The sequence below is a fragment of the Uloborus diversus genome, chromosome 5 (assembly GCF_026930045.1).
Source record: "Uloborus diversus isolate 005 chromosome 5, Udiv.v.3.1, whole genome shotgun sequence".
NCBI lineage: Eukaryota > Metazoa > Arthropoda > Arachnida > Araneae > Uloboridae > Uloborus > Uloborus diversus.
In genome coordinates, this window is record NC_072735.1 from 164870641 (window position 1) to 164995259 (window position 124619).

The following is a 124619-nucleotide window of genomic DNA, read 5'->3' on the forward strand; positions in this document are numbered from 1 at the left end:
GGTATTTACCCCTAAAAATAAATACCCGGGTATTTTACATCACTACCTGTGACAGTTCAATTTTTTCCCTATCGAGTAAAACAAATTGATTCAAAAGTTGCATTGCGAAGAAAAGGGAACTCAATCAACGACATAACACGGTCTTCCCCTTGAGAGGATTAAATAAATAATTATTATGGAATTTTGACGATCGCTCTTTAAATGTAAAGGGAAATCGGTCAAATTGATCGAGCCGGATTATCCGGTGATCCAGACTAACGGGGTCCGTGGCGCCGACTTCAAATTTGTAAGGTTTGTTTTTGAAAAATTTTCGTGTTTTTAATAGGTTTTTTGAAGGTGGGGGAGCCCCCCAGAATATGAGGGACTTTCTTATTTAAGGAGGGTTATCCCTTACGTAAGTTTCTTAGAAACAGACCATGCATCAGCCATCTGGATTTAAAAAATTCAAGCATTTTATTCCAATAAAACCAGAAGCAGTGTGGTCTACGGGGGGGGGGGGGGGCGTTGTCAGTATAGCGGGTAGCGTAAAATTTTTAGGGCTTGTTTTTGAAAAATTTTAGCGTTTACAATGTTTTTGGGGGGGGGGAGAGCCCCCCACCCCACATAACTTGAGGGCAGTTTCTATTTAAGGGAGGTATCTCCTTACTTAAATTACTCTGAAACAGAACAGGCATTGGCCATCTGGATAAAAAAAAATCAAACATTTTATTCCAATAAGATCAGAAGCAGTGTGACCTACCGGGGGGGGGGGGGGGGGAGTGGAGCGGGTTGCGCAGACTTTGAGTTTTTCAGGCTGGTTTTTGAAAAGTTTCAAGTTTGTAATGGGGGTTAGGTGGGGGAAGTGGGAGATCCCCCCCCCCCCATAATTTGAAGGGGATTTCTATTTACGGGGGTATCTTCTTACGTAAGTTACTCCGAAACAGAACATGCATTAGCCATCTGGATTAAAAAAAAATTAAGCATTTTAGTCCAATAAAACCAGAAGCAGTGTGGCCTATGGGGGGGGGGGGGGCTCATTGGAGTGGGAGGCGCAAACTTCAAATTTTTAGTGCTTGTTTTTGAAAACATTTTGTGTTTATAATGTTTTTGGGGGGGAGAGCATCCCACCCCTATAATTTGAGAGGGTTTCTATGTAGGGGGTACCCCTTACATAGGTTACTTTGAAACAGAACATGCATCATCGTCCATTTGGATAAAAACATTCAAGCATTTTATTCCAATAAGATCAGAAGCAGTGTGGCCTACAGGGGGGGGGGGGTAGTGGGGCGGGTGGCGCAAACTTCAAAATTTTAAGGTTTGTTTTTGGAAAATTTTAGCGTTTTTAACCATCCCCCATAATTTGAGTGGAGTGAATTTCTATTTGAGAGGGGGGCATTCCCTCATATAAGTAACTGCAATAGGGAACAGGCATCGGCTACCTGGATATGAAAAAAATCAGGCCCTTATTCCAGTACTAGTGGTACCCGCACGGCTTTGCCCGTAATAGAAAATAAAAAGGTCTTTTGGTTCGCCTGTATATTTACAAATAATGTATGGTGAATTTTATCGCCAATTGGCTTATGCCCATGTTATGGTTCCACGTTATGGTAATCTCGTCCATCCTATGATAATTTTGTTCCTAAAATCGGAATAGAAAAATAACCACATCGAATTTTCGAAAAATCACTTCGAGGTGCACACCCCCATGATACAAACTAACTTTGCCAAATTTCATGACAATCGGCCGAACAGTCTAAGCGCTATGCGCGTCACAGAGATCCAGACATCCAGACATCCTCCGGACAGAGAGAATTTCAGCTTTATTATTAGTAAAGATTATGTGAAAAATGGGCTTAAAATTTTAATAGAAAATTAATAAAATCGAATTTTCGAAAAACCGCTTCGTGGTGCACACCCCCATGCTTCAAACTAATTGTGTGTCAAATTTCATGAAAATCGGCTGAACGGTCTAGGCGCTATGCGCGTCACAGAGATCCAAACACCCATACAGAGAGACTTTCAGGTTTGTTATTTAAAAAGAAAGGAAAAGGAGAAAGATAAAGAAGTAAAGAAAAGAAAGATAAAGAAAGATAATTTTCAGAACAAATTCTTTCCCATTTTATCAAATTTCTGTGAAAAATGGGCTTAAAATTGGAATAGAAAAAGAACAAAATCTAATTTTCGAAAAATCGCTTCAAGGTGCACACCACTATGTAACAAACTAACTTTGTGCCAAATTTCATGAAAATCGGCCGAACGGTTTAGGCGCTATGCGCGTCACAGAGATCCAGACATCCAGACATCCTACAGACATCCTCTGGACAGAGAGAATTTCAGCTTTATTATTAGTAAAGATTATGTGAAAAAGGGCTTAAAATTTTAATAGAAAAGTAATAAAATCGAATTTTCGAAAAATCGCTTCGAGGTGCACACCCCATGCTTAAAACTAATTGTGTGTCAAATTTCATGAAAATCGGCTGAACGGTCTAGGCGTTATACGCGTCACAGGGATCCAAACATTCATACAGAGAGACTTTCAGGTTTGTTATTTAAAAAGAAAAGAAAAGAAGAAAGATAAAGAAGTAAAGAAAAGAAAGATAAAGAAAGATAATTTTCAGATCAAATTCTTTCCCATTTTATTAAATTTCTTTGAAAAATGGGCTTAAAATTGGAATAGAAAAAGAACAAAATCGAATTTTCGAAAAACCGCTTCGAGGTGCACATCCCCATGCTACAAACTAACTTTGTGCCAAATTTCATGAAAATCGGCCGAACGGTCTAGGCGCTATGCGCGTCACAGAGATCCAGACATCCTACAGACATCCTCACGACAGAGAGACTTTCAGCTTTATTATTAGTAACTAGTGGTACCCGCACGGCTTTGCCCGTAATAGAAAAATTAAAAGGTCTTTTTGGTTCGCCTGTATATTTACAAATAATGTATGGTGAATTTTCTCGCCAATTGGCTTGTACCCATGTTACAGTTCCATGTTATGATAATTTCGTATCTCGCCAATTGGCTTGTGCCCATGTAACGGTTCCACGTTATGATGATTTCGTAATTTACTCGTCGATCTTATGATAATTTTGTTCTTAAAATTGGAATAGAAAAAGAACAAAATCGAATTTTCGAAAAATCGCTTTGAGGTGCACACCCCCATGCTACAAACTAACTTCGTGCCAAATTTCATGAAAATCGGCCGAACGGTCTAGGCGCTATGCGCGTCACAGAGATCCAGACATCCAGACATCCTACAGACATCCTCTGGACAGAGAGAATTTCAGCTTTATTATTAGTAAAGAAGATAAAGATAAAGATTCTTTCCCATTTTATTAAATTTCTGTGAAAAATTGGCTTAAAATTGGAATAGAAAAAGAACAAAATCGAATTTCCGAAAAATCGCTTCGAGGTGCACACCTTCATACTACAAACTAACTTCGTGCCAAATTTCATGAAAATCGGCCCGAACGGTTTAGGCGCTATGCGCGTCACAGACATCCTACAGACATTCAGACATCCTCCGGACAGAGAGACTTTCAACTTTATTATTAGTAAAGAAGAAAAGAAAAGAAGAAAGATAAAGAAGTAAAGAAAAGAAAGGTAATTTTCAGAATAAATTCTTTCCCATTTTATTAAATTTCTGTGAAAAATGGGCTTAAAATTGGAATAGAAAAAGAACAAAATCGAATTTTCGAAAAATCGCTTCGAGGTGCACACCCCCATGCTACATACTAACTTTGTGCCAAATTTCATGAAAATCGGCCGAATGGTTTAGACGCTATGCGCGTCACAGACATCCAGGACATCCTACAGACATCCAGACATCCTCCGGACAGAGAGACTTTCAGCTTTATTATTAGTAACTAGTGGTATCCGCACGACTTCGCCCGTAACAGAAAAATTAAAAGGTCTTTTGGTTCGCCTGTATTTACAAATAATGTATTGTGAATTTTCTCGTCAATTGGCTTGTACTCATGTTACGGTTACACGTTATGATAATTTCGTATCTCGCCAATTGGCTTGTGCCCATGTTACGATTACACGTTATGGTAATTTCATAATTTAACCATTTTATGATAGTTTTGTTCTTAAATTTGGAATAGAAAAAGAACCACATCGAATTTTCGAAAAATCGCTTCGAGGTGCACACCCCCATGCTACATACTAACTTCGTGCCAAATTTCATGAAAATCGGCCGAACGGTTTAGGCGCTATGCGCGTCACAGACATCCTACAGATATCCTACAGACATCCAGACATCCAGACATCCTCCGGACAGAGAGACATTCAGCTTTATTATAATTTACGAAATTATCATAACGTGTAACCGTAACATGGGCACAAGCCAATTGGCGAGATACGAAATTATCATAACGTGGAACCGTAAGATGGGTACAAGCCAACTGGCGAGAAAATTCACCATACATTATTTGTAAATATACAGGCGAACCAAAAGACCTTATGATTTTTCTATTACGGGCAAAGCCGTGCGGGTATCACTAGTTAGTAATAAAGAAGAAGATAAAGATAAGATAGACCAAAAGCAGTATTGTGTACCAAATGGGGGGGGGGGTAGTGTGGGTCATGTCGCAAACTGCGTCACTCCAAAGGGGGTGTTTTTAAAAATTATTGATTTTTTAAGGTCTTAAATCGGTAAGGGGGGCAGCCCCCCAACCCCCAATGTCCTCCCCCCGTAACACATTAGAAGCTACTTAATATTCATTGGGGGGGAGAAGAGAAAGGACCCCCTTAAAGAATCCAAACGCAATCTGTAGTTTTAAACAGTGTAGATTTATTTCAATCTGATTAGATTTAGTGTAAATTTTAATCAGACGAAATTTAATCTGATTACTTTAGTTGACTAAACCAATCTGATTAAATTAGTTTGACTAAATTCAATCTGATTAATTTAATCTGAACTAAATCAATCTGAACTAAATTAGTTTTTTTAAGCAACTAACGAGTTAGTTTAAACTAACGTTAATCTTCGTCTGCAATTGAATTAAATTTTTAAAATATTAGTCTGAACTAAATGGGAGTCAGATTACTTTAGTCGATAGAGGATTTAGTTGATTAATGCCCAACACTGGTCTGGGTAAATCAGGCCCGGCTCTTGGGTGGGCGACTTAAGTGGTTTAGGGGCGGCAAATTTCGAAATGGACACTTTTTTTTTTTTTTTTTCAAGTATGAATGTCTGTTTAGTCGCCATAAGATTCACTGCATGAATAAAATAAATAAATAAATAATAGAGTGCTTGGATATGCAAAACATAGTCGGAATTTAAAAAGAAATTCAATTTAATTTTAGAGGCGGCAAATTGCGTAATTTAAAAGTCTTTTGAAATATTAATACATGTTTCAGTGCCATAAGATACACTACTTTAATGTTAAAAGAGACAGAATAGAGTTAGAGTGTATCAGTGCTTGGATATGCAAGCAAAACCCAGTTTGGAATTTAACTGGAAACCCACTTTAATTTTAAGCACTTTACTATTATCTTTACTAATAATAAAGCAGTAAGTCTCTCTGTCCGGAGGATGTCTGTAGGATATCTGTAGGATGTCTGTAGGATGTCTGTGACGCGCATAGCGCCTAAACCGTTCGGCCGATTTTCATGAAATTTGGCACGAAGTTAGTATGTAGCATGGGGGTGTGCACCTCGAAGCGATTTTTCGAAAATTCGATGTGGTTCTTTTTTTATTCCAATTTTAAGAAAAAAACTATCATAAATTACGAAATTATCATAACGTGTAACCGTAACATGGGCACAAGCCAATTGACGAGATACGAAATTATCATAACGTGGAACTGTAACGTCGGTACAAGCCAATTGGCGAGAAAATTCACAATACATTATTTGTAAATACAGGCGAACCAAAAGACCTTTTAATTTTTCTATTACGGGCGAAGCCGTGCGGGTACCACTAGTTTATCAATATATTATTATTATAATTATTCAATGTGGGGTAGGGGCGGCACTTGTCAATATCGCCTAGGGCGGCAGAACTTCCTAGAGCCGGCGAGAGGCTATGTCAGCCTAGTCGGTCTTGGGGGGCCCTGCGACACTGACGGTGACGCAGAAAAAAAAGGAAGAGAAGAAGAAAAGAAAGAAAGAAAGGAAGAAAGAAAAAGAGGGAAAAACTCCAAACAAGAGAAAACGTAGTGAAATTTAGTCTTTTGGTATTTGAATATAGAGAATATGGCATTGAAAATAGAGTTAATTGTTTTAAAGTAAGCAATTTTGATTTTTTTTTCCTCCCCTCCCCCTCCCCTTTTCTTTCTTTTTTTTTATGGGGACGGGAGGAGCTCGGCGACATGACTGACAAGGGGCCCGCCTTGTCTCTCTTCGGTACTGCTTGTCAATATCGCCTAGTGCGGCAGAACTACTAGAGCCGGTCGTGATCAGGCTCTCCTAGATGTTTAAAAATAGACTTAATAAAGCTTCGAAACATAGGATCTTTACTTTTATTCCAAAACTTGAAAATAATGCGATAAACTAGAAACTTTTCTGCACTTATTCCATTTGATTTAAAAGAAATTCATTTTTTCGTTGCACTCTAATGTACGTGCTAAGGTTTGTATTTTACATAAAATGATCCTGATCTCTACAAAAAAAAAAAAAAAAATCACGTTTGAAGAAAATACATTGACCTCAAAAAGTTAAGGTACAACCGGTATTTGCGTCTAATTTGCAAATAAATGAATGTAGAAACAAAAAATTTAGATTATATCTGCATTAAGTAGTTTTTATTGGATGCGTCATAGAAATTTGTATGAGTGTATTGCAAAAACGATTTATAGCAAAAAAAAAAAAATCAATCTTTGCGCAAAAGTCCATTCTTGAAATAAACAGAACATCACAGTGTTATGTAGTAAAATGGCATGGAAACAATACAAAAATGGGTTCTTATAAGGAATGTGTCCCCCCTAATGCATTGGCGGCATCGATTTTCCATGCTGTTTATTAAGTTTTCGGACACTGGAATAGGAAGCGAAGACCAGACACAGAGTAAGCCTTGTTCCAGCTCATGTAACTACCTTGGAAGGGGATTTAAAGCAGCAACCTTTCTGCCAAGATATCCCCAAAGATGTTCTATGGGATTCAGGTCCGGAGATCGATCTGGCCATTCCATTCGTTCCAAACCATGATCCTCAAGATACTCCTCAACAATCTGAGCTCGGTGAAGTCGTGCATTACCATCCATAAGAATGAAATCATTACTAATAGCACCAGCATATGGGCGGACACATGGATCAAGATCAAGGATCTCATCCCGATATCTCAGACCAGTCACAGTTCCTCCGTGGAACACATGCAGGTCATTATGACCACAAAATGCTCAAACCATGATTCCACCACCTCTGTAACTGTCTTTCAACAGTGTTGGATTGATGGTATCTAGTGCGCTAGTGCACTCTCCAATGTAAATCTGTACTAGTCTGTGAACAGCACAGAAGCCCATTGCTGCTGGGTCCAGGAAACATGTTCTCTTGCCCAGCATAAGCGGATCCTTCGCTGCGGTCCGCTGAGGGGAGCACACACAACTGGTCGTCTTGCATAAAGACCAGTATTGTGAAGACAATTTTGCACCGCAGTAGCAGAGATTCTTCTTCCTGATGCTGCAAAGTGGGCTGCGGCAGAGTAGTGGTTCTTTTCCTTTGGACCAAAAGAAATAGAAAACGGTCTTTTGCAGATGTTGTAGCTTGTGGTCGGCTTGGAACAGGTCTTCTGGACACAGAATTCTCGGATTGATATTGATCCTACAGTCGCTGAACAACACTACGAGACAACGAGACACATTGAGACGTCAAGCAGCATCAGCCTGCGACAATCCCATTTCCATCCATCTAACTACCCACTACCTTAACGAATCGGGTAAACGACGTCTCCGAGACATTTTCTTAACTCTATTGACTATTTTGTTACCGAAACTGCCAAGAACAGTTGAAAATCAACACAACTTTACACACAAAAGTACGAAAGCTTGATATTAGCATATTTTTTTCTCATTCATAAAGATATGTTCTTTTCTATAAAATAAATGTGGTAGCTATCGTTTTTTACAAATGGTCTTTGTTATTATCATTCATTCAAACTACACATTTTTATTGTTACTGCCATTTTTTTATGGTGAGCTTCGAAAAACATGTTGTACCTTACCTTTTTAGGCCAGTGTATTTATCAGAACCCTTCAAATTGAAGGCTTCAAAATTTCCATGCCTAGGAAACTTTCATTCAAGATTCCTTTCCCAAAAAGCTCGGTTATTTCCAAGCCAAGTATTTCCAAGTTCGGGTAACAGATTCCACCAGCACTAAATTTATCACGTGATAGCTTACAGGCCCTAAAATTCGTTTTGTTGATTTTTAAGGCCAAACTAGCAGCACTAGTCAACTCAACTCCATTAAGAGTCGTCTCGGCTTTAAATTTCTTCCTTTTTAATTCTAATTCTGTATGTGTGTGTAAATTATTTGGATGCTATGGCTGGTGTTGTGGAAGAAATAACTATCAAAAAGGAAATTGAAGATAGTTCAGATATCCCGGACCAAGGTGAAACACCTGATTCTAGTAATACCCAGATAGACAGTAGCGGCAATCAAAAGCATACGAAAGGTAATTAATTACTGATATCCCTTAGCTCAAATTAATGTATGCACTTGTCATTTTCGAAAAGTAACGGGTACTTTATGGGAATCCTGAAAAAATGAGAATAAATTAACAAGAATTGAAACGAAACAAATTATGACTGTTGTTTCAAAAGTTTCTCGAACTGAGACGAAATGTAAATCGAGCAATTTCTAAGATAGCTATCGATCTCACAACAAAGTGTAATTTTGTAATGTTGTTCGTATGAAGTTTTTCTCCTCAATTTTCTTATCCTGTTTTTTGACACAAATTGCGTAAACGTTTAAAACATGCTGACATAGCTTTCTTTTTTTTTTCTTTTACAGTTGTCGACATTTTCTTGCACTACTTTCTAAATGCAATGTCTATTCGACTTCCAATGTAAATACCGGAAATGATACAAAATACTAACGTGTTTACGTAGCTTTCATTGAAATAAAAAAATATATAGCGATGATTTTTGTGTTTGTTGCAAGACTTTCTTCGGTAGTATGTTGGGCCTTGAATTCAATTTTTACGAAGTCGAAGGGACGGTAAAAAAAAAAAAAAAAAAGAGTTTTCAAGGTAATAAGGCCATAATTATAATAAAATAATATTCCAAAAATTAGTCACTATAGTCAAAAATAAGTGGAAACATGTAGTGAAAGTTGAAAAAAATAAGTACAATAACAAAAATATTATTTTTTTAAGTGAGCCAAATGTAATAGAAAAAAAACAATTCAAAATAAGGCTTTAGTGAAGTAGCAAAATGTAGTGATTTACCACAACTAAACTTATCAAAGATTTTGGATTACCGAGCTGCAGAACAGTTTCAATGAGTTTCGAGTGCTCCGAAACAAAAGAAGTGGGACAAAGGATTGCACCATCCCCTATGGCTCTAAGAGGGTTTTCCTTTCCCCTCCCCTTTTCATAGAGATGGAAATAAGGTCAAAAAGTCCGACAAAATGGCGTGAAAAGGGGGCGAAAAGTTTTAGGTTTTTTTGGACTTCTCACGACGAACATTTTCTGACATGTACGAGCTCTAGAATGAAAGTGACAGTAGATAAACTTTTCTGAATCAGTCCTAAACTCTGATAGAAACTATGAAGGATGTGAGAAATTTTTGAAAACATTCCTTGAGTTGCTTCGAGGCAATAAATTGCATTTTTTCCTAAAAAATTCTAAAAATATTCAACATATCAAGGTTTTGGTTAAAAACTCTTTGACATAAGAATGAAAAATAACGTTAGATAACTGCGCAAAATCGAGGGGAAAAATAATTTTTGGTCACATCAAGGTTTTCGAGATATCAAGAGCAAACTGTAAAACATTTTTATTCCTAACTGATTTTCAAATAGAATTTTACTTCTATAGCTCAAAATACTAATGTAAGAATGAAGATCTTTGAAAAATGTACAAAATAATGAATAGATAAATTTAAAGGAAAAAAGGTGCAAAAATATAGTGGGAAAAAAAAGATTTAACTGTGTCTTTTTTTTTTTTTTTTTTTTTGCATGCATACCGGGGGGGGGGGGGGAGAGTTGATAATTTTTTTGGAAGGGGTCCGCGGAGGTCTGAAGTTTGGGAACCTCTGTCTTAGTGAAATTGATCAGTCCCCAGCATGTGGTGTATTTTGGTCTGCATTAGACAAATAATTTCCAATCATCTAACTACTTATGTTCTTTTGTATTTGGTATGAAAAAACATGGAAGATAAATGCAACATTTTAAAATATTTTAATGACTAATTTCTTGTGTTGCACTTTTTATGCCAGGACCATCAACATTTTTTCAAGAATCAACATAACTCATCAACTTTACTGTTGTTATCTTATTACTAGAAGTTTGCTTAATCTTATTCTTCTAAATGTTCTCATACATTTTCAATCAATTGGAAAGGGTTCAAAAAAGGCTGCTTATACTTGTATGGCAACATTTAGATTATGCTACCAGACTTAAAAAGACTTAATATGCATAGTCTGGAGCAAAGAAAAGTCAGAGGGAACATGATTCCGTTGGTTAAATTTATCAAAATGAAAGATATTAATAGGTTAAATTTTTGTACGGAAAGCAGGAAGGATCATTGTTTTAAGCTATTCAAATCTGAGGCTAACCTAGAAGTTTGAAAAATTACTTTAGTAGGGTTGTGTGCACTTGGACCAACTTACCAAAAAAGGCGGTAATGAGCAAGGGGTTAGAGAGCCTTTAGAGGGCCATTGATCTTCATTGGGGACTAATAAACTGACTACGACCAGCCTAGCTGGATCCAGAACCTGTTGCTGGTTATCACATTTGTTTTTGAATAAGCATCATTCGAACACTATCCATGTCATAATATAGGTGACTTTTGCGTTATGTTCTCACAAATGTTTAGTGGCAAAAGATCTCCAAATCCCCGATATTCCACGAAACATCTGCAAGAACAAGCCACAGAGTGCAGCTGTGTTACGGTATAGTTAATGCTCTACTGATGTGTATGACTCTTAAGATGTTGTACTAATGTTGACAGAAAGTAAGCGAAAATGAAATATTTTTTATTCTGCTGCCAAATGAAAATTGAAAAGTCCCTGCCACATTTAAGAAATTTGAATAAAAGCAACATTGTATTGTCATATGAATATGCGGTTTGCACAAGAATACTTCACAAGTCCATGTAGTTTTTATGACATTGTAAAAAAGAGGAAGGGAAAACACTTCCAAACTGTGTTTACAGATGGTGATGTACCATCACAATAAGAAAAAAAAAGCCTAATGTGAGGTGTTTAATCATTGTATTAAGCAGAAGGCAATACCTTTCACTACTAGAGTTGAATCTGTGTGCCGTTTGTTGCTCAAACCACATCAAATCAAAACTCAGGTTTATCCCCTATTCTAGCGAGCATGAACCGCAGACACAATTAAGCCTACTGGGGTAATTCACATTTTCAGATCTGCAATGCTACATAATTTGACACAAATGAACACAAAAAAATTCGTGACCCTGTGAAGTATTATGGCTCAAACCGCATATTCATACGATAATTTGTTGTTTTTCTATAAGTTTTTTAAATGTGTCAAAGATTGTTTAGATACCTTGTACTTTTAAAATTACATGCATTTGGCAAAGTAAAGCCTTTGCTTATAGTTCAGTTTCAATATTTTACCATACAAAGATCGGAACATTTTTCTAATCATTTTGGGTAGTGGTAAGATTTATTTTCCAGCTTAAAAGTATGCATCTACATGCTGTTGTGTTTACATTCCACTCTGCAGTTGTATGAAAACTTTTAAAAGTCACTTGGTAAGAAAGAGTTCATAAGGCTTTTGTCGGATTTGATCATTAAGTCGTACCTGATGAATTTAACTATATTCTTGTTGTCTGCTATAGGGTGAAATCACACTTTCTGGTTCTGAGTGTTATCCTAGACACAAGGAAACTTCATTCCTGTACTTGTTTTTTTTTTTTTTTTTTTTTTTTTTTTTTTAAAGATTTCTGCTAAGTTTCATACCAAAGTTGTATGAATACATTCTGAAGAGTATCAGGTTCTTTCCCCTTTTTAGTAAAAATTAAATCCTAATATTATTACCTTCATTAGTTAAAGTATTTAGGTTTTCTAATTTCAGCAATTGAAAATATTTATTTACCCCTTTGAGTGAAAAGAGTGGCTTTTATTTCAATAATGGCTACTACTAGCTACAGTATGGGACAGCATCATCTAGAAAACTAAGAACTCCCCCCCCCCTTAATTATTTTTTTAAATTTGAAATGTTCAAAATTATCAAACATTTAGCTATTACTTGTTGAAAACATTGTACTTGCAGCTTTTTTTACATTTCTTTGATACAACATGTCATGTGTAAATTAGCATTTTGCTATACAGCAATCTTTTAGCATGCACTTTTGATTAACGCTAATTCTTTTGACTTTCTCACTAGTGCACAATGAAAGCCTATTGAACATAAATACTGAACTTTTAAGTGTAAATCAACATTTAAAGTATAATTGTCAATTTAGTAATAAAAAAACAAAGTAGGTAAATCATTGCAAAAGCAGACACAAATTAACATAGTTAATGTCTAATTTGGTTTCTGGTTTATCTGCAATTCTGCATGTATGATAATTTCTTTCCTGGTATATGATTTGATAACTGATAATCATGGATAATCATGTTATGTAATAAATGAAGAATCTTGCATTAACCTAGCATACAATTACAAACCCAAGTTTCTTAAAGTTTATTTACAAATTATCATTGAGTCTCTTCGATAAGTGATAATTTTATCATTGTTGAAACTGAGGAATGAAATTCAAATGTTGCCAGATATTTTTTGTTCTTAAGTGCAAAGGATTAAAATAATTAATTTTAAATACGTTATTTTTAAACTTTTAATATTTCATATGGTGTAAAACTTAAGAAATTAAAATACTGCAAAATTTAATATCCAAATGTTTCTTTCTTTTTTGCTTTTGTTTTACTACTTATTTTACATTTAAAAAATAGCAGTTATAAATTGACTTAATGTATTAATGCTTTACATCGATTCATCTCTTATAATTACATTTAGGGTAAATTTTTCTATGCTATACTGAAGATTTTATAAAAAGTTATATCATGCAAACTAAATGATGAGAAATTGATGCATCTAAACATATTTTTCATTAAACTACATTTCACTTTTAGTGGACTAGTATATCTTCACAATCACTGGTTCGCAGGACTAGTTTTTTTTTTTTTTTTTTTTTAAAGGATTTCCAATGTTGTAAATATGATTCATTTATTGTATCGATCCGCACATTGCACACCGATAAAAAGCAACATCCTCTGATTACACAGGGCAACAGTCATTTTTGTGTTGAGGTATTTGGAACTAACTAATTTTTTATTCGACAATCACATGCAGTTTTCCCAAGCAAACTGCAATCCTAAAGAAACATGTTTAAAAATAATAATTTGTTATTTTTATGCTCATTAAGGACAAGATGTATGACTATGGTATACGTTTTCTGCTCCTCAAAATGAGTAAAACCTGTGAGTAACTCGACCGAGATCCCGCGTGCACATTTCTCTCATATGGCTAACAGCAAACCAAAAGAATTCAATAAGCCTAAACCAAGAAGAAACAGAAATGAAGGGTTGTTGCCATGACAACCCACGTCACCCTAGCTTCTATCCAGTGAGAGGCGACAGCAAAGAAACATATTTTACAGCGCCGATCCAAACAGGCTTGGGCTGGCTGCACATCACTGGTATTCAAAACATAACGAGTTTTTGAATTGATTATTTAATTCCTTTTCTTGTTTAGGTTTTCTAAAATTTCATTTCAGCACAATATCAGTTCTTATTAATCTGTATAAAAATATCACTGCTATAATTTCATTCTAATAATGGTACACTTTTCTTCTCTTCTGTGTCAAATTCATTTATTTGAAACATATTTAACGTTTCTTGTTACGTCAATTCCAAAACTTAATATCTTGTTTTTAAAATGCGAAATTGTTTTATTTTATTCTGTAAAACAAGGAAATCACATTTTTCTTCTTACTTAAGTTCTTACATTGGAAGCTAACAAAATCATCATGATTTGAATGGTGATTTTGTGAACACTTGACATCTGCATGCTTTCTTTACTTCTCAGAAGTGGCTATTGCTTCCATTATATTTCTCAGGTAAGATATCCTTTCATTCTACATTAAAATTCAATTTAATTTTCATCCTTTATAAGTTTTCTTTGCTAAGTTTACCTACAGTTTAAGATACCATTATTGATTGAAATTCAAGCTTACTTTGTTACTCTTATTTTTTAATGTAAAAATGTTTTTATCTTCATTGAACTTGTTATTGATTCAATTTGTCAATCAAATACATTTGTTGATCTTAGACTTAATATTAAATACGAATTATGGAGAACAAAACATTTCTTTGTCTTTATCTTGGTGTTTCAGCTTCAGTCCATACTTTGATTTAACACAATTGCACACCAAGACATAAGACAACACAATCCTAGCAGTATCTCTGGTTACAGTATACTAGTAAAATCTTTTCATCTCTTCAAAAGTACAAATACAAATTGAGGGCTATATCTTTTTCGCAAAATACATCTTGGGAAAGCATTTATCTTTGACATAATTGTGATAGTTCTTTAAAAACTCTTGAGGCACCCTAAACTTAAAACATTCTGTTTGCCACTTATCAACTTTGTTATCATTCAGATTCAAAGTGTGAGGACTGAAATTGAGGTATGTTCTTACATTTAGATTTCTACTGGGGATCAATCATTTGATTTTTCGAATTAAATTGTTAGGGGAAAAGTTTAAATTGGTAAACCTAACTTTTTTTTCTTCTGCATCAACTGTAAGAATGTTTCTCATAAAATAAGAAATAACAAAATCAAAAAGCACAAAATTGCAGATTACTTTTACTTTTTAGCTCAAAGGTATATTCATCTTATTGTTTCTCATGTTTTAAAAATGAAATTTCCAAAAAAATTTTAACAATATTTTGGAAAGTTTTTATGTATCTACCTTGCAAAGTCAAGAAAATTGATTTTAATTTGGGTTTCAAGTTGAATTAGACCTAGTTAAAGTTTCTTTACGGGAGCAATATTTTTCCATTTGTATCAAGTTTTTAAAATAAATGTTAATTTTTTACTAATGAGTTTTCAATAATCATCCCTAATGACAGTCTATTGCTTCGAATAATTGACACATGGTTTTGAAAAATAATACATTTAAAAATATTTTTTGATGAAAGTCTTAAAATATGAGCTAAAAATGAAGTTAGGATGACTGGATTCCTGCTGAAAATCCTTTAGCTTTCCTCCTTGAAAATAGTCTCGGCAGAAGGTTGTATGTAGAAAATTCAAAACCCATTCATAATGAAATCATGAGAATACCAAATGTTTATTAAAGTTTAGAGTATGTGTACATTGTAGCACATTTAGGGAGGGAGGGGGGGGGGTAACCGTTGCTAGGAATTATGATGAAGTTGAGTAAAGCAAAGCAAGAACAAGAAATTTCAAAATATGAAAGCACACAAAAGGTTGATGTAGTAAAATCAATTTGCTGCTTTTAGCGCCGCCTAAAAATTTGATTCTTTCACAAATAAATGTTGGAGTACAAACCTCTTAAAATTTAAATTTAAGTCTTGAGGCAGCAGCTTTTAGTTATTTATTTTGAACCAGAGTAGTTAGCAATTAGTTTTCATAATGTATACTTTGAAATAGCGCCTATTATTGAGATGTAATTATGGGTGCGGAATATTAGCATGCATATTGTTATTTTTTAATCGCTCTTTTGAATATGTTTTATAATCTCTAAAATTTAATTTATGGTCACTGTGTTTATTTCAAGAGTGATTAAAAAAGTTTTTGGATCATTTATTCTCATTCTTGAAATTATGAATATATTAGCACTTGCAAAAGGTCAGCTATCAGCAGTTAAAGTAAGCTAAAAGAAAACATGTAAAATAAATATCAATTTTTGTTGTAATTCTCTTAATTTTAGACTTCACAGGCACTTCACATTAGATACAGATTGTATTTAAAACATCCTGAAGGATTTGTTAATTGAAATTTGATCCGTTTAACAGAATTTCTTTTTAAAAACCAGTTGAGTAATCTTGTTTGATATGGATCATTTTTAATTTACAGTCGAATCTTGTTAACACGAACTCACTTAGCGCGAAATAAATGTGAATGCTATTCCCTGTCAGATAAAGCTACAAATTAGTGTTAAATCAGTCACTTAACATGAAGATTTAGACGAAATCCCGCATAAGACAAAGACAATTTTAAGGTCTTAAAAAAAAGAACATCCCCATACTTTTACATGAAATTACTTTTGAAAGTCGAAAAAAATTCCTCTCAGTGTGTAGGAAAATGGGAAAACCAAGTTGCTTCAAGAAAGTACGAACTTTACCTGTAGACTGCTTACAGTAAAAAAGCTTGGATGAATGGTGAAATCTTCACCAAGTGGCTGACAAACCTACATTTTAAATTTCATCGTTAAAAAAATGTCTAATCCGGGACACCTGTTCTGCCGATGTAGAGGTTTAAAGTCTAAAAGCGAAAAAGTGTTTTTTTACCTGTCAAAAATGCAGGGAAAATCTAGTTTTGAGATCAAGGAAAAATCAGATGTTTGAAAATGTACTGTTGTAGAGAAATGATTCGAATAGCCTTTATCTGTTTCGAATTATTTGTGTTTCTTACTTAAACTATAAATTTTGATGCTTGGGTGTACACTTTTGTACAAAGGTACTTAGGTTCCCATATTTTCTGAGACACAAAAACAAAAACAAAAAAAAAACCTTGTCTGCTTACACAAAATCCGGTAAACTTCGAAATTGGTTAAGGCAAAATTTGGTTAACACGAAATATTTTGCTGTCCCTATCCTGTTAGTGTTAACGAGGTTTGACTGTATTAAGATTAAGTTCCTTTTGCTGTATTTTTCTGATACAATATTTTGTCTCAGTCTTAATTGCTTTTTCTTTTATCTTGTATGATTGTTTTATTCATTAGAGGTTTAAGTTATTCAAAAACATCTTCAAACAAATGACATTTTAATGCACATCAAAATGTTAATTATATAATCTTAATAATTTTCTCTTTTTTTTTTCTCTCCATAATTATGTTTATTTAAGTTTAGACTGAATTTGTAGAAAATGATGTTTTTGAATATGATAAATTATTTAAAATTTACAGCTCCTTTTTGTTTCTTTCTTAGTTTGGGGAGAGGATGAAACCAGGTCTTTGATTGACCTACACAAGACTTATCTTAAAAATGCAAAAGAAAATAATTATCCAAAAAGAAAACTGTTAGAAGAAGTCTCCCGTGACATGAATATGATTGGGTACAACACAACTCCAGAAAATGTGCGAAATAAAATGAAATACCTTCGAACTAAGTACAAAAAGAATTTGTTATATAATGCAAAACACGTGCAGAAAAGAATTATGCCCTTTCAAGATGAACTGGAAGAATTGTACAGTATGGATGGTTTTGACGATGATCTGGGGACTACGAAACAATTAAATGGAAGTGTATCAAGTAGTACATATTCACCTGGAAGTCAACGCCCAGTAAAGAAAGCAAAGACTATCCCTGCCTCTCATGTTGATCTTAGAACAGTTGTCACTTCAAAGAAAAAGAGTGTTTCACAACTCAAGTCTTCAAAAGCACCATATAAGAAAAAGATTAATGGCAAAAGAAGCGCACAACCTTTATTTCAGTGTGGTCTCTGCATGATGAAATTTCGAACTTCTTTTGACATGCATGGACATCCTTGTAAAGCAGTTGGTAAAACATTGAATCATTCCAGTCCCAAGAAGAAGGAAACCTCTCCAAACGTTTGTAAGTGTTTTTGCTTATTATTTAATATCCACAAAATGACCAATATATGGATGCCTCACTTGCCAAATCGATTTACTCTATAAAACAAAAAGTAGAGAAAAGTTATGAAAACAATTGTGTTATACATAGGAGTAAATGGGACCTCATGTTACATTTTCTGCCGTCACATGGTCAGAAATGTACTGAACCAAAACTTTAATATAAATTCACAAGCTAAGCATTGATTAAGCACTATTAAAGCAGAAATGAAGATTTTTTTTAAAAGTTGAGTTAAAAGATTTGGCAACTAGGGCATCCATCCATATATATATACAGTAGAACCTCTATTAAGGGACACCTCCGAATAAGGGACACCTCTATTTAAGGGACATTTTTTCTGGTCCCAGTCCCTTTGAATAGGGACTTCCATGTATTTACCTCTAGTTAAGGGACACTCTGTTTAAGGGACAGTCACAAAGCCAAAAAAATGCAAAAAATAATTTATTAGCGCATAAGAAATAGTGAATTTACTAGAATTCAAGTTTCCCTTTTCCTCCCAAAATATATTTTGAGTTAAGTTTGACTTAAGCATATGTGAAGGAAACAAGCAATGTATTGTAAAAAAAAACTTGCTGAAATTAACATGCATAATTTGCCCTCTCAACCATTTATTCAAGTAGGTTCAGGTCCGACGGAGAGTGCACAGCAACTTTGTATTCAAAACTTAAAATTTGAACATTAATTGTAATTCATACAGTATTACATTGTAATTTACATAACATATGCAATATATATAATGAATTACTTCAAAATTTTTTCTGTATGCTACAAAACTTAGCCATTACAAAATTTTTGATTACATTTTAATTAATGAAATAATATCAACTTAGAAATTTGAATAACTGTGAATTTCATTTAGCATATAAGAAACATTTTCAGTATTTAATTATAAGTATTAATTGTTAGTGTTATGTTTATTGTGATACTATGCTACTAAGTACATGGCATGCATCCATTCATCCACCTCCGAATAAGGGACACCTCTATTTAAGGGACAAAATGTTTGGTCCGCTTAGTGTCCCTTATTGAGAGGTTCTACTGTATATATATATTTTTTTGAATATGATTCAGTACAGACCTGTAGCTGTTACTGAGCACTAGATCGAGCCCCAGGTTTTGTAGGAGATACGGGCATCCTAAACAAAAAAATTTGGGAGTGCAACACTCTTTAATTTGCCTAAGTATATTCCAATTTTACCGAAAAGTATAACCATGCACACATATCGTGCAACCAAAAACATTTAATGGAGAGGAATATTAGTTACAGTGTTGCCAGATGGTCAAACCCAGATTTCCCCAATTCCCTTCCTACTTTTCCCCAAAATCGATGTTTTCTATCAAAATTCCCCAAATTCAAAAATTATTTTTCCACTAATATTTTCATAAAATAAATAGATTTTCTTTAGTATTTTTGTCTCCTGAAATTTTTTTCCCCCCAAATAGCCAATTTTTTTATAAAATTCCCCAACTTTTTTTCTTTCCATTTTCACTTTTTTTTTTTGTCTTCTTTGACTTTATCTTCTTTACTAATAATAAAGCTGAAAATCTCTCCAACTATCTCTGTCTGTCAGGATCTCTGTGACGCGCATAGCGCCTAGACCGTTACGCCGATTTTCATGAAATTTGGCACAAAATTAGTTTGTAGCATAGAGGTGTGCAACTCAAAGCGATTTTTCGAAAATTGGATTTTGTTTTTTCTATTCCAATTTTAAGAGCATTTTCCCGAGCGAAATTATCATAAGATGACGAGTAAATTAGCCAGCTATCATAACGTGGAACCGTAATGTGGGCAAGCCAATTGGCGAGAAATTCATCTTGCATTATTTGTAAATATACATGGGAATTGAAACACCTTTTAATTTTCTACTGCTGGCAAAGCCGTGCGGAGGCCACTAGTCATAAATACAAGCGCCTGACCGAAAGATAAGAAATAGCTAAATGTTTTTTTTCAACTTGCATTTGCTACTCTGCTTCTGTATGTACATTTAAACTATGATTTTTGTATATATTTGTCCAAAAACATTCTTCATCACACTTATTTTGCCTGTTTCACGTATCAACTAGTTGCTTACGCAGAACATTAATGCGAATTCCGCAGCATAATATTCCACATAATGCGAAATGCGAATTCCATAAAGTTGATCAGCCAAACCAACGCTGTTTGATACAAACAATGTAACTACTATTTCTTGTCGTGAATCTCAATACGAAAAAAATTCTTTTTTCCCCCGAGGTTTTTCTTTCCCCAGGTTTTCCAAGAAAAAAATTTTCCCCCAAAAAATTCCCCTCAAAACTCATTTCCCCAAAATTTTCCCAGAGATCACCAGATTTTCCCAAAATGGGGGAATTTCCCTCAATCTAGCAACACTGATTAGTTATCATTTAAAACAGGGTGGCGACAGATCAGGGAGATCAGGGAACTTTATTAATCAGGGAAATATCAGGGAATTTTGAAAAAATAACAAAAAATCAGGGAAAATTGCTTTTATGAAGAAAAAAATTTTTTTTTTCCTTTACAAAATTAAGTACTCTAATTCCCTACGCATTTTACACCAATTATCTGTTCAAAAAAAAAAAAGTAAAATTAATGAGGTGCGATTATACACTGCCGCATATTTGTGCATCTTTTTTCCTCAACGTCAAAGTATTGAATCTTACTTATTAACCAGAGGATGAACTTCCTAAGGTTGCTTCTGTGTCGGATAGGGTGTTTATTTTACCTAGCTTGAAATTTCCTTTTACGCTTTCAATGCTACGTAAAATAAACAACCATACAGGCAAAGAGGAAGCCTTCGTTAATGCCTTAGCTCCTTTGCCTTTATTCCATTGTCTCGAAGTAATTAAGTACTGTAATCATGATTTCAAGAAGAAATCTTTGGTTTTTGAATTGATACTATAAAAGCTTAAAAGTTATTACTTCTTCGTGTTTTTTACTTAATTGCTAAAATTGAACTTTCAATAAAAAAAACTTCGTTTTTTGCCGTTATACTATTTGTTGTCACCGCAGATTATAAAGGTTTTCTTTTCTTCAGACTTAAGTAATTCTTTAATTTTATAACTAAGTTGTATTTTTCTTTTATATATTTTAAAATTAACTAAATTGCTTTTTTTTTTTTCATTTCGAAGTTGTTCGTTACAAAAGCAATCTAAGGTTTTTTTTTCATTACATACCGAAATCATTTGAAATAGAGTTAACTTGTGTACTTAAGTAAATATCTTTATTTTTTTATTGTTAAAATGCTGTATCCATTCATTAAAACCTATGTTCTTGATTAGAGAAAAAGCTCCCAATGAATGGATGTCAAATGGTTTCATCTGTTTTGCATAAATATGTCAATTAGTTATATAAGAGTAACTACATTACTTCTATTCTTTCACTATTACTTGTTATTCTTGCAACAATTATTATACTGTTTGAAAACTTAGTTCAAAATAATTTCAATTACTTTTTAGTTCTGTCATAAATGCACATATATTTTTAAGAGTAATTTAAATAGTTTCTTAAAATTCTTATGCTAAGTGGTTTCTGTAAGTAAAGTATTTATTTTTTTGATTTTCTATAATCTTTCCATGTATAAAAATTAAATATACTGTTTTGTAGGTTCCTCCCCCCCCCCCTAAAAAAAAAATTGGCCTTTTTTTATTTCTTTTTAACCATTTTATTAAAAAAGGAGCATCTTTTTAAAATATATTTTTAGTTCAACAACTTTACGCAACTTAAAACGTTTAAAATACTGCATTTAATACATACAATGGATTTCAAGTAGAGCAAAGAAAGAAAACCATTATCATTGGTAACGTAAATCAGGGAAATTTAGTGAACTGAATCAGGGAAAAGTCAGGGAACTTTTTTTCACAGTTCCTGTCGCCACCCTGTAAAAAAAATTTTTTTTAATTAAGAAAAATCTCATTTTTGCAATATTATTTCAAAATTTCCTGAGTGGTCAGCAAAATTTACCAAATAAGCAAATATTGGGATGTTATGGTAGCCTCCCATGAGGGTGCTCGGAGCAAGTTGCTTTTGCAGATGTTGTATTAATGTTGTTGTTAATCCATTGGGAAGAGCTTTTACACATTTTCTTTTCCTTATTCTAAAATGCGGAATAAAGTGCGTAGTTATTTTTTATTTTCTTTTATTTTTGAAAAATACTAGATCCGTTTGTAATTAACTCTAATTATTACATAAATGGTAATTTTTACAGACAGAAATATTTGTATGCTCACTTATTAAAAGAGTTTTTCTGCGCAAATTTCACGAGTTCTTTTTTTACAAAGCACAAATTTTCATTTTTAATTCCGTAATTCCAGCGAGAACTTATCTCCCAGGAAACATTTCTTTTTACCTGAAAAATAATTTACAGTGCAAGTTGTTAACATTTCTTGCAATTAAAGTGAACTGTGTATGACAGCAAGAAAAATTATATTTAATTGTTTAAGAAATTTTTGAATTCTTAGAGGAAGTAATAGAAGTTCATTAGGAAATCATAAAATTAAAAAAAAAAGTACATTACAAGTAGTACTAGCTGTGTACTGATATTTATTTATTTACTATCTTTTAAAAATAATATTTTCTCTTCTTTTTAGTTCATTGGAATAGTTTGATTACTATGCAGTTTTTGGATTTGCTTAAAGAATATCAAGGAAGCCATAAAAACTCAAATTTTCGGAAAGGCCCTATTTGGGGTAATATGTCTGCCCTTATGAAAAGGCTTGGACACAAAGTTCTACCAAGTGAACTTGAAAAGAAATGGAACGTTTTGTCATCAGCTTTCAACAAAACCATGATGTATAACAAAACGCATAAAGATAAGAAGAAATGTGCCTTTTTCAAGCGTTTAATGGATTTATATGAACACCCTGCTTCTTTTCAGTGTTTTAAAAACGAAGAACCTGTAAAAATGACAGTAGAAGTCTCGCCTTTCTCATTTTCTCACGGCAAAGGTCAAACTGCCAGGTCCTCGACTTCTAGCGCAATTAGCCAAAAGAAGAGCTTTGAGGAGAAAAAGATAAAAGTAGATAATAACAAATCAGAACTCCTGTCCTGGTTGGATAAAACATGGTGTGAGTGGAAAGAATTAGAGAAAAAACGAGAGGCCCTTCAAGCACGAAGACATAATGAACTGATGGAAATGTTATCATATTTAATTGATAGTAACCACAGTAAAGCCTAGTGTTCATGTACTTTTGCATGTATTTGTGTGTGAAATCTATTTATATTCATGTTGTGCTTCCTTCTCGTTTTCTTAGACCAAAAGTCTCCTTGTATTTATAACATTATATAATGAGACTTTTTTTTTTAATTTAGTGTGCTGTGTTGCAAATGCTGTTTTGTTTTCATCAAACTGTACCTGACAAAGCATTACTCATGTATGTTTTTTCCTATTTATTTCTTCATGCCACCATGTTTGAAGTCTCATAGGTCAAATATGCATTTTTATCATTGACTTTAGTACTGCCATAAATGTTTTCAAAAATTATGACATGATACCTTGTGACTTTCAATGAATGATATTAAAAATTGAAACATTTTCCTACTTAGTAATGGGTGAATGCTTCATTTTAGAATTTAACTTGTTTTTGGCTTTTTGTGCCTACTTATTTATTTGTAATTTTTCAAAGTTGATGACTTTTAAATTTTGTGTTACATCTAATTTTTAATACTTGTTAACTTATGACTCAGTGTTTTTTTAACAAAGACACTATTTCTTGCCACTAATCTTGTTTAAAAATTTTTTCAAAGGATTAAAGTTTGTTCTTAACTTTTAACTAGTTAGTTTATCATTTTCAGAATTTCCTCCCCCTTTTTTTAAAAATTATAAATAGTAACTAAAACTATGTGTAATGTTTTTTCTCTCTCTCTCTCTCTTTTTTTTAGGGGGGGGGGGAGGTGGTTAAGTAATGGAAACATTGCTTAGAAATCCCAAAAGTCACTAAATGTTTATTAAAATCCTATTAATTAGTTTGGCAAGTAAATCTTGGGAGTTAAGTTTTTTTACAAATAAAAATATTAATCAATGCATCCACTTTCATGTGTAATTAGTTTTTAACGAACGGATGAATTAAAAAGTAAAACTTATTCAATAACTTGTTTCATATGTATTCTACATCAACAAATAAAATGTTAATGTATTTTTCATGTATTAGAAGAAATTAAACATTATTATAACAAAATTCATTTTTATTTTATTCTAGTCCTTATAATCTTTTGTTTGGCAACTAAATGGATTAAAATAATTTACAATTAATGTAACAAAATGCTTTCTCAACCATTAACTTTTTGCATTAGTAATATTACTGTTTCCCCCCACATCTAAAAATAATAATAGTTAAAACCAAAGGGGCAGAGGTTTAAGCCAAATTATAGGGCCATAATAAAGACATGCTGATGCCCTAAATGCTTTTTAAAAAAATTGCTCCCCATTTTGTTGATTTAACGAGGAAAGAGCCTTAATAGTCAAAGGGCAATACTGGTACAGTTCTTCAGTCTCCAGTAGTAACCATTTCATTAGTTGATCACTGTTTTGAAATAGTGGCCATTTCGTTTCTGCTCCGAGTAGTACTAAACGATTTTTTTTTCTTTTCCAGTTTGGTGATACTAACAATCTTAATATAATGAATAACATTATGGATAATTTAGTTCATGCAGGCCACATCTAGATTTTAGGGAAAAATATTTTATCAATTATTGCCTTTTGTACTTTTTCCAGATCAATATTCTATCCTTTATCGTGGCTTGATTTTTGATCGCCATTTTATTCATTTAGTTGTCCTGTGGCCAGGGGCAACTGCTAATTTTATCCTTTAATTAACCTGTGAATTAATGAGTGCCATACATTTACACACATAATTCAAACTACAAACAATAAATTATTTTAAAACTTTTGAAATGAAAATTCAGTTGTAATCGTAAAACTTAGTTTTAAAAAAATCCTCCAAAACTGAAATACCTTTGAAGAAGCATACATAAACATGAAAGCTTCAACTTGCAATGTAAAACATTGGATCTAAGGGTTTCTTAATGTATTATGATTTGTTTTAATTCCATAAAAATAAATGCTAGCTGAGCAATTTGGATCAGTGTTGGAAAATATACGTTTATGAAGCTTTTCAGTAAATATCAACTTTTAACCGCTCTGGCAATATTTTTCAATAGTAACTGATAATGAAGGAATTCATGTGGTATATTGTTTGACAAAGAAAATCTCTTGGCTATTTCTTCACACCTGTCTCCTCTGTTCATCCCAGTTAGGTCAAAAGTTATAATATGCAACGTATCTCTGGCACTCAAGTGTACTTCTAGGGAGTATGTCCATCATATGGTAGCTCCCTTCTAGAGATGTAAAATTTTCAGAAATTTAAAAGCCATGAGAAAAAATTTCTTTTTTTTTTTTTTTGGAGAAATGAAAATGGCTTCAAATGAAGACTAATCTGGAGATCCAGAAGAAATGTAAAATTTAAGTACTATATTTATTTTTTTTTTCTGAATCACATGGGAAAGAAAGAAAATTACAAACCAAGAATTGTTATGCTTATTATGTTTTTTATATCAATTTGGCTTTAAATTTGCTACAATCATTCACGACATTGAATGAAGATAAGTTGTTTTGGAAGGTTCAATCATATACAGTTGAACCTGCTTATTGGAGTAAATTTTTAGGGTATCAATTGGTTGTATTTTGTTATTTTGGTCCCGGATAATGGAATATCCCACTCTTTACGATAAATTTTAATGGCAAATTGGCTATTCCATTCCCACTGAACAACGACGGGGCACATGAATCAGTTTGTCAGGCTATGTATGGCCAAATATAAGCTATAGCCAAATCCATCATACATTGCCACAATGAATCTTTGCTGATGATTTTAACGTTATGAAAATCGTTGACAATAAAAAGTGTATGTAAGAGCTAAAAAAGGATTGTTCATTATTGCAAACAGATTACACACAAATGCAAGCAAATCGTGCTGTCAGATTATCTGCAACAGATTAATCGAGCTTAAATACATCAAAAATGCACAGGGGAAGGGGAGAGAATTTTTTCAAGACTGGTGCAGTCACTCGTTTATGTGCGTAAGTAGTGTAGGTTTAAGGTTCAATAAGTGGGATGGATCTAAAAAAAAATCGGTAAATAGTGTCAATCTAAAGCAGTAAGTAGTGAAGATCTAAAAATCAGGTTCAACTAGTCAGATTTCGGTGACCATGGAAAGTATGATCTCGTTAAAGAGAGGGGGAATAAAAAAATAGGATGCCTAAAAATACGTTTTGTACTTTAGTTAAAATGTGTGCATTTATCTACATTCAAATTATTCATTGCCATAAAAAAAAATTGAAAGTCTAAAAGGTCGTGGATAATTGGGAGTTTACTGTAGGTAGTAAAGTGAGATAAATGTTGGGAAATGACAAATACCTCATTTGAACTCTGGTCATGAAAATAACATCCAAACAGCCAACAATGTAGCATAGCGTGTAACAATCGACAGAATGAGTAAGAAATAACGTCAGAAATGCACAAATTCGCAGATTACTGCAGACACATGTTTCGGCGTTACAGGGAACACCTTTTTCAATGAAAAAAGTAATGAGCTTATGGATGAAAAAACATTCGCTTTTATCGGATGTCTTTTTGTCAGCACAAAGGTATTTATCTTAACAGAATGTTTGGATTTATCTGTAACTCTATGTAAGTTTTTTGAGTTCTCAAATGGAGTATGCTGCTCAGTTTTGATATCCTTATCTTAAGAATGATTAGTAGCTTCTTAGAAAGGGTTCAAAAAAAGAATAATACTGGGTTATTTAGTGGGCTTACAAATTTAGATTATGATTAATATTAGCCTCAAAGAGTCGGATGTGATATGATTAAATAGTTTAATTTTTTTAGAATGGAAGGTATTGCTGAGCTTTTTTTATTATTTACAGAAGAGCAGGACAAAGGGTCATTGTTGGATACTATTTAAATCCTAGGATTGTCTTGAAATTAGAGAAAAAAATATTCTTAAAAAAAAAAAAATTGCTTGCAATATAAGGGCTTGCTTGTTAAACTATGTAGAGCGACACTACACTATGATCCAAGGTCTTCTTTACCTACCATTATAGATGGTTAAACCAGTTGGATGGGGCCCTGAAGATAGCTCTTTTGTTTTTGATCCAGACCAGGAACTGAGGAATTCCTAATACAGCACCCAACCCCCAGCAGGATTGATTCGGAAGACTTGTCAGGGTGGCGACAGATCAGGGAAAAGTCAGGGAACTTTATCACTGAGGGAAAAATCAAGGAAATATCAGGGAATTTTGAAAAAATATCAAAAATTCAGGGAAAATTGATCAAATGAAGAAAAAAAAAATTTTTTCTTTGGAAAATGAAGTACTTTGATTCCCTACCAATTTTCTGCCAATTTTATGTTTTAAAAAAGTAAAATTAATGAGGTGCGATTATACAGTGCCGCATATTTGTGCATCTTTTTTCCTCAAGGTCAAAGTATTCAATCTTAGGATGAGCTTCCTAAGATTGCTTCTGTGTCTGTAACGTTGTTTATTTTACCTTGTTTGAATTTTCCTTCCAAGCATTCCAAGCTATGTAAAATAAACAACACTACAGGCAAAGAAGAAGCCGTCATTAATGACTTTGCTCCCTTGGCTTTACTCATTGTCTTGAAGTAATTAGCATACTGTTATCACGACTTCAAGAAAAAAATCTTTGTTTTTTAAATTAATGCTGAAAAAAGCTTAAAAGTTATCACTTGGTGTTTTAAAATTTAATTGCTAAAATTAAATTTTGACTGAAAATCAATTTTTTTTTTTTTTTTTTTTTTTTTGCCATGATATCATTTGCTGTCACTTCAGATTACACAAAGGGGTTTTTTTTTCACACTTTAAAACTCTTTTATTTTAAAACCATATACATTTTGAAATTAATAATCGTTTTTGAATTTCAATGTTGTTTGTTACTAAAATAAAAAGTAATCTAAGGTTTTTTCGACAACTGATGAAATCATTTGAAATTGAGTTGTGTACATAAATAAATATTTTTATTATTTTTTAATAGTTAAAATGCTGTATTCATTCATTAAAACCTAAGTTCTTGATTAAAGAATAGCTCAATATGACTGGTTGTTGAAAGATTTCAATTTCTTTTACATAAATATGTCTATTCTGCCGTGTGAAAGTAAAGGGCAGTAACTGCATATTTTTTTATTTTTTTTTTTGCATTTTTGTCATCTATTGTACGTTATCTTTATTGTACATGCTCGCTTATTTGATTTCTGCTGAAAAAGAGCGCGAAAAAAACTTCTAATTCCAACATTTTCCTATTGTTAGTATTGAATCCACCACACATTTCTTTAAATATCTCGAAAACTAATTTCTGCAGATACTGCCGTTTACCTGCACGCGGCAGTATTATTTACGTAAGTAAAACTACATTACTTCTATACTTTAACTATCACTTGTTATTCATGCAGCAACAATTATACTGCTTGAAAATTCAGTTCAAGATTATTTCCATTTAAATGTTTTAATTGTATCATGATTAAATATTTCTTTAAGAGTGGTTTTAATAATTTCTTAGAATTCTTATGTTAAGTGGTTCCTGGAAGTAAAGTATTTGTTTTAGATTTCCTACACTATTTCTCTGTCGATAATTTAATACACTATTTTTACCAAAAAAAAAAGGAGCATCTTTTCAAAATATATTTTGAATTAACAACTAAAACTGTTCGAAACACTGCATTTTATTTAATATGCAATGCTTTTCAGGTAGGGCAAAGAAAGGAAACCATTATCATTAATAACGTAAATCAGGGAAATTTGTTGAACTTAATCAGGGAAGTCGGGGAACTTTTTTTTCCAGTTCCTGTCGCCACCCTGCTTGTGTGAACTTGGCTTCTGTGCAGGGCCATAATCATACTTTTGTTTCAGAGGGGGTTCTACCAAACATATTTTTTTAAACATTTATATTGTCTATCAAATTTGGTTTCAATGTGTATTCTATTGATTTTTTTTACAATAGATTTATCTAAATGGAAGGAGGGGCTGTTCTTACAAAACGCCATATTGTTACATAATAAATAAATTTCTCAATAACTACTATAAACACAAAATGAGTTTGTACAATTTTTCACTCATACTAATTTTATTGCCCAAATAAAATTGAAATAATAACAACAATATTATTTTTGTCACCAAAAAATAAATAAAACAAATATTTTAAAGTATTTCTTTGGATAAAAAATTTCGGAAGGGGTTTGAACCCTATAAGTCACCCCCTTCCTTCTGGCCCTGCTTCTGTACACTTGTTAAAATAGAACAAAACGCCATAAATGAATTTTTAGTTCTTGACCTCATCAGCATTTTTTATTAACTTTTCTTGCATAGAAATATTGTCGATGGTGCAAGTATGTTTTGGTAAACTATGTGTAACACAGTTGTAATGAGTTTATAGAAAATTGCTTCTTGTGTTAAACCACGTTATATGACACTTAGACCAGTACAAAAAAGAAGTTTTGTGCCAAAAACTTATTAAGAACATTATTTTTTAATTCATCTAAGCAACCTGGTTCTTAATGAAAAACTTGGGGCCTCCGCCCCCTGTTGCTTTGTTCACTGCCTGCAACGAGTGTCAATTGATGATTTTAATGTTTTTTTATCAATTCATATCTCCGGCCCCTTAACGTTTAGAGGAGTGATACAGGGCAGAATGTCTTCTCGGATGTCCTGTATCTAATGGTATTGACCTGATAGACCTAGACAATCTGAAGGAGATAGGGTTACGCATATGTGCACAGATTTAATAGTATAGATATAAATTTATTTCACATAAAATGTAAAGAAAATATTTCGTTTTCTATGAACAATAATTTAAGAAATTTCTTTTTCATAACTGTTCATGACAATCGAACAAGATTTTTTTTTGACTAAGCGAGATCCCCTTTACTTTTTTGAACCTCTTCATTTACATTGTTGTGTCTTTTAAGCCTTTTAAAAATATACACACATAACCCCTGGTTCTTAGTATCATTATAGATACTCAAAGATTTGCAAGCCTCATTTCAGATGGACTTGACGTGGTGCTTTCCAGTATTATGAGTTAAGTTATAAAAGAATACATAAAATGCAATTTTTTTCACTATTTCTTTTAAAGCTGAGCTATAGTTCCTTATTATTATTTTTTTATATTCCTGTCGTTATGTCGAGATGATTTGGTTTTTAAACGTGTTTAAATTTAAAATGTTATCTATTCAGGGCTTAATTTCTAACAAAATAAGTGCAGGAGCACTTATTCTTCAGAACTTATATCTGTGCTGCGTAAACAGTTGTACATTTTGTCTCATGTTTAAAAATTCGCTAAAAAAGCCATGTACTAGAACTGAGCTCCCATGCAGATTAAGCCCTCTACCTAGTGCTGTAGAAGTAGCATTGTACTGAGATTTTCGCTCTTTACCGGCAATAACAATGCACATTATCCCAACTTGGAATGGACAAAATCATTGGTATGTCTAACAGCTCGTCTTTGAGTGATTTATGCAAAACCTACGGAAGAAATAAAAATAAAAAAAAACAAAGCCTAAGAAGGAGGAAATGACTTTTACTTTAATTTGATACGCGGTCCATTGTGATGCAACTCGATTGAATACAGGGCCCCTGAAAGGACAATTTAAGAATTCCTATAGTTTTCAAAAAGTCCAAGAAAGTGACACCACAAACGAAGAAAAGTGCGGCTCAAGTCATGAAGAGAATTTCTTATTATTATCTAGCTTTCTATCATAACTTTGAGTGTTGAAACATGCATATTTTTCTTATTGGGAAAGTTCGGTTTGAAATGACTAGAATTGCACTTTTCTTTGTTTGTGGTGTCATTTTCTTGGAATTTTCAAAAACCATAGGAATTCTTAAATAGTCCTTTCTGATCCAGAAAAGTTATTTCGTCCTTTTGAGTGCATTATGAAAAGTGCTTAGTATTTTTTTAAAAAAATTCTGTTATTTTATCCTTTTTAGTGTAAATGTATTTCAGAAATAGAATAATTTTACCCTCACAAAACTCCCCTTATTTGTTCATATAAATGCTCGGTACTAAAAGGGAAAAAACTATATACCTGTCTAAAACTTTAAGCAGTTGGCATTAAAATTTAATCCTTGTTCCTCTCTAGAATTTATGCTTGCTAATTTTATGCCTGCTTCAGAGAAGACTTGATTCCAAATTTTCATTATGATTGCTTTTAACATTACTGTTGCAAAGCAACAAAATTTGTAACAGTGCGTTTATATTTAAACATTTAATAGAGAAATTACATGAAATTTGCTGTTTTCCATCCTAACTGAAATAATAATTTTGTTCTAGAATTTTAATTTTTCAACGCTAAGTTGTACCTTAAGATTAAGCAAATCATTTAGTGAAATCCTTAAGTCTCTAAGTCGTCTAGTTGCAGAGATATAAGCAAAACCAGGATTCAGATTTATCCATGACAATCAGACAAATATAATAAAAGTGCTTAATTAAAAAAAAGCATTGGAAAGGTTCAAGGTTTTGAACTTTTAACATGATACTTTTTACTAGATAATGATACTACTCTAATCTACAATATGCTCATAATGTGTATGGTTTATGGATTGGTTTTGCTAGTCTAAATCAATATTGCATATTTAAAATTTAAAACCTTTTCTTCTAAACAGTGAATTTTTAATGATTTGCCATTATTGATTGCATTGTTTGTATGCCACAACATGCCATTTATGTAAACCAGCTTTGTGGCAAGAGAGAGCATAAAATTCAGATTTTAAGTGAATGATTCTTTTTTCAAAATTTAAGATATGCCAATATTGTTGCTGGTGAATTATGTGTTGCAGTGTTATAGAAGTCTTCCGAAAAAGAATTCTTTTTTAAGTAATATTCAAGTTGAAAGCATTAAAAAACATTTTAAGCAATCTAGTCCCTTTCATGAAGAATTACTTTAAGAACATACTGTTCAAGGGAAAAAAAATAATATTTTTTTAAATTTTAATTTTGTCGATTTAAAATTATATCTAAATCTTTTTAACAAATAGTTAAAACTTATTCAGTATTCTAGAACTCAAATGTTGTATTGAAGTGGGCTTTTAGTTAGAGCTACTATTGCACTATACTGTGTTAATTTTGTAGAACCTACTGCCTATGGTTTTAATTTATTGAATGTGCTCTTTAATTAAATGCACCTGTTACCTATCCTAGAGCTCAATTGTTTTACTTTGATAGAGGCAATGTTGTAGTTGGGGAAAATGTTTTTGGGAACTCACCTTTGTGGTTGAGGAGACCCCCCATAAGAAACTGATTTGAAACCAACTTGCATTATTTTTACAATTCAAAAAAAAAAAACAAACAAACATTTCAGAGGATGACATCACCTTTCCCCTCAACTACAGCATTGGGTAGAGGGGTTGCTATTGTTCTTTTTTTTTTTTTTTTTTACAGAGAGCAAAATTGTTTTATCTCTCTTATTATAATCATTCCAATCGAGTTGGTATGTTCTTGAATAAATGTTTGAAATATTAATCTCTTGCTCTGTAATCTGATAAAATTGTATAATCTTTTAATTTGCTTTCAGTGACTATATGGCTGAAGCCAACAGGAAATGCACCAATAATAAAAATTAAGAAATGGACTGTGGATAAAGATACTCCTCTAGCAAACATCATGGGATTTTTGAAACAGTACATGAAACTGGAGAGCACTGCCTCTGTTGTAAGTTCAATGCTAAATTTTTATTCAAAATTTCTTAAAACAATAATTTCACATAATTTCATCCTGCCACAAGCGTTTTGTCTTTTAGTGTCGAATTATCAGTATTTTTCTGCATTCATCCTCATTCAATTTTAGAAAACTAATTTTCATTTTACATTAAACTTTAATTTTTTCTCCGAGAGATTTTAATTGCCATTACTTAGGCTTTCTTCGGCATCTGAGGACTAATTTATCAAAAGGGAACATATCCATTTTCCAAAAATGTTCAGGAGGTGAGAAAAACAAATTAGGGTAAGAGCAAAATAGTTTTCTCAACTTTTCTGTTTACAGAATTGAACACAAAATCACAGCAAATCATGGCCCAGAGTATAAAATGTTTGTGTAAAAAAAAACAAGGAGATATCGTTATCTTAATTTTGGATATGTGCCCTTTTGAACGAAAACCTGAATGTTGAAAATTCCAATTTCACCAAAACCCTAATATTTCACCTTCTCATATTCTCTTATCGAAGTACATGAACCTAAAAGTAGTGGATTAAAATTTGAGCATTTTGGACATGTGTTCCTTTGGATCTAAAAGTCTTCGTGCTACAGATTCTTTCAGGATATGTCCCCTTTTGTTTAAAATAAAACGTGCAGAGTACGGATTTGTTACCTTTTAATCAAAAAGCTGCACTTTACCCTTAAATAAAAGAGGGATTTCCATGTTTGGACTTCTTGAGAGTTAGTGATTTGATAAAGGTCATCTGAAAGACAGAAAATGCCGTAAAATGAATTTTTCTTATCATTAAAGTCTTATTTTGAAATGTTTTTTTTTTTTAATTTTATTTCTTTTACATTTTCAGTTTAGTTCACTTTTTTTTTCTTTAACCAGTGATGTTGATAAGTTTATAGCATTGTAAGATTTTAAAATGGTCAAATGTAATACAATAAAAATGTCTAGATATTTTGTGAATTCATGTTCATTTGTTTCTCTGATTTAAGTTTCTGTATGTGAATCAAGCTTTTGCTCCAAGTCCTGATCATGAGGTTGGAAATGTCTATGATGTGAGTTGAATTTTTTGATTTTCCAGTATTATGAAATCAGATAAATATAAACTATAAAGATTTTCATCGTGTAGTCATCAGAGCTATCACATTATTTTGATAATCTAGAATGAGATTAAAATTTAAACTCTTTTGTCATTCTTGTTTTCAGTGATTTTATCATTTTGAAAATAATAACAATAATAATTTAAGTTTAAAAGAAATGCAATTATTTATTTTACTTTTGCAATCTGCTTTGTATAAGTGCATTCTTGAAAATAGTTTTTCTTAGTATTGGTCAATTATAATTTTTAAACCCTTCATCCTGGTTGCAGAATTTCTTCCAGCAGTCTGCAACACAAATTAAAAATCTTAAAAATAGTCTGCAAGATAAAACGACATTGGATTCATCATAAAATCTAAATGAGCTCCTAGAAATGCTAAAAAATAAGATGCTAAACGTAAAGAATACAAATACATGCTGTCTTTGGATTACATCCTAGAAAATACGGCACAAATCTTCACTTGCTGAAGTTTAAGATTAAGTTTTCTTTAAAAGTTTAAGGGGTTTTTTTTTCGCATCCCATAGAAGGATTAATTGACAGGTGGGCCTCCATATTGTGGCTTTAAAAGTCATGATGAATAGGACAATTCTGAAGTAAATTGACTACAGTGGCCGCCGCTTATATGAATCACGTTTGTTCTAAACAGTTTTGGTTCCGTAAAGTGGCTGATTCAATAAAGCAGCTAATTTAATAAAGTTGGATTTTATTCTGTTTTTGATGATTTGATTCATTAAAGCGGTTGATTCAATTAACCATTGATTCAATTAACCGGCGTCCACTGTATTAATATTGGAATCTCTATTTTATTAAATACCTGCATCCTTAACCGAGCTGAATGTTGTTTAAATAAGCTGTAAGTAAAGTCTTGAATGTCTTTAGTTAGTAAGTATTCTGCAGTTTTATTTCTTTCCTTTTTGTAGTGATTTTTGAAACTATTCCATAACTTTCATTCCTAGTTAGCTGAGTATTATTAACTATATGATACCCTGATTTCCTATAAGATTGCTAACCTTTTTTCAGTAATTGCAGGAACAATGACTCAAAAATATACAAATACAAATGTGATGACCAGCAACAGGCTCTGCGCCCAGCTAGGCTGGTCCTAGTCAATTAATTAGTCCTCAATGAAGATCAATGGCCCTATTAAAACTATTCACCCCCTTTCTGATTACTGTTCCGGTAAGCTGTTCCAAGTGCCCACGACCCTACTAAAGTAGTAGTTTTTCCTGATTTCCAAGTTAGCCTGAGATTTAAATAGCTTAAAACAATGACCCCTCGTCCTGCTTTCGGTGCAAAAATTTAATCCATTAACATCTTTCATTTTGATAAATTTAAACAACTGAATCATGTCCCCTATGACCCTCCTTTGCTCCAGGCTATGCATATTAAGCCTATTAAGTCTGGTATCATAATATAAATATGAAAGTCCCCTTACTAGTCTAGTTACCCTTTTTTGAACCCTTTCCAATACTGAAATATCTTTCTTCAGATAAGGCGACCAAAACTGAACAACATACTCCAAATGAAGTCTTACTAAACTCCTATATAAAAGAAAAATATCGGAGGTTTTTTAGGTGCAACATGAAAGGCCCTACAGAAACAGTTTCAAAAATCACTATGAAAATGAAAGGATAACTGTAGAATACTTACAAACAAAAGACAAACATCAAGACTCTACTTACAGCTTACACCAGCGGTTCCCAACCTTTTTTGCCTTGCGAACCCCTTCCAAAATCTGTACCAAGTGTGGCGAACCCCTTGTGCACTAAGTAATAAGTAACAAGCTCTACCTCTCCCCCCCCCCCCACACACACACCATTAAAATTTGGGAGATTTTTTTTAGTTTGAGAAACAAAAATAATAATTGCAAAACATAGAAGTACAAACAAACTAAAATGATTACAAAACAAACCCAGAGATAATTCTTTCAGTTTCAGCCAACTATGAAAAAAATTCTTAATGGCATGGTTGTGAAACAAAGAAGTTTCAAAGTTTGACTTACATGTCTTGTCTCACAGTATTAGTCTTACAATAGGTTCAGCATTTAAGTTCCCTCTGCTTTTATCTCTCTATGAGAGAAATGAATTTCAGCACATAAACTTCGTCCAAAAGAGGTAATAAAATTTAAAATATATTTTTCTGACAAAACAGTACATTTATTTGCAATGCTAATTCAGTCAATTAAAAAATGATCTTTAAAAATACCTCTTAGAGAAAATAAATGATGATCAAAAGACGCTTGAACATGAGACTTCATCTCATACAGACATGTTAAAATTCCGCCATTGCAATATAATTTTTGCAAACCACTGGTTGGGAACCAATGGCTTACACAAACAACATTTAGCTTGATTGATGATGCAGTTATTTAATAAAATAGGGATTCCAATATTAATAGTTGATCTTATATAATTAAAAACTGAGCGTACTGTCTGACCACGGATTGTATGGAAAGACAAACATCCGTTTTACAGCCAGAAATGGACGAATCTATAATTTTTACCGATGTCAGCTTTTGCAGAAGTAGAGTCTCATTCAAATGAGCGGAATACGTGCATCAAATTTTTACTCTTCCCCCTTATTCACATAGATTCGTCTTATCTGACGTTTGAAAATTCCATGCAATCCGTGGTTGGACAGTATGTACCTATGTATGTATGTCCAAGTTACTTCTCTTGAACACCAGTAAACTGACCATTGAACCAGGTATCGATGGATTTGTACTTTTTCTGTCTTCATGTTTGGCTATTTAACATAATCTTCTGATAAAAATTAGCAAAGATATCAATTAAAAACTGTTAACTATGAAGCTTAGATTTCGACATAAAATCCCTATTTTTCGAAGGCTTTCTCCATTAAAATTATTCAGTGCTTCATCTCAACTTTCCGTAACAATGCTTTTATTAAAATTTGTAACGTGAAGAAAATCATTTTTGAAATATTGGGTTGGTAACAAAGCAATTTATTGATGTGTTTCATATTTGATGTGAAAAATGAAATTTTAAGTTTTGCATTTGTTGATCCAATTTCAATTTACAAAGCTCGGCAGTTTATTTTCCATGCTTCCAGATGTTCATTAAATGACTAGCATTTCCTGATTTGAAGTTTTTTTTACATATTTTTTAATTTCACCCGCAACTCAACGATTAGTTTTTAATGAATGAATTAATATTTATATATTCCATGTGTGAGGGGAAAAAGAGGGCTAGTGCAAACAAATCTTTACAACCCTAAGTTCTATGCTAAATTTTTCTTATTAATATTCTTGCAGAAAAGGATGAATGTAATGGTTGAAATAGTATATAAAATTGTTGTTTGTATTCATGTATTAACTATCCATAAATATATTTTTTCATGATCATAAAAAAAAAGTTTTATTCAATATTGTAAAAATTTAAATTTTGGATCCTTTTTGCTGTAAGATATGTGTTGCCATGCTGGTCAGTGGTCACTTTGAATTTTGGACATTTTGTTGAATATCTAGGGAATGACTTCGCAATTAGGGGTTTAAAAAACTTGCAAGACTTCATTTAATTTAAATTTCATTTGGTTTTGTTCCTGAGGTGAGTAAAGGAGCAGCAACAAATTGGACAGAAGAAATATTTGGAATAACCCTCAAGAAACAGTAATGTTTGATATGCATCTTAAATGCAATATGTGGTTACAATACTCTCTTTAAATTATGTATTTTGATTTTCATGAAAAAAGCACTTATGTGCATGAAATGAAAGTTTCTTTAGAAATGTCACAAGTGTTATACAATTGCAGGATTATGATCCCAATGTGATGATATTTTAGAGAAACTTGACAAAAAACATTCTGCTGTCAGTATTAAATATTTGGAGTGGAACAAGTATTTTACTGAATAATGTTTAACTGCGCATGTACAAGTGTAAATAAAAAAGTTATTGCACTGTTTTTAGCCAAAAATATGAAAATTTATAAGAGATATATTAGAGCATAATTTATAAGAGAGTTACTCTTATGAAATGCTGATATAACTATCATCAAAAGTTGGACAAACATTCTTAATAGAATGAATTTAATTTCCGTTGCTTTTAAAAAGTCACAAAACAATGAGGGTTTTAAATGCCACTAAATTATTTTCTTTTTTCCCAGTATGTTCTGTACTGCAGTTTGTCAACTTTTCTGAGTGAAATTGGCACTGCAATCGGTTGGAAACCTTGGATTTTATGAGCAAAAAAAAAAAATTACTATTTTTTCGATTTAAAAGAGAAAGAAAACTTTGCTTCCATGAATATTGACGCTAGCATCATGCAAATGAACACAGTTATGAGAAATAACTCTATTGATAGAGGGTGATTTCAAACATTCCAATTTCTTCAGTTCGTTTCTACTCACTTGTTTGCCTCAGGAACAAAACTTGGATTAATAGAATGAGATTCTATATGTTCTTTACACTCGAAGTTTCAGAAATTTTTTTTTTTTTTTATGAATTACTAGAGTACTGTCCGAGATGTTAGACAAAATGTCCAAATTTTAAAGCAATTGGTAATTTTTGGCAGTATAGTATAGGAGAGTCTGGAGGAATATGGCTGCACTGCATCTATTCTGAAATAAAATGTAAAATTATTTTAAGCTTGTCTTGTAGATGTAGTAGAAAAAGTCTAAAAAGCAGCTTCATCTACTAGACTAGCTAGAAATTATGATTTTATTTTGGCATGAATTCAGAGCCTGTATCCCATCTTTCCAGGCTCTTCTCTACATCAATTTTAAAGCTGTGGTTCCTGTTTGTAGAATATGCTATACTATACAGTTAACTCAGAATAACTTGAAGTTCTATGGGATCAGCTAAAACTTTCAAGTTATTGATAGTCTGATTTATGGGAAGCCCGCAGCCTTCTCGAGAGTTTGGAACCCAATGAAAACTTTAAGGGACAAAACTTAAGTTTCCAATGGGTAATATTCAAGTTATTGCGAGTTGACTGTATAACCTAAAGTATTGGGACACTTTCAAACATTCACATTTTTACGAATTTCTCGAAAAGTAAGAGACTTATTGTTCTGTAACTTCTGTCACATAAAAAGCATGCTTCACATGATATTTTCCAATGAAAGTTAAATTACGAATGCATTTAGAGGACCAGCAGCAAGTTGAAAAAACAATTGTTATTTGGTCAACTTTCATCCTAAATAACTGGGAATAAGCTGTAAATTTCAGAAATGAGTTTACTTACTATGTAGAATTATTTTATAGATTTTTTGTGAAAGTATTATACATTCTTTCAAAAATACGAATTTCTTTCTCAGGTTTTTGGCTCATAAAACGTAGAGTTTTCGATCAAACCTTACCAAACTTTCAGAAAACTTGACAGCATGCAAGAAAAACATTATACTACAATTGGAAGGATGAATATAAATATGTAGAGCAGTTACTTTTTCACTGTGCATGCATGCCCAAATGAAAGCAATTTCTAGTTTACAAAATGTAGTATCCAAGTGTATCTGGAAACGTATAAAAAGAACCCAGTTCAATAACTTAAAAATTCAGAAGGATAGCAGCGAGCTGTATTTTTATTATTTTTTGAATATGTAGTTAATAATAAGGGATTGTTTATAAATGGTCTGTTTTACCTCAAATGACAGAAAACATTGAATTATTGCAAGTTACTGTTGCTAAGGTGAGAACAATCCCTTGCCTAGCCTAGAAGAATTGATATTCAGCTCATTAGGTCATCAATATCTTTTGAAGCTATGCTATACAACTGGAATTCTCTAGGCTGTGACATTTTGAAAGTTATAAATTACTAGCTTTTTTGTACATGTGCAGCAAAATTTCAATTACTTTAAATGTTCATATTCCATCAAATTTTCATTTCAAATTGAAATCTAATGGTTAACTTATATGCTGTAAAATTTCCTGAAATTTGATGGAAAGTTCTGCGTTTTATGAGCCAAAACTTTGCGAATAGAATTGATGTATTCACAAAAATATAAGCAATTTTACAAAAAAATAAGTGATAGTCACAAAAATGTATAAAATTATTGTACCAGTAAGTAAACTAATTGCTAAAGATCCCAGCTATTTACGATGAAAGGCGATCTAAAAACGTTTTTGGTTTCATCAATTTGTTGCTGGTCCCCTAAATGCAGAGGAGTCATTCCACATCAACTGACCTAATTTTTTCAATCTTCCCCACTCGACCATCTTCGATTTAGATGAAACTTCATAGAGGTGTACAGATGTCTTTGAAACTAACCAATGCAAATTTTTAGCTTCCTAGATCCAAATTCTGAGGATATAGGATCTCCGAAAATGTAACACTAAATGGCGGATCAGCTTTTTATGTCAAATTGCCAAGTTCAAACTCAGTTTACAGAACGTTTTATCACGCTGGAAGCCTTGAAATTTTAGGCACTGAAAGTACAAAATTACTTGAATATATTAACAGCCAATTGTACTTTCGGTGCCTAAAATTTCAAGGCTTCCAGTGTGATAAAACTTCCTGTAAAGAGAGTCTGAACTTGGCAATTTGACACAAAAAGCTGATCCGCCATTTTGGGTCATATTTTTCAGAGATCCTAGATCCTCAGGATTTGGATCTAGGAACTGAAAATTTACATAGGTTAGTTTCTAAACCTCTATAAAGTTTCATCCAAATCGGAGATGATCGAGTGGAGACCCCTAGGTCACTTGACATGGAATGACTCAGAGGTGATTTAATTTTTATTGAAAATGTCAGCTGAAGCATACCTTTTGTGTAACAAAAGTTACAGAACAATTGGTCTCTTAATTCTCGAGAAATTAGTAGTGTGAATGTTTAGCCATGTCCCAATACTTTTGGTTAGATAGTTGTAGACATATTTTACATACCAACTATCAGTGTTTTCAATCGTAATACATTAAAATTTGGATTTAAAAAAGAAACTTTTATTTTCTAGTGTTTCAATATCAATGGCAAATTAGTTCTCCACTACTCAACAAGTCCAGCCTGGGGTTAAACTATTTAACAGTAATTGTATGTTTATTTGTGTACTGTAAATTTTGTTTGAAATAAATATTCTGTTTTTATTATTTTAATTTACAATTTTATTTAAGAACAACAGGATTAGACACCCTAAAAATAGCTGGTATCAAATTGGACAAACTGGAAAAAAGCTCTTCTGATATACCCTAAAAAGATTTTGAAAATTCTATTAATCACATGTTTTAACAATTATATTAAAATTTTCTTACAGGGTGTTTCAGGAAGGATTCTCTACTCCCAGGTTTGATATGACGTAATAGGGTCATTTCATATTAAATCAATAAATGGGCCGTGACGTACTGTTTTTGCCTTTGATGAAATTTGGTAGGTAATATGTACCAATATTCTGTACTCCTAAATTGTTATACTTTTTTTCATGAAAATATTTTTATTTTTAGGATATATAGCAATTTTTTTTACTCAGCAGATTAGTAAATTTTGGCATTTTTGTTCCTTGTTCGAAAAGTTCTAAATTTATTAAAATTAGTAGGAAGATCAAACACAGCTCATTGTAAATCTGAAGGAACACACTTTTATCTGTGCATAAAACATAACAATTTTAAGTTAAGCCTAATTAGAAATTTTCCAAGGTCAAATTAGGGTTTAAAAAGTGCTGTTTTTGTCATTTGAAGTGTAAAACAGTCATTGCGAGACTTACAGTAAGATGCTAATTTTTTTTGCTTGTTGCAGTTAGTTATTTATGCTAGAAGCACAGAAAATAATAGGCTGATACTAATAGTCCTTCAAGATGAAAAAATTGCTCAAACATAAGAGATGGGCTTTTTTTCTAACCAGAAACGGCCTATGGGTTAGATGATAATGATTTGAAAATGCTAGGGCAAGAAGCTGTTACGTAGCCCACGGAAACAAAACAAAAACTGTCTTGTTTTTCGAAGGTGTGGAATAGATATAAGCCTTTAAAGACATGTGTTTTTGGTTTAAAAAAAATTATGTTTTGTAAATAGTTAATTTTATGCAACGAAAAGCTTTCAATTTTTACTATGTTCTGTAAATATATTTCAATTAAACTTGGTTAATTGATATTTCATAAGGTATTCATCCAGTCTATTTAGCCTCTTTTAAGTAGTGTGCAAAAGTTCTTACTGTATAACTTCATGGGTCTCTTCCACACCTTTGAAAAACAAGACAGTTTTTGTATCGTTGTAAAGGGCAACATAACAGCTTCTTACCCTAGCATTTTCATATTTTTATCATCTAACCTACAGTCTGTTTTTGGGAAGTGAAAAAGCCCATTTAGATTTTTTTTTCTTAAGTTTAAGCACTTTTTTTTTCTCATAAAAGAACTTCTTGTATCAACATATTTTTTCCTGTGCTTCTAGTATGCATATCTAATTGCAACAGGAAAAAAAACAGCCTCCTACTGTAAGTCCCTCGATGGCTTTTTTAGGCTCGAAATGACAAAAACAGCCCTTTTTTAACCCTGGAAAATTTCTAATCAGGTTTAGTTCAAATAGTTTCTTTTATACCCAAATAAAAGTTCATTTTTTTCAGCTTTACAATTAAGCTGTGTTTGATCTTCCTACTAAATTGGATAAATTTACTAGAGTTTTTAGAAAAAGGATCAAAAAATGCAAAACTTGATCCATCTGCAGAACAAAAAAATAGCTAAATCTCAAGAATAAACATTTTCCAAGAAAAAAAAGACAGTTTGGGAGTACAAAGTATTGATACATACTACCTACCAAATTCCACCAAAATCAAAAATGGTACGGCATGAAAGTTTTTGAAAATTTGTTGATTTTATACGGAACGACCCAATAGATAAACAGTGAGAGACAGAAAGCCAAAACAAGTTTTATGTTAGACAGACATGACTGGAATTTGTCACATACTGATTTAGAGAAAAGATCCAAGATTGGACGTCAGAGGGGCACCACAGTCACTGGTCAGTTTGTTTTATGTAGTGCATGAAAAAGGGCTAGAGTTGGAGGAAAAATAACCAACTCATGGGACTTTTGAGGCTTTAGACTCCACAACTCCTACTAGGAAACCCTGCCCAAAAGTTGCGGACGAAATGACAGGTTCCAATTCTTTGAGCTTAAAAAAGCCTTCCATTCTGACTTCTTGACCCCAAAATCAGCTAAGTGAACAGAAGTCAAATCTCGTTACAAGGCTTCTAACATAGCTTCTTTTCGCAACAGTAACGTGATGCAGCCGAAGTATAAAATTCGAAGTTGTTCTTCTCTGCTGAAATAAATGCACATGCCATCCTTACAAACAATGCAATGACTGACTTCAAACTTTTCCCTTCAGTTGTGTTATATTACTGTGCTGAAAGGTGGCCATGTGGAAACCAATGTAATCAAACTTAACTTCTATTCACAAAGCTCTTTTTCATATGTTATTTAATATGCATCAAGTGACTGCAGGCGTCCTATCTTGAAAGCGTGTCTGGAAAACTGGTGTAGGAACAGTTCCAGACTATCTGTCCAACAACCATTTCTTTCCCCTTTCTGTCTCTCACTGTTATGTTATTTCGAAATTGAGAAGTCCTTTCTGAAACACGTTGTAGGATGTGCATAATTTATGTGATTTGCATTAATGAAATACAGGTACAAGAAAATAACTTTCCCATGCATACCACTATTACTCTAAAATTTGATTTGGAATGAACATAAATACCAATAAGACAGCCTCATTAGGTTAAATTATTTTTTAAGTCACCAGTGTACTAGTAGAAACTATGGCTATGGACCAGGGGGGGAGAAGGGATACCATTTGGCCCGGGCTTGAAGGGGGGCCGCATGAAATATAGGAGTAAACAAGATGAAGGGGGGCCTGAAAAAGTCAATTGTGGCGGTCCCCAAAATTTCTGTGCACGCCCTTGGCTATGGAGCCGGAGGGAAATGACCGACTCCGGCTCGGTTGACAAGGAATGACTGTATGATAAATAGGTGAATATAATTGTATATTACATTTAAAAGATGTGTAGGTAATAATTCTAATAGCTTAAACTTATTACAGTGTACTTCTGGTAAAAGTTTCAACTTTTCTGGACTTACTGCTTTGTTTAATCATGGGAAGGTATCGGTCTCTTACTCTACTAATTTACTACAGACGAAATGATTATTCAAAATTTACTTTATTTAATTTCAAAATCACCTAGAGTTGAAAACCTGTTAATAGTTTGAATGGCATCAAGTACAAATCAAGTTTTTAAAATTCTTGAAAGGAAATGAGCTAAATGTCAGATGTTTATCTTTTAAATATCATTTATATTTTTACCCTCACAGGCATAAAAATATTTTAACTTATGGGTATACCCTAACCATTAAAGCAACACAAAATATCTATTTCTGGCTGGAGTTAATTTCTGACTCATACAATGTATTGTTGAATCTATTTTGCTTAAGCATGGCTCTTTCGCAAACAAAATTTACTTTTAATTACTATGCTTTTTTACAAAGCTGAACTAAAAATAATCTCATACAAATTACAAACACTTCGGACAAATTATCTAAGATGAAAATTACCACAAATGAATATCTCTTAATATAATAAATTGTATTTATAATATTTTTCACCTACTTATAATAAAAATAATATTCTTTGCTGTTCTCTAAATTTCAAAATTGCATGAAAATATTCTCAACCCATTCCTAACTACAATATATATCTCCTAAACACCAAATTTACATTGTTAAACATGTTAAAACACTTGAAATTAATCTTACAGTACTAAGTATTTATAGTAACAGGCCAAAAAAAGCCACTTCTGAAAATTTCATATTTTTAAAACAAAATTTCGTAAATGATACTTTAGTTTCAACAAATTCATAATAAATACAAGGTAATAAAGGTTCTTACTTTTGGCACTAAAAATTGCACAGTTCTTGTTTCATCTCCAACAAGTGAAGCCATTTCGATCATAAAACCCTTGACACATTTGAAAATTAATTCTGCCCTTTTCAAGCACCACTGAATCGTCATTTCCTTAAAAAGTAATTTGAAATAACTAAAAGGGTAACATATCACACATATCATTGCCTCAGAGCAACAGTAAGATATCTAATCCCAGAAATCACACTAAGATATCTTAGTGATGCCCTGAGGTGACGATATATACAATGAAAGGGGCACATTTCAAAATAGATTGTTGTTTTTAATATATCTATAATGACCAAGTTTTGATAGGAGCTCGATGGCTTAGATAAAATTTTCTCAGGGGAAATTGAATGAAACAGTTGGGAAAATCCTGTATTAGAACACCAAGATTAATCAATCAATATTTATATGTTTAAAGTTTGATGCAAATAAGTTGCAAGATTATTCAGAATAAAAAAATGTTATATTTGTTTTGTTTTCATCAAAAGTAATTATTGTTATTATTATTTTGAAGCAACTGGAATTACAAGTGGGGGAAGTGCCATTTTATTTATTTCATTTTTTAAAAATACTTTAGGCATTTGCTTTAAATTTTAATGTTCAAAATCATTCACATTCAGCTCTCACATGTTGGAAATGTTCATATTTTTGGTTTTTGCAGATTATACAGCAAATGCGGATGAAAGCCAAAAAATATATTTTTACTTCATAAAATATTTTGTTAAAAAATATTTTAAGAATCACTAAGTTAAAAACTATGACAATGATTGCCCCTTTTTAATGCATATATTAGGCAGTTGGTCAATTGAAAAAAAAAAATCTGCTTAACTGGTTTCCAGATCAAATTTTCCTTACTAAAAATAGTTGATGATATATGTAAGGTTTAAGATAAGATGAAAAAAAAATTGAAATATTCTAAAATATTTGTGTACATGACGAGCATGTTACTTTTACAAATAATAAAAATACCACATAAGCTTTCTTTTCTATTTTCTTCCTTTTCATATAAAAAAACAAAAAAAATGATAAATGTTCATCACATAACATTTCAGTTAATCAAATGTTACACATATACATGTAACAAGACTTAAAAATAATATAATAAAGTAGAGAGACAAAAAATAATACATGATCCAATTCTGTTTACTGACTTAACTACATACACAGTAAAATCCCTCTAATGCGGACACTAACGGGACAAATTTTTTTGTCCGCAATAGAGAGGTGTCCGCAGGAGAGGGGTTTAATAATGTTATTTACATTGGAACTGGGGAATTAAAAATTGTCCGCATAAGAGGGTCTTATGTCTGCCTTTAAGTGGTGTCCATTAGGAGGGGTTTTACTGTAACAACAAAATTAAATATTAAAGTGGCATAATACTGTGACTAAAAAACAAAAGTTGAAATCCTTAACAGTTGGGTGTAAGTTTTATGAAAGTAAAAATACTTACTTCAGACATTTCGTGGACAAGGAATAGAGGTATAGTGACGGTACAAACGTCATGCTCGTGAGCCACTCTTAAAATATTTCTCAACCCCAGAATTGTTGGATGTCGTGAATTAACATCTGCAGTGCGAAGGGTATCATCCACTACAAGATGGAAAACTACATGTACTTCTGACAAGTTCGAATGACGTGTTATGTAGAAATCTCCAGTTTTCAGCAAAACTGAGCTGCTCCTCTGCAATGTATTAAAACAAAATCTGTTGAATGACAAACATAAAGTAAAAATTCAATATAACAAGTAAATTTCATGAAATACATTTGCAATAACAATTTCACAGAACCCCCTTTTTCCTATTTTTTAATTATTTTGTTTAGTATGGTTTATTCCTTTTGTATTAGCAAAAATTGTACTATAATAACATTTTATTTTAATTTAAGCTGTTGTTTTTATCATAAAACACTCACTACCTGTCAACAACTCGAACAAAATTGAAATTATATTAGATCAACACTATTCTATAAACTGGTTTTGAGAGGGAGGATTGAGGAATTTACGTTTTAGGTATAATCAGGACTAGAGATAGGTTTGGTCTATTCACTACAGACTATTAGTTCGGATTTATGAGCTTCTATTGTAGTTAATATAAAGCAAAAAACTCAGCAACAGTTCTGATTGGGGGTGCCCTTATTAGCAAATTAGCTAATCACCAATTAATCAGCCTGTTAATTGGCAGAGCCATGGGCGCCCATTTGAAAAATTGTAAGAGGGGGGGGGGCTCAGGTATTTTAAGCATGGTTTAGCATGATATTTTCCCCATGAAAACCAATTTCAGGACAGATTCGAGTCATTAAAATTTGACATTTTTAATAACTCATTCAAAAATGGCTAGAGAAGAAATATTTTTACATTTTTACAAAGAAAACAGTACCAAAAGCAAGGAAGTTCTAATTTCTAAAGGGGGGGGGGGCTCGAGCCCCCCTTGCCCCCCTATATCAGTGTCTTTGGGCAGAGCTGATTAATGATCCTAATGATTATTTTTAACACTACCAATTTCTCGATCATATTTTTTCTCTTATAATTTTACTTTAGAAATAGTTTAAAGTTTATTTAAGAAGGACTTTGTTTTCCTGAATTTTCTTAATTTTTCCAAAATAATTTCAAATTTCATACAATTTCTTTGTGCCAATTTTCATATTATCCTCATATATATAATAGCCAATTCACTGATTGAGTAGCACCATAGGGTAAAGAAATTTACATAGAGAGGCCCCATCTATGGTAAAAAGGAGATGAAATTGAAGCCGAAATTATGGGATACAGCAGTGCAATTATGGGTGGGGTTATGATACCAACCAAATAAATTAGCTGGCTGATTGGTTTACATTTTAATTCATGTTGTAATGCAACTTCAAAAACGTGCCTCATAAACTTGCAACAATATCTAAGTTCAAAAACAACCAATTGAGATTTAGTAGTGGAGTGTTTTGAAACAAGATGTATCTCAAGAAGCTAAGGATCAAGGGGTGCAGCAGTGCAAACTTCCGGCTTCAATTTCTTAGTATAGCAGGACCTCTCTGTAATTTCTTAACTCTATGAGTAGCACTGACGTCACCAACAACTAAACTCGTGCTACAGCATGACAATTTGATACTATTTTCTACCAATGTTTGACATCAAGGGAAATGCTTTTTTTTTGACAAGGCTGAACTGGATCCGGTAACCTAACTGTTTTACTGGTAAAACTCATTTCAAGGGAATGAAAAAACGAAAAAGAGGTCAACAAAGAACGCTATCTACTGGAGTTTAGAGTTAATCCACTGGAGTTAGGGTTACAATTTCAACCATCAAAATATCTTTCATCAACCAACTGCTCCGTTCAAATGTAGAAGCAATTTTGACCCGTTATACTTTGACAGAAGATTTTCTAGTTGTTAATAAAATTGCATTATGTTAAAAAGAAATGAAAGTTTAAGAGTATTAAGGGGTAGCCTGTGATCAGCAGGCTAATTTAGGAGCATTTTTAATTTAAATTATTTTTTTGGCTATTAGTAGCCTAGACTTATATTTCTTGCAAAAACTATGACATTATCCAAAAGCACTGTGCTAAGGAAGAAAAGTATCGACATATGAAAAATATTGCAACGTTGTATAAATGTGTATATTTACTAAAAATAATAAAAATTAAAAAAATAAGTACAAAAATACAACATTTCTTCAACCAACAGTTTAAAATAAAACTAATTAGAAAATATGTACATTTTTTTTTTCAAATCAAATATTTAAAAATAATTAATTCTTTGTTAAATCTAAAATTAATAATTTAAAAAGTAAGTTATACAATGTATGAAGAAATCATATGCATAGTTAGAAGGAACAAAAAATGTTGTGTCATTAAAAGGTAGGGTGAGGGTATCATAACAAACCTTAGGAAATGCATTAAATATTTCATTCAGTCTAACACACTTATTAAACTATTTGTTTCGTTTTCACTAGGTAAACTTTCATACTACATGATAGGAATGCTTGCAGAATATAACATTTGTTTTTGTCAACAAATGACTTTTAAAAAATATATACAGTCAGACCCCGATATAGGGTCACCCGCTTATAAGGTCACCCCGCATATGAGGTCACTTTTCTAAAGTCCCGGCTCACTGAATAGGAATTCTATGTCATATATTATCGGATACATGGTCAGGTCATAATACATTAATCACTTATAAGGTCACTTTTGTCAGATTTCTTTGAATGATTTCAGTGCCTAACAAATTCACTTCCAAGAATTCACCGCAATATACGATCCTTAAAAAGTGAAGAGTAGTTTTTCCTACTAACGTAGCAGGTAGTGCACAGAATGCAGTAGCAAGTGAGCATTACGACAGTGATACTAAAATATGAAGCAGTAATGCGGGCACTCAGCATGTACATATTGCACTCTTTTATCAGTCATGAGAAGCTGAAGAAATTTTCAGAAAATAATTAGAAAACATTTTGTTTAAATTAAAGAAAAAACACATCAGTCCTGTATTAATGAAAATTTTAAATAAGGTAAGTTGCACATCAGTTGTTTGCTTGGGGATATTTGAATGCAGCTTTACTCTAAATGAAAGTTTTGAAAAAAAATTTCAAAATTTCTTATTGATTCCAAAAATTTAAATTGGTTCAAATCAATTTAACTATAATAACCTAATTAACTGATAGTTTTGAACGAATTAAATTTTGAAGTGATTTAATGAATTAAATGTTTATTTATCAATGAATATATATGAATCGGTTATAAGGTCAACCTGCTTATAAGGTCAGTTTCGTGAAGTCCGAAAGAGTGCCCTTACATCGAGGTCCGACTGTATTTTGGAAAATAATTTTCACACCGAATAATCCGTGCATCCCTAGTTCTGATCACACAATTAGGAAATGTATTTGAACAATGATTGTAAAATTCATAAAAGAAAATGTTTGCATCAAATTTTTGAAAAACTATAAATACATTTCAAAATTCTTATCCCAGAAAAGGTACTTTAAATCTTATGCCTGGGTTGTATATAGTACTTTTCGCATAGGACTGAGTATAAGTACCTTTGGAAAACCTTATTAAAAGTAATAGATAAACACACCTGAGAAGCAAATTCCGAAGGTGAGCCACCTGATCTTCCACTGCTACTCTGACTACTGCTGTCTCCTTGCGAAAAGTTGGTTGCTCTCCATTCAGCTAGCCTTTTACCTTGTTCTCTAATAATTTCTAAAGCACTATCAATGTCTTCAAAATGAAATTCAGTTGACATCTGACAAACAGCAGCAAAATCTGAAACATTTTTTATTTGGTTGGCTTTTTATTGGTTATGGCAAATTTATTTTATTTTTATGGCAAATTATTCAGTTAAATGAAATTTTAGATACTCAATTTGTTTCAGCATACCTCCCCCCCCCCCCCTTTTAATGGCATTCCACAAATGTCATCCTTAAAGGGTTTGTGGTAATGTAACAAGGGGGAGAGAGGAGGTAACAAGAAGTGTGACACTTTGTGACATAGGGGATGGGGATTTCAAAGGACTGTAGCTTTACAAACACACAGGAAGTGCATGGAATAAAAAAATTTTCTTGATTCTGATATGGATATTTTGTCGAAACTGAGCTTGCCGGAGATATTTACCTCACTTAAGTCTTTAAAGTAAAATTTGCTACTTCTTGTGAGTAATTTCAATTGTATTTTTTTCTTTCTTAAAATTTATGACCACATCTTATTAATTAAAATATTGTAACAATTTTAATTACACTTGAAAGCATTGTGTCTTAACATAAGCAGATTTTGTTTTTACATTTTCATGTTAAGTAAAGAAAAATTCTTCAATTTTAGTTTTAATATACACTTTATAACAAAAAAAAAAAATCACTGAGGAGTTGTCAGTATGACATGAAATTTTACATACAAGAGAAAAACATTGAAATAACATTGACACATTAAAAGCAAAGTGATCATTTACTGCAGGAAAAATCCCAAATAAATGGTGATTTTAATACCTGTTTGATCCATCCTCTAGCATGAAATGTGCTAGGCGATACTGGCAAGCATTGAGGTTTAAATGTATTTTACCATGTCCTACGTCATCTTGTTCCACATTTAATGTATAGGCATCCCGAATTAGATCAAACTCAAAGGCCGTCCAACTTACCGTTCAAGTCATCCCAGATGTGCTCGATCAGTGACAAATCAGGGGATCGAGCTGGCCAGAGAAGGTGACAACGTAAAAGAGGAAGTCCTCGGACATCTTTGCTGTGTATGACCAAGCATTGTCCTATTAAAAAATATCTCTTGGAAGCTTGGCTATGAGTACTAAGACAAGTGTCTGAAGCGTGCCACAAACATAGCGTTAAGCTGTCATGGTGTTGTGGATCAATATTAGGGGTGACTGTGTTTCATATATGACAGCACCCATAGCATCGCCTTAGCTGTGGATATCCAATATTAAACCCCAACACGATGGCAGCCTAACGGTACACTTTTGCAATGCTTCAGTCAAATGCGATGGCATTCATGGCAGGACTCTCAGGAGCCATTTAGTAGCAGGACAATGCTCAATCTCACACAGCAAGAATGTCAGGGGACTTCCTCTTCCACATTCCAAGCAAGAGAGAAGGGGTTAAATTTTATGTGAAGTTTAAGCTGTAAAATTGTGAGTGTTACAGCAGATTAAAATACTGTAGCCATGTATATTGTAATCATTCTAGGTAATAAACTGTTATTATTGAATGTTAAAAAAGATTTAAAATATAAACAATACAGAATCAAAACATTACAAGTACCTCAAATAATGAAATAACATACCTCTCTTTATACCAGTATAAGAATTTATTCTGTTATCAACTAGTAAAACAAGCCCACTTAGGTTATTGGAATACAAAGATATTGCGGTTTGAAGGCGTTGAGGTTGTGGAACTACAATACCACTGAAATAAAACAAAATTTTGAGCAAGTGAAAAAGAAAAAGTATTCATAATGTTCAATTTTTATTTTGAATTCATTTTATAAGATCAAAATTTTAGCCTTTTTGTTAATTAAATTTGAAAATAAGATGCCTGAAAGCTTTAAACAATGATTACTGATGAAAGTTCAGTAAATAATATTCTTTATTAAAAGGTCAACATTACTTATAGGTAAGTTTCAGGTACAAATTAATTTGATCCTCAGTAAAAATCAACAGTAAAAGTTAATACTAATAATCCTCTTTTCGATAGTGTAAAAAAGAGCAAATGACAACAACTTAAACAATTTTACTTCAAAAAAGTTTTCTACATTTTAAGTATTTTTCATTAGTCCACTGGTCAATTAAAAAAAGTAATAACAACAAAATTAAAGAAAAGCCAAAAAAAAAAATTTTTTTTTTTAAAGCTATGTTTAAAGGAAACAAAATAAGCAAAAATTCACAATTTGTTATAAGACACAGGTCCAACCCACAACATTAGCTCTAAATATTTCAATGAAGACATTGGTTTGATTGCAATTATAAATGATAATTCCATTCAATATTTATTTTCTTATTGTTCAAATATCAAATTTAAAAAAAAACTAATCTATACTAATAATATAAAGAGAGAGGGCAGATTTTTGTGTGTTTATATGTTCGAGGTAATTTCCGGAACCACTGCACCTATTTGAAAAATTCCTTCACTATATGAAAGGTGCTTTCTTACTGAGTAACAGAGGCTATAATTCGAAAAAAATCCAATAAATAGTTCTTTTTTTATTCCAATTTAGGCCCAAATTTCGCGTAAATTGCCTATTATTGGCTATTAAAGAGGTGAAAAATTACTTGCACATATTAATATTATGTATCATTGAAAAGGGAAGAATTTCCGCATTCTTAACAATTTGTTTCAATGCTCTAACTTAATTACAGTGGGAGTAATTTGCGTTTTTAGCTCGAACGTTTTTAGGCTTAGCTGAAATTTAGGCACTACTTTCTGCATTAAATCTATCAATAAAAAGTGAAGGAATTGTCTCACAGTTTTCTTTTTGACAGCATTGGAAAAAGCGACATTTTTTACTCCAGATCACTCTGCGTTTGTTTTAGTTTTTAAGTCGGCCATTAGACAGTGACTGCAGTGCCCCCTATAGTTCGTTGGAGTTGCGAATACTTTTCATTGTGAATAAAAAAAAATCGTCTGCACATATCTTTATGTAGAAACATAAATGACTTCGAGTTTATTCGCAACTCCAACGAACTATAGGGGGCACTGCAGTCACTGTCTAATGGCGGACAAAAAAAGTAAAACAAACGCACATGGTAACGAAGAAAATGCTAAAAGTGTTGTGATTTTTGTTCGTATGTATGATTTTTTTGCTTTATTCTTTTTAAATTAATTTTCAAATTCTTGTGGATATTCTGGCCCACGTAGAAAGAAATGAGAATTCAAGAAGCATTACTAAACGTCAAAGATTAATGCAAACTACGTAGTTCGTAGTTCTAAGCAGCTATTTCCACGATGTTGAATTCGATATTTATCAATTCTTGATAAAACTAAATAATAATTGTGGCCTGACAAGAATAACAATTAATGCTAGAAAATTCAATATGACATTACAAATTATTATCGAAAGAAGATGATACTTTTTTGCTTTGCTTGGCTAGCGCTTATTGTTTTGCATTTGCAGCTGAGTTATTTCTCTCAAATTCCCCAATCGGTTAATTTAAAATTTTTCTGTTTCGATTTTTCTAATTTCTGAGTTACGATTTAATTATGTCATGCTATGCAAATCATCAACAAAATTCTCACGGATATATGGTGGTAGTTTTATTTTCAGTTGATTGACCATTATTTCTTTTTACTTATCGAATTCTGTAATCTTACTACTATTTTATTCCACTCATGATAAAAATTAAAAATGGTTTAACTAAAAACGCGAAATCTCGCCAAGGCTACTTTGCTCGCACAATACTAAAACTATAACCCTAAACAAATTTGGCGAAACCTTTCAGCTGAGAATAAAGGAATAAAGTAAATTCTTTCTCGGTTAAACATTTTTCATTTTGTTCTACAATAATATATTCAAGAAAATATTTTGCGTACTGTCCATTCCAACTAAATGATGCTGTAAAATATGGTTAGTTCAATTAATTTAAGATTTTAAAAAAAACCCATATTCTTACACATTCATACAAAACAATAAAATTTTTTACCTTGAATAACGTTATCCAAGTTTGTTAATCCAGTTTTGGCTTTCACCATTTTCAATCAACTCATATTTTAGAAGGAAATAAGGAAAACTAACATTATTTTGAGAAGCTCGAGAATACTACTAAGGGACGAATTAATTTCTGTAGCTGAAAGCAAACTAAGACTCATCGATTGCGTTAACAAATACTCAGAACAAACTGCCTGTGTTTACGTCAACAGACACACGTGGAACGCAACGTGGCAATGTTTTAGTTTCATCGGCAGTTTTGTAAATCACCGCAAGGTAGCGTATTCGAGCGCTGGAGTTGCGAATTCGCCAAAAACTTAATACCTAAATTAAAACTTTAGTGTGAAAATAAAAACAAGTCATATCAACAATTATTATTACACAGTTAAAACCATAGCTGCGGAGTCGGAGTCTATCTCATTTTGGGATAAAGGAGTCGGAGACGAATATCCAAGAATCCAAGTCGGTCATTTGTCCTTTGTGTATAAATTTTTGCCAAAGCTACGAAGTCAGAGTCGAAGTCGGGGAGTCGGAGTCCGATTAATTGTCGGGCACAAGAGTCGGATTCGGAGCCAGGTTCCGCTAAATTTTTGAAGTCGGAGTCTGGCGTCAAGAGCTGTTTCCAACAAAATTTGTTTGAAAAAATCCGCCTTCAAGTACAGATTCTACATTGACTTTCAGTTTCCCCGTAGGCGCTAATGTTAAGGGATTTGAACTGTTCAAAATTGAACGGAAAATTGTTCATATCAAAAAGATATTTTACATACAAGTTTTTCATCAAAAGCTTTTTCTTACAAAGTTTGTTTGAAGCAAATTCGCCTCACAGTTCAGAATTGCCTTGAATTTCCCCGTAGGCGCTAATGTTAAGTTTTTTTTGAATTGTTCAAAAATAAACAAAAAATAGTTCAAATCAAAAAGTGAAATATGGGAATGAGGTGTCCTCGCCGAGGTCTTTTGAACAAAAAAAAGTTTTTTTGAATCGGACTATTCATTCAACAGTTATTAGGGGGGACAGACAGACAGACGGACAGACTTTTTTCCCCCATCTCAATACCCTACATTCCAATTTTTAATTTTTCGATATTTATTTAATGATTTTATTTTATTATTACTTTTTTTAAACTTTTTTTTTGTTTTTCGCGATATTTTTTAAGATGCATTAAGCTTTCTTTCATGCTTTTTTCTTCTTTTTCTAACTTTTACTGGGAAAGTAGGCTAAAAAGGGAAAAAGACTGAAGATGCAGAACTAAAATAAATTTGTTCTTAAATATGGGACATAAAATTTATAATAAAATAATTAAACTAAATAAATATTAGGGTTTGTATTATGTTATATATTTTTAGCATTCAACAAAATTTTTGTTTCAGGAACGTCATTTAGGGAGGTCAGTGGGGTCGATTCCTCCCCTTCCTGGCTTTAGAAAATTAATGCTTAACTATACAAGTTTGTGCGATATTTGTTGTTTTCAGATAAAATTTGCTTTCAGTATACATCCTTCGCCAGCCATCCCCGGGGGAAAAATAAAAATTATGGGCCAGCTTTAATTTTAATCAAGCAATAAAAACGAATATTGTTTTATTGGTTTGACAATTTTTTACCTCCTTTTTCCAAAATTTTTGTCATGGAAAAAAAGGGGAAAATCCATGCATGGTAAACAGAACATTTTTATCAAAGAAAAAGATCTGTTACTAATGATTCTCTGTGCATAAAAGGGAAAGCATGTAGTTTCACTCAATCCTCACCATACAACAAAACTATTCATTCGAAAATGGTTCACGAAATTGAGAGTGAGGGGGAAGCACCTGGCATCAAATGCCTGCATATATCTCTTTCTCCCTCCCCCCTTCCTTTGATCAGGCACCCTGAGTACAATAACTTACAGTAGATACGCCGCATCGGTATAATTGCCGTACATAGAAAAGAATAAGTGTCTGTTAAAAAAATTTTTTAGGTGTTCAGAAATACCGCATTGCCATAAACGCAGCATATAAAAATTATGAGCAACTCCTTGATATTGATGATATATCAAAGTAGAAAATACACAATAAAAAAAAACAAGAAACAAAAATACAGTACACATTTGCTTGTAGCTCTTGACCCCAACTTTTAAAAATGTAAAGAAATAAAAACGGAATCTCGCATTTAAATTATTTCCGATTTTTCTCCAAAAATCGTGAACATTTTGCCCATCTAGGTTTTGTCAGTTTTTTTCTTTTTTTGCAAGGAAAGGATGAATTTTTATAAATTTTATGATCATGTTTACGATTTAGAATGAACAATAATTATATTTATGTATGAAAAAAGTTAGTTTTCTCAATTATTTTTGAAGTGGTTCGTTTTTGCGAATTTGTTATCTGTCGCTTTTATTTTGTACTAACATCAGTAAAATATGTATAGTGTACAGGATTTTCATTTTTAGCTTCCTTAGGTTCCTTTTAAGGTTTTACATTGCCTTTCTGTTTAAATAGACCTCCATTTCACTTGTAATCAATGTTACAAAAAATTGGCAAATAGGAAATTCGGCTTTTCCCACACTTTTTGAACAGTCGGCCGTTTACTTTAATTAAAGTTACAAATTGACGAATAATACTATATAGTTGCATCAGAATGTGCCACCATCTATTTCTTTATTGTTTTGTTGAAACAGTATGACTGAAGTCGGAGCGATAAAAAGAAAAGTCGATCATAAACGCTGCAACATCAAAAAAGTCAATTACGAAAATTTAACTTTTAAACGTGCAAACTCTGCGGTGTTCCTTCCAGAAATTGCTGTAGTCAGTCAATGAAAAGCTCAGGATAGACTTGTTTCTTTCGCTTTTCAAAATTAAAGCATGCATAAAATTATCGGTGCGGTATTGTAAAAGTAAGTATTAATGCACAATTAGAAGTGCTATACTAAAGAAAGAAAAAGAATGAAAAAAAAGAAAAAAGTAGGAAAATAAGGAGAGAGCTCTAAAAAGTAGGAAAAAGTAGGAAAAATAGAAACTCTTGGGGGTCTGCAGTTATGTAGGCGTTAAAAAAACTGAAAAATTAAACTTGCTTACTCATTAAAAGCATTAATGATTCTAAAGCATATGTTTAGGTTTGCATGCAACTGATTGAAAAAAAAATTTTTTATTGAATTTTCTAAAAATCATTAGTTTTTCATTACACTTTGACTGAAATGGCTATCAGTGATAGCCAGTGATGTTTCGGTTGGAACACCAACTATCAGATGTGATGGTGCATGTCCCAACCATTGAGAAGAGATAACATAGAAAGAGTGGATACCTTCATTCGTGAAGCAAAGACCCCAAGTCACATGATAGATTTTAAAGCAAAGCATTGTAATAAATCAGGTTTCTTCTGCTAGTTTCAGCCAAAACATGCCACCCATTCTTCGTTGTTGAGTCATGTGACTTGGGGACTTTGCCTCGGCTTTTGCTAAGCCAATGATTGGACCTGCTCCCTCCATTTATTAGTTCTTGCTCTAAGGTCCCAACAGTTGCCATACGATGAACATTTGCAATTTTGGCTTGGTAGTCAAAGTGTTAAAAGGACCTGACTAAAGAATTACTAAGAATACGAAGTAAATATTTATAGCCAATATTTAGATGAAATACTATCCTTTTTTACTGGAACATTTCAAAATTATAAACATACTGTGTTTTAGTAAATTACTTTTAAAAACCATCCAAATCATTCATTAATTAAAATTATAAAACTATAAGGTTAGAAATATGAAAGTTTACAAATGTGGATAGTAAGCACAAATTGAGAGAAACTGCCATTTTCTCACAGTAGTTATATTTTGAATTGTTAATATAAATGCTAAACACAAAACATCTATTCTAGTTTTAAAGTATTGCAAATGAAGAGAGAGATATCATTACCAGATATACAGGGTGTACAAGAAAGATATTTATCATTCTTTACTTTAACAACAAAAAATACTAACAGGTGAAAAGGAACACATTTTGCTCAAAAAGACTGAAAAACTCTTCTGGTAATTGCCTGAAGAAGAGGACCCTAATTACTAGCCAACTGAGTTAAGAAAAGAATGATGACTGAACAGGAGAAAATGTAGTGCATATTACGGTTAGCCAAAACAAACGCACTGATAACCTCACAAAGAAACCTCCTTTCAGATGTACCATAAATATCCACCAAAATGTCACAGTTGGTGGATCTTCATGGTTGAAATTTCTTTGCATGATTATTGGTGATTTTTTTTCTGCTAACCACAACAAACAAAGCACTTTCTCCTGTGCAGTCGCCATTTTCTTTTCTTAGCTGAATCGGCCGGCAATTAGAGCCCTCTACTTCAGGCAATTAATGCCAAAAATACTTTCAAACTTTTTCTTTCTTTCGCAGCAAACTATGTTTTATTTCACCAGTTAGTAATTTTTATGGTAAAAATATTTCTCGGCTACCCTGTATTAATATTTCTTCATAACAATTTCCCAAACTAAAAATGCCTTGGAAAGTAACTTATTTAAAATATGGATAGACAAGTACCTAACTTTATTCAGTTTATGCCTACAGAGATCCAAAACATCAGCCGAAAGCAGTCTCAAGTTATGCATCAGCTTTAGCTGTGAGCCTAACATAAACGAATACAAGTAAATTTATTTATCATCAAATGAAAATGCAGCATGAGATGTATTCTACAATGTGCTACAACTTTAGTTTCCAACTGAAAAGGCCTACCTAGATGAATGGTAAAACTCTCTTCCATTCGCTGCGGTTGAGGAACCCAATCAGTGTCATTATCAGATGGAATTGCTTCAGAGAGTGCTCGAACTCTTTGCCTACATAGATATTTTCATAGGTTAGAAATCAAGAATGTACTAAGAGAGTTAAACATTTGAAAAAAGAAAGACCTCTAAAAGGTTGAACATTGTTACTTAAGGTAACATTAATAAAAACTCTTTATTAGCAAAATGTAAGTGCTAAGACAAACAGGATTATTGAATTGAATCTCAAAAATATCAATCCACAAGGGATATAATTTAGTAAAAGTGGAATTTTTTTCCAAAATAATTACATATTACCTAAAATTATACAGGGTTATTCTAAATTGTTTTTACAAATTTATAAGGGTGATAGTACCCATTAGGATAAGCAACAATTACATAGAACATTGAATCGCATTCCACTTGGAGGCAGAAAAGAATATTAAAATCCCAACTAGAACTTTCTACAGTCTTACAAAAGCTAATGAACAATACCAAAAGTCGCACAATCAGATTTATTGTTTTGTGAAAAATTCACAGAAAGCGCTTAAGTATTGACCATGGGTGTTGTTTTACAGGTGACCCCAGCGAAGAAACGACTGGCACACCCTCTCGAAGTTTCCTGGTGTTGTGTAAATTTTGCCCTCATCAACAACAGTTCTTGCCACGAAATCTTCAAGAAAGTTCACAGCCATCTCTTTTGCTAAAGATTTAAAGCGTCGTCAGAAGAAAAAGTCAAAAACTGATGTCAGATGCAATTATTTGCATTGCTTCACCTCGCAGAAATAGTTTCTACTTTCTTCTTTTTTACCCCTCAGAATGGAATGTGACTTTGCATTTATTTGTTGCTGTATTTATTCATTGTAATACAGCATTCCTTCTGAATGCAACTAGAACCACCTTGTGTAAGTTAATGAAATACAAATACAAAAGTGACGACCAGCAACAGGCTCTGGGCCCAGTTAGGCTGGTCCTAGTCAACTTACAATCCCCAGTGAAGATCAATGGCCCTCTTAAAACTATCTACTCCCTTGCTTATTCCATTTCTTCCGGTAAGCTGTTCCAAGGTTCCACTACCCTGCTAAATAATAATTTTTTCTAATTTTCATGTTAGCCTGAGATTTAAATAGCTTAAAACAATGACCCCTTGTCCTGTTTTCAGTGCTAAACTTTAGCCCCATAACATCTTTCGTTTTAATAAATTTAAACGACTGAATCATGTCTCCTCGGTCTCTTCTTTAGAGGGAAATATTTTCATTAGAGGGAATAAAATCTCCTGTGGGAGCACAAGTTTTGTTTCTCAACTGTTTTGAAATGAGTTAGACACATATGGATTAGCTGCAAACCAGTGTTAGAAATAAGTGGTCGTTAGTCACACTTTGGGACCAAAAATTTTGATTTGGCGCCTTAAAGCTTTAGATTACATTGAAGCCTTTCTTTCAGGACTCATTGTGATTAAGATTTGTGATTGGCCAGAAGAATAAATTTATGTAAGTAATTTTCAAATGTAATCAATTTTTTACTTAAAAAAATCATTTTCTTTTGTATATTTTATAAATATGCTATCATAAGTGTGTAGCACAAAGCTTCTCAATTAGTGGCCCACTAGATAGTTGGGACAAGGTTCCTAGTGTGCCAGGGTATTTTCAAAATTGCAGAATAGGGAAGAATATACAGATATAGTAGGGTAAGACAGAGGTTATAAAACAGATTTTATTCAATATTCTTCAAAAATACTGACCGAAATTGTTTAAATACTTATCCCACTGGGAAATTAGTTGCATAGTTCTGTGCTCATAAAAGTCCTTTGACTGCTGCTGGCACCAATTAAGCACGCTTACTCCTTTACTTCATCTTCCAAATGAAACCAGTATCCTTGAATTGCCTACTTGAGTTCCCCAAAGATGTGGGATCACATGGGGATGGATTTGGACTATAAGGGGGACAATCAAGGGAGGTTATAAGGGAGGTTCAAGATTTCTCACTTGATTTCCGTAAAAGTTTTTTTTTTTGCATTGGCTGTGTCTGGTCTCAGTAAACTTTAACCTGCTGTCGTGCTGTTGCACAACAACACTAGACCAATGCAACAGAGGAACTTTTTTGGGAAATTTAATTGGGAAGTCTAAAACCAGTCCTTATAGTCCAGATCTATCCCCATGTAATCCCACATCTTTGGGGACCTTAAGAAGGCACTTGGGGGACAACGATTTCATTCGGACGATGAAGTAAAGGAGTGCGTGCGTAATTGGTTCCAGCAGCGGCTAAAGGACTTTTATGGGCACAGAATTATGCAACTAATTTCCAAGTGGGATGAGTGTTTAAACAATATGGGTCAGCATTTTTGAAGAATGTCGAATAAAATCTGTTTTATAGCCTCTGTCTTGTTATTTATTGACTGCCCTTAATATACAGTCGGACCTCCATATATCGAAGTAGCAAATTGCCGGAAAAAATTCGATACATAAAAATTTTGATACATAGAAACGATCTTATTTTATCCTAAAAATCTCCTAAAACATTAAAATTAAAGCTAATTTTTGTGTATGAAACCTAATTTCTAATTTATATGAGCATCGGATTAATTGAAAGTTAATTTTAAAAATAACAGAAATTACATTTTTGCGCCTTCATACATCTTCATTCTTTATCAACTCAACATAATCCGCAACATTAAGGGATTTTCGTTTTGACAAATCGAGAGAAAAGTAAAAAATTAATCTACTTAACTTGAATGATTTTTACTGCAGTTTAAACAACTAGGAACGATAATCAACAGACAAAAGGGATAAGTTGAAACTGATTTTACAATGTTACTGGTTACAACTAAGATATTTGAAATAAACTTGAAGGAGTTTAAGAATTCTAGAACGAAACAACGACCTATCTACACACCCTTCAACCCCAGATTCCTTATGAGTTTCGTAGCAACCTTTAGTGTACATAATTTTCTCCCCTAACCTTTATTTTTCATGAGTCAAACAGTCTAAAGAGGAAAAAAAATCTACGAATGTCTCGAAAAAAAAATCGATATATAGAAATTTTTTCGATATATAGAAACAGTTTTTCTATGTAATGAACATAGAAATTTGCTGGGATTTCGATATATAGAAAATTTCGATATGTGGAAGTTTGATATATGGAGGTTCGACGGTATTTGTACATGTGCAAAATTTTCCGACAGGGTGCACTATGTTAGTTTTATTCATTGAAGATCTATAAAAACTTTTATTACTAAACAATGAGACATGATTCTTGAAAGGTAATCGTCATTTGTGAAGTTTTGTTTAATTAAGCTAACAGACAAGGTGAATTTTTTGCAAAAACTGGAAAAAAAATTTTTTTGAAATAAAGTTAAAAGTCGTTATTGAAGTTGTCTACAGAACACGTCTTACAAAACTAGATTTAAATAATGCTGACATCATTTACAAATAATGTTTATGCATGAATGATATAATTTTTTCAATCTATTTACTGCGGCACTAAATGATCAATTGTGTACAGGGGCAGATACAGACTAGCAGTTCAAAACAATTAAAAGCTTATAATATTTACACTATAAATTTCTAGTAATAAGTGAGCCAAAATGATAAGAGCAGAAAAAATGCAGTAAAAGTTAATGTTGAATAACACTAAGAAATAACTGAAAGGATAATTCTTAAACTTACAAATAACCTGGTGATCCAGAGCCACTTTGATAGTCTTCATGCACTTTAATCACCCACTCATGAAATTCTCTCTTTTGAGTTTCTTTCAAATTTCCTATTTTTTGTTCCCAATAATCAGTCATACTCTAGAAATAAGAAGAATAATACTGTAGAAATATAAAAGGAGAACAAGGTGGATGAGCAAACTGAAATAGTTAATTTCGTTTACTTATTCAATCATTTATTAAATCACTTACGTATTCCTTTATTAATTGATTAAATTACATTCAATCATTTAATAATTTACTTATTTATTCATTCACTCCATTTTCATATTCTATCACTATTTTATTCACTCGATTTATTTTTCCTCTTATATTAATTTATTTATTTATTGGTTCATTGATTCATTACATTTTAATTTATTCATTCATATTTTTATTTATTCAATCATTTGATCAGAAATATTTTCTACAATTGAATAGAAAATATTTCACAAGAAAAAAAATTTCATTTTTCATCTTGCCCCATGAAAAAAAGGGGGAAAATTTCCACTTTTTTTTTTTTTTTTTTTTTGAAAGCATAAATTAACAGCCAAAAATAAAAAATGTTTCAATGCAAAACTTATGAAAAATAAATCGTTCCTTTTGTATGTACTGCAATTTTCAAAACAAATTTAACATTTGTTAATTTTGAAAAAAACTACCTGAACATAACTATTTCACTTTGCCCCACATTCCCCTACTTTTACTTAAAAGCACCAAATTGCTTTAGAAACATACCTGAGTTTCAGCAAAATGTCTAATAGCCATGTCATTAATATCTTGATCGGTGAGAGATATTCCAACTTTAGGAACTGCTTTTTCCGTTTCATCAGACTGCCTGCAAGAAACGATTATGCAAAATTCTAAGAAAATTCTATCTTTCTACAGAAGTTTGGTAAAACCTTATTTGGAGTATACTGATCAGTTTTGGTCTCCTTACCCAAAGAACAATATTGGAAAGTGTTCAAAGGAGGGCTAAAAGATTAGTAAATGGGATTTCTTATTTAGAGTATGATTCCAGGCTTAGAATGCTTAATATGTATAGAATTGAGCAAAGGAGGGTAAGAAGGATATGATTCAGTAATTTCAGTAATTTAACACTAGAAAGACTGAAATTTTCTGTACACTTGGAAAGACTGAAGGGACCAGTGTAGTTCCTATCCATTTTTTGGGTGGATTCTTTTAAAAATAATTCCTGAGTGAGTACATGTGACCGATGCATCTTCTTTTATAACCAAATAAAAATTTAGTACATAATTATTTTCAGTTTTTCTATTTTTACTTGCCAAAAGGTAGAATTAGTTTCTGCTTCCACCAGCAATGGCTACCGTTTGGCTGGTAAGCAATTGGTACTGTTTACAGCATTTGAATGTCCAACCGGCTGCATAAAGAGAAAGTTACGGGTGAAATTATAGTGAATAGCTTTTTTTTTATTAACACGATTTTATTAGCTTCACCTGTATATATGTATGTATGTATGTATCTTGTAACGGAGTCTTGCAGCTCAAATTTCGCCCACTTCCCGCAATCGGATTCTTTTGAAATTTGGCACGGGACCTCAGACTCGATGACAATGCAATATTCTATAATCAAATTAATTAATTAACTCTTTTAATTGTTAGTTTCCTCCAATTTTAATCAATATTTTGGCATAAATCCAACAATGTGAAAAAGGAAGAATTTTAAAAAATACATTAAAAAATGCTCGCAAAAATTATTTAAAAATATCTACAAAAACCTTTAATTTTTCTGCATCAGACAAAATTTGTTCCAATGTTCTAAGGTAATTAGAACATGAAATATAATTGTTTTTAACTAATTTCATGCCAAAATTTAGGTGAGCCTTGAATTGGAAATTCATTGATGATCAGACCATTGTTGAACAAAACTTTTATTCAAATGCATCTGAAATTTTCAAAGTAATATAAATATGATTTCCGCAAACATACATCGATGACTCACAGTAGCTTCCCATCGGGGTGCCCTTGTCTTAACTTTAAGAAATTACCTCGCACTCGTTTTATAAATAATTTCGTCGCCTGATAATTCTCCAACATAAGACTAAAAAACAGAAAAATAAAATAATAGTTTAAAAAAAATAAATAAAATTAATTTGAATTCTGAAATTTTGAATTCAAATTATGTTTTTCGCAATCACGAACTGAGACAGGAACCTACTCATTGGAGTTATTGTTTCTAGAAACGGCTCCTGCCCCCCCCCCCCCCCCAAGCCTGCCTCTCCTCCTTGCACAAGTAGAGAATTTTCGGAAGCACTGAAATACAGTAAAGAATTGAAAAACTTTTTCCTGGGCAAAGGGACTGAAGGACTAAGGTAAATGATTTAAATATTTATATTGAGAAACAGGCTTGTAATACAAAAAAGAGATGTCAAACTGTTTTAACTGATTACTTTAATTGATTAAATTCTTTTTAAGACAAGTGTGTGCCGTCAGTATACCTTTATTAAGAAAAAAGAGATTAATTACTCTTGACGTAAAATGTAGTAAACCTTTGCAATTGTTTCGATTGTGTTCTACAAGGGGAACAACAGCCCATTTTGAAAAAGGTAAATTAAGTAGTTCCTCCTAATAGCGGACACCTCCCAGTAACGGACAAAACTTCTAGTCCCTTGACTGTCCGCTATTCGGAGGTTTCACTGTAATACAAAAAAGCGTGGGGGGCTTCTTATCAGTTGTCTTGAATTTCTTCCATTTGTTGTCCAAGCAAAAATGTATAAATAGACAGCACCCCACGCTTTTTTGTATTACATTAAAATTAAGTGATTGGTCAACTATTATTATCCAAAGATTATTTTTCACTTTTTAGTTCATTTTGCTACAAAAGCGTGTTTTTTTAGTTTTTTAGACTATTATTTTATTTTTCTGTTTTTTAGTCTTATAATGGAGAATTATCAGGCGACAAAATTATTTATAAAACGAGTGTGAGGTAATATCTTAAAGTTAAGACAAGGACACCCCAATTGGAAGCTACTGTGAGTCATCGATGTATGTTTGCGGAAATCATATTTATATTACTTTGAAAATTTGTGATGCATTTGAATAAAAGTTCTGTTCAACAATGGTCTGATCAGCAATGAATTTCCAATTGAAGGCTCACCTAAATTTTGGCATGAAATTAGTTAAAAACAATTATATTTCATGTTCTAATTACCTTGGAACATTGGAACAAATTTTGTCTGATGCAGAAAAATTAAAGGTTTTCGTAGATAGTTTTTAATAATTTTTGCGAGCATTTTTTAATGTATTTTTTAATTTCAATTAGGAGAAAGGAAAAAATTATCTTTTTTTTATTGTAAAATAGCTTAGGGGCCACTGTGACTCCTCACATCTTTCTAAATATAAGGGTCAATATGTACAGTAATATGAGGAAAATGGCTAAACAAGCATTCAAATAATGTAAAAAAAACAAAAAGTCAGAAAGTTCCATTAAGCTCTGTTGGATATTATGTGAGTTATTGAACAACAAACTACGCGGGGGGCCACACAGCCCCCTCTGTCTTATTAAAATGGAGAATGTTTATAGGTTAAATTTCTGCACAGATGGCAAAACCAAGGGTCATTGTTAAAAGCTTTTCAAATCCGAAGCTAATCTTGAAATCAGGAAATATTACCACTTCAACCAGGTTGTAGACATTTGGAATAGTTTACATGAAACATCTGTTACTTGCAATGGGGTTAATAGTTTTAAGAGGGCTTTCGATCTTCACTGGGGATTGACAGGGGTTCCCACCTCCCCCTAAAAACCAAAGACCACCTGAAAATGAGAAAAATAACCCTAAAAACAACCTTCCTAAAAATTTCAATGGTGCAGTCTGTGCCATGACCCCCCCCCCCCCCCCTTAGGTGGGCACCCCTGGGAATTGATAAACTGACTAGGACCAGCCTCAGCTAGGCACAGAGCTTGTTGCTTCTCTTTTGTAACTGTATAAAAGACAAGCAGTACCCGCACGGCAATGCCCGCGTTAAGAACTTAAAAGATGTCTGTTGAATTAAAAAATTCCACGCCCCCCCCCCCCCCCCGCTTCTGATGTAAAGTGATCATTTTTCTTCAACTAAAATGTGTACTAACCTTTTCAAAAAACCTATTGAAGTTTCTTTGGAATTTAAAACTATTCACCAAAACGCATAAAGATTAACAGTAGCTTTAAAACTCAAAATAATCCTTTAACTGTATTGCTTAACACGCCAAGCAACCATGCTACCATAACCCTGCCCTCTAGCGAGTGAAGCAGTTTGTTTTCTGCAATTTTAAATGTTTTGCCAAATAAACAATACTATAATAAAAACGTTATAAAGAACAACCACAATTGAATAATACGACAAATCAAAATATTTTTAACGAAATAACTATCTTCAATTACATGAACAAAACCAAATGTTGAAGAAATAAAAAAACAAAACCCAATAGAAAAAACTAACAAAATCAAATTATGTACATGAATATCGAAAACAAAATGCATTCCAAATTCTGTTTGCTAACCACACTAGCGAAGTCGATCACGCGTCTGAGCCGTGAGGCATAGTTCCTCCTTATTGACAAAGTCAACCTGCACCCCCTCGATGAGTTAACTTACCCCGCCATCCATAGGTGACTGTGCAGTAAAAAAAGTGGGAGGAGGGGCAAAAGAAATGTGTAGGGTTAGGAGGCGTGGCCGCAGAAGCTGTTTTTATTATTTTTATTTTTTTGCCTTATTTATTTTATTTTTTTGTAGAATTATGTTATATTAAAGACTTTTAACATTTATGATTCTATAACTCCCAAAAAATGGGATGGATGACCACCTCAGACTCTCCCCTTACAATTCAAAGTTCGATTTCTATGAAATAAGATGAAAAAAGCTCATTTATTTGGAATCTTTAGTTTCCACTTTGGTAAAATAAATCAATCGAACCTATAAAAAATCGTTTTTCAATTGATTATTAATTTTTAACTCTGAAAAGTGAGAGGGCAAGGTCTTTTTAGTTTTGAAAGTGAGGAGGCAGTTGCATCCCTTCCCAGGTTCGAGCCGCCTATGCCACGATCTATTACGAATTCCTAGAACTAAACAATTAAACATTTAATTTGAAATTATTTTGGTGAATCTGATTTTTTAAAAAATAGCCAATAGCTTTTCTCAATACATGGACTATTCAACACAAAAAGAATTTTTCAGTTCGAACCAGTAGTTCCTGAGATTAGTGCAAGGGTGCCCATATGGGGGGCAAGGGGGGCTCAAGCCTTCCCCCTTCCTTTGAAATGAGAACTTCCTTGCTTTTAGTGCTTTTTTCATTGCAAAAACGTATAAAAAATTCTTTTCCACCCATTAATGAATAAGTTATTAAAAATATCAAATTTTAATATCTCTAATCTGTACTAAAATCGGTTTGCATGGGGAAAATTTTTGAGCCCCACCCTTAAAATTTTGCATTTGGGCACCCTTGGATTAATGCGTTCAAACAAACTCTTCAGCTTTATATTATTAGTATAGTTAAGGTATACCATACCTTTTTAATATTTTCAATACAAAAGAAAACAACAGAAAAGGTAAAGAACATTTTACCTCTTCTGAAGATCACGGATGTCTTTATCTCTGGCCTGAACTAGTTCCCCAACAGCAATAGCATAAGAGTGTTCCAAATTAAGCATTGTCTCAAGTGCAGGAGAATGAATTAATTTGTGATACATTTCTGGAAATGAAGCACTTTCAGTAATGTCTTCTAAACTGGCATATTTCATATGTTCCTGAAACAGTCACAATTTATTAAATTATTTTAATTTACAGTCAAAATGTGTATATATATATATATATATATATATATATATATATATATATATATATATATATATATATATATATATATATATATATATATATATATATATTTAATAAACAAGATGAGCTTCAGACAATAGAGCTTCAGAATTTTTCAGCTTTAATCTAATGTACTTCTATAAGAATAGAAATTTTACATTAAATTTCTTTCTCACAATTTAATAAAAAATGCATTGTAGCTGAAGCACTTTAATGATAGAGTACAACACATAGGGGAGAATCATGAGGAATGGGACAGCTGCAACAATGTTGAAATAAAATGTGAGAAAATATTTTTAGCTTGTCCAGGAGATATAATAGCCTTAGGCTTTTGATTGCTTCTAATCTGCTACACTTACAGGACAAGCTAGAAGTAATTAATTACATTTTATTTCGGTAAAAATGCATTTGTCCTATTCCTTTCACCCCCCCCCCCCAGGGGTGTGCATGGGGAGGGGGAAGAGAAGGGACACTGTTAAACCGGGCGCAAGCCTGAAGGGGGCCCGAAATTTTTTAAATAAAGGATGAAATATATGTACAGATGTAAACAATATGAAGGACAGACCGTAAAAGTCATTTGCAACAGACACAAAAATTTATGTGCATGCCCCTACCCCTTTCCCCCCACACATATTGACGCCTCAGTGCAACAGTAGATAACTTAGTGTTATTTCTGGGGATTAGATGTCTTAGTGTTGCTTTCAGGCGACAATATACAGAGCGGTCCAAAAATGGGTGTACCCCCATTTATTTTCTACCTTATATAAGTTACGTTTTAGTTACCTTGAAATCTTAAGAATTATACACATCGGTAGAGCACCATTCATGTTGAAACACAGCTGAATTCTGTGCCATGTTCTAGCAGATGCTTTGTGGAATCATTGGGAATTTGGAGATGTTTTGCCGCAAAACACCTGTGACACATGGCACAAAATTCAGCTGTGTTAAGATGTGGATGGTTCTCTGCTGATGCTTATACAAAAACAAATGTGGGGAATATTTCAATAATTGGGAATCTGGCGCGGTCCTTTCATTTTTGGCATAAATAATTTTATTTTGGTAACTCTGCTGATTTATAGTAATCCTATGTGAATAGATGTTTCCGATCTCTTTGTTTTGATTTGCAAAGAAAAATATCTATCGCGCAGGCACTGGAGCCAAAAAGTGACGCCAATGAAGAAAGATCGCCAGATTCCCAATTATCGAAATATCCCCCAAATATGACGACCAGCAACAGGCTCTGGACGCAGCTAGGCTGGTCCTAGTCAGTTTATTAGTCCCTAATGAAGATCAATGGCTGGCTATCTAGACCCATGCTCATTTCAGCCTTTTTCTGGTAAGCTGTTCCAAGTGCCCACAACCCTACTAAAGTAGTAATTCTTCCTAATTTCAAGGTTTGCCTGAAAGTTGGATAGCTTAAAACAATTATCCCTCGTCCTGCTTTCCATACAAAAGTTTAACTTATTAACATCTTTTGTTGAACTGAAGGAGAGTAATGGAAGCTTTAAGCACAGATTGAAGCATAAAATGAAGGGGAAATATTTAACACTCACCAAAGCACATCACAATATATAAGCAAGAGAAAAGATGGAATAACAACTTTAAAAAAATAAAAAAAATAAAAAAACAATATGTTGCCATGTAACTATGTAACACAGCAAAACTTAAATGTCAAAAAGTTATTTAAACATTCAAGGATGAACTTAAGTCGTCAACTTTGATAAACTTAAGCAACTGAATAATGTCCCCTCTCACTCCTTTGCTCCAGGCTATACAAATACAAAAGTGATGACCAGCAACAGGCTCTGGGCCCAGCTAGACTGGTCCTAGTCAAATTACAATCCCCAGTGAAGATCAATGGCCCTCTTAAAACTATCTACTCCCTTGCTCATTACCACCTCTTCCGGTAAACTGTTCCAAGGTTCCACTACCCTGCTAAAATAATAATTTTTCCTAACATCCATATTAGCCTGAGATTTAAATAGCTTAAAACAATGACCCCTTGTCCTGTTTTCAGTGCTAAACTTCAGCCCCGTAACATCTTTCATATTAATAAATTTAGCCCATTAAGTCTGGTATCATAATCTAAATCTGAAAATTCCCTAACTAGCCTAGTATCCCTTTTTTGTACTCTTTCCAACAAAGAAATATCTTTCTTGAGATGAGATCAAAACTGAACAGCATACTCCAAAAAGGGGCTTACCAAACATCAATACAAAGGCAGAAGAACCTTTTTGGGTTTCTTTGAAATAGATCTATTGATAAATCCAAGCATTATGTTGGCTTTGTTACTTGCAATGCTGACTAAACTTGAAGTCCTGGTTTAAGACTCCCAGATCAATAACATTTTCTGTCAGACTAATGACTGAATCCTATAAATAATAACTTATATACTTATTTTCATGACCTAACTGTAGGAATGACTCTTAAGGCGTCAAGGTAACTGTGTGTCACAAACATTCAACCATAACATTGAAAATAAAAAGGGCCCCATCTTCAGACAACTCTGTATATGGAAATTAAAAAACAGCTTTGTTTTAATCTTTATGAGAGAATTACAGACTTTAAAAAATATTTAAAATTTAAATAAATTGCACGGGCCTAATATATTTAAAACATATTCTAGCACAAAAACCTGTATTATTTTCTGTGAAGATTTTTAAAAATATTACGGCATTTTATAACAAATTTTTACCTCCTTAAAAGCCTTTGTCCATTTTTGAATAAGTAAATCAATATCAGCTTCATCAAACTTTTTTGTTTTTTCAATGGCTTCAGAACTAAGATCATCATAGTACTTTGAAGTCTCTTTTGATGCAAAATCATCCAAAGCTTTAAACAAATCTAAGACGAAAAAATAAGTTATAAGTTGAATGAAAATCATTTTGGTTATCTAAAAATATTTTGAAAAACAAGGGGCGCTATCGCCCCCTGCTCGCTAACGCTCGCCAACCCAGTCCTTCGGATCGCTACGCTCGCTCACCGGTCACCAAATATTGGTCTAGTTTTATCTGTATCAAAAAAAAGTAGTTTTTCTTTTCTTAATATGAATATCATAACACTTATGATTTTCATACATTTAAAAGGGGACAATTACTTGGACATGCAACTCGTGCATTGGATTATTATAAAGCAAAAGTTTGCAATATCATTATCTTTTGAGAGAAGTATGCAAAGGAACATTTTTGTACTAAAATTACAAACATAATATAATCTTTCTTTCCTTCATTTACTGAATGCAAAAGAAATTGCAGCGAAAAAAAAAAAACCCACAATGTTAACACACTTAAAAACATTTCATAGTCATTAACTATACTATGTTCAGTGTCAAAATATGTGTATATATATGTTTCAAAATGTCTAACAGTTGCAAAGAGCAAGCAACTTCTGACATTCTCTGAAAGCTGATTTAGTAAAAAAAAAATGTTAGAATGAGTGTTTTAAAAGTCAAGAAACCAAATCCAGTGGCACGACAGCTTATGAGGGCCAAGGCCTACTGTACCAATCTCACTCCTTCTAACCAAGGGCTCTGGGGTAGGCAGATGTTCCGGTTAAGAGGTCAGCCTAACGCGGAAACCCCGGTGTTTAGTTCCCAAGCATACTTGGAACTTATTTTATCGACCCACTGAAGGAATGAACAGCTGAATCAATCATGCCCAATCCGGAGATCGAACCCGGACCTGCAGTGTGGAAGGGTTACCACTGAGCCTCTGGAATTCAGAGCACTTGAATATAATTTACGAAGAAGAGAGCAGTGGGCTACGGAGTCTTTAGATGAAAGATCTGAACGCAGATTGGTCAGAAATGCTGCCGATATGCTAAGGTGCACAAATTTATACCGTCTTCAAATCGAGAGAATTTTGCAAGTGTTTCCGAATACATTTATGGACTAATCATGCACTTTACTGGAGGAAAAGGGTTGACTTAAGACTGATAATTATAAAACTGCAGAAAAATATTATTGTAGCAAAAAAAAAAAATTATATAACGCTAATATTTCTCATACCTCGGATACCATTTATTTCATTCGATAGCAATATGCCTTTTAAATTCAAACGTAAACAATTTCCTGTTAGATTAGCCTGTTAGAAAAATAGCAAGGAAAGTAAAAACATTTTTGCAAACATAATCTTGGAAGTATAAAATGAGAGTTAACTTTTTCTGGTTCTGAGTAGGAGCTTCAGTGAGTGTGCGTGTGATTTGAAATGGTATCCAATTAATGTATGGAGCCCTTAAAACCTGAAAAGCATCTATCGGCTAAATATCCAGAGCCTGTAGGAACTTAGTATTTCTTTCGAATCAAAAAAATTAATTTTCCCCAAAATGAGAAAATTTTGGAAAAATCTTCAAACCAAAGCAAAACTAAATGCACAAACATTTCTTATGAACTATTTTTGTTAAAATCGCTAAGACGGGTTCAACTTGAAGATGTTGTAAAAATTGTGAAAATGAGGTGAAGTGTTGACAAGACTGTGATTTGGCTCAGTTTTCTTATGGAGGGATATTTTGATGTAAAACATACTGAAACTACAGCTCTAGCATACACCTATTTTCGTCATACGGTAACACCTATATACATCATACGTGTACTTTAAGTGCCCATTTTTCACCAGATGTTACTTGCATATTTAGTACTTAGTGGGCCTCAAAATTTTTCTCACTAAGTTGGTGAGCCACAAACCTAAAAAAGTTGGGAACTACTGATCTACATGGTTACAAAAATGTTTAATGCACTTATGGCTTTTATATGTCTTAATATGACCATGCACTGATAAAAAGGCTACCTATCTCTGTTTTGTACACAGAGAGTCTAATTTGACAAAAATTAAACTACAAGCAAATACCAAACAGTTTGCTACGGCATCCAGAAACTGCAGTTTTACCCTTGTGATGGATCATCTGCCTGGAATAGTCAGAACAGAGTAGGAGGTTGCAAATATTTCAGAGAAGCTAAAATTACTTTTACACTTGTCATCAAATTTAAGTTTAGCCCATTGGCAAGGGGTCAGCAAACATGGTAAAGTGAAGATAAGCAATAGGGTAATAAGCTGTAAGATACACCCCCTTAATTTTAGGTACCAGTATGGAGGAAACTTTAGCCTCTATGAGAGGTTTAGTACTCCTAGCTCTGTTAAAGCTATTTCAGACTGATGATCCATAAACAAAGGTCAAACAGCAGTCTCTGAATGTTGTAATCAATGGTGTGGTATTTTCTTGCAGTTTTACTTCACAAGCATAAATTATAACTCATTAAAGTTACACTGTTCTTTTTTCTGAACACTTGTAATTTTTACTTAGAAAAAAATTACAAGTGTTCAGCTACAATTATTCATTTGCTTATTCTTTAAAAAGTATTACATATTTATATTACTATCTTCAAACTTTAATGTAAGAATACATTAAACTACTCTTGAGAAGTCAAGATGCAAAATCATTTACATATCTTACATCCAAGAGTAAACAGGATCCAGGAGAAAATTTGAGCCTTTTATGATCAAGGCTTGGGAAATACAGTCAACCGGTTAAAGAATGTATTTCAGCTGGCGACTTTGTTTTTTGGGTTTGAGAAAATGTGGCTCAAGATTTTTTAAAACTACAGTATTAGATTATCTTCAAACCACTGATCCTAATAACACAATTCTCTATGAACCGCACTTTTTCAGAAGTAAACAATAAGTTGTGTAGTTCAAAAAAAAAACTCTATATCAGTATTTGTGTTGTTCATTGTATATGTGATGTATCTCCTTGTAAATGATTTAACTATGCCTTTACGTATAAAGCCTTTTGCAAATTTTTTCTTAGGAAAAAATTACAAGCGTTCAGCTACAATTAGTCATTAGATATTAATCTTTTAAAAAATGTTTTGCTTCGCTTTTGCACAACAGTAAACTCCCGATTATCCACGGAATTGGGTGGCATAAAAGATTAGCAGTATTGAAGCATGATACTCTCTACAAATAATGGAAATATATCCAGTACAATAAAAATGTTTTATATTTTTGCACAACAGAACTTATCATCAATACAGAACAAGTGTACGAGGTGTGGCTAGAAAAAAACCGAACTGATGCTATAAAAAAATTTTATTTTCCATTATTTACAATTTGATGTTATCTCCTTCAATGTACTCTCCTCCTCGGTCTATACACCGCTCCATACGAATTTTCCACTGTTCAAAGCAATGCTGCAGATCATTTTCGGTAAGTCCATACATTACTTCCGTCGCTTTTTCTTTTACTGCTTCAACACTCTCAAATCTAGTTCCTTTCAAAGCTGACTTGACTTTAGGGAAAAGAAAAAAATCACAGGGGACCAAATCAGGCGAGTAGGGTGGATGGTCTAAGATGGGAATGTTGTGATTGGCTAAAAACGTCTTCACTGACAACGCATTGTGAGCTGGGGCATTGTCTTGGTGCAGGATCCATGTCTTTTTTTTCCACAAATCGTTCCGTTTTCTCCGTACTCGCTCACATAGGGTAGTCAGGACGCTAATGTAGTAATGCTGATTCACTGTTTGTCCCTCTGGCACCCAATCAATGTGTACAATCCCTTTGACATCAAAAAAACAATCATCATTGCCTTGAATTTCGATTTTGACATTCGTGCTTTTTTTTGTTGTGGAGAATCAGGAGATTTCCAATGCATCGACTGGCGTTTGGTTTCGGGATCATAAGTAAAAAACCACGATTCATCACAAGTAATAACATTTTGTAAAAAAGTAGGATCTCTTTCAATATTTTTTAGGATGTCAGAACAAATCATTCTTCGGCGTTCCTTCTGTTCAATTGTGAGACACTTCGGAACCATTTTTGCACACACTTTGTTCATGTTGAAACTTTCATGAAGAATCTGCCTAACACTTTCCTTGTCAATTCCTGTCAACTCAGGCATTGCTCTGATTGTTAAACGGCGATCTTCTCGAACAAGTTTACTGATTTTTTTCAATGTTTGCATCAGTTTTTGCTGACAACAGTCTGCCAGTGCGAGCGTCATCACTTGTGTCTTCGCGGCAAGCGCGGATCCAATGGGGGGGGGGGGGGTCATGACCCCCCCCCTTAGCCAGATCAAACATTACACAACAGGGCCTTTTTAATCTTCCTGTTACTGAATCTTTCGAAGGAGAAATTGAGGACCACCCAGTTTGTGAACAAATTTAAATTATATCCAAGCACAAAATTGTGGGGGGGGGGGGCAAGTGTGGGTCAAGGGGGAGGTCATGGGGTCAGGACCCCCCCCCCCCCAGCTAGACCAAACATAACCCAACAGAGCCTTTATAATCTTCCAGTTACAGATTTTTTTGAAAGAGAAATTGAAGATCACCCACTTTATGAACAAATTTAAATTATACCCAAGTGCAAAATTAAGGGGGAGGGGCAAGTGTGGATCCAAGGGGGGGCGGGAATGGGAATCATGAGCCTACTCCCCTTAACCAGACCAAACATTACCCATCAGATCCTTTTTATTCTTCCAGTTACAGATTTTTTCGAAGCAGATATTGAGGATCACCCAGTTTGTATAAAAAATTTAATTATATCCAAGCGCAAAATTTACGGAGTGGAAGAGCGTGGGTCCAAGAGGGGGGGGATCATGAGGGTCATAACCCCACCCCCCTTAATCAAACCAAACATTACCCACCAGATCCTTTTCAATCTTCCAGTTACAGATTTTTTCCGAAGGAAAAATTGAGGATCACCCAATTTGTGTACAAATTTAAATTATATCCAAGTGCAAAAATAAGGGGTGGGGGAAGCGTTTCTGTATTTAAATTAGAAAGATTTTCGTGCTGAGAGCTCTGGCTTTAAGTAGTTTGAAGCAGCATATTGCAGTTATATATACACTGCAATGCATATCTCAACACAAAATACCTGGTACCTCTAAGAAACGAAACAATGTAGAGGCTTTGCTTAAAAAAAAAATAAAGAGGGGGTGGGGCAGGGGTTAAAGTAATTTTTGTTGGATATTTGTAAACAAATTCTGGCAAATAGATTTTTCTTTAAAAACCTGGAATTCTTTAATTTTTTTTTTAAATTATTTTTTTTAAAGAGAAATATATTGTTTGAACAGATCATTGCTAAACCTCTATTGCAGTTACATCTATATTTGCACATAAACAATTAATATTCACAAAAGAGTTGTTTTGCAGAAAATAAATTTCTTTAAGTGTGCGTAAAACATTGAAACCTCGCTTATCGTACACCCCTCATTTCGAACAGTTTTTTTTTTCCCTCCATTTTCTAGGATTAAAATATTAAATTTCCCTTTATTAAAGTGGAGACTCTCAAACTCGGTCACGGATACAACTTTTCTTGTAAAAAGGATTTTTACTCTCATTAAAACGGACACTCTTCGACAATTTTGGCGAAATGTGGTTAGTTTTCAATCTTAAAGCATATTTGCCGCAAACTCTGCTAGCAGGTACTAATAACGAAGTTTTGCACAAAGTGGGGGATTTTTATAAAGGACTTCTGCCAGTTAATACATCATCGCTGCAAGTTGAATATCAACTGTGGGTCGCGAAGTGGACACGGGAAAAGAATCAAAATCCTGTTAAAGATTTCCCTCCATGTATCATAAAACTTATCGAAGAATGTGACAAGGACATGTATCCTGGAATAAATTGCCTTCTTCGACTCATAGCTACATTGCCACAAGTGAGCGAACCTTCTCGACATTGCGGCGTTTAAAAACTTGGTTAAGAGCCTCAATGTGTGAGGAACGACTTGTGGGACTTTCTCTCTTAAATATCCACAGAGACATTGATGTAAACATTGACCACATAATCACTAGATTCGCAAAGAAGTCAAAAAGGAAGTTAAACTTTGTCTTGTGAGAAAATGTGTGGAAAAAAAACATTCAGAAATACTAAAATAATGTTTGGAGGGGACCCCGGAAATTGAAAAGCGCTCACCTTCACCAATGTTATTTTTCGTAACAAAGTTTTCATGAATTTATTTTCAAATGTTTTTTAGGATCCCTTAAGGTTAATTTAACTACTTTTTAATGCATAAAAATAACTATTTAGTAAGATGTGTCATGTGTAGTCTATTCCAGTCAAGAAAAAATTACCTCCGAAAATCTAATCGTATGATAATACAAGCAATTTTTAAAAATGATACTCAAATTGCAATATTTTGTTATAACTCAAAAATTATTTTGATATTATCGAATGATGAATTGGGACCTTCCAATATTTGGTGCAGTATTTATTTAGTTAATATTTAGTTTATTTGTGTTTTTAATATTTCTCACAATTAGTCAAAGTCACTCATTCAATCATCTAATAAATCACCCACGTTTTATTTACTTAGTAATTTGATCGAAAATATTTTTCACAATCGAATAGAACATATTTCATTCGAAAAATATTTCAATTTTCTCTTTGCCCCATGGAAAAAAAAAGTGAACATTTTCCACTTTTTTATTTGAAGAAACAATTTTACTGCCAAAAATCAAAAATAAGGTTTCAATGCAAGTTTTGTTATAAAATACAGTGTTTTTTCTTTATGTACTGTAATTTTCAAAACAAATTTCCAATTTGTTCTTTTTGAAAAAGCTCAGTCATGTTAACTATTTCACTTTGCCCCACATTCCCCTATTAAAAACCCTGTATAATTTCACCGAGATGCTATAAAATAAGCGGTTTCAATTAGAAACATTGTCATAATGATAACATGAAGGTGAGGTTTTTAACTATACCCATACTTCATTTGAGTTTTTATAAATTAATTTATGTGTTAACTATAAAATATTATGTAACTAAGAAAATCATACCTTCATAACACTGTGTAAGTTTTATTGTATTCAGTTTATAGTATATTTACATTAGTAGTATTGTATTATATTTTATTTTATGTAGAAATTATTTCTTTCAAAGTAGTTGTCGATTTGTTCTCAATGCCCTGATGCAGATGACATACCATTTTGATACTAAATGCCGTTTCTATTAATATTATATGGCTTAGCGAAGAAACTACCATGCGATTTTTTTCATTCTACGTTTTTTATAAGCTAAAAAATAAATCTATTGTTTCCAAAATAGCATCTTGGATAGAAATGACTCTTCTAGGCTACACATTATTTAAAAATGTTAATAGTTGATTCCCTCAAAGAGGAATTAACAGACGAAACGCGGTATTAGGTTCTTTGATGAATTAAATGTATTCTGCCGCTCTGGCCTCTGACTCCTGAAGTACAGTTGACTCTTTTACCTGAACACCCAGATATTCTGAACACATTTTGATGGTCCCGGGAATCACGTATGCATTACTTTCGTCTCCCTCTCTACTAAACACCCTCTTAAACTGAAGACTTTCATTCGGTCCATTGAGTGTTCAGAATAGAGAGAGTCTATTGTATTTCTTTAGCAAACAAAATACTTTTAATCAAATATGCTTTGTGTGTTTTGTGTTCTTTTTCATGGCTGAAAATTTTTTATTTATGTAAAAGAGAAGTCAATTAAATTAAAAAAAAAATACTTGCATTCATTTATTCCTTTGGGAGGGGCCTGAACCCCCTGGACTTCCCCTAAAATCTGCTACTGACTATTCAGTATGGTATTTGTACAATTTGAAATTCTTGTTCGATTTATAATTTTTTCATTTTCATTTTAGTATAATCTAGTGCGTTGACCAACATAAGTGACTGCTGCGGCTCCTAGTTCAAATTAGAAAAATCAGGCCTCCACAAAGTTTAAAAATTGTAACGTTTAGAATATACATAGTTTTCTTAGAAGTATACTGTATTTTTTGTTTTATATATGCTAATAATGCAACAACGATTTGTTGGTAAGTAAGAAACAAGCACAAGATTTCAATACCAACGTTTTCAGATTCTTCATACAAAATGAAATATGGTAAAACTACGATTTAGACCGAAGAACCCCCCTTTTTTTGACGAGCATGCTGTTACCCCCCCCCACACACACACACCAAGATACCGGTTGTGGGTACACATTTGGTGACCCCTCCCTTAACCGGAGCCTGGATCCGCCCTTGCTTCGCGGCCATATTTAAATCGTTTAAACCACTCAAACACTTGTGTTCGCAATAAACAATCATTGCCGTAAACTTGTTGCAACATTACAAACGTTTCACTTGCAGATTTTCCAAGTTTGAAAAGAAATTTGATGTTAACACGCTATTCTTTCTGTACACTCAACATTTTTCCGACGCACAGACGAAACGTCAACTACTTAGAACAGACGCCACGGGCAGACTGAGTGCAAGAGGCAGATGAAACTCGAGCAGTAGGCGGAGCAAGAGTCACGTGACAGGCCAGGACACTTTCAGCCTTATTGCATTTGTTTTATTGTTTCACCTGTGCTAGTTCGGTTTTTTTCTAGCCGCACCTCGTATGAACAATGAAGAAATCACAAAAAATAAATAAGTCAAACAAACAAAAACCGAGTTTAAATTTGCAATTTTTCGACAAAAAAACAGTCATTGCTTTTTGCTGCGAAAATACATGTTCCCGATTGCTGATTGACTCACAAATAATCCACCCCACGGATAATCGGGAGTTTACTGTACAACTAAATGTGATACCATTTAGCTAACAAATATATTTTTAAAATATGGAGATAGACCACTTTTACAATGACAACACATTTCAAACTTGACATCATTCTTTGACGAATAAAATTTTGAAACTCTTTACCATCTTTCCACCTTAATTCACAACTTTTAAAACAAAATAATATTCGCAGTAAAAAATTGTACCGGATTGTCCTTGAAAACGTAGCTGCCATGCAAAACCAATGAGTGCTATGAAGCCTGTTTATTTGTAAATGATAATTGAATTGCATTACTTGAATCTTAATATTAATTTTTGTTATAAATTACTGTTATGTGCAATATACAGTCAGACCTCGATATAAGGTCAGCCGCATATAAGGTCACTTTCCTACAGTCCCGACTCATTGAATAGGGAGTCTGTGTAGTGGATAATCAGATATATGGTCAGGTCTCAAATACCGCCATCATTTATAAGGTCATTTTTGTCTGATTTTCTTCGAGCGATTTCAAAGCCTCACTGTCCACGAATTTTCCCTAGTACATGATCTTTTGTCGACAAAATGCCAACTGCCCAACAAATGAAAGGAAAACTTTTCCACAAAACCCTTTATCCCCTCAAATTCTAGGAAAAAGGCGTGTAGAGACACGGGAATACTGTAGAGAGAAGACGATTGGAGTGAGTAGGAGGGATCATTCACCCCCCTTAACGCAGGTAAAAAGAAAGTTTTGTTTCCTCTGGCTTTTTTAATGTTTGTTCCTATTCATGCTTTGCGGATTGAGGGCGACAGCTTTTAGATAAGGGTCAAGGTCAATAGAGATGGCTTTTAGCAATGTATACAAATTTCGAAGGCAGGTCCCCTAAAGTTCACGTGTCCGTCGTAAGCACATTTACGATGAATATGTTTAATTTGTACAGAATTTTTTTCTGAATTAAAGTTCTTAACAAATAATTTTCTAATTTCTAACTTTAATTGACTCAACTTAATTAAAACATTGTTACTTAATCAAGTGATATGATTTTGAAAACATTATATTTTAGAATTTGTTTTTCTGATAAAAGTTTATGAACCGGTTATAAGGTTACTCCGCTTATAAGGTCACATTCTCGAAGTCCTGAGGGTTGACCTTATATCGAGGTCCGACTGTATTGGTATAATTCTGAAAATTATTTCATAAATTTATGAAATGATCCATACAATGGCAAAACCTTAGTAACACAAAACTTTTGGACACAAGGTGCAGGTCTTCTACATATTTTCTTAAAGAAATTGGTTTTAGAAATGAATGCAATTGTTTTTGTTTTCTTTTTTTACTGTAGTCTGCTTTCAACAGACTACACATCAGCAATTATATACAGTCCTAGTACTCCAACAGTGTGAGGGAAAAAATTCTTGTTTAATGTGTGCTAGAACTTTTTGCTGGCTGCAAGGTTTTCTTTTTTCTTTCAAATTCACGGAGCGGTTATGACCAACTTCCTTCTTACCTCTTCTTCTAAGTGAAAATTCTGAGTGGAACCTATGGCTTTAGAGAACATTAGGCACTAAATTTATTTTTGCCCCCCCCCCCCTCCTTCTTACACTATAAAGTAAAGAAAAACATTTTTATCCTTGTATGTTACCTTACCCAAGCCAAATTTGACAAAATCTCACGTTACAATATATGTTATTGCATGTTATCATACACATTAATATAAGTAAAAGCGATTATATGTGACAATTATACATTAAAACATATGATGTCCTCAAATTTTGCCTGGTTGCAATAAGGCTGTGAATTATCAAAACTATTAATCATAATTAGTGCTTAAATGTGATAATAGTAAATATCATGTTAAGTTTGGAATGACTACAGTATTTGGGAGAGAGGTTAAAATTACTTTTAAAAAAAAATCTAGATAATAACTGTGCCATATGAAAGTACTTGATTTCTTTAAAACTTTCGCTACATATTTGGTGTTTTCCAATTTTTGGGGCTCTCGGCATTGCCTGATTACCCAAAAGCGTGAGCTTCTCTTCAGAATCATCTGACAATCTAAAAATGATGGAAATATTGCTTAAAAATTCGAATTTCTACTCCAAACACATTTTTAAGAAGATTGCAAACATTAGAATTTGCACATAGTTAGAAAGAATTTTAAAAAGTAGGTACACTTTTCATAAAATGCGGTCTCAAGATATTTTCAAAAGTGGGATTTGGTCCTACTGTGTTACAGTTAATGTTTCATTAATTTTGTGAAGCAATAAACTTGATATAACAACAGATCCCCCTTAGTTGGTGCAGTGTGGGAAATAAGTATTTAATTTTGAGGAGTAGTATTGTGCTCTTTAAATTCTGATATTGAGGAGCAGTTCTGAAAGTTTAAGAACAATTTCATAACATTTCCTACATCACATTTTCAACAAGAAACAAACAAGTTTTAAGAAATGCAATATTTAATGTGTGAATTTAAAAAGTTTTTAACAATGACTTCGGTTACAAACTTTTATCAGTTATCTTTTATAAAATAGAAGAACTGGTGCAAATGGGTGGCTCCCCAAATACAGGAATATTTAAGGTATGAAAATTTTAAAAAATTAAATTTATATCATTAGAAAATTACAACTATCTGCACCCTGTTTATTAATAAAAATAGTCATCTAAAATCATTAAGTACACTGCAGCGGACATCTCTTGTGTGTCTATGTCTTAGCTGCCCGATGCCAACTACTAACATAAATATGAAACATACAAGATAAATTACTTTGAAACAGATACATACATACATACCTTCTTGTACATAAAATGGAACTTTGTTTTGAGAAATAAGACGAGAACCAAATTCCTGAACACTGACAAGGAGTGGAATTGGTACTTGTATATTGACATTTTCTGTTCTTTTGCAACATGTATACTGGAAATCAAAATCTCGCGATATGGATTGAGTCATTTTTAACCCTGAAATGATATTCAAAATAAACATATGTACACATTGACAAATTTTACTATAAAATTAACTTAAATGTTTACAAAGTTAAAAATACAAACTTCCAAATCGAATTACACATTACTACAGATAAACTACAAATGCCTTTGATTTTAGAATTCCGAGGGCATTAAGATAAAAATTGTCAGCGACATAGCCGAAAAAAAATTCATAGGAGGGTATGGTTAAACGTTGGAGAATGATATGGTTAGTTTAAGACATTTTCTATTGTCAAAAAAGGAAAACCTCTGAGTTTCCAATGGTGATATATCCTATACCCCCCTGATAAATTTACAATGATGAATGTCCAAAATGGGAATTTCAAATATTTACATTGAGTAAAAGAATTGACAATGATAAAGCAAATTTTCAAACAATTACAGATAGGAGTTTTAGTGTTACAAGGAGCTCTTCTTCCAGGGGCAGATACAGACAGAATTCTCGGAGGGGGCCATTTGGAAAAATACAATGCTCTGAAAAAATTTTGAATTTTACAAATATCAATATAGCCCATCTTTAATTAGAGCATTTTTTAAGGATTTTTCCTTAGGTGACGTAAGTTTAACATAAAGGCTGTAACCTTCCCAATAAGTTTCCTCTTCTCTTAGTGAACGTGTGCATATATTGTCGCCTCAAAATGGTATTCCTGTAATCAGTGGTGTGTTCTGAGGCGACTGTATAGGATTTCTGATTTGAGAGGAAGGAGAATTTGAACCAAAAGTAAGTGTAATATTAACTCTGAGGTAAAGGGGGCCCGGGGGTTTCTCCCCCGGGAATTTTTTGAATTTGTAGTCATAAAAACATATTTTAGAGAATCTTTGGTAATGTCAGGTGAGAAGAGGTTTGGTGGCGCTCCCATCTATTTTTCGAAATTGTAGCTGTAAGAATACAGTTTTAGACTATCTTTGATGATGTTAGGGGGAGGAGAGATTTGAGGGCCCATTTGAGGAAATTTTTCTGATTTGTTACCTTAGAAATGCATTTTAACTGTCTTTTATAATATTAAGGGCTCGGGTGCGCCCCCCTCCCCCCCCCTAATGTTAATGGGTTTTAAACTATCTTAGGTAAGGTAAGGGTGGAAGAGATTCTGAGGTCCACTTCCAAAATTTTTTCAAAATTGAACTCTTTAAATTGCAAATGTAGGCAACCCATGATTCATGAGTAACTTTTAGAGGACCAGCAATTTTTCAAAATTGAAGCTTCAGAAACTTAATTCTTAAAAGACTTTCAATGATGTTAGGGAGGGAGGAGTTCTCCCCCAGCAAACACTTTGAAACTCAAGCGCTTAAAACAAAATTCAGGCCGATCTTGAACGATGTTGGCGAAAATGAGAGGTGGTTGATCCTTTTCTGGAATTTTTTACCAGTTATTTTTTAAAACGCGGTTTGTAGACGATATTTGGTAAAATTAACAAGAAGAAAAGGAGTGGTTTGTAGGGTCCCATATTAGAAAGGGAATGAAGAATAATTACATGGCTCTGCATAAAGCCTGGTTAAAACTTAAATCTAACTTCAACTTGATGCACAATCATTAAATGTATAACTTTTTATCGGACACTTGCTAACACATATCCCTTTTTTTTCCCCATGAGGGAAGTAAACACATCTACAAGAGGGAAGTAAACACACTATCAAGACTAGCCCATTATACAAATTAACCTAAATATTGCAATGTTTTTTTTTTTTTTTTTTCAATTTAAGCAAGGAAAGAGGGTTTTAAAAAACTATACTTGTAACTTCCTCAGTGTGGTTTAATGGCTCCCCGGCGTTGTTTTTATATTCTTGTTAGATTTCAAAAAATAAACCATTTTTTTTTATATTTAGCTCTAAAAAAGGTTTTGAATTATTTTTAAAACTTTCTCAGAGTGGCCACGGCCCCCTCCTTATTGTTTGACTTTGTATATATTATAAGGGAAATTTTTTGCATTTTTGCTCAAAAAAGGAAATTTTAACTATTCTTGCAATTTTTTGGAGGGGGCCATGGCCCCCTACCCTGGATCCGCTCATGTCTTCTTCTCGGTGAAGAAAAATGTGAATTCAGATTTTCTTAAAATTAAACCTTTTAACTTAAAATCATGCGCTAGCAACTTCTTTTCAAACATGTGTTTTGAACGTCGCTAATTATGTTTTTTTCTTAAGCACAAAGGTACTTTTTCTTCTATTTCTGAATATTTAGGTTTCAGGGAAATCAGTCTCAACATAGTGTTCAAATGGAGCAATATAAAAAGAAGTACAGTAAACTCCAGATTATCTGCAGGCGGATTATCCAAAGGCAATAATGAGTAAGGGGGGTGGATAGCTTTAATAGGGCCATGGATCTTCATTGGGGTCTAATAAACAGACTAGGACTTTTTTTCCAACAATGATTAACTGAATGTAGTTAAATACACCAATTTTAACTTACTAAGTGCAATATCTATTTCTTGAAATTCCTATTTCTTTCTTCTTTCTCCCCTACACCGACATCAAACTTCAAAGTTGAAACGTGATTTTTATATCTACTTTTACATTACTTACTGCTTTTTAGAAGCACATTACTTATTATACGCATAAACATGTGACCAAATTAGTTTTGTTCGAAAAAAATTCTCCTCTCTACATGCTTTTGGTATTAATGAGCTTGATCTGTTTTAGTTAATCTATAAGTATGATTTGCTGACGTATGAGTGTCATCCGTTTGCAATAAAAAGCAATCTTTTTTCAGCTCGTACATTTTTTTTTTTACTGTTATCATTTTCAGCAATAGTTTCAACGTATGCAAGTGTTGTTGATTTTTTTCAAGCTATTGCAAACCTATATTATGGAATTATCTGCGATTAACATTCCACCCTACAACGCAGATAATTGGGAGCTTACTGTATGCCACAGAATAGATTTCTTCATAAATATTTTTCTGCAGAACTTTCAAAGTAAATTTTTACTTCGATCTTTACATGACTTAGTGAAACCAAACGCCAGCATGAGCAAATGTAGTTTTAAATTTTTCAAAAAATATATAAATAAAGACTTTTATTTTACATTTAAAGATATTATTAAAGATATAATTTATAAAGATATTATTTAAAGATATTATTTTATTTAAAGACATTAATGTATTCAAGGTTCAAAGGCGAGCTACAAGGCTAATAAATGGACTTTCTCACTTAGACTATGATTCCAGGCTTAGAAGGTTAAAAATGTAGTCTTGAGCAAAGAAGAGACCGACGGGACATGATTCAGTTGTTTAAATTTATTAAAATGAAAGATGTTACGGTGCTGAAGTTTAGCACTCAAAACAGGATAAGGGGTCATTGTTTTAAGCTGTTTAAATCTCAGGCTAACATGGATATTGGGAAAAAATATTATTAAAGCAGGGTAGTGGAACCTTGGAACAGTTTACCGGAAGAGGTGGTAATGAGCAAGGGAGTAGATAGTTTTAAGAGGACCATTGATCTTCACTGGGGATTGTAAATTGACTAGGACCAGTCTAGCTGGGCCCAGAGCCTGTTGCTGGTCGTCACATTTGTATTTGTATTTGTATTTACAGGAAACCATGCAGAAGAAGCATTGAAAAATTTAGCTCTGGGTAAAATCTCAAGAGATTAAGCAACACAAAAGTCTGAAAAATACATGCAAAATGCGATAAAAAAACAAAAGCATAAGAATCTGAAATGTATCAACTGCACAAGGTTTAAGAAGTAAAGAAACTGAAGACATAATACAAATAAAATGACAACATTACGGGAGGCGTAAATTGTTTTCCTTTAAATACAAAGCTGCATAAAAAGTGCAGAAAACCCAATTTGTTAAGTGTTCAAATTTTTAACTACTGTATTTCACAAGCACGAAATGTGATATATTTCATTTTTAAACATAGCAAATTAGGAATTGAATCATAAATTGTTAACTTGTCAATGGTTTCCGCAAAACATTTCAAACAAATCATGCTTGTCACATCACTTTAACAACTAAACTTAACTTTTGTACTAGAAAATGAAAATTTGGAAGTAATACTAATAAAAACTACATTAGCATGAAAGATTAACACACAAAAAACTGCTTTTTCAAGGAATTGGTGCATTTAAAAGCATAATTTCTATTATGAAACAGATTAGTTCAACTGCAAAGCCTTTCAAAATATATCGTCTGCTAGCACTTTGTTTACTTATGATTTAAGTAGTGAATTGGCAACATAAAAATGACAGGCAGAAAACGTGATATTCGTAATGTGACCTAAAAACATTTTTATATTTTTACTTTCGTATCAGTTTTTGATAACTTCAATATGTGTCTGACAGCCTACAAAGAGCTTTCTTTTCGAATTTGAACTGGTTTTTGCGGAACGCACCGTTTTCCGCTCATTTTTCATCACTCTTGCCACGCGTTGAAAATAGATCATTTTGTATATTTTTTCCCTTCGACACGAATAATAAATCATGGCAAAAACATTTGACAAAATGTTTTTAAATGTACTTTTATTAGGATTCGCTTTTATGTTAGTTTTTACAGCCTTTCAAACATGTGGGATGATTCAAGTAGGTGGATCGATTTTATATAGAAATATGCATGTTCAAATGATATTGATGCTTTTGTTCTGAATTTGAAATACACCAGTATACACAAGTTATAAAGTTAAATTTTTACTAATATTCCAAAGTAGCTTTGATATAATAAGTTCCAAAAAATTTTCACACATCGCCGCCGCATAATAAATTTTAAGAAACATAACTTTGTTGTTTTAACATCAATGCTAGCAACAGACATTGCTCATGTCGGCTTCGGATGCATATAACCTGATGGCAGCTATTTGATTTTCATTATAATAATACAAATTCTATGAAAATATTTTGAAATATCTGCAGCGTTCACTGCACTCTAAACTTTTAAAGTAGGAATTCTGAAATTGAAGTGAGATTTCTTTAAAATATTTTGGATGAATACTTATTTGAACAAAATCTATGCATATTGTGTAGCACAAAATTTATTCAGTGAGCAAACTGCTGACAACAAGAATAAGTTTTATAGTAGCTACTTAAGGTTCCGATTGACTGATCTCTTTCAAAGTCTTACATAGGAGTAGATTTGTTTTCTGTATACACCAGGACCGTAGACAGGGTGGGGACCGTCGGGACAAGTCCTCCCCCGAAATTTTTACCTTTCTCCAAAAAATAAGGAAACGAAGACTAATTAATTAAAACTCTTCCCCCATTACTACTGCTTCACTTGACCTTGTTATACAAATCTTCCTTCAGACAGACTCAGACCCCTTCTCCTCCTCAACCCTCCACACCCACATACATATTTAAAAAAAAAAATTCAAAAAGTCATAATTTTTTTACATCTTTGTCCATCACGGAATGTTAATGACTCTTATTACGAATAGTATTTAAAAAACATTCTTTGATATACACTTCAACAAGAGACTGTATGAGATTCACGTGTTCAAAACTACCATTTTCAATCCAATCATACTTTTGATTAAATGCTTATTTTGGTAGATTTTAATAAATTAATGCAGATTAATGCATTTGTAGACTTTAAGAATATTGATTTATTTTTTGCAGTGGGCATTTTAGATTATTTTTCAATTGTGACTATTTTTACTTATTTGCCCGAAAGTTATTCTAAAATCCCCCGTCGCATGCCCCGTTGTAAACATGAAATAAACACAGTATGATGTATTATAGACCGCATAAGTGTACGCAATCCTCTAATTTTGCTGAGTCGGATAGTCATCAGATAGTGATGTAGATCGTATAAAAAAAATTATCATTACTCCCTAATGAATAATTCTGGTGTAATATAAACTAAGTATCAAATATTAAAGAACTAATTAATTAGTAAAACAATTATTTGATACTGTTTTTTTAATTACAATTTTTTTTAGATTTTTGCAAACAATATAATAAACATAATTTTCAAATGCTATTTCCTCCCTTGATTACAAGTCTGGAACCACCTTTTGCCTCCGACCATGTCCCTCTCCGAAAATATATCCTGGCTACGGCCTTGGTATACACATTCCATGCAGTTTTATGCAATTTTAAATCACAGATACGAATAAAAACATAACTTTTCTTTGCATTGGAAAGTAGCTACTATTTTCCACGTTTACCATAATTTTATGTATGAAGAAATTCTGAATCTGAAATGCTATTAATTTAAGAAGTGTTGCTTCAAACACTCGAAGATGAGTACACGCAGCCATTCTTTTAAGCTTTTAAGAAACATTGATTATTTGACACGTTCACCAGGGTGCCCACCTAGGGAGGGTCATGGCGCAGACTAAGCCATTGAAATTTTTAGAGGGGATGGGGATATTTTGAGGAATATTTTTCTCATTTTTGGGGGTGGGTTCTTGTTTTTGGTTGGGGTCTCCATGATCTTCGGGGGGGGGGGGGGAGTGCGCCCTTGCCTTTAGGGGGTGGGCACTCCTGCATTCACTGCCAATAAATTGCCCTCTGCCGATACTGCTGGACAAACCAAATATACAATGTTTGTTTAGAAGGTAATGTGAGATCCACACTAGATTTATTTTGTTTAAATCAGATTATTTTATTCAAATGCAATGAAATATAAACTCTTGTACAAATGTGCATTTTAATTGATTTGTGTTCTTTTTCAAGAGTCCTCCAAGCCTCATTGCAAAATTGTCCAGGAGGGGGTAGAGCAAAGGGGCCCTCAATGCATCCCCTGATCACCCAAATAACAAGCCTGGAGTCATCATAAATTACAAAATAGGAATGAATCAATTTAAGACATCAAAGTCAACATTGCACAAACTTCATTTCCCATTTAATATGCTAACTATAATCTCGAACAGTGGTGTAGGAAAGGGATTGGTTCTGGATCTGAACCCATCCTCTTGATGCTCAATGAAAATTAAAATTACTTTTTACTTTTTAGAAGATGTTTTTAATTTTTGTTATACAGCAATAACTGCCTAATGTTCGTGTTAAATTAATTTTTCAAGTAGTACAGTGGCCCCTGCTTTTTTGAGTCACGTTTGTTCCAAATGGTTTTGATTCCACAAAGCAGCTAATTCAATAAAACTGGATATTGTTCTGTTTTTGACAATTTGATTCATTAAAGCAGTTGATTCATTTAACCACTGATTCAATTAACCGGCGTCCACTGTACTAGATTTTGCTTCTTTCAGCCTGGTGGACCAATTGAGGAAATTTCTCGCTACACCACTGGTCTCACACAAGAGCTTATGAAGTGAGTGTCCAGCTAGAGAGGGGGGGGGGGTCATGGCATAGACTCTGCAATTGAAATGTTTAGAGGGGATGTTCTCAAGGGTATTGTTCATTTTATTTGGGTATTTGGGTGAGTATTTGTAGTATTTGGGGGGGGGACCCTTGTTTATTGAAGGACACTCCCACCTCTTTCCCTCAAACTGAGGTTCTAGACATACCACTAGTAAGGGAAATAAGTTCTATATTAAAAACTTTAAGTTGTAGCATTAGCAGTTGAGCAACGGAACGCATATGAGTCCAGTTCCATCACGAACCTTTTATTCCGTATTCATTGATTATATTATTTAGTTATTTAAAAATGATAAGTTAAATGCTCTACGGAATTCTTATGACAAATCCTTATTGTTGCTATCAAGAATAAAATGTTTGCTTTATTCATATTTATAAACAAAATATGCTAAAAAATGTCTCGTTCCACCAAATCGAATGGCCCATATATGCTTAGTCAGAAAAATTACTTTATCTTTTATAGAAAACTGTTATAACAAGCATGAAGAAGTCATATGAAAATTACGATGGAGATGGCTACATAAGGTAAATGTTTTACTGTATTTCATTTTATTTTGAATTGAGAATTTCTTTTTTTTTAATCAAAATAAAAAGTAAAAAAAAAAACAGCAGAGTTATACAAATTGAAAAGCAGATTTTTTCATCAATTGTATGTTAGCTTTACTATACAAGCTTGCTTGTTTGGTTTCTGCTGAAAAAAAGTCTAATTCCAAGATTCCAACATTTCCCTGTTAGTATTGAATCCAAAATGTGTTTCTTGAAATATCTTAAAAACTCATTTCTGCAGATACTGCCATTTGCCTGTCCACAGCAGAATAATAACTCATTAAAATTATTGTATATAAATTTGTATTTTGTATTAGGTTGAAAGTAGAGAATAAAAAAGTTAATTTGATATTTACAAAATTAATTTTTTAGTCTTTTTATTTACAATACTTATTTTTAAAATATCTTTTATTTTACGTAATTCAATTTTAAGAATGTTATTTATGATACATTATTTGTAGCTTTAAACCTGAAATTATTTTGAAGTAAGCAAATTGTGGTGTTGTTTACTATATATCCACATTTACCAATAACCAATGACGTTTGTTCAGCCCAAGCAAACCAAGCAGAGCTTGCGCACTCCAAATATAATTTTCATTTCTTGTTTGTATGCTCATAATTGACAAGAAGTATGAATCATAATTTTTTTCTAATCTTGTCTTTCACTGAAAATAAGTTTAAATAATAAAAAAAAAAAACATTTATATTCGTCGCAAGTGACGATTTCTTCAAAGCATGTATCCCCAGGCAAAAGGAACAGAAAAACCAAACTTGAACCCAAGCATGAAAATGGATGCAGGGGTTTGGCCATGACAACACAATCTTGCCTTGGCACCTATCCAATGATAAGAGACTGCTGTTGGCGCTTCTTCAGATTCCAAACCAAGCAAGCAGTTCCAAGCATAAGAAGATTGCTGAGTTACCAGATTGTTTTTTTTTTTTTTTTTTTTTTTTTTTGAAATCATCTGGCTTTTTGGCTTTTTTTTTTTTTTTTTTGATTTTGACAGGACAAAAGCTGCTTTCTTATTCTGGACTGATTTTGATTAAATATGAGCTGTTAAATGCTGTGAAAGAGAGAAACATATTTTTCGATTTTGTAATTGAATATTTTACTGCTAATGAACAATAATAGAATTTATTTATAAATGAACTGTTAAATAAAATGCAGTATTGGCTTCTAAAAACTCCAAAAGTAGTGCACATTTTCGACCCCACTTTCAGTCATTATTTGTTTTCTCAACATGTTGCTAATATGCATTTCTAATATCCTTTTGTAATTAATCAGTTATTATGCATTACATACTTGTTTTCACTGCTTAAAAATGCTCTATTCAACATGGCAGTTACTAGAATTAATACGCTTTTCTCAGTGGATGTACTGCAAGCAAATATTTTAAAATATAAGTATAGATATGAAGACAATTAGACAATTGGATACATTACAGCTGTTTGGCCATTCCCTTAAGCCATTGCACGTGATTGTCAATAACATAATTTGGAAAATGTATAATGCGTGCTTCTAGACCGTTTTTGAATAAAATTTCAATTTTTGTATTGAAACTAGTAATTAATTATTGTTGAAGCATTATTTTACTAACATTTAGTATTTAATTGTTTTTTAGTTTAGCTGTGGTGTATGCAGTATTTTCAGTCTCCAATTGGATTGCACCATCTATTATTTGTAAGTTGGGACCTAAAGTATCGATGATACTAGGAGGACTAACTTATTGGTAAGATATATTAAATGTATAGACAAAAAAAAAAAAGCAAGTATAATAAAATTTTGTAATTTGGAAAAAAAAGAATCGCATATTGTTTTCAAAAGACCTCTGGAGATATGTATAAAGTGTAGTTACCCAATAAATATTGTTACTGAATGAAAGTTTTAATTAATTCTTTTTAATAAATGGATTATTTTTTTTATCAATAAAAGCTTTTCCTGAATGTTTATTTTTTTAATTATTAATTAAAAACTAATAAAAGTTGTTTTATAATATTTTAATTGAAAAAAAGACGAAGTCATTAAATGGCTTCTGAGAATCTATGTCCAATTAAACTTTTATATTTAAATGCAAATGGAATGAAATCCTGTAATGACAAACTTCAAGGGACTGCAAATTTTGTTTGTTCCATATTTTATCATTCAGCAAATTAAGAATTTTCCACTCCTAAAAATATAAGTTTGGGTCTTCCCTGCTTTTACGACACAGAAACTTGAAGTAAATTCAATTTCTATGCTTAAATTCATTGTACTATCCAGAGCAGGTCTGGATCTGCGCACCCGCAGACCCCACAGTGCTGGGGAGCCCCCAAGTCCTTAAGGGGCCCAACGGCCCAAAAAATTGAAAAAAAAACTAGCAGTTAGACTTATTAGCCTTGCAACTATACTGTTAGCCTCTGGGGAGGGGCCCTACAGATTTTGTTGCAGGAGGGGGGGGGGGCAAAATTGATAGATCCCAGCTTGATCCAGAGCTTGCTTTGAAATTGTTATTTCCTAAGTTGACAGCAAATTCTTCTGCTTTCTCACAAACAAGAGTTTTACTGAGAGACATATTTTTAGCTTGCACTTGTTTAAACCACTTCAATACACCCTAGTCCACATCAAGATTATCAGGTTCTCAATTTTGATTAGATTTCCAAATTGTTTTCTTTATTCATCAAAAAAGTCAAAAGAGTGTTAGATGCTATTCAGTGGCGCCGACTCCATGGGGCTTGAGGGGGCCCGAGCCCCCTCAATAGTTTGTTTTGGGGGGCAGAGCCCCCTCAATAATTTAAGAACATTATTTGTCATATTATAGTTTCTAAAATCACAAAATTATGTTGGTATTTTTTACTTTCCTTGTTTGAAGATAGTTACATTGTAAAATACATTCAGTAATGAATTAAAACAAATAACTATTGCTGTAGTAAGCAGGTTAATTGAAAACGAGTGGTGTGAATAAGGATAGTGTTACGGTGCTGAGAGCACTCATAGAATTTGTCCCCAGTGCCTCGATGGCGGCGCTCTCATCTAAGTGTTGCTAATCTGGAAAAAATATATCAGGGTTTGATTTGTATATTTAATGGAAGGCGTGATAGTTTTCTTCAATTATTAGAGTTAATGAAGTAATCTGTCTATTGACTTTTGTAACTCTATTAAAGCATTAATTTTGAGACATTATTTTTATTTAATGAACTCTGGGCCTTATTCAAAGCAAGCTTAAATTAGTTATTTCACTTTTAGTAATCAAAGTGCGACATCAATCTTTTATGCTTTATTCTTTTAATGATAGTTTAGATTTATTTAAATATCAGTTCAATCTTTTCAGAGCTATATATTCACTGCTAATAGACTAAAAGTATAATTATTACTGTAAATTAAATTAACTTTTCACGAAAATACCATTTTTTCTTTTTTTTTTTTTTTCAAAGCCAAAAAATGTGTCGATTTACAGAGAGTCGAGTTTTTGGGGTTCTAATGTTGATCATATGATTCTAAAATGCTTAAAAAACTTTAAAACTCACTATTTTTTATCTCAAATTTAGAAAATTTCCCCTGGCAAGGCCCCCGTTATGGCACCCTCCCCCTAATAGTTGTTATTAATCGGTGCCACTGGTAGTGCCTATCCATGCAAGTCAAGTTTACTACCTTGTATAGTGCCGTAGCCTAGCTATGGCACTGCACGGCTCCCCACAAAATGGAATTGCAAAAGTGTCCCTCACTTAAAGCAAGTGACATGATCTAATTGAAGCAGAAAATTTGTGTACCAATTTTTAGATTGTTTTACTTTGAAAACGCCCTGTCACATATGTTTGTTTGTATAAATTATACACACCAGAAAATATGTAAGTTGGCATTTTCAAGGCACAAAAATCTGAATTTTTTTCGGGGGGAGGGGGGGGGCTCCGTGCTTTAACATACTCCCTAGACCCCGGTGACATCCGGCCCCCCCAACAATTTTTCCAAGTCGGCGCCCCTGATGCTATTGCCATACTCTTTTGTCATGATAAATTTCTTCTTCACACTTTTTTCTTCATCCAGTGTTGGATTAAATCTGGGATGGTGAAAAATATCTAATGAAGAAACTATAGTAGAAATTATAGTAGAAAATCAAGATGTTTACTTAATGTTTTGGTGAGATAAAAAATGAAAAGTCGACAAGTGGACCAACATGCCCCAGATTCCCCTGTATGAAAGTTATAGTATATGTCATACATTGAATATAGTTCAACAAAATTAAATAAAATAAATCATATGGTAATTGATGAATAACATAGTAATAAAACATTATGATATGACTTCCATATGATGAATACGTTCACTCAATGCCATATCTGGGGGGGGGGGAGCAAGAAAGGGACCTTGCCCCAGGCAGCAACTTTTGAGGAACAGCACTTTCTTCCAATTAATGTGAGGTTTTTTTTTTTTTATGAAACTCAATTAAACAAACTTGAAAGAAGATGAGTAAGGGTAGCAATTTCAAGATTTTGCAACGGCTTTGCAAAAAATATAGATCTGGCACTGTCATCATCACACATCACAGCAATTTTTTTAACTATACAGGTTGCAGAGTTTACTCAATGACATATTCAAGTTCACACTACTAAAACAAAAAGCACAAGGTAGAAAACTCAAGTAATATTGACTAGTCATGGTTTCGACTGAATTGCAATGCATGTCATCTATGATTTATCGCTATGGCCAGAGTGCACTTGGGAAGGAGTGGAGATCACCCGCATCCACGGACAGTTTCAGAAGGTGTACGTCCCTTCCCCATTTATCCCTGCTCTGTTTTCTGGTACAGATAAGAATATTCTCCCACACCCTTCTCTTCCGGAAAGAACTTTCCCTAATAGCTGACAATAACCAGGCCACTTTGATTGCCAACTGCATTGAAACTAAATTTTGACAATTTTGGAAGGAACTTTAAATTAGAAAAGTTTGACTTTGAGATAACTAAGATTTTGTAGGTTTAATTGAATACAAGTTCCAAGAAACCGACTAAAAAAACTTCGAATTATCCATGAATCCACATTATATAGGCATCCTACTTCTACTATAACAGGATTTTTTTTTTTTTTTTTTTTGTAATGAAATTCAAACAATGCAATGTAAATTGAATCAGGACTAAAGATTTATTTCTTCGAAACAGATGTTTAGTTGTATTGGGTATTTGTTTTAAAAGGATTTTATTGTTATAACAGAATTCATTCATGCATTTAAACTTACAACTATAATTACCAAAAAGAGTAAAGATCAATCTAAAGCTTTTCAACTTAATTATATACTTCAGTTTCTTTTTTGCAATTTTTATTTATTAATTTGGTTGAGTCCTCACTCACTTCAAACGATTTTTTTTAACATTTAAAATTTTGTATTTTTTAATACTTTTTTCAAAAATGAAAACTCAAATTCTTACCCACAAATAATACTGCAGTAGGAGATAGTTTTAAATGTGCTCTTGCTAATCTATTTACCTTATAAAAGTAAATTTTGTATTGATAATTCTTCCTCTGCACCAATAAACTACAGATAAATCAATGATCTATTTTGTATTAACTTTAAAACTTCCTTCTCACTTAGTAAATCTATTTACCCAAACGTCTTAATCTCAACTTCCTCCATTTATCTTTCAGTTTATTTATTGGAAACTTCTTTTTTCATGAGACTTGGTGCTTGTACCTTGCATCAGCTATTGTTGGATTTGGAGCCTCTGGTAAGACTCACAAAAGCATTTTAATTTCCCTCCTAGCGGTACCCGCACAGCTTTGCCCGTAGTAGAAAATTAAAACGTCATTTGGTTCACCTGTATATATTTACAAGTAATGGATGATGAATTTCAGCCAATTTGCTATTTTAATTTGTCTGTCCATGTTGTGGTAATTTACTCATCTATGTTATGATAGTTTCCTCGGTAAAATATTCTTAAAATTGGAATAGAAAAAGAACAAAATCAAATTTTTGAAAAATGGCTTTGATGTGCACACTAGGGTGGATCGAAAAAAATTGTTTTCGGAATTTCAAATCTGCCAGGATGAGAAAAGTTGTCCACAAGGACTAAACAATTACATGTGAAATTTCAAGTTGGTCAGATAATATCTTCATGCGCCGCAAGGCAGTCAAAGATCGCAAATTGAGCCTAAAAATTCATTTTTTCTTCTTTATGAAAACATTAATGTTTAATAATTTTTTAAATCGGTCAGGGTGAAAAAAAAGGTACCCATTGGGGTGAAATACTATAATGTAAAATAACATCACAGTCCAATGAAATCTTCATGCCCCACTTGGCAGTCGAAATTCACGTATTGAACAGAAAACGAGATTTTTTTTTCGTCACGAAGACATTAATTTTTGAAACTTTTTAAATCAACTATGGCCAAGAAAGTTACCAATGAGTACATTCTTCAAACTAGCACAAATATAATTAAAACTACCTAGCATTTAACTTTTTTTGAGCAATCACGATTGCTTATTGTTCTCATTTGACTGTTTTTGGCGTCTTTTGATTTTTCCCACCACCACCCTCGGCACCATCATTGTCGACGGGCTCCTCACGATGCTGCTCCTATAGCGAAAACCGTCTCCAGGTTGCATCCATGGCCTACACACACACGCATACATAACACATACACACATACGAACACATATACACACGCATACATAAAGACACCCACACATACACACACACATACACACAACTACCCACATTCATGCCTGCACACAGACACAAACACATATGCCTACACACACATACACATACCCCCCCCCACAAACACACATTCATACACACAACTACCCGCACACTTATGCCAGCACACAGACACAAACACACATGCCTACACACACATACACATAACCCCTACACACAAACACATACCCCCACACACATACACACACTTGTGATTCCGAAAAACATAATTTGAATTCAAGATGTCAAAATTCAAATTATTTTTTTTTTTTGTAGACTTATGCAAACTGTTGATGAAAGATAAGTCACATTCGAAAGTATACACATAAGCGTTATAACATGTTATAATTAGATTCAAGTACAGGTAGGAGCACTAAAACTAGCAGTAGGAGCACTTTGAAGAACGTATTTATTGGTAACTTTTCTGGCCATGGTCGATTTAAAAAGTTTCAAAAATTAATGTCTTCGTGACGAAAAAACATCTCTTTTTTCTGTTCAATATGTGAATTTCGACTGCCAAGTGGTGCATGAAGATTTCATTGGACTGTGATGTTATTTTACATCATAGTATTTCACCCCATTGGGTACTTTTTTTCACCCTGACCGATTTGAAAAATTATTAAAAATTAATGTTTTTGTAAAGAAAAAAAATGCATTTTTAGAACATTTTATAAATAAACCACTGTACAGTAAAATACTTTTTTTTTAAGGAAGAGAGAGAGAGAGAGATCTACAGACTGATGCAGAACATCTTTGGGTAAATTAAATAGAGAGCTCTGAGTTCATGTTGAAAGTATTCATACTTTCTTGTGACTGAATCGAGGCTAAAAGGAAAGTTATTCCTCTCTGCAAACTTTACTTGCTGATTCTGTTACTATTTTAACATATCGCTCTGTGGCTTGAGTATGACATGGAAAGTTAGAAATGGAAATATTACTCCATTCCTGCTCCAATATTGCATTTAAAATTTCAGAATTTGCATTGTTTTTCGTAATAGGTGGGGGTGAATATTTTCCTGTAGTGAATTCCCTATAGTGAAATATTTTCCTGTTATGCGAAGAAACTTCCTTTGTATGACAGGATCGATAACCTTTTTCAAATTCTCTTTTAAGTATTAGCGATTTAGTCATCCAGAAAGACTTTGCAGCTTTATTATTAGTAAAGAAGTAGAATATTTATATATTTTCAAATAACTTGTTCCAGTTTATTAAAATGTTGCTTACATGTCATTTGTGTTTGGATGTAAAAAATAAAAATAAAAAACTTGCATTTATAAATTATCAACTTATCTGTTGTTTTCTGACAGATTTTTACTTTCGATATCATCTGAAATTCATTTTCAGTGTTGCTTTTAATTATTTTAAACTCAAATGTGATTCAAAATTAATTTTAAAAATCTTAAAACTCAATTTTATTTATTCATTTTTTCTGTCCTGCTTTATATTGCTATGTATTTATTTTAGTTATCTGGACTGGTCAAGGAAACTTCTTGACGATTAATTCAGATTCTGATACAATGTCTAGAAACAGTGGAGTGTTCTGGGCTTTACTCCAATGCAGGTTTCTGATTTTACTATTTGAACAAATAAAGATTGAATTTCTTCTAAGAAGTGATTTTACATTACACTTAATATTTTGATTTACTTCTCTCTTTGTAAGCAAATATATTTGAATCTAGTATCATTATCAACTGTCAAAGTTGATTTAACTAAAATTGATAATATTTTTTAAAAGATAAGAGTTTTATCTTCAGATGTTGCTGTTGATGTTTTGTTGTATGCTCAAGTATTCTCTTATCTGTTACAGCTTATTGTTTGGTAACATTTTTGTGTTCTTCACCTTCCAAGGCAAATCTGAAATTGATGATCAAACAAGATATACAGTGTTTGGGGTTCTTCTTGGTGTTGCCATTGTAGGCATTGTTTTAATGCTGTTTCTAAGAACAAATAAATCTGATTCTATTACTTTGTCTACACTTACAAGGTATTAATATTGCAGGACTGTTTATCATGAATAACTTTAGAATTATTTTACAATCAAGCAGGACAATCAAGTTTATAATGAAATTTAAATGATCAAAGTGAATAAAATTATTTACATCTTCCTTTTTGTAAAATTTAAATTACCTGAAAGCATTTGCATGTATTTTGATCTATGAGTAAGATTGCCAATATTTTTCAGTAACTTTAAGGGCAATTAACAAAAAGAGTTTATGGAGGTTATCTAGGAGTAAAATGAAAGGTTGAAAAACTATGCTGTACTAATTAATAAAAATAATTTAAATTTAAGATTATCAATAAATTATTTTGAGCACATTTTTAATAAATACAAAGCAGTTTTAGAAGTAATAAATAATGAATACCTCTTTTTATACCCCCCCTACCCCTACAATAGGGAAGTTTTCGATTTTTCAATTTCATTTTTATATGATAGAGTAACATGTATGAACATCATAGGTGAAAAAAATTTTGCGATACGATAAGTAGTTTTTTTTTTTAATTAATTTTTAAAGTTCAAGTGCTTGTGACGTTAAAAGGCACAGGAAGTTACGTAATGCTCTCTTCCGCCGCGGGAGAAGTCGAAGGACACGCAATTGGCTTCGAAGACGAAACGTAAGGCTTACCTCCTCGCATTTCTGGAACATTAAACCTCTCATCCTCTCGGAAATATTCAAATACCATCATTGATGTTACTTGAGGAAGATTATTAGATTGTGCCGGATTAACAAATCCGGCCTCCATAGTGTGTTCAAAAGGATTATTGAATTTCTAAAAAATAAAAATATCAGCACGCTCAAAATGTCCGTAGCTAAAACAAGAGATCTTTTGCGGAAGGCTGCCCCAATGGTGAATTTTTTAGTTTTGAGGGTCAATTAACAATATCCAATAGTCAAAATATGAACATTTAATAGGTTGCAACTTCCCTATTGGTAATAATTGGTAACATTAAAATGAAAATCATCATAAAATTTTTACCTTCATTACAGATTATCAAAATGATGTATGCTTCAAGAAAAAGATGTGGAGTCAGGGTTCAATTAAGATATTAGGAGGCAATAGGCTGTATGCTTTTTTGGGACCCCTGTGTAGTCAACCCTTACAATTTTAGCCATTGGCGAAAACAGTTTTAGCTATTGGCTTTAAAAAATGGCCATTTGGCGGCCCCCTGAAAATTGGGGGCCCTAGGCCACGCCCTAGTTGACCTATTCAGTAATCAGGCCCTGGTGAGAGTCTCACAATGATCAATTTAATTGTCTATTAAATATATTGAGGAACTAGCATTTCATCTTAACTTATTATGTTTTTATTTATTTATTTATTTTTTTTTTTTTTACTTTAAAGTAAAAATTTTGTATACATTATCTAAATGAAACATGTTTTTGCTTTTTTAGAGCTTAAGCCATTTACCAATTGTACAAATACAACTTACAACCTAAAGGACGAAATTAGAGAAATTCTTCAGTCATTAGTGGAAAGTAGAAGCAATCCTATTAGTATAACCATATTTTTGAAATAGTGGCCACTTTTATTTACACAAAGTGCTGAAGGGTATTTTTTTTACTTTAAGAATCATAAATGCATTAAATAATGTAAGGAATCAGGCCCAGATCTGCAAACCCGCCAATCCCGCAATGCAGGGAGGGGGGGGGGGGTGTCTTTCAAGTGTCCAACAGACAATGAAATTGAAGAAAAAAGTAGCACTAAGGCTTATTATTGTTGCAAATATACACTGTTGGTCTTTGGCACTACATATTTTGCTTGAAGGGTACCCTAAAATTTATAGATTCGGACCTGTAAGCAGTTTTGCATAATATAGACGAATGCGCAAACGTTGTTTGCAGAAACATTTTGGCTCTGCAATTTTTTTTTTTTAACTACCAACGTTAATTTTAAGAAAAAAAGATATATTTTTAAAAATCCCACACTTTATTTCTGTTTCTTCCAAATATTGCGCAAAATTAATCTAAGAAATAATGATTTCTTCTTGAAATCGTGATCATAGTACACTAATTACTTAAACACAAAGAATTAAATAGTTGCAAATGGAGACTGCTTCTACTGTGACTGTATGGTTTTTTATTTTATACAGCCTGAATTACATAAGAGGAAAATTCATAAAATAAACAACTTTACAGACTACGGAACAGTCTATTGGTGAATCCTGCTGTAAATCGAGTTTCAACATTGGCGTTGAGAGCGAAAGAAAAAAAGGCACAGATAATTTGCAGCAGAATATAATCAGGGTGGCGACAGATCAGGGAAAAGTCAGGGAACTTTATTAATCAGGGAAATATCAGGAAATTTTGAAAAAATAAAGAAAAAGCAGGTAAAATTGATTTTTTGAAGAAAATTTTTTTTTTTCTGCTTTACAAAATTAAGTACTCTTAATTCCCTACGCTTTTTCCGCCAATTATCTGTTCAAAAAAAAAAAGTAAAATTAATGAGGTGCGATTATACACTGCCGCATATTTGTGCATCTTTTTTCCTCAACGTGAAAGTATTGAATCTTACTTATTAACCACAGGATGAACTTCCTAAGATTGCTTTTGTGTCTGTTAGGTTGTTTATTTTACCTAGCTTAAAATTTCCTTTCACGCTTTCAATGCTACATAAAATAAACAACCATACAGGCAAAGAGGAAGCCTTCAATTATGCCTTAGCTCCTTTGCCTTTATTCCATTGTCTCGAAGTAATTAGCGTACTATAATCACGATTTCAAGAAGAAATCTTTGGTTTTTTAATTAATACTATAAAAGCTTAAAAGTTATTACTTCTTGGCATTTTTAATTTAATTGCTAAAATTGAACTTTCAATTAAAAAAAAATCCATTTTTGGCTGTTATACTATTTGTTGTCACCGCAGATTATAAAGGTTTTCTTTTCTTCAGACTTTAGTGATTCTTTAATTTTATAACCAAGTTGTATTCTTCTTTCATATATTTTGAAATTAACTAATTGCTTTTTTTTTCCCCTTGCATTTCAAAGTTGCTTGTTACAAAAGCAATCTAAGATTTTTTCTCGTTACATACTGAAATCATTTAAAATAGAGTTAACTTGTGTACTTAAAAAAATATTTTTATTTTTTTATTGTTAAAATGCTGTATTCATTCATTAAAACCTATGTTCTTGATTAGAGAAAAGCTCCGTATGAATGGTTTCATCTGTTTTGCATAAATATGTCAATTAGTTGGATAAGAATAACTACATTACTTCTATTCTTTTACTAATACTTGTTATTCTTGCAACAATTATTATACTGTTTGAAAACTTAGAACTAAAAAGTAATTGAAATTATTTTGAACTATCATTAATACACATGTTTTTAAAAGTAATTTTAATTTTTTTATCTTTAGTTCAACAACTTTACATAACTTAAAACATTTAAAATACTGCATTTTATACAAACATACAATAGATTTCAACTAAAGCAAAGAAAGAAAACCATTATCATTGGTAACGTAAATCAGGGAAATTTGGTGAACTTAATCAGGGAAAAGTCAGGGAACTTTTTTTCACAGTTTCTGTCGCCAGCCTGATAATCCAAATCTCATTAATTTTACAATTTTTCAACAGATGATATGCAGGAAAATATGGTATTTATTTTTGCAGAAATACTTGATTTTTAACAAATAAGTAGTTTCTGTTGATTTGTTTACAAAATCAAATAGGTTTATAAAATTTTCAAGTAAAAAAGCAGGTAGATCATGTTTTATCATATCTACATGAACTTTTTCACAAAAAATGAAAACAATGATCATGTGATTGATATTGGGCAAAAAATAATAGTTAGACAATTTTCTTCAGTTGGTGAAAAGTAAGCGTAAACTATATGTTATTGCAAAAAAAAATTTAATGATTTTAATTTTTTTCCACCTTTTTTACATCTTTATACATAAAGGACTAATCTCTGTCCAGATGTCCGAGGTAAACTTCAAAACTACTGGAGGGATTTTAACCATTTTTTCACCATAGATAGCTACATAATAGGGGAACAATTTAGGCTATAATTTATCGCTAAAAAAATTAGTTTAAGTAGGTCGTGATCGAAAACAGTAAATGTCATGTAATTTCCACATCAAATGATTAAAGATTAAACCCATTGTTTCGAAAATTCGTTGCCTAACAACAGCAATATTAAAAGTAATCATAATGTAAATTTTGAAACAAGGCCTCTCTGGAGCAAGCATGACATTGCTTTATTAGGAGTTGCATCCTCATCTTTATACATAAAGGGCTAATCTCTGTCCGGATGTCCAGGGTAAACTTCAAAAGTACTGCAGGGATTTTAACCATTTTTTCACCATAGATAGATACATTATGAGGGAGCAACTTAGGCTGTAATTTATTCCTTAAAAACTTAGCTGTAAAAAGTTATGGTGGAAAACAGTAAGTTTCATATCATTTCCCCATTAAATAATTAAATTCGCAACTCCAATAAATTATAGGGGGCGCAGCAGCCACTGTCTAATGGTGGATGAAAAAAGATGAAAGAAACAAATGCCATAACTTATAACTTGCTTTGACGTTTAGTGAATGACAGTACTTTTTCATTGTATTTGTGCGAAGCTTTCTTTTTTATTCTTCTGAAATTACATTACACCACAAACTGCTTGAAGCCGGAAATTTACCCCAAAGAAAACTTGTGGAAGAAATGTTTTACCTTTTTCTTTAGTATTGGTAATCACCGCAAGGTGGCGTATTCGAGCTTTGAAGTCGCGAATATAAAACCCATTGTTACAAAAATTCGTTGCCTAACAACAGCAATAATAAAAGTAATCATAATGAAATTTTTGAATCAAGGCTTCTCCGGAGCAGACATGAGTTTAAAGTTGTTTAAAAATTTGGAAACTCTACTTTTTACATCCTTAAAGAAACATAGTAGAGAGCTTTTTTTTCTTTTAAGTGTGTACTATTTAATTAAATAAAGCACACGGTTTTTTCAGTGATCTTTGTTTTTGTTAGTTCATATTTCGGAAATTCTTCAAATTTTTATATGCGTTTATTATTCGTGCTTTCGTTTCTAAATGAATATTCGTTCGTTCTTTACACTTATTGCTATTTTACTTTAATGGGTAAGGAAGAAGCTCGATTTTTAATCACGTCAAAGTGATATGTTTTGAGTTCTTTCAGTTAAAACAGAAAACGAAAGGAAGTAGCGATTGTTTCTTACATTTATTTCTGACCCAGGCAACGCCGGGTATTTTTGCTAGTTTTAATATAAATTAAGGGTGAATTAGGCAAAATAATTATTTGATGAAAATTTTCCAGTTAGGATTTGTGTTTGCAGAAAGCTTTTCATTTTATCTAAGTCTGCCTGTAGGTAATATATTTTTAAGAAATTCATTTAGTGAGGTTATATTTTGATTTTAAAGGAAAAGTTTTTATCAAATACTTAACATCTTTTGCACACCAACTTTTAGGTTTTTAGTTAATTGTTTTCAAGGTGACAATTGAAAAATAATTTTTAATCACTTTTTTTTTCATTTTGTCATCCTGTAGCTGGTGGTGATTTCTAATTTTGCCTTTTTTGCTATAACATCACCACGGGTTCCCCAATGGGAGATCACTGTGACCTCTCAAAGTTTTCCTTATTGTCAGATTTTAACTGACAAAAGTTTGGAGGCTATTGCGTTTCATTTTATATTTTGAAATGATACCTAATGTCTCTCCTCATTGGTGGAAGATGTGCGTTTTCTTTTTTAATTTTGCATTTCTGAGCAAAATTCTACATTCCATTGGTTAAATTGAGAATGCTCCCCCCCCCCCACTCACACTAAAAACTTTGGTTTGGGACGCCCCTAACCATCACTCGGCTATAGATGTATGAATCTTCCACTCTTTTGATTGACGTTATAATTCATGTTTCTGAATTGAAGTTCAAAACTAAGCCTGAAATGATCTTTAAAAAAATTCTGTGATAGGATTACATATATTACTTAGAATTGCTTAATGGTGAATATTGTTCAGTAATGAATATTTCTAAAAGAGTACTAGATATGCTTTGTGAATTTGTAAAGAGATGGATACAAGAAGTGCAGTACCTAGAAAAAAATATTTTGGCAAACTTGCCTCTTTATTTTGTAGATGTCATGATTGGCAGATTTTTGTTAGGGTAAAAAATATCTGTTTACATTACGCATCCAGCTAATTTAAAAGCAGACATTTTTTTTACGTTTAAGGTTGTTATAAACTAATTTACGATAAGTATTGCATTATTATTACATTCACAAACAAACTATTTTGGAGAATGCCCCCCCTCCTTTCCCCTCAAAAAATCCAGCACTGTATGAAGTCCAATTGATCTAAAATCTGGTGAAAACCTTTTTTTTTTTTTTTAAATAAACTAATCCACAATAAAGTGGCTTTAAATTTAAAAAATATATATATTTGATTGCTTTTATATTTCTGTTGTTTATTGTTACAGTGGTGAACCAGAAGTTTCCGGTGCTAAAGAGGAGTTTGGTAAGTAGCCCTTTAATAATTTGATTATCGTATCGTTATTGTTTTAGTTTTCTTGTTTGACTTATGCTGATTATTCCATCATGTTATAGGAATGTTTAAGGTTGCATTCAGGTTTAATTTCTGATTTCCTATTCATTGGGTTTTTCTTCTGTACAAGTGGCATATACAAAATAGTGTAGAGTCAATGTTACATACTATCACTTATAATAAACACTTTTGTTCTATTATTTTTATTTATTTTTTAGATGCAAAATATACTTTCAAAGTTGCATAAGGAAATCAAAAAAGTAGATTTATCTCCTGAGTGCCTGTTTTGTGAAATGTAGAAACAATCTTATTGTTTAATTTTTTTCTGAGTTCTTCATTAAAATAAAATTTATATTTTTCATTTCAAAATGATTTTTTTTTTAGTGAAAGCTTTCAAGCTTCTGAAGACAAAAGAAATGCTTCTACTAGCATTAAGTTTCTTATACACAGGTATAAAAATATTTCATGTTCTAGTTTTCTCGTATTTTAAAATATTTACTCTGTACAAAGACAACTTTTAAAATCATGTAAATAACTTAAGCACAACCAGGTTTATAATCTCATCCTTGGTTATGATATTTTTTAAAAAAATGGGTTTTTTTACCCGTCTAAACTGGCTTCCGTTCTTGAGAAGTGGCATTGTTGAAGGAATAAGATGACTTGTTCAATTTCCTGAAATTGAAGATTTTGCTATATTTTGATATGTCTTAATCTTTTCCCTCTGAAACAAACTCAAGTCTGAAGTAATTTATTACTTTTTCATAGACTACTATGGTCACATAAATGTTTATGAGTATTCTTGGATGTTAATATTTGCATCCAAAAAATATTTTGACTAATAGTTTTTTAATGTAATTTTCTTTCCATAATGTTTAAATCATTCCCTAAATCTTGGCTCATGGCTGACTTTTTAATCCTTTAGGTTTAGAGCTGTCTTTTTTTAGTGGTGTGTATGGTGCCGGTATCTCTTTTACAAAACGATTTGGAGATGATGCTGTAAAATATGTTGGAATTTCAGGAATTTGTATAGGAATTGGAGAAATACTTGGTTTGTACTATAGTTTAGATCAGTTTTTAATTTAATTGTGTTATTTTACTTAAGACTGTAAAGAATATCCTAAAAATGTATGTGCTTTAACAGTAAAATCCCCTTGCAACAAATACCAATACAACAAAATATCTGTTTCAAAAAAATGTTTGGTCCTGATTCAATTTAAATTACATTGTTTGATTTTCACTGCAGCAAAATTCCTGTTATGGTCAAACTAGGATAATTAGAATGTCTTTAATTAGAATTCATGAATAATTTGAAGTTTTTGTTGTTCTCTTGGAACTTGCATTCAATTAAATCTACAAAATCTTTGTTATTTCAAAGTCAAACTTTTCTAATTCAGAGTTTTATCCTTTCAAAATTGTTAAAAAATAGTTTCAATGCAGTTGACAGTCTAAAGTGGCCTGATTATTGTCAGCTATTTGCGAAAATTCTTTAAGGAAAAGAAGGGGGTGGGAGAATATTCTTATCTGTACCAGAGAACGGATAAATGGGGGGGGGATGCAGGACCTGATTACCCAAACGGTTTGGAAAGCTTGTAGCTGTGAGTAGTAAATAATTGTTTATTTATTCATTTATTATCCTTTGAATTTTAGTCGCCATATTTAAAGATAACATGCTGTATATTATCTTTTCTTGAATAACTTAAAAAAGTGCAAAGACTAATGTGTGAACCTTTTTTTTATGCTTTTTGGTTCAAATGGTTACTTTTGCCCAATACAAGGTTGGCGACCTTGGACGAACAATTTGAGGAGCATCTGTGGTGATTTTGAGGAACAATTTAAAACTTTGTGGAGCAGTTTGGTGTTTTGTATAAAAATCAATGAAAATAACTAAAACCTCTTATCTAAAATTGTTTTTGAGCTTTAATAATTGTTTTAAGCACTAGTAAGAAACAATTATTTTTTAATTAATAACACAGCTTTAAACAATATTTCAATCTTGGAGTATAATTATCTTTAATTTGCCATTTTACATGTTTGTCATGATAAAATCGCAAAATAGTATAAACTTGAAAACGCTTGGGCGAAGCAAAATAACTTCTTTGCTGAGCCACGGAGTTTCACAATTTTTGAGGAGCAACTTTGCAAAATGTGGAGCAGATGGTAACGCTGCCAATAAGATGCAATAATATTAATAGAACCTACATAATCTATTAAACATTATAGTATTGTAATTGCACAAATTCAACTTAAACTATTTAAATTGAATCTCAAATTGAAAGTTTGATTTAATATAAAACATGTTGGTCACAACTAAAAATATTATCAGATTCATTAACTATACAAATAAATTAGGAAATAAATGGCATCAATTTCTTGAAACTTTTTTTCTAACTTACAAGAAATATTTTCATATGTATGATATTTGTTACTCATAATATATAAAATTGTACATTGCTATTTATTTGTTTCTTTTCCCTTTTAACGGGGACAGTATAAAATTATTCCAAAAAAGAAAAAATTGAAACATGGGTTCTTACGTGTATCGGGGCATTGAATCCAATAGTGGGGGTCTAATTTTTGTTAACTTTCCCATTTTCAAGATATATGCAATTGAAATATAGCATATAATGGTATATTTCATAGCCATAAGTCTCAGTAGTTAGCTCTCATTTGCTTATGAGACTTTATGGTTATCATGAGTAACTAGAAAGTCACCTGTCAAGGTATAACAGGTGAGAATGGCTTCTACTCTTCTACATTTGAATGAAGCCATTGCCTGTTTGGTGATATTTTAATAGTTGAAATTGTAACCCTAATTCCTGTGGATCCCCCTAACTCTTAAACTAAAGTAGGTAGTGTTTATTGTTGACCATTTTTTTTTCTTCATTCCCCTGAAATGAGTCTTACCAGTAAAACAGTTAAGTTGCCGGATCAAGTTCAGCCTCGTCAAAGCCTTTCCCTGCATATTAAACATTACCAAAACATGTTATCAAATTATCATGCCGTGGCACCAATTTCATTGTTAAAAAACACGCAGGTTACTCGATCATCGGATATTAAACATAAGAGGATTCTCTTAAATAGAGTGTTTAGTTCTCAATTTTTATATTAAACCTCACTGCCTGAATTTGAAAATTAACTTATCATATGGTGTTAACAAAGTTGTAGTGCTTATAACAAAAAGTACCAACGATTGTTGCTGTTGCATTTTAATATTTTTGGTTCCATTGGGTTTCATGGCGCAAGAACCTTGATAGACTATACTGCGCTAAATATTTTTGTGTGAATTGACTTTGGTAATTAATTCTGCAATTAATGAACTTTTTTTTTATTTAGGTGGAGCTGTTTTTGGAATTCTCGGCAAGAAAAACAAACAAATACGGTAGAGATCCTGTAATATTGCTTGGCTTTATTACACACATGATTACTTTTTACCTGATTTGCATTAATCTCCCTGCAGAAGCTACTCTACATGAAACTCCACAGCGAGCAATGATTGAAAGCAGGTAATAGCATTTAATTTTTTTGGAAGCATGTTGTTATTTCCACGAAATTCTGGACTGGTTATAAAACCAAGAAATTGAAGAATGCTAAAGTTGCGAAAAATTAATAAAATTTTACAAAAATTATTAATCTGGGATGTTATTATTTTTTTATTTTATATACAGGAGCTCCCCTAAGGTTGGGTCACTGCTGGATCAAAGGTCATTGTGACCTCCCCAAAAAATTCCTACTCAGCAATCTTTACCCCATAACTCTGAGAATTTTGGGGCAGTATTTCAACATTGCAATTATTTTTTTTAAATCTTTTTTTAATGATGACTGTCACCTCTTCTCATCAGATGTAGGTTTGTTTGCATGCATATATTAATTAATTTGTTTATGGGGTTTTTTTTCATCATTCCGTAAAATTAAGAGTTTTATTGGTTGAATTGAGAAATCTCCCCATCCCTCCACATAAAAATCTTGATTTGTTATGATTATTGAATGTGTGCAATCCTTTTTTACATTCTTTGTGAGAATTCCTTTTTCACATTTTAAGCAGTTAATAAATTTCAGCTTATAGGTTATTGAAGCCATCTGGCTCTGGGGCATAAGCGGATCCAGGGAGGGTTCTGAGAAAGTTCGAAGAATAGTTAAAATCCCCTTTTTTCAGCAAAAATGCAAAAAATCCCCCTTATAAGACATACAATGTCTAACAATTCAGAAAACAATGAGAGGGGGGACCATGGCCACCCTGAGAAAGTTTCAAAAGTAGTAAAAATCTTTTTTAGAGCTAAATATTTAAAAATTCCTTATTATTCCTCGAAGTCTAGCAAGAGAATAAAAACAACGCCGGGAGCCATAAAACCACACTGAGGAAGTTTCAAGTAAAGTTTTTAAGCCCTCTTTCCTAGCTTAAATTGAAAAAAACTTCATTGTAAAGTTCAACAAGAATGGAAACAATGCCAGAGGGAGGGCATGACCACCCCACGAAAATATCAAAAATATCAAGTGTATACCAAATATTTGGGTTCATTTAGCATAAAAGGTTCATCTTGTAAGATGTGTTTACATCCCCCACAAGGGAAAGAAAAGGGATATGTGGGTTGTGGGCACTTGGAACAGCTTACCGGAAGAGGTGATAATGAGCAAGGGGGTGGATAGCTGTAAGAGGGCCATTGATCTTCATTGGGGACTGATAAATTGACTAGGACCAGCCTAGCTGGGCAAAGAGCCTGTTGCTGGTCCTCACATTTGTATTTGTATTTATTAGTAAGTGTTGGATAAAAAGTTATACATTTATTGATTGCGCATTAAGTTATCTTTAAGTTTTAACCTGGATTTATGCAATGCTATGTAATTATTCTTCATTCCCTTTTTAATATGCGACCCTCCAAACCACTCCTCTTCCTCTTGTTAATATTGCAAAAGGTTGTCTACAAACCACGTTTTAAAAAATAACTTGTAAAAGCTTTCAGGGGAGGGTCCCTCACCTCTTGTTTTCGCCAACATCAGCCTAAATTTTGTTTTAAGTGCTTGAGTTTCAAAATGTTCCCGGGGGGGGGGGGGAACTACCCCCGTCTAACATCATTGAAAGTATACCGCCAGCTCAGTCATTTCCAGCAGAGGACTGCAGTTTCGTGCTTATTAGCACTCATCGGCCCGGCATAGGAAAGTGACTGAGCTGATGATGGAAAACCTCTTAGAAATGATTATCTCATTAAAATCGTACACTGAGAGCTTTCAAACAAATTTTGGTTTTTTTTTTTTTTTTTTTTTTCTGAGATTTGTGTGAACGTGTCTATGAATATCATAGAAAATACTAAATTTCTGTACTCCCTCTCCTTTGCAATTTTCCCATTTTAAGAATTAATTGCAGTTTTAGCCAACTGAAAACACTTGCCTGTATTAAAAACTCCAGTTAAAATTGGAGGTGAGAAAAAAAAGGTAGTGCTATACTTATTATTATTATTTTTTTTTTTTTTCAATGACGTGTCCTAAAAATATTTATTTTTTGTGATTGCACGCTGGAAAGAACATTATTTAATGCCTAAAGTTTTTTATCACAAAAGTTAATAATTTTTTCTTATTTTAAAGGGGCTCAAAATTTTAGAAAATTAACCTAATGTTTCTATTTTAATATTTTTCAATATTCTAATGTTGATCCTGATTGATATTTAATTTTATAAATTTCTGAAATTTATTTTATGCAAAAAAAAAATTATTATTATTTTTCTCCCTTCCCTTCTCTCTCTCTCTCTTTTTTTTTTTTTTCTTTTTTTCTTTTTTTTTTTTTTTTTGAAATCTAATATTAGTTGTTAAGAGTTCAATATTTTGTTCTTTAAACTGTACCAAAGTTTTTCAAGACTGAACTCAATATCCTGTAGATGCATTTAAGGTTTCATTCATTTTCAAGCCATCTAAAATAGTTATTTGAATAATTTATTTGAATAGTGTTATGTGTTCAAAGTATTAAAATATTGTACATGTCAATGTTTACAAAAGTGACATTCAATTTTTATTTTAGTGTTTGGATTGCAATGATTTGTGCTTTTGGATTAGGCTTTGGAGATTCATGTTATAACACACAGGTTAGTTACCAACTATCTGTTGTATTTCATGAATGTTTTAAGTATTTTTTAAAATAGATATCCTTATGAATTTTTTTTTTTTACCCACTAATCTTAATGTTGCTGTACATCTATTTTTGAACCAACTGCACTGCACAACCAGGGCATAAAACTAGTCAGTAAAACTCAATAGAAGTCAGTATTCTTCAACTTATTCAATATTGTCAGTGTTTTGAAAATTTAGTCAATAAAGTCTTTTTTTTTTTTTTTTTTGCAAGTTGAGACCACCGTTTTTCCCATCGCCTATTGGGAGGGGGGTGGTAGAGAATTTTTCTGTTGTTTATACTTTTATATCCATTATTTTTATTTGCAGTGCAAAGGCATGAACATTTGTTGCAAGGAGGGAGGCTCGTGGGGGTAGTCTTCTTAAAATACTTTTCACAATATCAAAAAAGATTTTTTTTTTCTGAATTTTGTTTCACAATTTTTTTATTTTTTTACATTTTTTCAGTGTAAAACCAGAGTATCATCCTCATTTCTATGAGCCCCCATGTAAGAAAAAATTTTCTGATCTATACATCTTGGAAGCATTGCATGTTGCATACCAGCATAATCACCAGGGCCAGATCTATACTTAACGGGGCCCTAAGCTATATTTCTGGAGATGCACCTTCCCCATTGTTTTTGCTGCAGCTATTTCATACTTATTTTGAAGCAAGCCTATTTTTATTTTTCTAGTGTATTAATTTGATTTGTCTCAAAAATTTTCAGTTTGATTGCTAAAATTTTCAATTTATTTACAAAAAGTTTGATTAACATGATCTGTTGATAACTCTTGTCTAAGACAATCAACCCAATTCTTGTACACCTCTGATTTAACCTCTGATTTAACTTCCGATTCAACTCTGTTACATGCAGAATTTGATGTCTGATTGGTGAACTGGATGCAACTTTGTATATGTGACTGGTCAAAAACAACATGGAAAGAGATCCAACTAGTATGAGAATTTCCCTGATTGTTTTGGGTTTTTCCCCCAAAAGTAATCTAACACAAAAATTTTCATTTTAGATCTATTCCATCTTGGGCTCCATGTATGCAGAAGAAAGTGCACCTGCTTTTGCAATATTCAAATTTTTCCAGGTATTTATTAACATTTTTATTGAAGATTTTAGTAGACATTATTAAAAAAGTATCTTTGATATCTCAGTAGGAATTCACTTTGCAGTGTTTGAGTTAAAAAAAAAAAATGATTGTACTGTTTTAAATTTGCTAAGCTTAAATTCAATAAATTTCATAAAAGACATAAGAGTGACATTTTTTAGACATAAAACAGAAGTCAGGAGTTGAAGTTTGAAATCAGTTTAACTTTTGATTAAAATCCTTGGAAAATTGGTTGAATTTTTGAAAGAATAGCTTCATTATTTAAACTTTTTTGTGTGATTATACTTACTCCATTCTGCTTTTTTTTTTTTTTTTTTTTTTTTTTTAATGGAGTAATTACACTTTAAGGTAACTAAACTTGACTGTAGAAAGAAAATAATAATCAAAGGAGAAAAAACATCATGTGCATAATAGTAAACAGATTTCCACTTATCACAAAAATTTCCTTTAAGGCCCAAAATCACTTTACATGATATACATCATATGATACAAATGTTTTTCAAAGATTTGTATAGTTCTTTAAAATTATTTGACCTATTAATTCAATATTTTTATTTAACAATCAGGTTAAAATTTTATATTGATCATGAAATAAACTTTTAACATATTTTCAAGCCTGAACAAGTTTTTTTTTTTTCAAATGGCAATAAGTAATAATTCCTCTTTTGAGACTCCATACGAAGTACAGGGTGTTTATGTGACCTGAGAAACCTTGAAAGTCTAAAAAAATTGAGATAATGTGCAGAAATATCCAAAAAGCCCTGATTCCAGCGAGCCGGCCATATGGCATCATTGATGTAGTAAATGTCTTAAGCATAAAGCTTCTCCCCAGAAAGAGAGGGTTTTTGCAAAAATGTCAGGAAACCCATGGAAAAAAAATAGTTTAAACTGTCTTGCCAAGAAGAAGTTTTTACATTTGATGCTAAAGTAGCAGAAACAGTAATGCTTCATTATGCTTAATGGAACATAACTATTACATTGATATGTATTTGTACTAAATATGCTAATTTAAATTATTTTTTTCTAAAAGGGAAATTTGTTTTGTTGCTGTAAGAAGCCGTTCTGTCATTCTTTCTTGTTCTGTCTAACATTAAGTTAGACAGAACAACATGAGTGGATTTATGGGGGGCGAGGGGGGCAATGCCCCCCAGTCTTGGGGGAACTTTACACACAGTAACAAACACCTTCCAAAACCTTAAAAGAAAAAAATCATAATTTTTTTTCTTTTTTGAATAATTCAGAAGGGAAAATGAAGAGAATAGCTTAATTCTTTTCTGGGGGGGGGGGGCGCCGTACATTGTATTACAAGTAGTAACTGGGATGGAGAAATGTGTTGAAAACGACTACTTTGAACGAGCTGTGTATTCAGCTGCAATACTTAAAATAATCAACAATTACTTCAACAAATTAGAAACTGAAACAAAGATTTAAAAAAAAACGGATTTACTTATAAACTAAACAAACTATAGCTTAGGGCACCCGCTTTGTTGAAGGCCCCTACCTAACTCCCGAAAATTTCATATTTGTTCCAAACAAAAAGAAAAAGAAAAGAACTTTGGGGGGGGGGGATTCATTTTAAAGTGCTTGAAAATCTTAACAAATTTGGAAAAGTATGGATGCAAACCATAAATTTAAGCATTTATAGCAAATGGAAGGGGGGTAGAGGGATAAATGCCAAAACTTGTTAAATTTAGTTCCTTGCCTCATCCTGCATCAAAAATGTAAAAATCGTGGTTCTCCCGTTTTTGTAATATTACTTGAGATAAATTTTTATGACTCACATTTTTCATATCTTGCTGTTTATTTAATCCCAAATGCAGTGCAGTATTTTGGAAATTCTTTTGTATTGCTTGTTTCTATCTTACTTCTACTGCATATTGTTAATCTGCTCAGCCCGGAAAAAAAAAAAAAAAAAAAACACTACCTCTATTTCTTTTCGTTTCTGCACTGCTTGTAATTGAGGAAAAAGTTGTTAAAATGAGAAATTTATATTTTTTTGTCTTTAAAACTTAAAGAAGTTGTTTCTTACAAAGTTTGAACAGTACTGCAAAACTGTACAATCTAGTACAAAATTTCACAGACTGGAAAGGGCAAATGAAGTGCCTTAAATAATTTTAATTGTCCTCAAGTCCTTGAAACGGATTGGATGAGTCTTTGAAATTCCTAAGCAAAGGGTGCTTCAATTTTATTTCTTATCAAGTGTATAAATTATGAATTGTTCAAACGGGCAGCTCCCTCGCCTTTTCTCTCACAGGACTGTTGTCACTGATTTGTCAACCCGAAGACAATTTTTACTGTTTATTATTGTAATTCACAAAACAGTATTTTGCTCTTTTTTTGGCAATTTTGATAGTTCTAATTACCTCTTATAAGGCTTCAAAATGCAGAATTTTATATCTATTTTACAAAAATTCCTGCAGGGGAGGACCCCCCCCCCCCCCCGACCCTCTAAAATTGGGTAGGTTGTTGGTAGGTAAAAACTGTGCAAGCTACAAAAGAGACCCAAAACCTGAAAAAGCTTAGGGCCACGGAAATTAAACCAGCCTTGATTACAACTAATATTGCTCAAAAAAAAAATCCTGCCCCCCCCCCCCCCAGGAACTCAGTCCTAAATCCGCCTATGCTTCTTCATCCTTTGAAATAAATTTGCAAAAATTGTTAGCACAGATTGTGTTATAAATAGAATTGTATCTAAAAATGAAGAACAAGTTAATATTGCACATTTTCCCCACTATTTCATTGGATAAGAGTCGATTTTTAAGCAATATGCTTAGATATTTAACATGGCCCCTATTTTTAGTTTTCCTGCTTAGAACATTTTTCATTACTGGTCCGACAGAAAACGTTAAATCAGGGTTCTACTGTTATACAGTGAAGCACCGTTTATACGTTTTTGAGGGGACTATATGAGAAGAGCGTATAAATGAAAAAACGTATAATAGGTATACGTAAATGCGCATTAGACTCTGTAGGGACCAATTTATAAAACATATAATTGATAAAAATGTATAAAAGTGAAACGTATAAACTGTGCTTAACTGTATAATAAATACAGTAAGGACCGCTTAATGAGATCACGGTCAATGCTATCTTTCGCTTAATGTTATCAGAATCACTAAGTCCCAGAACACTTGTAGATTAACATGTGTTAAAAAAGGCGAATACTGTAATCAGTGTCTTCATTTGTTGTTATCACTTCTTCATAAACTTTACCTTTTTCCCTTTTTTTGTTCCTGAACCAACAGAAGAACAAAGACAAATACTGGCAAGTAACTTCCGAAGAAACTAAGATCAGTAAAGCAGAAGATTTTTCTCCCTGTCCCAGTTACACAAAAAACTTTACTCTAAATGGTCAAACATTTTTGCCATGGAGAAAACAATTTAACTTTTACCAAAAAAATTTAAAACACTTTAACGATTTAACCCTGATGAGACAAAGCAATACAGCTAAAAATTTCTCTATTACTTTGTAAGTTACAAAAAAAAAAAAAAAAAAGAAAGAATCGTGACGAGATTAAAAACAATGTGAAGCTAAATGAAAATTTAGACAACAAGTAAAACCATGATGGAAAAGTTGAATCTGCTTTGAAAAGGGTTTACTAATTTCAGAGAAGGATGCTCGAGAAAACGGTCTGTTAAGGCAGGAAAAACTTTACTTTAAAAAACTTTTTTTCTTGCTTTTGAATTGGGCAAAAAAAAAAAACTTTGTAGCATCTGTTTTAATCGATGGAAAAAAAGAGCTATTCCATTCTGCTAATTGATAATTTTAAACTGCGTTTAATTGAGTCATTGTAATTTTAATTTGTAATTGTAAAAATAAATGCTTTTTAATTGAAAAAAAAAATTATCATTTTGTGCCTCCTGGATCATTTTTGACTATTGTTATCAATTGGTTATAGTTATAAAAATATACTTGTCCCAAAGTGATCACATTAAGCGGCGCTTACTGCAGTACTATAATACAAATGTTATAATGTAAATTAATGCTGTAATATGAATGAAGGTAACTGTAAATAGTTTCATAACTCCATTCTTAAGATTGCGAAATTGGCTTGCAAAATTTTATGATGAATTTCTAATTGTATTTTATAATTTTTTGCAGTCCATCTCAGCAGCAGCTGCATTCTTTTACTCAACAAAATTAAAGCTTCCATATCAACTACTCATTCTGGCAATATCTGGAACTATTGGCACCTTTTCGTTTTGGGCTGTAGAATGGAACGAATATGTAAGGACAGCCAAAGAAACACGTGAACTGCAATCTAGTGAAAAACTTTGATTGTTCCCACATTTTATTTAGCGATTTAAAATGGAAAGTCAGTAGATATTTTGATGTATCTAATGAATTTGCAATATTGTGTCAAAAGTATTGGCTCTTAGCAAATGGTTTTTTAATACTTACTGTGAAGTTTCAAATGACAGTATTTATTATAACTTTTTTATAGTTTTTGTATATATGACTCTAAAACGTTTGAGCCTTAAACTTTTTATATTTTCATGAATACAATGTGATTTTTTAATTTGTGTAAATATTTAACCAGACAAAAGTACAGAAGAATATAAATGTAAAAATATAATTCACCCCACCGTTTTTTTTTTTTTATGTGTTATAAGATTCACAAAAATGTTGTTGCTGCAATTTTAGGTAATAAGTAAAAAACTGCATAGTTTTTTTATACCATATATATAATCAATTTTTAAAGTATGTAAAATCAATTTGGTTAAGATGTTCTTGAAAGATTACTGAATTTTTAAATTACAATGCAAAATCTACTTATTTCTGAAGGAAAAAAAGGAATATAAAAAATCATTAGTTTTAAAATGTCAGTGCTGTTTAAAGTTATGATTTATTTTTTAAAAGAAGACTTTGCAATTTGTTCTTATTTAGAATTTTTACATTTTATTATCAGTGCAAAAAAAAATTGCAATAAAACAGTTGATTGTTTTATTGCATATTTTATTCTGATTATGTTTTGCAATGAGACACAATTATTTTTTTTTCAACTGGAAAAAAAATAATGTATATTCAAGTTTTGTATGTAGTAATGGGATTTAAATTGTATCAAGAGTAGGTCACTTACAGAAATTTTTGCAGGACCCCCTTTGAAAAACAAAATACCAAAGTAAGAAAGTAATATAAATCTGGTACATACTTACTTTTATATGAAATTAATTGTTAATATTTTGTAATCCTTAATAGAAAATTCTAGTTTTCTAATTCATTGTTTACATAATTTTTATTATAAACAAATACTTGGAATAAACAATGAATGAACTTGAAACAGCATTGGTAAAGTACAAGTTGTCAATAAAGTACAGCAAAGCTATCCTTTCATAACCACAAAAATCACCCACCACATGGTAGCAAAATAATAAATAAATGTGATACTCACCATTGAGACACTAATAATCATATAAGGAGTTAGATTGGAAGTCAACCACAATGAAAGCACAGCACAATAGGCGAAAATAGCCAATGAGAAGACAAGAAATAGAAAAATAAGCACAGGAAAATTATAAAGGTAATTTCTAAACTCAGAATAAAAAATGAGTCCTAGAAAAGTATTATTTTTATTCACCTTTTTCATATTTTAGTATATGAAGAAATTTAAATCATTTTTTGTTCATTAAAAGAATGATAACACAAAAAAAATCGAAATTGAAGCTGTGTGTTTTCAAATATTACACTTCTGTATTATAATTAAATAAATATTGTAAAATTACTATTGATGTATTTATCAGTAATATGTATATTCCATCCAATTTAAAAATTAGAAATTTGTCAAAATCAATATCAAAAATAAATGAAATTAAAAAAAATCATAAAATTTTGTTGAAAAAAGAAAAGAAATTATAGTTTACTGCTTGATGTATTTTCATTAACTTATGAAGAAATTTAAATACATTTATGTGTTTGGATTTTAAGTAGTAGATGGATTTTTTAATGAAATTTGGTTTAGCGATAAATTTGAACCTAATCCTCAAAAAATGATTCTTTTTAGCTTTTAGCAAGTAGCTCTTGCCTCAATTCAATATGTTTTTGTTTGTTTTTTTAATTGTAAGTTTATTTTTACTCTCAGCATTGCTAATCAAACTGGTCCATGATGAATACTGATTAAACTGTTTTCCAATCAAAGAGGTTTTTTATAAGCTGGTAAAAGGTTTTGTAACTGTTTAATCAATATAATGCCTTTTAATTGCAACCTATTCAGAGACTAATTTCCTTTTAGATTTTTTCAGTAGAATTATAAAGTGAGGACTTTTCACTTTTGATGCATACTTTGTTCTGATGCTTTATATTTTTGTTACACTTGTTTTTTCCCCTAACTGTAGATGTTATTGCTGTTCCTCCAAATAGATTTTGGAGATGAACCAAATGGATTTTTAAATCAAGGTAGATGAAGACAATCTCTTTCGATATTCATGTCAATTTTTCTATTAAATATGTTTTCAACATTTTGAGGGGTTGGTCAAACAATTGTTTGGGAAGTCATTATTTTTATTGATTTTAATAACTATCATTTTATTTTTAAAATGTTTTTAGTATGCATTTCAAGTTGTTACAAATATTTATGATCTTTGAATATAATTTGTATTTTAAATATAATTAGTACAATTCTTCCATGTTTTCCTTTGGCAGTTTTTTAAACAATCATTAATTATTGTATTATATTTTCATTTCTCTTCTTCACTTTTTTTTTTTTTTCGTCTTTCTTTTTTGTGCATGGAAGTTATAAACTTTGAAAAATTTTACAAATTTTGCCAAACGATTATCATTAATTGACAAGAAACTTAATTTCAGTTTTTATACTATTCAGGTGGAAATTTGAGAGGTTTTTCAAGTTTATTCCAATTAATTTGTATTGGTGTTTCAATTTTTTATATTTTAAATGTGTAAGTTATGCATCCCTTTGCATTTCTTGATCTATAATGTTAATAATAAATTATCATTAGTACTAGGTTTTTTTTTTTTACAGTTTAAAAGTCTTAATTAATAGATTGCTCTGAATTGCGTCCTAACATTAAATTTTTGTTATGTCGTTTTGAATTTATTATGTAGGAATATGCATTAAAAGTTCAATGTTTAAGAACATCAGTGTTCGAAAACATTGATGTTTCAGTTTTGAACATTAATGTTTTGAAGCATCCATTTTTTTTCCTTGACGTCCCACCATTACCTAGTACTGTAGACTCCCTGGTAGATTACTAGGAGCTGACCCCCCTTTGAGAAACTCTGCTTTTTTATTTCACTACATTTAAAAATGGTATAAAGCTCTGAGAAAATGTTTTTGTTATATGAGTACCTTTAAATTCTGAATATTTATCAGCATTCTAACATTGTTAATGGGTGTTCTTATATTTACTGAAGGTTATCTTGTTTTATTTGTACACATATGTTTCTGTGATATGAATTCACAAAATGTGGCAAACAGTAATTGTTTTACTTTATAATTTACATTCACAACTTGTAATGTGTTCCTCAGATCTGCATGAAACAAGTATATTTATTAGTATTATGTTTAGCTGTTACGTAAGAAATACCTTGTAAATAAGATCACTTTGTTACATGTAAATATTCAAGATGTGATACGTCAGTGTTTTTATATGAAGCCGGTAAGATTAAAAAAAATTTAAATTGTATAATTTTTGTTTTCATTTAAAAGTTTACTTACTACACTGGAAACAGCAATATGTTTGCCTTAGATCTGAGTCTTGTTTTGGACTAAGGGGTCGTAAACAAATGAAATCAGGCTTTCAGGCAAGGGTTGTTTGTGAAGTTATGAGTTTGGGAATATGGGAAAAGAGAGAAGGTAACTAGAAATGTGTCATCAAACATTTTTTTAAATAAAAGGTTTTTGAAAAATAGTGTGATACGTAACAAAAATAGGGAAGGTGCAAACAGGACAGCAGAAATCCACCTCACGCCCCCACCCTCTCCCCGAAAAAAAGAGAAGAAGCGGAATGGGGGGAAGAAAAGAAAAGGGAGAGGAGAAAAAATCAACACTGCTTGCTAGAAAACAATTAACTCTATTTTAAGTGCCACAACAGGATTGGATAATCAGAGTTCCCCCCTTCCCCCACCCCTTTTCTTTCTTTTTTTTCTTTTTTTTTGGGGGGAGGGGCTCAGTGTTGCCTATGAACTGCTGATTGACTAATCGTGTGAAAATGTCATTCATATCCTGTATAGCTCGTTTTGCACGCTCTAATTATAGTTTCATTTTGAAACAAGACATGTCTGCTAGACTTTATTCGATAGGAGGGGAATAATTAAAAACATTCAAACATGAATCCAGAACTTCCAAGGCACAAAATTTGTTCAATACGTTGGATGAGGAAAAATCTTTACACATACATTTGCGTTGACTGGCCAATCAGGAATCCCAAAAGTGTTACAAGGTTCGAAGCTGAGTAAAGGCTGTTTATATGCGTCAGTGTCACCGGGCCCCCTAATTTATAACCTCTGGGTCCAAAAATGATTTCAGTGTCGTGAATTGAAAAAGTTTGGGAACCCCTGGCATATACAATACAAAAAAAAAATGTTTTACTGATGAACACAAAATTATTATGCTGAAAAATTATATTTTTGCCATGATGATAAAGTGAGTTAAAATTTTTCACAAATAATATTTTGGAACGAAAACTTTTCAATTTTAAAAAGGTTTATATCTGTCGATAGGAGCGCAGTAGGACTTTCTGCAACACATCCTCTCCCGCAGAAATTGGTCTCTTCCACATAACATTAGGTATAGAACAAAAACCTGACTTTGTAGTAGCATATTAACTACTGTTTTGAAATAAGAATACCTATTCTGCCATAGACCGTTAAAGGACAATAACTGCACTTTTTTTTTTTTGTCATCTATTGTATGATAGTTTTATTGTATAAGGTTGCTTATTTGGTTTCCACTGAAAAAAAAAAGAGTGAACAAAATGTCAAATTCTAGCATTTCCCTGTTGTTAGTATTGAATACAATATGCGTTTCTTCAAATATCTTGAAAACATATTTCGTTTTCCTTCAGCGGCATTATTTTTCTCCATTACAGCGGGGGGGGGGGAGTTTTGATGTTCCATTATAAAACTTACAATTTTTAGTCTTTTTTTGTACAAGCGCTTGTGGGTCTAGTAAGACACTTTTAGTATACATTATTTTTTTCTAATACAGTGGCGGTCAAAATTATAAGGACAAAAGGAAAACCCACCACATCTTTGCTACATTTGGTTGGAAGGTTATGCAAATGACTGGAAACTAATGGAAAAAGAAACATTTAAATTACTTTTATTGGAAATACAAAGGAATTACTTATTTGTTGAAGGAAGTTTGAGTTTAGACATCTGTGTGGTACGGACAAAATTATAAGGGCAATTACATTTGTGTGTTCTGAAAAGCAAAATTTGCATGTAATTTGTCTGCAAGCTGTGCTACATAGCGATATAAATGCTTAGTAAGCGATTGGGGAAGTCACATTCTATTTTTAGTCATCCTGCTAAGTACAAAACTTAAAAGAATTTGAGAAAAGAAAAGAGGTTGCTTGAAATATTTCATGATGCACTGTACGTCAAATTGCAACAAATTTGAATAGGTAGAGATCAGTCATGAAGAGCTTTCTCAAAAATTCCAGCAAATAAGATCGACAAAGACAACATTTAGGAAAGCTTCTTATTCCTGTGTTTGAAACTTATAGTGCTGTTTAAAAAAAATTGCATCATCCTCACATTTTCACAACAATGGGATTATGTGAGAAGTTTTGGTTGACCGATTAATGATGAATGTATATGAAATTCTGCAAAACTAATGAAATACAGTCAAACCTTGATATCTCGAACCTCCTTATCTCGAAACCCTTGATGTCTGGAAACAAAAAATTTTCCCCAGCATTTTCTATAGAAACCCCTATGTATTTTCCATAGTTATCTCGAAATTTATTTTTCGAAACCCTTGATATGTCGAAATATTTCCACAGAAGCAAGTTTTAATTGTCGTTTTGCTTTGGCAGTTTTTGTAGTAAAACCAGTTCCAGGAACAATTGCTTAACGTTTTTCGTCCCTTTTTTTGGAAATTTTGTGAATAGGGGATTGGGGCAAGATAATAGGGGAGTGTTGGTATGAAGGAGGTGATGTGTTTTCCCCGGAGTTTAGAATCTTTGTGCATTTCTCTCGAACATGTTGTCCATTTTGAGGAAAGGGGTTCGATTTTTCATCCGTCAGTTTTCAAGCAAAAACCGAAAATGCGTTCCTCATTTTCATCATTCAGTTTTTTTAACTCCTACAAAATGGCTGCCGAAAACTTTTTGAATATGAGGTTACTGGTTAAAGATAAAATTAGAATTTTTAAATTTTTAGGTGAAAAACAAAGTTGAAATTGTTCATTTCTCTCAAACCTTTCATCAAACCTTTCTCAACCTTTGCACTTTCAACAATTAGAAAATTTCAAATCTAGTGAAATATTGAAGACTACTTTATTGATCGTAATTCAAAGTGGTCCAATAGTACATATATAAATGAATATAGCGTACGTGTGTTTAAATGTGAGAGTTAATAGTGTAATTTTTTAAAAACCTTGATAACTCGAAAACTCAATATCTCGAAAAATTTTCCCATCCCAAGAGATTCGAGATATCAAGGTTGTACTGTAAACATTTAACAGCAGAAATCTGATAATTATTTACTTAGATCGGGGCTGTTTCTGGGCCAAGGGAAACTGCTGACCCCATGCTCATTTTTCCATTTCTGAACCTGCGTGTGAGTTTAGAGAAAAAAAATCACTTAACCCCATGTCAATTTAAGTCAAATGGCAGGATAAAGGTTTGTAAATTGTTACTTACCAGTTTTGCCCTATGGCATAATTCTTCCAGAAATCTTTTTTCATCTTTGAACAAATATTTCTGAAATTCATAAAGTTCAGAATGCAAAAGTCTGGCACCGAAACGGTCAGCGGCGAATCGGCCAGCGCCAAAACGGCCGCGTCGAAACAGCTGCGCCAAATCATAACAAACCTTCCATGTGGGTATCAGCTACGATTTGACGTACAGACGAACTTCCCCTTCTCAGTCCCAGGGGCGTAGCTAAGGGGGGGGTTTTGGGGACATAACCCTCCCCCCGAAAAGTTAGTCTCAAAAAAAAGAGAAAAAGAAGAGAGAAGAGAAAGAAAAAAAAAGAAGAAAAGGAAAAAAATTCCAAGCGATTATACATATATATATACATATATACATATATATATATACATATATATATACATATATATATACATATATATACATATATATACATATATATATACATATATATATATACATATATATACATATATATACATATATACACATATATACACATATATATATATATATATATATATAAAAGAAGTAACCCCCCCCCCCCGAAAGTCGGGTCTAGCTACGCCACTGCTCAGTCCGATCACCATACCCCTCATAAAATCGTCTATCTGCTGAAAGTGCCTTCGTTGACGGCGGCCTGGCATTCTCTCGTGTTACACGTATCCTCCAAGACAAAAACAAAATTTCTTCGATGATTCTCCAGTCAGAAATATCGGCACAAATATTGCCCATTCTGCAAGTTCCTTCCCTTATATCTTACTTCACGTGCGTCGGAGAGCTGAGCATTTCACATCATTTACATAACTCAGTCATGTACGTCTACTCTAAAATTTGCATGAATTTCTGAACACTTCTTCTTAGGTGTTGCATCTTCAATGTCGAGCAGTGTACATTGAGAAGTTAAAAGAGGAGGGGTGCTTTTAAGCTGTCCAGCCTAAAAATGCACCTTTAGGTAATGTTTGCTTACATCAAAGGAAGTGTGAAAATGCTTAGAATCCTTCCTTCCTGGAAATATTTTGCCTTTGAGGCTCTAGAAATTCGATTTTTAACTATATTTATACATATTTTAGAAAGGGATGGAAGATTCGTGAGCTCCTCCAAAAACCCCCTTTTAAAGCTATCATCACGATATAAACTAGGGAGAGAGGGGGTCCTATCAAAAATCGTTTATAATTGAAGTCCCAAAAAATTTCATTTGAATTGCTTTTAAGCAAGTTA

General features: G+C 32.5%; 3 protein-coding genes across 3 annotated transcripts; 2 read left to right on the top strand and 1 right to left on the bottom strand.

Moving 5' to 3' along the window:
• The first annotated feature begins 8378 nt into the window (after positions 1-8378).
• Positions 8379-40791, top strand: LOC129222030 (autophagy protein 12-like). Its single transcript, XM_054856447.1, has 4 exons — positions 8379-8591; positions 32524-32660; positions 33645-33707; positions 40655-40791. The coding sequence occupies exons 1-4, from the start codon at positions 8459-8461 to the stop codon at positions 40712-40714; spliced, it is 393 nt and encodes a 130-aa protein (XP_054712422.1). The 5' UTR covers positions 8379-8458; the 3' UTR covers positions 40715-40791.
• LOC129222029 (protein C12orf4 homolog) lies at positions 40782-86238 on the bottom strand. Its single transcript, XM_054856446.1, has 13 exons — positions 86126-86238; positions 82210-82377; positions 70626-70774; positions 67679-67860; positions 62857-62956; positions 62096-62220; positions 58405-58505; positions 58213-58297; positions 51357-51478; positions 49648-49835; positions 46037-46267; positions 44569-44694; positions 40782-40886 (listed from the first exon to the last, which is right to left on the bottom strand). Exons 2-13 carry the CDS (start codon positions 82367-82369, stop codon positions 40803-40805), a joined length of 1653 nt encoding a protein of 550 aa, XP_054712421.1. The 5' UTR covers positions 82370-82377; positions 86126-86238; the 3' UTR covers positions 40782-40802.
• Positions 86239-86711: 473 nt separating this feature from the next.
• Positions 86712-116938, top strand: LOC129223245 (UNC93-like protein MFSD11). The gene is given in 14 exon segments (XM_054857810.1): positions 86712-86918; positions 90115-90176; positions 91820-91927; positions 95814-95893; positions 98329-98425; positions 98672-98848; positions 105289-105326; positions 105738-105803; positions 106276-106401; positions 108687-108715; positions 108717-108856; positions 111361-111424; positions 112473-112544; positions 116668-116938. Coding segments are annotated over 14 exon segments (1335 nt in total). The 5' UTR covers positions 86712-86819; the 3' UTR covers positions 116845-116938.
• Positions 116939-124619: the final 7681 nt, after the last annotated feature.

What these genes read in the sequence shown, in the direction of transcription:
- LOC129222030 (XM_054856447.1), top strand. Translation starts at nt 8,459, where the DNA reads ATGGCTGGTGTTGTGGAAGAAATAACTATCAAAAAGGAAATTGAAGAT. An exon ending in CAATCAAAAGCATACGAAAG is followed by an intron (nt 8,592 to 32,523) that starts GTAATTAATTAC and finishes ATTTGCTTTCAG; the next exon opens with TGACTATATGGCTGAAGCCA. An exon ending in TGGAGAGCACTGCCTCTGTT is followed by an intron (nt 32,661 to 33,644) that starts GTAAGTTCAATG and finishes CTCTGATTTAAG; the next exon opens with TTTCTGTATGTGAATCAAGC.
- LOC129222029 (XM_054856446.1), bottom strand. Translation starts at nt 82,369, where the DNA reads ATGACTCAATCCATATCGCGAGATTTTGATTTCCAGTATACATGTTGC. An exon ending in GACATTTTGCTGAAACTCAG is followed by an intron (nt 62,221 to 62,856) that starts GTATGTTTCTAA and finishes TCTTATTTCTAG; the next exon opens with AGTATGACTGATTATTGGGA. An exon ending in TTGTCCACGAAATGTCTGAA is followed by an intron (nt 44,695 to 46,036) that starts GTAAGTATTTTT and finishes TTACTTTTTAAG; the next exon opens with GAAATGACGATTCAGTGGTG.